The sequence below is a fragment of the Bubalus kerabau genome, chromosome 12 (genome assembly GCF_029407905.1).
Source record: "Bubalus kerabau isolate K-KA32 ecotype Philippines breed swamp buffalo chromosome 12, PCC_UOA_SB_1v2, whole genome shotgun sequence".
Lineage (NCBI taxonomy): Eukaryota > Metazoa > Chordata > Mammalia > Artiodactyla > Bovidae > Bubalus > Bubalus kerabau.
The window spans coordinates 19,926,810-20,070,988 of NC_073635.1; the positions used below are offsets into that span (position 1 = coordinate 19,926,810).

The 144,179-nt window shown below is 40.7% G+C and overlaps 1 protein-coding gene, 1 non-coding gene and 1 pseudogene across 3 annotated transcripts; 1 reads left to right on the top strand and 2 right to left on the bottom strand.

The window, feature by feature from the left end:
- Positions 1–5,400: 5,400 nt before the first annotated feature.
- TRNAV-UAC (transfer RNA valine (anticodon UAC)) lies at positions 5,401–5,473 on the bottom strand. Its single transcript has one exon. It is a non-coding gene; the product is annotated as a tRNA-Val (tRNA).
- A 2,773-nt stretch (positions 5,474–8,246) lies between these two features.
- On the bottom strand, positions 8,247–103,235 carry KPNA3 (karyopherin subunit alpha 3). Of its 2 annotated transcripts, none has more exons than XM_055542193.1 (17): positions 103,082–103,235; positions 56,661–56,705; positions 33,973–34,062; positions 33,751–33,780; positions 33,614–33,666; positions 33,398–33,493; positions 30,413–30,498; positions 29,457–29,543; positions 28,928–29,097; positions 27,824–27,868; positions 18,321–18,452; positions 17,270–17,398; positions 14,022–14,126; positions 13,852–13,923; positions 13,529–13,691; positions 11,512–11,606; positions 8,247–10,807 (listed from the first exon to the last, which is right to left on the bottom strand). In XM_055542193.1, the coding sequence occupies exons 1-17, from the start codon at positions 103,148–103,150 to the stop codon at positions 10,709–10,711; spliced, it is 1,566 nt and encodes a 521-aa protein (XP_055398168.1). In that variant the 5' UTR covers positions 103,151–103,235; the 3' UTR covers positions 8,247–10,708. The 2 variants fall into 2 exon arrangements, with proteins under 2 accessions (XP_055398168.1, XP_055398169.1); XM_055542194.1 differs by lacking the exon at positions 103,082–103,235 and adding an exon at positions 102,794–103,029.
- On the top strand, positions 68,507–69,427 carry LOC129624372 (deoxyribonuclease TATDN1-like; annotated as a pseudogene).
- Positions 103,236–144,179: the final 40,944 nt, after the last annotated feature.

Sequence of the window (144,179 nt, forward strand, 5' to 3'; positions counted from 1 at the left end):
CTCCTTTAGGATGGACTGGTTGGATCTCCTTGCAGTCCAAGGGACTCGCAAGAGTCTTCTCCAGCATCACAGTTCAAAAGCATCAATTCTTCGGCGCTCAGCTTTCTTTACAGTCCAACTCTCGCATGACCACAGGAAAAACCATAGCCTTGACTAGACCGACCTTTGTTGGCAAAGTAATGTCTCTGCTTTTTAATATGCTGTCTAGGTTGGTCATAACTTTCCTTCCAAGGAGTAAGCGTAAACCACCTATTCCCAGACCACGCCCAAAAGGCTGGCGATAGGGCCACACCTTTTGATGCAGTGTGATTGTTAACAGGGTTCAAAGCCTTAAGCCAAGAAGTGAAGTCTAGCTGTTGGAAATTTTGCCAATAGCCTGCGGTGGGGGAAGGGAGGAGGTAGAGGGTGGGGGGGTGGGTAGAATTTTAGGGACAAAATATTCTAATTAAGCCCTTGCAAGCAACCATCAGTAGACATTATGGCTTACTCTAACACTATCCTTAAAGATCCAAAAGCACGTATGATCCGTAAAGATCCAAAAGTAAGTATGATGCTGATGGACATCTAGGTTGCTAAAAAAAAAAAAAATTAAAAAAAAAAAAAAAAAGTAAGTATGGGCGAGAGGAGCAGTAGGTCACAGCAGTGTGGTACCAGATAGTTTACCTGTGGTGTTTTATGTTGTACTTACTGTGTTGCTGTTTAGTTGCTCAGTCGTGTCCGAGTCTTTGCCACTCCAGGGACTGTAGCCACCAAGCTTCTCTGTTCTACTGGAGTGGGTTGCCTTTTCTTTCTCCAGAGGAATCTTCCTGACCCAGGGATGGAACCTGTCTCCTGCATTGGCAGGCAGATTCTTTACAGCTGAGCCAGCTCATGTGGTATTTTATGTTTCTTTACAACCCTGGGACTCTGTGTGTGTCCTCCTATTTTACAAATGTGGAAACAGGCTCAAATAACAGATTTAAATAACTTGTCTAAGGACTCTCAGTGACTGGGCCGAGGCCAGAACCCACGAGTGAGTGTCCCCAAGGCCTTTGCTTTTTGACTCTTGAGTAGATGCTTAACAGACAACTACAGTCAGCCGGGTTGGATGAAGCCACAAGCTGGAATCAGGATTGCTGGGAGAAATATCAATAACCTCAGATATGCAGATGACACCACCCTTATGGCAGAAAGCGAAGAACTAATGAGCCTCTTGAAGGTGAAAGAGGAGAGTGAAAAAGTTGGCTTAAAACTCAACATTCAGAAAACTAGGATCATGAAATCCAGTTCCATCACTTCATGGCAAATAGATGGGGAAACAATGGAAACAGTGACAAACTGTCTTTTTGGGCTCCAAAGTCACTGCAGATGGTGACAGCAGCCATGAAATTGGAAGACGCTTGCTCCTTGGAAGAAAGGCTATGACCAACCTAGACAGCATATTAAAAAGCAGAGACATTACTTTGCCAACATAGGTCTGTCTAGTCAAGGCTATGGTTTTCCCAGTAGTCATGTATGGATGTGAGAGTTGGACTATGAAGAAAGCTGAGCACTGAAGAATTGATGCTTTTGAACGGTGGTGTTGGAGAAGACTCTTGAGAGTCCCTTGGACTGCAAGGAGAGCCAATCAATCAATGCTAAAGGAAATCACTCCTGAATGTACATTAGAAGGACTGATGCTGAAGCTGAAACTCCAATACTTTGGCTACCTGATGCAAAGAACTGACTCATTGGAAAAGACCCTGATGCTGGGAAAGATTGAAGGCAGGAGAAGTGGACAACAGAGGATGAGATGGTTGGATGGCATCACCGACGCGATGAACATGAGTTTGAGTAGGCTCTGGAAGTTGGTGATGGACAGAGAGGCCTGGCATGCTGCAGTCCATGGGGTCGAAAAGAGCTGGACACGACTGAGCAACTGACCTGAACAGTCAGCCCTTGAATCCACAGATAGGAAGGGCAAACTAATGGGACTTGAACATCCATGGATTCTGGTACACACAGGGGCTTCTGGAACCAATGCCCCATGGATACCCAGGGATGACCTGCACTTCCCGTTTTAATAATCCCCAAAACAAGGATTCAGATCTCTAGCGCTGGCCCTCTCCTCTGAGCCCCAGACCAGTATTTACAGCATTGACCATCATTTGCGTGTCTCCACTCAACTCAACCCGAACTGAACTCATCACCCTCTACTCCATGAGTCTGACTCTCTCCTGTGGCTTTTTCCTTTTTCTTCTGACTGCACTGTGAGGCTTTCATGTTCTTTGTTCCTCGACCAGAGATTGATCCTCAGCCACAGCAGTGAAAGCACCAAGTCCTAACCAATGAATCAGGGAACCCCCCCTCAGTGTTGCTTTTTATCTTTTATGCCACTTAATATTCATCAGTTATAGCAACCCAGAAACACAGAAATCATCCTTGATATCTTCCTCTCCTCCAATTCCTGATCTAAGCTTCGCTTGCTCCTGTTTCAGTTGCCAGTATCTCTGGATTCCATCTGGTGGCTCAGATGGTAAAGAATCTGCCCACAATGCCAGAGACCCGTGTTCAATCCCTGGGTTGGAAAGATCCCCTGCAGAAGGGCATAGCAACCCACTCCAGTATTCTTGCCTGGGAAATCCAACAGACAGAGGAGCCTGGCTACACTCCATGGGGTTGCGAAGAGTTGGACACTTTCTTTCTACCACTTCATGGACCAACCTGTTCACCATCTCTTGCTTCAGGGCTTCACACTCACTATTTCAACCTGTACACATTACTAAACTCAAAGTACATTTCCTGTCCTTGCCCTACCAGCCAATGATTGTTATTAAACACAATACTTCTATCATCACTCTTATTTAATGAAGATGATTTACCATTGCTTGTAGACTATCAAAACTTCTTTGTATGCCTTACAGGTGGGGGTCTGGCACCTGCCTATCTCTTCAGCCCTCCCCTTCACTATCATTTTGGCTCCAGCTGTACTTCCTTTCGCTACCTGGACTCCCATGCTTCTTCCTACTTTGTACTGTTCCGTCTGCCAGAAAAGCTTTTCCAATGAATCTGCCCAATTAACTCCTGCTTTTCCTTCACCACTATCAGCTGTGTAATTTTTGGAGACTTGAACTTCTGTCTGCCTGATAATAAGAATCTTCATCACAGACATGTTGAGGGCCGAGTTGGTACTTCTTAAGCACTCATGCCAGAGGCTGGCATTTACTGACAACTCACTGCCAGCCTGATTATCACCTTCCTAACCAGGCCAATTCCCTCTATTACGTATCATTGTATAACATTTGTCCCAGCTTTTACTTTTATTCGTGTGTGTGGACCTTGCACCCTAGCACGGGACCTGGCAGGGGATAGGATGCTCAAGAAGTATTTGAATGTTCTTAAAGGCTTAGTTTCAAAATTCTTATTTATAAAAAAAATGACCGAAGCCATGGAAAGGATGCATACAGATATGGAATCTGTTCTTATTATGAAGAAAACTGAGCTGAAATCAAATAAAGTGAAATTTATAAATTCTATTAAGGTTTGAAAACTGTAAACACCAAACTACTGGATTGAAAAGAGCTGAAAACAAAGGGAACTGAGGCTGTTACCTGATCACAAATCTAATGATGATGAAGCTGGTAAAGTAACTGAAAAAGTCTCCTCCATGTTAACAGAATTAAAGGGCCAGATAATGGAATGTTCCCATTCCATTGTACCCGAAACTAGCCAAAGCACACTTTATACACAGGGTCCTTGGAATGCACGAAGCCAAGAGGAACCAGGTCCAGGAAGGACTTTAAAGCAGGATGGCTGAAATGCATGGAGTGTTCAGGTTGAGAAAGGAAGTTAATAAAAACAGATCTGTCTCTTCTGCTATATGGGAATAATTAAAAGTCTATACTCGAAATCAAGAACAGTTCATTTGTAATGATGGTTCTTTAAGAGTGGTGACTTCTATTCAATATTAAGACACAGTCACAATGAAAGCTAGTCCATAAGTAGATCTACTTGGGAGTGCCTTTGCGTCTCCAACTCTTCTGACTCCTAGCCTGCAGAAATGTGTCCACAAAATGGTCTTTCTCAAAAACAAAACCTGATTTTGTCTTTAAAACATTATGCAAAATGTGTCCTTTACTCTCTCACACCTAGGTTTGTAGTACCATAAAACTGTCTTTCTTACATCAAGTAAAACCACTGCCCTGTGAAGATGCCTGGTTTCCCTTGAGGCTTCACACATCACTTGGCACAAGGCCCCATTTATCTCCGGGAACCACAGTTTTAAAGAAGAATTACTCAAGAAGGCAGATGGTAGGCAGTTCTTCAGGGATGGGAAAACAGATGTAGCAGAAGAAAGGCCCTGCAGGGAACACATACTTTATAGAACAGCCATAGATCCCCTGCTTTTAATCATTTTTAATAAACCTGTGAAGTATCCTGATGAGGCCAATCTCTCATAATGCTTCAAAGCAGTGTTTTACAAACCATGCTAGGGATTTCTCTGCTCCAACCCCAGCTTTCCCAGAAAACTTCAAGCTCTTCAACTAAAAATGTTTCAAACACATTGCTACAGGAAGTGTTGAAAAAACAAAGGGCAATCCACACATTTGGTTGTTTCACACAACTTCTTTTAGGGCTCCCCCTGGTAGCTCAGTGGTAAAGAATCCACCTTCAATGAAGGAGACACAGGGCATGCTGTTTGGATCCCTGGCTTGGGAAGATCCCCTGGAGGAGAAAATGGCAACCCATTCCAGTATTCTTGCTTGGGAAATTCCATGAACAAAAGAGCCTGGTGGCCTGCAGTCCACAGTGTGGCAAAGAATTGGATGCAACTGGGTGAACTGGGCTTCCCTAGTGGTGTGCGCACACACTCACAACTTCTTTTAGCCACAGGAGGCATGTAAGAGAGTAACTACTCCACATTCCCATCCTCCTAAGCCCTTTGCAGTAGATAGGCTCAGGACTGCCAGGAGTCCTCATATGGGATCTGGGAAATGTGCTAAGCTGATTTCTCCTAAAACTGAGATTGAAAGAACAGGCACATTTTTTTTTTTTTTGGCAGGGATGGGGAGGGGGTTTCCGCTTTTTATCTTCTGTTTTTGGGGGTGGGGGAAAGATCTGGCACTGTTCATAGAACAGAAGGCATGATTTAGGCTGTCTCATTTGAGTGGAGAAGTTTCCTAGCTGAATTGATTTAGGCCAATCGTTCACACCCAGGGCAGTTCTGGCTCCCAGGAAACCCGTGGCTATGTCTTGAGACATTTTTCGCTGTCCTGACTGGGAAGCGCAGAGGTGCTACAACGTCTAGTGGGCAGAGCCTAACGATGCACCTAAACACCCTACAATACACAGGACAGCCTCCCACAATCAAAAACTACCCAGCCTAAAATGTCCATTTTTCTCTTTTTTTTTGGCCACACCTCAAGGCCTGCAGGATCTTAGTTCCCTGACCAGGGATCGCACCTGGTCCCTCAGCAGTGTAAGTGCAGAGTCCTAACCACTGGACCACCAGGGAATTCCCTAAAATGTCAATACTGAAGGGTCTGAGAAACCCGGATATACGTTAAAGTTAGCTGAGGGATTTCATGGGTAAATAGAGTGCATCACACAAAACGCCAGGCTGGATGACTCACAAGCTGGAATCACAACTGCCGGGAGAAATATCAACAACCTCAGATATGCAGATGATACCACTCTATGGCAAAAAGTGAAGAGGAGCTAAAGAGCCCCTTGATAAGAGTCAGAGAGGACAGTGAAAAAGCTGGCTTGAAACTCAACATTCAAAAAACTAAGATCATGGCATCCATTCCTATCACTTCATGGCAAACAGATGGGGAAAAAGTGGAAGCAGTGAGACTTTATTTTCCTGGGCTCCAAAATCACTGCAGATGGTGACTGAAGCCATGAAATTAAAAGATGCTTGTTCCTTAGAAGAAAAGCCATGACAAATCTAGGCAGTGTATTAAAAAGCAGAGACGTTACTTTGCCTACAAAGGTCCATATGGTCCATATAGTCAAAGCTATGGTTTTTCTAGCAGTCATGTATGGATGTGAGTTAGACCATAAAGAAGGCTGAGGCTGAGCACCAAAGAATTGATGCTTTTGAACTGTGGTGCTGGAGAAGACTCTTGAGTCCCTTGGACTGCAAGATCAAACCAGTCAATCAATAAAGGAAATCAATCCTGAATATTCATCGGAAGGACAGATGCTGAAGCTGAAACTCCAATACTCTGGCCACCTGATGCAAAGAGCTGACTCATTGGAAAAGACTCTGATGCTGAGAAAGATTGAAAAAAATCCCAAGTCAACCCATTAATGAACATAGAGTTAAAGGTTATGCCAGCAGCCAGCAAAATTGAGTTTACTGGGGAGTAACAGAGGGATTCTTTACCACCTGAGCTACCAGGGAAGCTTCCCTGATGGCTCAGATGGTAAAGAATTCACCTGCAATGCAGGAGACCCAGATGATTCCTGGGTCGGGAAGATCCCCTGGAGAAGGGATAGGCTACCCACTCCAGTATTCTTGGGTTTCCCTGGTGGCTCAGATGGTAAAGAATCTGACTGCAATGCAGGAGACCTGGGCTGGGAAGATTCCCTGGAGGAGCGCATGGCAACCCATTCCAGTATTCTCGCTTGAAGAATCCCAATGGGGTCGCAAAGAGTTGGACATGATAGAAGCGACTAAGCACAGCACAGTGCTGATGCTGGGAAAGACTGAGGGCAGGAAGAGAAAGGGACAATGGAGGATGAGATGGTTAGCTAGTATCACCAGCTCAATAAACAGGAATTTGAGCAAACTCCGGGAGATAGTGAAGGACAGAAGAGCCTAGCACACTACAGTCCATGGGGTTGCAAAGAGTCGGACACGACTTAGGGACTGAACACGATGGATGTGAATACTCCTATTCCTAAACACTTTGTCTTAAGTACTGAGTCCATCTATATAACTGACCCTTGAACAACACGGATTAGGGGTGCTGACCCTCTGAATATTCGAAAATCGGCCTAGAATTTACAGTCAGCCCTCCATTTACAGAGTTTCTCCATAGAGCAGTTCCTTTGTGTAAGTGGTTCCACATCGGAGGATTCAACCAACAGCAGATCGTGCAGTACTACAGTACTTACTATGGAAAAAACTCCACATACATGTGGACCCACACAGTTCAAATTCATGTTGTTCCAGGGTCAGTCATATACAAGTATGTATAGATAGAGCCTCATCTATATGCTGTGCTTTAGAGATTCATTCTACCAGTGTTTTTCATTTATTTAACAAAGTACATCATTTATGTGAAGAGCTCCTTTTACACTTTGGACAAATGAGTGGTAGGTTAAAGACAGCACTCCTTGGCCTATATATGCCTTGAAACGTACAGCTTAATGTACAGAAATTATACTCCCTTTCTCCAAATAGATTTAAACCCCCAGGTCAACTAGGGTTAAGAAGATTCATAACTGTTAGACAACTGACATCCATAAATTTTTACCAGCAATAGTTAATCTTCTCAAAAGGACAACCCTTGTGAAGTACACGATGGCAAGATTAAATAGGAGTAGTGTAATTTATTTTCTCATACACTGAGTTTGTCCAAAAATAATCTGAAGTGTCATTATACAAAAGTAAAGTTTGGCTGATCCTTTGTTCTTTTAAATAATCCAAGATTTCATTTAGAGCCACAACCTCTATCTAACAGGTTAAAACTGTTAGGCTTACTTCAATTACTATCTTGCAAAGTTCTGGTTTTCAAGGATTAGACAAGCCTTAAGTTTCACCTTTTGTTTCATGAAAGTCACAATTACACAATCATCTGAAATGGCTTTCTATGAGTTACGGCATTTAAACCAGAGACACACAGAGAACACCCTGTGCTGACGAGGGCAGAGACTAGAGAGATGCAGCTACCAGCTGAGGACCACCGGAAGCAGGAAGGGATGAAGATCCTTCCCTCGAGAGAGCAAGCCCCAGCCACCACCCTGACTTCTGGCCTCAAGCCTGTGCAACAAGAAGTTTCTATTGTTTCTGTCACTGTCTACAGCAGCTTTGGAAATCAGTGTAGATTTTGGTACTTCTTATGTTACACAATATTCTTAAATCTAGCATTGTTGCTGGTCATCCTAGTTTGCTCTAGTGGAAAGGAGATATTAAAATACACTGAAAGAGTAATTCATGATTCACCTCCATTGGGGCTAATATTTGGAAAATAATTCCAAATTTAAATTTAACCACATAGAAAACAAAACTAGGAAATTCAGATACTTTCAAAAATAAGTTCTTCGATGTTTTATCATATTTGATAGCAGCTTTTTTATTGGTTACAAAACCTAAGCCCATATACAAAATTAGGAACACATTTAGATGCCTCTTTTGAAAGAACGTTTTTTAGTCTTTTTTAACTGAGTTTAAAAAAAATAAAAACAATGCAAATTTTCAACACTGTTTTGAAAACGTAAAAGTGCAGCAATATACCTAGTTTCCTTTGTCTATGAAATGGTGCAATTCCAATTCCAAACCGATAGGTCACAACAAACTGGATCAAGCCAATGCACACGGACGTCTGCACTACTTGATGCTAACGTTCACTTATGTTAGTTTGCACTTAAACACAAGAGGAAATAGGAGTCGGCACAGTAGAGGCCCAATTCAGTCTCAATGTGTGCAAAATTTAAAAGGTAACTGTCAGTCACTATGGGGAGTCCAAGGAAGTAAACCGGAAGGGGTATAATTCACAATATCAAGAAGATTTGGACTTGAAGGGTTTCACTGAAGTTTGTGACCTTAATTAGCTTTGACTTTATTACTCCTACTTTTAGTGAACACCACACAGTTTCAAAAATTTAGACCATGGTATCTGAACAGGATGCAGTTACCATATGAAGCTTTAACTCAAAATCTGGATAAAGAAAAAAAGGCACAATGAACTTCAACTCAATTTTATGTGCACAAGAGTTGAAAAGTCTGAGCCACCTTAAAGAGAAATTGATTCTAAAATTTATAAAACCTATAAATAATCAGAGGCCAAACCACTATATTAAAACAGATTCTCTAGCAAGTAAAAATCTTGCATTTTAAACATACGCTTGTATCCACTTTAGATACAAGACAAAACTCACTCTTTAAAGTGGCTCCACCTTGGCAGATACATATATTTGTAATGAATGCACACCTGCTATGTGTTGTTTACCAGTGAAAACACCCCGCTGATTCACAAAGCTCTGATGGCACGTGTCTCATCTTCATCACAGTAAATACACCCCCCTCCCATCGGACAACTAAATTAGTTTAGATTTCCTATCCCTTCACATCAACGCGTTGGGAAATTATACCCAGTAAACAATAGCAACAAAACCATTCCTGTGACAGCACAAACTGTTCAGTTTAAAAAATTTCAAATCCATATTCTTTCGTTAATAACTGGGTCGGACAATTTACCAAAAGCAATGACTTTACACAGTAATACCAGATTTTTCAGAATTACTTGAAGATCACTGCAAATCAGGTTTATGTTAAATAACTGCAGATTACTCCTCTAGGCAGATGCTTGTCTGCATCTTTTTATATGTGAATATGCTTTTAGAGTAGGATCCGAGTACACTTGCCAATACTCCAAGAATGACGTTTTATGACACTTCTAATAGTTGCTGGTTTGTTGCCAACCACATTATCAAAAGCACTGGTTACGAAGTAAAAAATATTTTAAGACTAAATTACAGTAAACATGAAAGCTCCACAGTTTAAACCCAATATAAATCAACCATATCCAATTATCAATTTAAAATGAAAAATGTTAACTCCTGAAAGCTGAAAGCAAGATTTTCTTTTTAAATATCACCAATGGGTACTTTAGACCGTTGTGTTTTTTGGTTTCATTTATTTATTTTTCTTTATGGTCAGGGATTCTTGCTTTCAACTTAAACAGAAGTTCAAGTCCGTAACAGGTTGCAGCTCAGGTAAAATACCATGCACAGCATTTGATTACTTCAAAACAGCAGGAACACACAGGCTGAAGTGAGTGGTCAAATAGGGCTTGCTGTTCTCAAAAATTAGGTATAATGGCGAAAGCGTTACCATCCATAGCTAAAGTCCTTCCTCCAACCCTGGCTTCTGAGGCAGATAATAAACACATCAATTACTGGTAGATGAAGCACAGTTTTTTAAAACTTATCTGTTTAATCAATAACCAAGTTTCTTTTTTTTTTAAGTTACTTTTTGTTTGTGTCAGTTCCACCAATGTAAATCATTTGGCTTGTACTTTTAAAATCTATTCTTCCACATAAAGAGTATGAAAATATGTTTGTGGAGGACAATGATGGAGGCTCAGATCAGACTGCACCTCTTTAAAGTCTTCCAACGTGTGTATGTGTCATACCAAAGTGTCTTGATCCACAGCGCACCATTTTCCAAAGGAGTATCAAGTGGGCAGCTGACATGCCACCACTATGGAATATTCTAAACTGGAGATTGCAGATGTCAGCGTGTGGCACCAGGGAACGGGGGAAAATAGGGTAGTCAAGATTGTTAAGGAGAATTCTAAAACAGTTTAGGAAATCATGCATATGCATTTACAGTCCATGTGGATAGTGACTTTTGGCAACTGCAAAGTGACTGAGACATGGCTTGCTTTAGAAGCATCAAAACAAAGAGGCATGTATGTTTTGGAGCCTTCGGTAGTTGCTGTTGCTCTTGTCATTTTGGTAGCCATCTGGTGGTGCTTCGTATTCAATGTGGGATAGATGCTGCACTCAACTGAATTTAAAAATTGAATTCTTTTGTCTGAAGGTTGGCCGTTGGGTCAAAGTTGTAGGTGCCTCCTTGTGTTGCTTCAGGAATGAGGCTAGGATCTTCATCAATCTACAAGAAGCAAGAAAAAGAATTTTCATTATGTTAAGATACTATACATTACAGTGTAAGCAGAGTTGATTTACTTCTTAGGAAAGAATTCTGTGTGTATGTTTTTATTACCTAAAAATATTTTACGAAAATCAACAATGCTATTAAGAAATTTAACAACTTAGGGCCTCACTGCTGGCTCAAAGGTAAAGACACCAACTGCCCGCCAATGCAAGGGACATGGGTTCTATCCCTGATGTGGGAATATCCCATCTCTGTGCAGCAACTAAGCCCGTGTGCCACAACTACCGAGCCTGTGCTTTAGAGACCAGGAGCCACAACTACTGAAGCCCACATGCCCCACAGCCCTGTGCTGTGCAACGAGAGAAGCCACCGCAATGAGAAGCCGTGCACCACCACCAGGGAGTAGCCTGCACAGCAACAAAGACCCAGCACAGACAAAAATAAAAAGAGATTCAACGATTTAAAACTGAACATTGAAAAACTGCCCCATTCTTAAGTTCCTATATCTGTAGATTTATTTTACCTATTTGAACATACATCATTTCTGTAATTACTACTTCTTCCCATTTAACAAATTACAAAAGCAAAGGTGACAGAAATACAGTATCAATTTAGTCATGGAAAATTAATTCTTAGTAAACTTACTTTACGTATAGATTTTAATGTACATGCAGACACACTATACTTTAATATATACTTACATCATCACCAGAGAAATACTGATCTATGATTTCAAATGCTAATTTATATATGTCTTCATTTTCATGTTGCTGTAAAACTTCAATTTTCTCCAAACCTGATAATAATTAAAATAATTAAATACATACTAATAAAGAAACTGTGCTCATTTAATCATGAAACATCTTAAAGAACTAAAAATACCCTCCCTACCACCCTCCAAAGATGATCGTTCATCTAAAAAAACAGATAAAATCCTGAGTTGCTCTGGTTAGAGAACCAGCACCCCACTAATTTCTGCCTCTTTAGAAGCCCTTGAGGTACCCTGTTCCCTGAGGCCAGCAGTTTAAAAATCACCTAAACTCTCCATTTGACAGATGAGGGAGTGTGGCACAGATACAAAGGGGTTTGTTTCAGGTTACATGGCGAGTGAGTGACAGGACTAGAATCAAGATCTCCCCCAGCCTAAGATTCCTTTAGTATAATCATACTGCTGCATACAATAATTTTTTTATCTTTTTGTTTTCCAAATGTTACTCAAAGATTGACATAAATAGAAGATAAAACTTTAAATTCAGAAGTGATTTCTTGAAAAAAAAAAAAAAAAAAAAAAAAAAGAAAGAAAGAAATAGGGTGCTTCTCTCCTATATAGCCACATCAATTTGGGAATATTTTTTCAGAATAGTTAACTGTAGAATGCCTTTATTTATATTCCCAAAATATTTAGTCCATATATCAGATGCAACTCCATTAAATCCTCAATACTATTCTTCCTTTAATGTCTTTTTAGCTAAGTTATTTTGAAGTAGTTTCAAAATAACTGCTTTTTAAAATTTTTTATATAGTAACAAATCTAAGTTACTATATAAAAAAATTTAACTTTTTTCTATAGTAACATCCAAACCAGAAAAATGGGAAAATGGGTATCAAAGATAATGTATATAGAGTGCTTTATAAAATCATAAAATGCTAAGTAACTATGTACCCTAATTATAAGTATTTATCTCATAGACAGAAGCAACTATACTGATAAAAAGCTGGAGTAACAATTCTATAGCTCAAACTTTCTGGTTAAATTGTTCTGAATCAGACTACAGTGCTCGTTTCAAATTATTTAAAAAGTAAAACATCTTTTTTTTTTAAAAAATTAGTTCCATTAATTTTATTTATTCCTATTTTAATTTTGAATTAATTTTTTAAAAATTAATTTATTTAACTGGTGGATAATTACAATACTGTGGTGGTTTTTGCCACACATTGACATGAATCAGCCATGGGTACATGTGTCCCCCCCATCCTGAAGCCCCCCTCCCACTTCCCTCCCCACGCCACCCCTCTGAGTTCTCCCAGGGCACTGGCTTTGAGTGCCCTGTTTCATGCATCGAACTTGCACTGGTCATCTGTTTCACATATGGTAACATACATGTTTCAATGCTGTCTCTCAAATAATCCCACCCTCGCCTTCTCCCACATAGTCCAAGTCTGTTCTTTACATCTGTGTCTCTTTTGCTGCCTTGCATATAGCATCGTCATTACCAGCTTTCTAAATTCTATATATATGCATTAATAAGACATCTTAAAAACAAAATGAATAGTGAATTAATAGTAGTACAGTATGAAGATCTGGCTTTTAACTATGCTCCTACCACAAACTACTTCTCTGACCATGGACAAGACTCCTTAACATCTCTAGGATATTTTCTTCTTGTTATTAAGAAAACACTTTCTGTCTGAATATTCAGTGATGCTATCACATTTGTTTTCACTTAATCTTATGCAACATGACTTCAAGAGGAGTAATTGTGTTTCCTAAAAAGCACTGTAAAACTCTTAAGAAGGTTATGGAGTGACTTTCACAATCAGCTGTGTTCTGGAAAATCTTCCTGGATTACTAACATAGCAAATAAAGAACAGCAACATCCTCAAATGATATTAATAGCAATGTATCCTAGCACTTTTCTTTCAAATTAACTGTCTTTAAAGGAACTAATGTTTCAGAGTTGCACAGCTCAACTGTTTTTCTTTAATCAACCCTCTTACCTCCACATTCTTCTATTATTTCAGCTATTGTGCTTGCTTCATCACCAGCCATTATCAGAATGTTTTTCAGACCATCTAGGACCACCTGAACAACTTGAGAATCTTTTACTGACAATAAATTACAGAATGGTGGAATTACATTCTGCTGTACAAGGTATTCAACCTAGACAACAAAAGAGAAGAGATACTCTTATTTATATAATTACCTCTTCCTCCAAAGGAATACAGGACAGGGCTTATAAACAATCAAAACCTCCTAAACACAAGAGAGTAGTGCACTTCCCAGTATTAACAATCATAACATTTTTTTTTTCCAGACTCACTTGATCTTTTCTGCCACTTATCGTCAAGTTGCTAATAGCCCAAGCAGCTTCCTTTTGTGTTCCAAAGTCCCCCTGAAGATTTAAAAAGAAATGCTGAAATGAATTTTTTGCTCAAAAAGTCTTGGTTATAACATATTAACAGACATGACAAACTCATAACAATGACTGACCTTGGCAAGCTGATGAATAATCATAGGAATTAATCCAGCATCTATTACAGCTTGAACTTGTTGCTGGTTGCCTGCTGTAATGTTGGAAAGGAACCACACTGCTTCCTGTAATTAAATAAAATACAAGGCACCTTTATTTGAAAAACTGTATCTTTAATGCGCTTATGCTTTTACTTTAATGTGGTTTACATACACAATAACAAAACCATCTCAGTTACAATAAGGCAAATGCATCTAAAGGTGATTAGGCAATACAGTATCTTCCATTTTAAACCTATTAGGAAACTTTTTAGCAGAATACCTTGGCCCATTTACCTAGCATAACCTTCAATAATACAGATGCTTAGGACTATACCCTAAGCACTTTTTCAGGCAGCGGTGACATGGCAGTGAACAAAACAGACAATAAATCTTTACGCAAGGACCTCACATTTTTGCTTCATGAGCTCCCTCTCAATAGTGATCCCCAACTTTTTTGGCACCAGGGACCAGTTTTGTAGAAGACAACTTTCCCACAGACAGGGGTGGCAACTGGGATGATTCAGGGGCATTGTATTTATTGAGCACCACCACCTCAGATCAACAGGCAATAAATTCTCATAAGGAGTTCACATCCTAGATCTCTTGCATGCACAGTTCACAGCTGGGTACAAGCTCCAAGAATCTAATGCCGCTACTCTTCTGATAGGAGGTGGAGCTCAGACGGTAAGGAAAGCAATGGGGAGCAGCTGTAAATACAGATGAAGCTTTGCTTGCTGGCCCACTGCTCACCTCCTGCTATGCAGCCCCAATTTCAAACAGGCCAGGGACTGGTACTAGTCCTTGGCTCAGAGGTTGGGGATCCCTGCTCTAAAAGACAAATGACAGAAATAAATAGAAGATAGAATTTCCTAATACTTTGTTAAAACTACTTCTAAGAAAGATGAATTGCTTTATTGTAAAAATACTTATTTGCAAAATATATTAGAATGATCTATATGACAAATTTTATTGTAACCTTAGAGGCTTTATGTCATGAACAAACAGGTTTATTTCTAAGTTTAGTGTTAAAGTACTATCTTCTTCTTCCTCTACAACTGAAAGATTATAGGAGAGCCCCCATTGGCCTAATAATTACAATTCAGCACTTTCATCACCACAGCCTGGTTCAATCCCTGGTCAGGGAACTCAGATCCCACAAGCCCTGGCACATGGCCTAAATAATAAATAAAGAAAAAGACTGTACACTTTTTTGCCATCCAATTGTGGTGAGATATCAATAACTGGTTAACTGGTGTTTTAGAGTACAAGGGTGTTTCACTACACTATTTTTGCAAATTTCTTGCACATTTGAAAATTTTCAAACTATAAGGTTGAGGGGGAAAAAAAACCGAGTTGTTAACTTACACCTCCAAAGAACTATGATGTAACCAACACGCAAATAACACAAACACTCAAGGTGGAAAACTTCTGCAACAACTACCTCCTTGCTGAAGCTGAGGAGATATCTATCTATAGAAACCCTTTTCCTTTCCCCTATGATACCTTCACTCAGAGTATATCAGATCCCAGGCCAGAACCTCTCTACCTAACTCCTGTCCAGTTTCCTCACTTCTCAGCCTTGCTTCCCATTACAGAACACTAATACATTCAGCTGTAAAAATCACGTATATTTGCCTAGAGTCTAAAAGACTCTGGCTTCTTTCCCTTCATTGGAACAAATTGAAAGTGAAAGTGTTAGTTACTCAGTCGTGTCCAACTCTGCGATCCCACTGACTGTAGCCCACCAGGCTCCTCTGTCCATGGGATTCTCCAAGCAAGAATCCTGGAGTGGGTAGCCATTCTTCAGAAGATCCCTTCTTCAGGGGATCTTCCCGACCCAGGGATCAAACCCGGGTTTTCAGTATTGCAGACAGACTCTTTTTATCACCTTAGCCACCAGGGAAGCTCATTGGAACAAAAGCACCTACAAAATGTAATTTCTGACTACACACTTTTCTGTAAAAATTCAACTATCAAACTTTAGTCAAGGAACTATATAAATAGAAGTTTTGTTAGTCTGAGGAATGGTGGCATTTCAGGCAGATACTACATGTAAATCAAAACAAGCAGACACTACCTTCACAGTAGGATGGCTACAATAATAATTAAAAAAAGGAATTGGAGGGACTTTCCTCATGGTCCAGGGGCTAAGACTCCCTGCCCTCCCAATGCAGGGGGCCTGGATTTGACCCCTGGTCAGGGAACTAGATTTCACATGCCACAATGAACAATCCCGCATGCTCTCATCAAGACTGAAGATCCCACCTGCTGCAACTAAGACCTGGCATAGTCAAATAAATAAATAAATAACCTATATATATATATATATATATATATAAAACAAGACTAAAACCTTCATAACACTGCTTACAGGAATGTAAAATGGTGCAACTGCTATGGAAAGAAGCTTGACGGTTCTTCAACAAGCTAAACATGCAATTACCATATGACTGGACAATTCTACTCATAAAGATATACATGCAAAGGAACTGAAAGCAAGGACTCAAACCAATGTTCACAGCAGTATTATTCACAAGAGCCAAAAGGCAGAAACAATCCAAAAGTGTACATCCACAAATGAATGTATAAACAAAATACGGTATATAGGTACAATGCAGTATCTATTCAGCAATAAAAAGGAATGAAGTTTTGATACAAGCTCCAACATGGATGAATGTTGAAAACATGCAATGTGAAATAAGCTAGACAAGAAGACTAAAGTACTCCAGCACATGTTTAACAGTAAGTTTATATCATAAGCTTAAAATCTTAAAAAAACAAAAACCAAACAGAAAACAATTTTAATGATCCTTTAATTTAGGCACTGTAGTTTTACATTCAATCTAATTTTGTAGGGAAATTAAATTATGATCTATTTGTTTATAAAAAACACCAGCAAAAGAAAAAGATAATAGCAATGGAAACAATGGAAAATTTCATATGTTCTTTCCACCTAGTGGCTACTAATTTGTTGATCATTGCTACTGCTCAATATACTGAAATAAAAACACTGGTTAAAATGAAAATAATTTTATTCTGTGATGATCATGGCAGCACTTACAGCAGGCAATTAATAACTGAAAGAAAATAACTGCAGAGGTGATCTGAAATTAACCAGAGTGGTTTGAAGAGAATCACAAATGAAAAGCAATCGAAACAAGAAGGTAGTTAAAAATGAGATACACAAAGAGAAAGAAATGCATTGGTGGGGCTGTTATATGCCTTACCTTATTTATCTTCTCTTTTGGGTGTGATAAGAGGTTTGGGAAGTGTGACAGGACATCGCAGTTGAGAACAACCTGGGTCTGTTCGTCTGTACCTGTCACTATGTTGCCAACCGCTCTGAGTGCTGCTGTCTGGGTGGGGATAAAATATTTTCCATAAATTTGTTTATGATGAAACTGATTCTATGTTTTTTATAATCCTGAGAAAATGTAAAAATGCAAGCGGTGAATGATTAAAACTTACTGCATACTTACACAAAGCATTTTATAGAACTGAGAAGCAATTCTGAATTTTAAACAACAGTTTTGTGAAAACTGGAATTATATAGGAAAAATTATGTGAAAAACTGTTGGAGAAAAGATTAAAATAAAAAAATGTAAAGGTCCGTTTTTTTCATAGCTATTTTTATCTATTAGTAAACTGGCACCACAGAAAGATTTTAATAAAGGCCTGGAATGGGTACAGATTTCTATCTCAAGTCATTTTGGCAGAAGTGGGATGAACAGATCTATCAGTGATGTGATGAGAGATGAGAGAAGAGAGTGAAAGAGAAAGAAATGCAGTTATCCAGAGAAAAGAAAATAAACCTTGAACTAAATGAGTGGCTCTAGATACAAGGAGAAGCCAGATGTGAAAACTATATAGTAAGGACTGACAGGTTTTGAAATGGAGCGGAGACAAGAGGAGGAATACCAAGGTTCCTAGCTTGGACTATGCTGTCCATTAATAGGGGATATATGAAGAGGAGTGGGTTTGTGGGAGAAGACGGTATGTTCATTTTTGCCTGCTTGAAATAATAACAGAATATTACTGAAGGAGGTTCTTGGCAGTTATGTCTAAGGACTCAAATACAATTGGCTATATGAGTCTGAAACTCAGCAAAGAATCTGGATGAGATAAAGATTTAGAAATCAACAAAATCAGATTCAGTAAAACAGCAGAAGAAACACTGAAGAAATGTGCATACAGATAGAACTGAAGCCTGACTGTATAAGTTAACTGGTTATAGAAAGTACAAATTTTATACAAGTAAGAAAAATACTTAACACTTACTTGAACTTTCACTTCCTGGTGGCTCAGAAGGGGCACAAGGAACGGCACAACCCCTGAATCAATAACCATCTGTATCTGTTCATTACCTCCATCTGTCAGGTAAGACAGTGCCCAAACAGTATCCACGAGAATCTGCAGGAAATAAAAAAGAATGGCCACTTAATATATTTGTTTGAATACTTAAGATACATAACACACTTAGGAAATGGTGACATAAAAAGTAATTAAATTTTGTTTTAGCTTGGTAGCAAAAATATCTGCTAAGCTGATACAAGGTAAAACTCTCTCAATGGCTACCTCAGGTCATTCTTCACAAAAATGAGGCACAGAAGTCCGGGCCAACTTCTACATCTATATATTAAGTAGACAAACTTAAAAATAGGCAGAAAAGGAATTCTTCCTGCTCCCACAAACTGAATACCCAATAATCATAAGGAAATACTTTATATACAGAATGAAACCAGTATGCCATGCTGCTTCAACTCTAGAAGAGCCCCCAAAGATCATTTATCCATGTTAGTTTTCAAACACGTTTGACAATGTAATTTTTCAGACTATTAAAGAGATAAATGACTTGGCATTTTAACTTTAGGGGAAAAAAGTTAATTATTTGCAAATCTCTTGAAAAATGTCCCAGCAGAAGAGCACACAGTATAAACCATACACTACACCCATCTAACTTTGCAAATAATAAACAAAAACCAGGCTCAGGTTTGTTGACTCATTCAAAGTCAGAGAGCTTATAAGTAGTTTTCCTTGGTGTCTTGACAGAGGAATGTAAGCACAGGTCTGATCTCATGTGAAATCCAGAGATGTTTCCTATTATAAGACATTTGTTGCTCTAAAATAAATACTGTGGTCTCAATTCAAATCTCTCCATGTATCCTTCAAAAAAGTATACTATTTAATAAGTGCATGTAAAACCACACATAGCCCACACCTTCAACATTACTAGGAGTCTGAGAATGCTACAAATGTCAAATTACCTGTAAAAAGAGAAAAAAAATGAATTCTGTCCTTTGTCTGGACCTCCCGTCTTAAGCTTATGTGAGACTTCAGAGAAGAGGAGAGGGGAGTGAAGAGCTTACAGTAACATATCCTTTGCTACTCCACATTAGTGGGACAGAGACCATGTGGCTCAAAAAAGCCTACAATATTTACTATCAGTTCTTTACAGAAAAATCTGCTGACACCCTTACCAGAGGATAAGCTTCTTTCAACTAAGAAATAAGTGAAGAAATATTTCACTGTAGATCAAAGATGAACACAAATGGGAAGATAAGATTAGAAGAATACTTTTTAAATGATATATGCTTCAGAAAAATAGAAATATTGCAACTTCAAAAATGAGAGGACAGAAGGTATGCCCGAGAGTTGTATCCATCTACCATCCTACCCCCACAAGGAAGACCTCCTTACTGGAGGGTATGAAAAGATGCTGTGTGGAGCAGAGCTTGTCTACTCCTCAGTCTGGCATTAATAGGTAGCAAGATTTAAATAGAAATCAGAGTCTCATAACAACACCCAAAATGTGGGCTGCAGCTGAAAATAACTCATCATATCAAGAACCAAGATCATTTAAACTGCAAAGGGAAAAGGTGGTCAACAGACGCCAATACTGGGATGACGCAGATGTTGGAACTATCTGACAAGAATTTCAAAGTAACTGTCATAAAAATTCTTCACCAAGCAATTGTGAACACATTTGAAACAAAGTATAGAAAATCTCAGCAAATAAAAAGGAGACATAAGGAAGAACCAAATGGATTTTAAAATTAACAAACTCAATAATCAAAATTTAAAACTCACTGGAAGTAGAAGAGAAAGAGAAAAAAAAAATCAACTAACTCAAAGACAGATCAATATAAATCATCCATGGGGGGAAGGGGAAGATGGCAAAGAATGAAGAGAGCTTTAGGAACTTGTAGGATGATTAACAAAAGATGTAGAGTTTCAGAAAGAGGTGAAAAAGTATCTGAAGAAATAATGACAGAAAACTTCCCAAATTGGGCAAAAGCCACAAACCTAGATTCAAAAATGGGAGAATGAGGTGAGAGAAAAGTGAAGTAGAATAAGCCAGTCACTTATTCTATGGGTAAAGACAGGAGTCAAAAAATACCACTGAAACTTGTCAAACCAGACAGTAAAAAAAAAAAAGGGGGGGGGGGGACTTATAAAAGGTTTAAGTATAAAGGTAACATTGCAAGAAAAACAAACTTTCCTAAATACCAAAAGAAATTTTTAAAAGAGAGAAGAACACTAAGTAGAAAATAAGACACAGAAATTATAACTCAAAGTTTAACAGGACAGAGTTGAAACCAAACATCAACAGGCTTAACTCACCTGCAACAAGAAAAAGATTTTCAAATTGGATCCTATAACAAAACCCAATTCTATACTGTATACAAGAGACACACCTAAGTCATTCAGAAAGGCTAAAAATAAAGGGACAAGCAAAGGCACATCAAGTAAATTATAAGAAAGCTGAGACTGCAAGCCTGTTAGCTGACCAGTGTAATTCATTCTACAAATCATTACAAAGAATAAAGAAGGCTACTTTTTTTAAAGCTAAAAATCCCACCATTTACAATGAAGATATAACTGTTAAAGACATCTATTTACCAAATAACCCTATAAATATCACTATAAAGGCGAAACTAAAAAGATGCAAGAAAAAATAAAAATATACTGATGAAAGACCTCACACTGTTGTCAGTATGAAGTCAAGTAGACAAAAAAATGAGGATACAGATTTTATAAATATATACTGAAATTCAAACCTTGATAATAGATAATATAACATGCAGACAGGACACAAAAAAATTAGGTTCAAAGTAAACATCAATTACATAAAGCAGAAATACTATTATTACAAGGCAATAAAATTAGATATTAATAAATATGAAATACTGTATGGAAATTTAAGAGTCTTACTCTTGGATTAAAAAATACAAAAAATTTTCTAGAATATTATAATGAAAATACCATATATCAGAAGCTACAGGATTTATGTAAAGCAGTGTTCAAAGGCAAGTTCACAGCCTTAAAAATGTATATGACAGAACTTAAAAAGAATGAAAATCGATTCCAAATAAAAAGCTAGAAAAAGAACAGAGTAAACCAAAAGAAAGTAAAAAGAAACAACAAATACAAAAGTAGAAAGAAATGAAGTAAAGAACAAGAAAAACCACAGATCTAATTAAAAAATTGGAATCCTGATTCTTTGAAAAAACTTTGAAAAGTCCTTGTTAACTTAATTAGAGAAAGTGGTGGAGGGAGCACAAATGTACAAAATAAGAAATGATGAAGAAAATAACCCTTGAAACAGTAAATTAAACCCCTCAAAAAAATCTTACAATTATTCTGCATACTTACATACAAGCAGAGTTGAAAACTGAGAAGAAATGAATAATATTCTAGGAAAACAGTTTACAAAAAACTGACCACAGCAGAGACAAGAGAACTTAAGCCAATTTCAATAGCGAGAGAAAATTATCAAGGAACTAATCCCACAAAGTATCCAGACCCAAAAGGCTTCAACAGGAAAAGCTACCAAGTTTGCAAAGATCAGACAGACCCTAGGCTGAGCACAGAAAATAAGTGAAGAATAATGTTTTTTAAATGTGGTAAAAATATAATAATGAAGACACCATTAAAAAAGCTGTGGACCAATATCATTCAGGTAAATAGTGATTTAAAAATTCTGAATAAAATATTAGTGAACAGGAGCTCATACTACCTTAAGAAAATAATATATGATAATCAAGTGGAATTACTCAAGGAAAGCAAGGATGATTCAATTTTAGGAACATCTATCTATGTCGTATTAATAGATATAAACAGAAAATCATATAATCATCTTCATAGACACTGAAAAATTCCAACACTCATTTCTGACGTCAACACTCAAAATGGGATTTTACGGACATTTCCTTAACATGATAAAACATCTGTAACCGAGGAATAAAAATCTAAATCAACAAAAGGAATGGCTGATAAATTTGACTATTATAAAAAGAAAAAATCTGCATGGCAAAATATATCAAAGACAAAGGACAAATTAGGGAAATATTTGAAATATATATCAAAAGTAAAGAGCTAACGTCCTTAAAACATAAAGAGCTCTTATACGCTAAGAAAAAGAGGCCAAAAATTTGATAAAAAATGAGCAATAAAAGATAAACAGGCTATTTGAAAAGATGCAAAAATGGCTCTTCAACAAAATCAAGTTCAACTTCACTTACAGAAAGTGAAACACATACTAAAAATGAAATACCGTTTCTCACAGATTGACAAAAATTTAAAATGTGACAGTACATTCTATGGGCAAGGCTAGGGAGAAAGTCACTTTTATGTATTTCTGCTGAGAATGCAAATGGCACCGCCCTAATGCAGGGTATCTGGTAGTACATAACAAAAATTACGGTGCATTCACTCTCTGATCTAGCTATCCTGCTTCTAGGAATTTACCCTGAAATACACCTCCAGCAACATGAAAATACACAAGATTAATCCTTGCTACATAATTCATATTTGCAAAATTCAAGAAATGGACTAACTGCCTACCCCAAGTAGGATATTTGAATAAACCTTAGCCACAAAATCGAATACTGTGCATAAAAATACTGGTTGCCTTGGCCTGTGATGTTTTAGGAGGTTGCTAAATGAAATCTAACTTTGCTCCCTCCATTATAGCCCCCTTCTATTAGGAGAAAATCGTTTTTTTCCTAATACACAGTAGCTTAGAAAAATGAAATATTTAAGGTTTCTAAGCTGAAATCAATTCAAGGCTTTTGGTGGGATCTCATGACAACATTCAGAGGCTAGTCGGAGAAAGTAAGCTACAGCTAGGTCTCAGGTCCCCTGAAACTGCAGACTCTTCTAGTCACCCTTTAATTTTTCTTTTTGATAATATATTGGACCTTCAATGAAAATCTCATTTTTAAAATGCTTTAAAAATTTGAATTCATAGCACATGATTATCAGACTATTCAAGTTTGTTTTCAGCAGTTTGCTTTCCTCACCTATGTAAGCAGACTAACAGCTGCTTTAATATTTGTAATTGTACCTTTCATTGCCTTTTCCCATCTGAACTGCTTCTGCTATTCTACAACTCCTCCATCTAATATCCTCCCCCACCCCCCCACCCCCGCCAATTTTCTAGATTTCTATGGTTATATGCCTGGCTTTTACAGTCACTAACAGTCAATGACTATACTCTTTTCGTTTCAGCTAGTAATCAGATTAATCATGTGTCAATGAAGTCTTCAGCATTCCTGAGGTATTTTAATTATTTTTAAAGACCTTTTTGGTACAGTTCTATGTATTCTTGCCACCTCTTTTTAATCTCTTCTGCTTCTATTAGGTCCTTGCTGTTTCTGTCCTTTATCATTCCTATCTTTGCATGAAATGTTCCCTTGGTATCTCCAATTTTCTTGAAGATATCTCTAGTCTTTCCCATTCTATTGTTTTCCTCCATTTCTTTGCTTTGTTCACTTCAGAAAGCTTTCTTATCCCTCCTTGCTAGTCTTTGGAACTCTGCATTCAGCGGGGTATATCTTGCCCCTTCTCCTTTGCCTTTTGCTTCTCTTCTTTTCTCAGCTATTTGTAAGGCCTCCTCAGATAACCATTTTGCTTTGTTGCATTTCTTATTCTTGGAAATGGTTTTGATCACCACCTCCTGTACAATGTTATGAACCTCTGTCCACAGTTCTTCAGGCACTCTATCAGATCTAATCCCTTATATCTATTTGTCACTTCCACTGTATAATCATAAGGGGTCTGATTTAGGCCATGCCTGAATGGTATAGTGGTTTTCCCTACTTTCTTCAAATTAAGTCTGAATTTTGCAATAAGGAGCTAATGATCTAAGCCACAGTCAGCTTCTGGTCTTGTTTTTGATGACTGTACAGAGCTTCATCCTTTAATAAACTAGTAAATATAACTGTTTACCTAAGTTCTTTGAACTGCTCTAGCAAATTAATAGAACCCAAGGAGGGGGTCTTGGTTCTATTCATTAAACCTCCAGTTTAAAGCTGGCTGGTCAGAAGCACTGGTCTGACTTTGTGACTGGCAACTGAAGTGTGCCTGTGGGTTAGGGGAAGAGGTGGCCACCACGTGGGACTGAATCCTTGACCTGTGAGATCTGACACTATCTCTGGTTAGTGCTGGAACTGAATTAAATTGTAGGATATCCAGTGGATTGCAGATACTCACTTGGTGTTGTAGGGAATCTCCCCCCAAATCCCTACTGCAACACATCTGGCGACCAGAAGTATGAGAAGTGAAGTGTTCTGTGTTGCAGTAAAGGAGAGACATAGGAGAGAGACCCACAGGGAAGAGCTGGGGTTTTTTCCTACACAGGAGGGAAAGGACAGTTTTCCCTAAACAAATCTGTATTCTTTTGCTATAAATTATAAGCATGAGTGTAAAAGCTTTTCAATGATTCCTTCTAGCAAGTCACTGAACTTGAAGGTGGTCTCAGGGACCCCTGACATATCATCAGGTGTCACTACCCATCAAGTCTCAGCATATAACCAATCTGCCACAACCGACTGATTTCATTTGTACCAGCAGCAAAGCAAGGTAGATCTGTATCAAATGTTAGGCAACACTCAAAATTGTCTGGACATATCAAACCATGGATGAGTAACTTCAAAAAGGACAGGAAAACCAAATGCTGCAGAATCACTGCAACTGCACGTTGACTTTAAGAAGAAGAATAACTAGAAAGAAAATGAACACAGATTGACCTGAATCAGTCCAGATTTCTTCTTTAGTTCTCCGAGTCAGTACGTAGTTCTTCTACTGTCATATAAGCATATTAATGTCCATAAGCCACCTAGTTCTCTCTACACCCCAACGCAGCTTCTCCAGCAGTCTCACAAATGACGATCTCACAAATGAAGTCTTTATTTTAATGCTATTCTTTTACTTTTTCACTTCTCCTCTTTGATTCTTTCCTCTTGAAGTTCTACTCACTTTATCTTTCCTACCCATTACCACTTTGGGTTCATACCTTCATCAAGTCCCTCAAACCTACTATGATAGCAAAATAGGCCAGGTTATGTTCAAACCTGCCCTATTCCAGATCCTCCTTACCGCTTTCAAAGTATCTGACTATAACAGACACGAACGTATCACTCCTCTATTTGAAAATCTTAGTGACTCTGCACTGATTACAAGAGAAGTCCAAACTCCCTAACACAAGATAAAAAACCCTGTAATTTAAGCAAATGTTTCGGTTTATTAACCACCTGGATTCTCCACATGCTCATGTATTCTCTTTAATTCTTAATATAGTTCCTCTTGTACCTGAAACAACTTTTTCAACTTGACAAAATCCTTCTCATCCTAGTTGTACGACTACACACAAATTAGTTAGCTGTTTTTTTTTGTTTTTTTTTTTAACCGTATTTGTAACATGAAGACAATTTTAGTAACCAATCACATGATTTTTCTAAGGAATAAATATATGAAAAAATGCTAAAAAACAGTGCCTGGCACACTTAAAACCCTTAATAAATGCTATCTTTTTTCACCTCTAACAACACTTCCACCACCATCCTTCTCCTTATAATGCTTATTTCAAATGTTACTTTCTCAGTGAAGCTTTCTGGTTGCCAGAAAGAACATGTGCTTTGATAATTCATTTTGGTGGTTTCTCTGTTTTCTTTTCTTGTTTGTTTGCACACATATTGTATCCTTATGTGATCATGGTACAAAACAGCATAGGCCTTGACTCGGCTTTAATTCTCAGCCATGGCTTTTATTCATCATATGACCCTTAAGTTATTTTACTTTACTGAGTTTTAATTTCCTTACTAGTTCCTTACTAGTAAAATAAGAGAACAAAATTTATCTCATAAGGGTGCTGGTAAGATCAAAAGAGATTACAGAAATAGATTTAGTACAGCAAGCAACTGACAAAAGCCCATTTCGTTCACTCTTTTTACCTGCTGCTAATGCTGACATCTTAGAGGGCAGAGTCTCCATGTCTTCTTCATTTTTGTGCCTACAATTCTTTGCACAATTCTGCCTAAGTGGGACAATCTATTTTGTTAAACTCGATAAATATACTTAAAACTACAGAACTTCATTACTTTAATACCTCTAGCTTTCAAATAAACAAGACCAATAGGTGGTGGAAGCTTTTATTCGCCTACAATCAATTCCCTAATGTCCTGGGGGGGAAGTCTTGGTGGAAACATCAGATATCTTGCTTATTTTCCTTTTAATTTTGGCTTTCAGAAAGCTTAGGACTAAGTTTAGCATTCAGTAACAACAAATACACTTTTAAAAATAATTTTACCTCCTCCTCCTTTCTTCTAAGGTACTTATTATCTTATGTCTATTGCTAAGTCACCTTTATATCCATTTTGAAAACAGGACAGTATATAACTAAACAGGATTCACTTAATTGTTATGACAGTTCAGGCTAACACTTCACAAATAAAAAGTTACTTCAGTTACCTTTAAAAGATTCCTTCCCAAGAACTTAAAGTCCTAAAATTAACTAGGGAAATGTGTGGTTCAGTACTTATATAGGAACTATATATTGCTTCTTGAAAAATGTTAACAAAGATGTATTTTCTTCATCTCAATGATAAATCACACATAATTCTGACACCCACACACATAAATATTATGTGTAAACAAAGATACACAAAAACACAAACATACAAATCGGAATAGATCTTAATTGAAATATTAGAAGCCAAATTCACGCTGGATGAACATTAGAGTCAGTTCTGAATTCTCTAAAATGTATCCATTGTTTTACTTTGTGGAAGAATTGACATTCAGCCTTGCTACAATCAGGAGAATTCTCAGACTGCCTGAAACAAACTGCGCCAGAATATATACAGTAAGTGCTTAACTAAACCTCATATAATGAACAAATAATCTAAAGATACCTTTGCATTTAAAGCGATAATTGATATTCTTCAATACTGTACCTCAAAAGGTTATAGCCTAGGGTTTAGTATGGTTTCATAGGAAGTAAACAAGATCTGTTATCAGAAGATCTCAGTTTTAAATATCGACACTTGACCCTTATAAGCTCTGCAACTTTGAATAAGTCACTTAACCTTTCCCTGAAGCTGTTTCTTATTCTTTAAAAATAGGGATAATAATATCTAGACTACCAATTACAAAAATCAAATAAAAAAATTTTTAAAGTATGAAGGAGCTTTATAAAGCTTTTACCACTTAATAAATATTGATACTTAAAAATACTATTATGATATAAATAACTAAATTAACTACATATGTGATAATTTCTCCAATGTTAGTATTTTTGTTATCTGAATGATTTAAGATATAAACTCAGTTTAACCTTAATCCTATTTCTGAAAACAGAACATACATTTCTTCCACATACACTGTGGAAGCTTGACAAATTATTAAGATATATGGTGACACTTATTAAAAGCATAAGAATAAATAACCCTTTCAGTCTCATTAAGAACCAAATTCCAAAACTAAGGTTCTGCTTTACTTACGTTTATATCTGTATGGTATATGAGGACACATAATGCTGGTAAAATCTGAGGAAAGAAAACAAATGATAAGTAACTCTAGAGTGGACGAAAATGTCTTTGCAAAAACAAGTAACTGTTGACTTTTTTAAAAAGCAGTAAATACTATTTGAGGGCAAGAAAAACAACATTAAGTTTTTTGAATCTCTATTAGGAAAACTAAAATACAATAAATTCAACCTGAAACACCAAAAAATATTTCAAATGTTTAATTAAAATAATCAAGTAAGTCTGACAGAGATTAATGTACCTTAAAGGAAAAACATTTGTTTTCAATAACATTCTTTATGATATATGTCTACTGGAAACAGTGGAGATGCGAGTATATAGTTATTTTTAAAAAGCCATTCTTAAAACTGATCTCACTGTCCCACTTACCTGCTTAAAACTAAGATTTTATTTAATGAACTACTTGAGTCAAAGTGAAGTTTTTGACCTCAGATTTAGTCAAGAAAAGTATGCCCAGTATAAAGTCTGTTGAATGCAGACATTTCAAATCTCTTCTTTAAATCTGTGAGGGAGTAGGGGGAATTACTAAGTACCCTTTCCATACGGGCAAGAGGTGGCAGAAGATGGTGAATGATGCCAATCATAAAGATTACAGATTCACAGTCAACATTTCTCTATACAGTCAAGTGATTAAAGGTTACATAGGATTTTATAAAACTTAAAATACTCAGATCCATTTACAAATCAGATGTAATTAGCAGATTTAACACAGCAATTTAACTCTAGAACATTTGCATATAAGTACACTAGTTTTATCAGCAGCCATCCCTTATTTTTTAGTGTTAAATCAACAACTCAATGTAGTAATAAAACTGAGATTTTATTTTCTTCCTTTGTAGTTTTCTGCTTGAATTTATGGTTTCTTAAATTAAGGTGGACTGTATTTGGTCAGGTGCCACAAGTCTCACAGAAGTCAAAAATTAAGTTATGATACATTACTTAAATATCTCATACCTGCAATGAAATCAGTATATGCGTTATTTCATTCCCTGTACATGAAAACCTAAAGCATAAACATAGGGAAAATATACCATCTGGCCTTTGCAATTCTTCATTTACCTCCTGAACTGTCTCCATAGGCGGTGGGGGGTCCTTATTCCTGCAGAGATTGACAATGACCCATGTGACGTTCCGAAGGAAGGTGATGGGAATGGAGGGATTGATGAAGGACAGAAGAGGTTTGACAACTCCCAGTGATATGACATAATCTCTACATTGAGGACCATCACCTACAGAAATGAAAATTGTATTTAAAAAAAAATTACATTCAAGATGAGAAAGTCTGAAATGTATGCAATGGCTCATGTTGGGACACTGATGTTCTATGTTTCCTCACCATCAGTCAAGGGCATCAACTGTTGCTATTTCTCCAGATTTTGATTTGGGGAACACAAATTCAACCTACCAGTCCTGGATAACAAATTGCATATCCATCTAAAGAGGTACAATCTTAAGTTAATATTTATGAAGCAAGAAGATAGTCAACCCACATTAAAATTAGAGGAAACATAGTATGTAATGGCCAATGTAGGAAAAAAGTTAATTAAGATACTTAATTGGAGTGTTTTCAAACCTAATTTCAACTTACCTATAATGTTTCCCAAAGCCCATACTGCTTGTTCACAAACATTCTGATGTGGTGAATGGAGAAGTCTTAGAAAAAGAGGTACGGCATCTATAATAAAGAAAATCTAACATTTATACTGCAAAATGTTGAAGAGTTCACAGGTTTCAGCCTAAATAAGTTGATGAAATATACATAAGAGTTTGGTACACTAGAGTTGCTCAATTATAGTTCAGTGAATGAATAAATGTAGCAAATACCTTTACCCTAAATATGCTACATTTTACTGTTTCCTCTAGTCTCAAGCAACAGACTTATTGACAGTACCTAGAGCTGCGATTATATTAAATGAAAACAACAGCATGATGCTTTTCCTGCAATTCATTAAAAAAGGTTTCTACCATAGAATACTTTAGTCAATATGATTCCAATTGTTGATATGGGATTAAAGAACTGATTATACCCATATCAAGCCTACCTTATATTTCAAGATAATTTATCATTATACTTCTTACTCTACACATAATTTATGAACTAACTCAAATTCCAAAAGACTGGTATCATATTCATTTCAGGTGAGAACTAAGTATAAGGCAGATCACTTTTTCTTAAAATTTCAGTATGTTGTATACTACCTCTAGGATTTTTAGCTGTATCTCTGCACGACCTGTATTATTGAATGTTTAAATTAAAACTGACTCAAACTTCTAACAGCTTTACTGAGATATGATTTATCTGTTTAAGTGTACAATTCAAAGGTTCTTAGAGTTCATACAGAGTTGTGTAGTCATCACCACAATCTAATTTGACGACATTTCTACTGCCCCCAAAAGAAATCCCATACCCAGAAAATCCTCTTACCTTCTCCCCCAGCCCTAGGCAACCATTTACTCTGTTCTCTGTCTCTACAGATTTTCCTGTTCAGCACATTTCATACAGATGACAGAAGGTCCAGCAAGTAAATAAGTTAATTTACTTACTAGACTGTACAACAGCTTGAGTCTGTGCAGAGGTTCCTGATGCTATATTAGTTAATGCCCATGCAGCTTCAAACTGTAATGAAGGACTGCAAAAAACAACAACAAAAAATCTTTAGACACATAACTACCATTTAAGACCTACAGATTACATGGTTATCTCCTTTACCTTGTCCTTGAATTTCGCCTCATTACGTCCAACTGCCTGTTGAATATCTTCCACTTGAATGTCTCATTTGCTCTCAAAGTCAGTCAATATTAACTCACTTCTTCAGGTTCATTGGTATTGCAACATTTAGCCAGTCATTATTTTCCTTGACCCCTTTCTCTCCCACAGATATCTAACCAATAGGTCATATCAATTTTACCTCTTAAATATTTTTTATATTTATAGTGACATCCAAAATATCCCTGTGGTAGCTGAAGCCCTCATCATCTCATTTGAATCACTGCCACAACCTCTAGCCAGGTCTTAAAGCTCTGACTCCACTACATCACCTGCTTCACATACCAGTGATATTACAAGGCTACATAATTTTGCTGAAAGGATAAGATCATTATAATCTGGAATGGTGATGGAAGACTTCACAAAGAAAGTGAAAACTGAACTAGGTTTTCCAAGAGTGATAAAGAAAGAAAGGCACTGACAACTGGAAATACAGATAAAACCACCATGGCTGGGATGATCATGATGTGTGCAGGTGACAACATAGAGACCATGAGAGCTGAAGCCAAGAAGGTACGCAACGCTGTGACACGGGGTAAAACTGCAAGGGCAAGTCACAATGTGTGTGTGTGGAGCAGGACTCAAACCTCAGGCTTCAGGACTTAGAATTTATTCTACAGACATACCAAGTGTAGAGTGCTACTGAAAAGTGAAGTAAAGAAAACAATGTTGAAGTCCATGAAGAAGAGATAAAAACGGTCAAAGGCTGATGTAGGAAAAATCTGTTAAGAAGAAATTATCTATGTTAAGTTAGGGTGGATAGCTGAAAAACATCATTTCTTTTCAAACTGAATGCCAAGGTGGGAGGAGGTGGGAATGAGCAAAAACCAAGGAAAGCCAAAGGTTAGGAACTTAGAAGAAACTCTATAAATATCAAAGAAACAGAGTGAGGTTGTTAATATCAAAAGATTAGAGAGATCAGAGAAGGAAAAGGTTTTAAGAAGAAAAAATTTCAGTGATAATAGCAAGCAGTGAGGTTAAAAAGATGGAACAGACCAGACAATGAAGTAGCAGACAAGAACTATCAATACACGATGAACTGTGGCAAAAGGCAAGAAATAAGAGGGTATCAAAGTTGAGGAGAAATAAAGGAATAATAAGATCAAAGATGATGAGATAGTTTATGTTGTTTCAGACTGGAAGGAGAAAGAGTTAAACTAGGATAGATGGTTTGGCAAAATACTGACAATGAGGGCCTGAAATGAGAAAACAGAAAGATGTAAAAAATACAATTACAAAGCTAGGGAAAGTCTTCTAAGATATCATTTAAAAAGAGAGAGATAAGATAGAGAAAATAAGTAATAAAATGAGCGCAATAAGTAAACAATAAAGAAACATTTATTATATGCTCAGTATTATGTGGTATTTTGTACATATTATTTTCATTCCTTGCAACCACCTACATTTTATAGATTAGGTACCTAAGCATCAAATGCTATTTGGGTTTAGGTCAGCTGCAAACCCTAGATTTAAACCAAGGTCTATTCGGCTTCACTCTCGGTCTTTTATATTATGACACAATTTCCCATAACAAATCGATTAAGTCAGACTGAAACCATTGAAAATTTTCTATTTTTACCTTCAGTGGTAGTTATACATGTCTGTATATATTTCAGCATACTCTTCTGTTATATATACAAGCTACATTTCACAGACACACCCATACAAATGAGCCCATGACAAAGACAAAAATGCAAAATAAATAAATAAATGGAAAAGAAAAGAAGAAAAAAGAAAAGCAGCTCGAGCCAAAAAGAAAGGGGGCCCTAAAGGTAGAGGCAATTTTTTTTTAAATAACTAAAATAAAACTTATTTTTGCTTAAATAAATCTTACAGAAAATAAATATGATAGTATTTAAAAAGTGTTGAGGGCTTTTGGAGAGATGGTTGTGGCACGTAATAGAAAAAGAATGAAGTATTTTAAAATAATAAAAACTCTTAGTGGAAACATTTATAATGCTACTATCTTAATCTAGTCACCTGAAAATCTCATAGACAATATTTAGCAAAATACCCCCAAGTTTTAGTCTAAATGCTCCTTAAAAGAAAAATGAGCCTCTGTTTAAATGTATTTTGGGGTTCAGACTTACATTCTACCCAGTTAACTCAAACTGATGAGGTTTAAGATCCAGCACACCAAGATCTCTTCAAACACTAGTACAAATGGGGCCAGTACCTCAAAAGATACCAACTGGTGTTTTTCTCTTTCTATTTTGGGAAATTATTATCTGCCCTCTTATTTTTAATTTACCACAAATAAAAACCATGATGATAGACAACTAATCATGGCTGGAGTTCTGTTAAGGACTTCACAGAATATCAGTGGATCAGCTGGAATATTCCCAGGGTAAGAAAGAGCTACTCAGTTCTGGAAACCATTCATGTTGACTCAAGTCATGAGGTTAATCTATATATAGACTCATAAGCAAAGAATGACTCAAACACTATTTGGGTTGTTTTAAAACATTACTGAAGAAAAAGCCAACTAACAAATAAAGACTATAAATGTTTGAGACAATTTAGAACAGACAATAAACAGACGTTAAAATTTTCCTAGAAACTACACACACATACTTCATAAACTAAAAAGAAAAGCACTTAGGTCTGCAGAGTATTATCACAGTATTTAGAAAATTACATTAAAATACATGACAAATGAAAAATGTGATAAGGCAAAACCAAATGGAACCCATTAGTTAAATAATAATCCCAAATTTTCAGTTGGCTGAAAAAAGTGAACAGGGAGTCAAATCCATACTTACTTATCATCCCTTTCTAGACATTTCACTAGAATTGGTAAAATCCCAGATTTTATTAGGTCATCAATTGGTGGATTTCTGTCACTGGATAAAAGCTTTCTAGAAAAAGAAGTATGAGAAATTAACTGCTATAAGTTTCAAACTATGAACAAAAATAACAATGTACTACTTCTAGACCAGGTGTGACATAATTCTCTCTCTGGACAAATTCGTCCTTACCTTGCAGCCTGGACAGCACTCAACTGGACCACTGGGTTATCACTTGTGGCATTCTGCAACACCAAATGTAAATTTCAGAAATTAAAAAAAAAATCAATTTCAAAAAACTTCAAAAAGAGAATATTAAAATAACATACCTGCAATATAGCTTCTAGTGTTACATTTTGCTTAAAAAGAAAAAAAGATAGTTCAGCACAGAGTTTAATAGCAAAATTACATTAATTATAATGTATTTACTGAAGTTAAAGAGTCAATATACCCTAATTATCATTGTAAAATTAGTCTTAAGATTGAGAATAAAGTTCTCTAGTTATTATAAAAATTACTTTTACAACACCTTATAAGCAACGTTAACTTACTGCTTTAAAATCAGCATCAACATCTGAATCTTCTAAACTTTCCTCTTGGGGAACATTTCTTTTTTTCAGTAAGTGTTCATCTCTTTTGTTCTGAAAGACAACCAATAAAATAGTTAAGTTCTAAAGGCTGCTGCTAATGAAAACATCATTAAAATTGTTTCAACTTTATCAGCCAACTGTGAAATAAACACTAAATTTCTTTATAAGGATAATATGAATGAATTCCAGTTGAGCTATTTCAAATCCTGAAAGATGATGCAGTGAAAGTGCTGCACTCAATATGCCAGCAAATTTGGAAAACTCAGCAGTGGCCACAGGACTGGAAAAGGTCACTTTTCATTGCCAAAGAAAGGCAATGCCAAAGAATGCTCAAACTACCGCACAATTGCACTCATCTCACACGCTAGTAAAGTAATGCTCAAAATTCTCCAAGCCAGGCTTCAGCGATACGTGAACCGTGAACTTCCAGATGTTCAAGCTGGTTTTAGAAAAGGCAGAGGAACCAGGGATCAAATTGCCAACATCCGCTGGATTATCAAAAAAGCAAGAGAGTTCCAGAAAAACATCTATTTCTGCTTTATTGACTATGCCAAAGCCTTTGACTGTGTGGATCACAATAAACTGTGGAAAATTCTGAGAGAGATGGGAATACCAGACCACCTGACCTGCCTCTTGAGAAACCTGTATGCAGGTCAGGAAGCAACAGTTAGAACTGGACATGGAACAACAGACTGGTTCCAAATAGGAAAAAGAGTACGTCAAGGCTGTATACTGTCACCCTGCTTATTTAACTTATATGCAGAGTACATCATGAGAAACGCTGGAATGGAAGAAGCACAAGCTGGAATCAAGATTGCTGGGAGAAATATCAATAACCTCAGCTATGCAAATGACACTGCCCTTATGGCAGAAAGTGAAGAGGAACTAAAAAGCCTCTTGATGAAAGTGCAAGTGGAGAGTGAAAAAGTTGGCTTAAAGCTCAACATTCCGAAAACTAAGATCATGGCATCCGGTCCCATCACTTCATGGGAAATAGATGGGGAAACAATGCAAACAGTGTCAGACTTTATTTTTCTGGGCTCCAAAATCACTGCAGATGGTGATTGCAGCCATGAAATTAAAAGACGCTTATACTCCTTGGAAGGAAAGTTATGACCAACCTAGACAGCATATTCAAAAGCAGAGACATTACTTTGCCAACAAAGGTCCATCTAGTCAAGGCTATGGTTTTTCCTGTGGTCATGTATGGATTTGAGAGTTGGACTGTGAAGAAGGCTGAGCGCCGAAGAATCGATGCTTTTGAAGTGTGGTGTTGGAGAAGACTCTTGAGAGTCCCTTGGACTGCAAGGAGATCCAACCAGTCCATTCTGAAGGAGATCAGTCCTGGGATTTCTTTGGAGGGAATGATGCTGAAGCTGAAACTCCAGTACTTTGGCCACCTCATGCGAAGAGTTGACTCATTGGAAAAGACTCTGATGCTGGGAGGGATTGGGGACAGGAGGAGAAGGGGACGACAGAGGATGAGATGGCTGGATGGCATCACTGACTCGATGGACGTGAGTCTGAGTGAACTGCGGGAGTTGGTGATGGACAGGGAGGCCTGGCGTGCTGCGATTCATGGGGTCGCAAAGAGTCGGACATGACTGAGCGACTGAACTGATTACAAATCAATAACAGGCCACATTCTGGATTTGGTAGAAAAATTAACTGGTTTAAAGGCCAGCACTCATACACAGACACAATTTATTAGGCAGCAACTGTCTTCACCAATACTGTGCTTCCTAATTTGTAATAAAGATTCAAATTTTAAATTATTATGCTGCTGCTGCTAAGTTGCATCAGTTGTGTCTGACTCTGTGCGACCGCGCAGACGGCAGCCCACCAGGCTCCTGTGTCCCTGGGATCTCCAAGCAAGAATACTGGAGTAGGTTGCCATTTCCTTCTCTTATTATAAAGGTCTAGCAAATATATTTCAACTAGTATACTAGCTTTCATCAACTTACTGCTAATGGTTGCCTGAAGCAATGCATTTATTAAGAAGCCAGCTTAATGAGGGTTTATTGCTCAAATGTTAAGATTTGTATGTATCCCACTTATTGGGAGTGCAGGAACGGGAATTCACTAGCAAAAATGTCATCTACTTGCTATTACCTTAGCAGTTTTAAACTCTTATTTCTACATTTTATGGGATTTAAACTCTTTGTAATGGCAATGTGTGTCATTTTACATAATATATAACTGGGTAAATGACAATTTTTCTTTTTAGTTTGTCTACAGAATTAAGTAAAAATAGATAAAAAGACTGTATGATATCTAAGATTCTTTTCAATTTAAAACTTTCAAGGCTTTACCTTCTGGTCTTCAATATTTACACGAGTGTTTGATTACAACAGAAAGGTACTGAAGATGTATTAATACTGATGCTAAAACTCAGATCAATTAGAAAAACTAGAGACAGATGAGGCTTACTGGGTTATATGCATGGTATTTACTTTTGCGCTATGTATAAGCAAGCATGTTTAAACTAGATACTTACATGTATGCTAATGCTTAAGAGATTACCAACTTCAAATTATATTACAGCACATTTTAGTATGTACTCAAATAATTAATTCTACATTATTTTCAAATTGATGCATCTCACAAATATGAAAATAATGCACTGATATTTTATAGTCTCAAGTGGCTCCCCACAGAATACTTACTAATTTACAGAGAGAAAACTGGGCAGATAAATGTCCTGATCAAATGGCAAAGATTATAATCGAGTAAAGGAAAAATACATATAACTCAGGGAATTCTACTCAAAATTCTGTAATGGCCTATATGGGGGAAAATAAAATATTAAACAGCAAATATATCTCTTCAAGAAAATTAGTGATACCAAGGGAACATTTCATGAAAAGATGGGCACAATAAAGGACAGAAACCTAATGGACTTAACAGAAGGCGAAGACAGGAAGAAGAGGTGGCAAGAAAACACAGAAGAACTATACAAAAAAGATCTTCATGACCCAGATAACAACAATGGTGTGATCACTCACCTAGAGACAGATATCCTGGAATGCAAAGTCAAGTGGTCCTTAGGAAGCTTCACTATGAACAAAGCTAGTGGAGGTGATGGAATTCCACTTGAGCTATTTCAAATCCTAAAAGATGATACTGTGAAAGTGCTGCACTCAATATGCCAGCAAATTTGGAAAACTCAGCAGTGGCCACAGGACTGGAAAAGGTCAGTTTTCATTCCAATCCCAAAGAAAGGCAATGCCAAAGAATGTTCAAACTACCACACAATTGCACTCGTCTCACACACTAGTAAAGTAATGCTTAAAATTCCCCAAGCCAGGCTTCAAAAGTACGTGAACTGTGAACTTCCAGATGTTCAAGCCGGTTTTAGAAAAGGCAGAGGAACCAGAGGTCAAATTGCCAATATCCATTGGATCATCGAAAAAGACAGAGAGAGTTCCAGAAAAACATCTATTTCTGCTTTATTGACTATGCCAAAGTCTTTGACTATGTAGATCACAACAAACTGTGGAAAATTCTGAAAGAGATGGGAATACCAGACCACCTGACCTGCCTCCTGAGAAATCCCTACACAGGTCAAGAACCAACAGTTAGAACTGGACATGGAACAACAGACTGGTTCCAAATCGGGAAAGGAGTGTGTCAAGGCTGTATATTGTTATCATGCTAATTTAACTCATACGCAGAGTATATCATGCAAAATGCCAGGCTGGATGGAGCACAAGCTGGAATCAAGATTGCCGGGGAAAGTGTCAACAACCTCAGATATGCAGATGACACGACCCATGTGGCAGAAAATGAAGAGGAACTAAAGAGCCTCTTGATGAAAGTGAGAGAGGAGAGTGAAAAAGTTGGCTTAAAACTCAACATTCAGAAAACTAAGATCATGGCATCTGGTCCCATCACTTCATGGGAAATAGATGGGGAAACAATGGAAACAGTGACAGACTTTATTTTGGGGGGGGCTCCAAAATCACTGCAGATGGTGACTGCAGCCATGAAATCAAGAGATGCTTGCTCCTTGGAAGAAAAGCTATGACCAACCTAGACAGCATATTCAAAAGCAGAGACATTACTTTGCCAACAAAGGTCTGTCTAGTCAAAGCTATGGTTTTTCCAGTGGTCACGTATGGATGTAAGAGTTGTACTATAAAGAAAGCTAAGTGCCGAAGAATTGATGCTTTTGAACTGTGGTGTTGGGGAAGACTCTTGAGAGTCCTTTGGACTGCAAGGAGATCCAACCAGTCTATCCTTTAAGGAAATCAGTCCTGAACACTGATTGGAAGGACTGATACTGAATCTGAAGCTCCAATACTCTGGCCACCTGATGTGAAGAACTGGCTCACTGGAAAAGACCCTGATGCTGGGAAAGATTGAAGGCGGAAGAAGAAGGGGACAACAGAGGATGAGATGGTTGGATGGCATGACTGACTCGATGGACATGAGTTTGAGCAAGCACAGGGAAGCCAGGCATGCTGCAGTCAATGGGGTTGCAGTGTCTGACACGACTGAGAGACTGAACTGAACTGATAGTTGATTTACAATGTTGTGTTAGTTTCAGGTATACAGCAAAGTGAATCAGCTATCAGTTGCTTCTCCTCCTGCCTTCAATCTTTCCCAGCATCAGGGTCTTTTCCAATGAGCCAGTTCTTCGCATCAGGTGGCCAAAGCACTGGAGCTTCAGATTCAGCATCAGTCCTCTAGTGAATATTCAGGACTGATTTCCTTTAGGATTGACAGGTTTGATCTCCTTGCAGGCCAAGAAAAAAAATTTTTTTTTAATTTCAAATACAGTTTAAAAACAAAAAAGAGTAAATGAAAATCAACACAGTATGCCTTCTCATTGATGTACTGAGAAAACAGTATCATCTTGATGGTACTCCTGAGCAAAATAATAGTAGTAATAACAACCATTTGAGAAAAGTCAGACAAACCTAAATTGGCCATTCTATTAAAAAATCAGTCTATATATTCAAATACACTGTCACGAAAGATATAGACTGAAGAACTACTGGATCAAAGGAAACTTAAAAGACAATATAACTAATTGCAATGTCTAATCCTAGACTGGATCTTGGATTTATAAAAGAATATTATTGGAAAAAGCTAGCAAAGTATGAGTGACGGTCTATGGATTAGATAAAAATTTATGTGAACCTGAAAAAAGAACTGTGGTTACACTGGAAGATATATGAAAATAATGTACTAAGGGTGTATGTAAGGGGGCACCATGCTGCAAATTAACTGGTTGGGGGGGGGGGGTTATATAAATATATATATTTATTTATCAGGGAGAAAGTAAGATTAAGGCAAATATGGGGAAATGCCAAGAATCAAGGAAGTTGGGTGCTGAGTGCTGTATGTTTTTGGTACTATTCTTGAAACTCTGAATTTCAAACTGCAAGTATGAAATTTTTTCCAAATTAAAAATGTATGCTTTTCACTTTGTGACTTACAACACAGTTAACCCTAAAATCCATTATTGTTTGTTATTCAGTCGCTAAGTTTTGTCTGTCTCTTGGCGACCCCATGGACTGCAGCACACCAGGCTTCCCTGTCTTCCACCATCTTCTGGAGTTTAAGTTCATGTCCATGGAGTGAGTGATGCCATCTAACCATCTCATCCTTTGCTGCCCTCTTCTCCTTTTGCTTCCAATCTTCCCCAGCATTAGGACCTTTACCAATGAGTCAGCTCTCGGCATCATGTGGCCAAAGTATTGGAGCTTCAGCTTCAAGCATCAGTCCTTTCAATGAATATTCATCAGATATTTAGGACTGACTGGTGTGATCTCCCTGCTGTCCAAAGGACTCCAAGAGTCTTCTCCAGCACTACAATTCTAAACCATCAATTCTTTGACATTAAAGTTATTTTTATGGTTCAACTCTCACATCTGTACCTGACTACTGGGAAAACCATAGCTTTTTTGACTATATGGACCTTTGTTGGAAAAGCAATGTCTCTGTTTTTTAATATAGTGTCTAGGTTTGTCATAGCTTTCTTTCCAAGAAGCAAGTGTCTTCTAATTTCACGGCTGTAGTCATCATCTGCAGTGATTTTGGAGCCCAAAAAATTGACATCAAATTGCCAATATTCGTTGGATCATAGAGAAAGCAAGGGAATTCCAGAAAACATCTACTTGTGCTTCACTGACTACAAGAAAGCCTTTGACTGTGTAGCTCACAACAACATCTATTATATGGTAATTTTTAACACTTCTTGGAATTTAAGCCATTTAAAAAGTTTCAATAAAGTTGATTGATTTGACAGATAAACAAAACAAAAATTATTCTAATCCTGGTTCTATTTTCATCCTCTGTTTTCTCTAACTTTACCAGAGTCTGAATAATTAAGCTTCCGAAGGCCTTTCAGGGATCTTACTCCCCCTATTCCTCCTACTCTCCCAGGTATTTCAGGCACAAAAGTAATACAAAAGCATAAGCACAACTAAATCCTCCTCTGTACACAGATGCCCAATCCAGGATAGCATTTTACCATTATATGTCTGCTGTAAGGAAGCTCCTTTCTAATTCTAATTTGCTAAATTTTCTTTTTCTTTTTCAGACACACATAGGTGCTCAATTTTATTAAACTGTGCTTTTTAAAAAAATCTATTGAAATGGCCACATAATTTTCTCCTTTCATCTATAAATGTGGTAAATTGTGAGTTTTTAATGTTAAACTCAGAACTTTTTAATGTTCAACTTATAACCTGGGATAAACCTGTCTTGGAATTAAAATATGTATGTATATTCATTACTGGATTCAATTTAATAATACTTTATGAGGGATTTTTTCCCACCTATGTTCATAAGTGAAACTGGCTTATATACATCTTTTCTCATGCTGTCTTTGCCTGGTTCTTGGTGTTATGGTTTGTTAACCTTATAAAATGAGTTGAGAAATGTTCCCTCTACCTTCTCTGAAATCACTAAAGCTGAAATTGAAATTGTCAGTCCCTTGAATGTTTGCTGGAGTTCTCTCTGTGAGTACTTTTTCTATTCAGGGCAATAAGAGAGGTTACATTTTTAGTTACTGATTTAATTAACTGTTTTAAAATCTATTCAGATTTTTAAGTTTCTTCTTAAGTAAGCTGGGTAAATTATTTTAAAATTTTCCACTGGGAAATTGTTTGTTTCACCTAAGTTTTCAAATTTATTGGCATAAAATTGTTCATATTCAAATTGTGGTTGTTTTAGAAAATGGTTATCATTCCCCTTCCCATATCCATGACTCTGGATAATCTGGTCCTGTATTTATTCCAGGTACGACCATGTAACTTGCTCTGGCAATGGACTTGAGTTTAGTAAATGAACTTGAAAAGCTCCTCCACATCCAAGCATGTCCTCTCTTGCTGCTTATATAATTCTAGAGCCACCAGGTGAACAACTGTGAGCTTGCCTGTTGCAGGATGAGCCTATGTGGAAGATAACTAAGGTCTCAGTCAATAGTAAGAAACTTCTATGAGACCATCTTAGATCATCCAGTCACTAGCTAACCCACCAGCTGACCAGAGCTGAGTGAAGGAGCCCAAGCAGAGATCAGGTGAACTGGCCCAGACCAGAAGAACCACTCTGCCAACCCAAAGAATTGTCAGTGGAATAAAATGGCTATTTTGTTAATAAGCCACTAGGCTTCAGAGTGGTTCATTGTTGTTCGGTCACTAAGTCGTGTCCGACTCTGAAACCCCATGGATAGAAGCATGTCAGGCTTCCCTGTCCTTCACTATGTCCCAGTGTTTGGTCAAACTAATGTCCATTGAATTGGTGATGCCATCCAACCATCTCATCCTCTGTTGCCCCCTTCTTCTCCTGCCCTCAATCTTTCCCAGCATCAGGGTCTTCTCCAATGAGTTGGCTCTTCACAACACGTGGCCAAAGTACTGGAGCTTCAGCATTAATCTTTCCAATGAATATTCAGGGTTGATTTCCTTTAGGATTGACTGGTTTGATCTCCTTGCTGGCCAACAGACTCTCAAGAGTATTCTCATGCAGTAAAAACTAAGTGATGTGAAAGTGAAAGTGTTAGTTGCTCAGTCGTGTCTGATTCTTTGCGACCCCATGGACTGTAGCCCGCCAGTCTCCTCTATCCATAGAATTCTCCAGGCAAGAATACAGGAGTGGGTAGCCATTCCCTTCTCCAGGGGATCTATACTATGCAGGGAAGTAATGTACTAATATTTTTAAAAAATAATGCTACATATGAATTAACATGCCTTTTAAATTCCATTCATTCCACTCTACCTGCTATAAATTTCTCCTATAAAGGTAAGTCTTCAATTCCACAGGTTCTGACAGGTAACATCTTCCTATTGGTCATATATTGGTGTTAGTTAACTTCCATTAGGATTTCTTGATGCTCAAGGTATTGAGAAGTGCTTACTTTTCCCCAACAATTATGAGATTTTGGTAACTTTCTCATTTACTGATTTTTCATTTAATTGTCTCATGATCAGAGAACAAAGTCTGTACAACACTGAAATTAGCTGACATTTGCTTTATAACACAGTTTCCAAAACTTTTTCAGTACGTAGTATAAGCCAAAAGCAATACCCAACAGTTTTCTTTATCAAATAGTTAGGTCCAAACAAGTTAATAGTAATTTGGGAGGGGAGGTGTGCCAAGGCACGTGTAAGTTTAAAGAAAATATCTTTATTTCACTTAGACAAAATATGTAATTGAAAAAAACACAGTGCAATCTAGTGGTCAAATTATGAACTATTTCAGTTCTGTGGTAATAAATGATTCTGTGGTATCTGAAATGTTAAGTGTCACTGTGTTTCTCATAAAAATTTAGAATATCCAAAGGTATTCCTCTGATTCACTACAGTTCCATGGTACCTCACTGCACAGTGCAGCAACTAAGGCTACATACTATTCACAAAAGCAATATTCAAATATGCATGTGGCTTCATATGTGTATATTAGATATCTAACACTTCAAATTAAGTTATTTACCTATCTCTTATTAACTGGTGTATTTAAAAGTTCTCCAACAATGGAAAAACTTCTCCTTGTGATTGTGTCAATTCTGGCTTACATATATTAATATCTGGGCATACCCAAGTTCAGTGTTGTTACAGCTTCTCAGTTATAACAACTAAGGGATACAGAAGTCTGGTGTACTACAGTCCATGGGGTCACAAAGAGTCAGACACAACTTAGTGACTGAACAACAGCTTCTTAGTAAGTTGCTTCTTTTATCAAGAATTAAGTAACAACCTTCATAGCCAAATTAAAATCATCCTAACAAAGTTCATTTTGGGCACCCTAGGGCATGAAAGTTATAGTTTACTCTTAACAAAAAATATGTACAACCAAAGTTCAGATGATCAATCCACGGGCAGACTGCTGGTGATGTGATTAATCACCAAAACCAGCAACTTCAACTGTCCTTTTGCTTGTCACTTAGAGATCTTTACCCTCTTAGAGACTGTGCTATAGTTAAGTTCGGCATCTATAAAAGGTATCTTTTTCTTTAATCAAGTGGGAGGGGAGCTCAGAGGATATGGAAACTGGCCTAGTTTCAATACCTACTTTATCTCCAAACACATACACAACAGACTAGATCCATTTTAAAGTTCCTTTAGAAATCCATTATTAATCTGTTGCCTCATATATGTACTTAATACTTCTTAGATCTTCTGTTTTCTGACAACTGTTTGAACCACATGGAACGGCCACTTAGTACATCAAAAAACTTAAACATTTACATTAAGAGGCATTATAGCACAATCGTTAAAAACTCAGCTCTGCCATTTTTCAGCTAGAGACTGCCCCAGACTTGCCCGAGAGTGTCCAGGAGTCTCCAGCGGAGGCATGGGCCAGCGGTGGCCTGCTGCAGGGTCGAGGGCACTGACTGCAGGGGACCTTTGGAAGGAGGTCACCATTATCTCCACTACTTCCACCATAGTTTGGCCTTAGGTCAAAAAACAGGGAGGAAACACAGCCCCACCCATCAACAAAAAACCGGATTAAAGATTTACTGAGCTCAGCCTCACACATCTGAATAAGACCCAGTTTCCCCCTCAGTCAGTCTCTCCTATCGTATCCAGCAGAGGGCAGAAAGAATGAAAACCACAATCACAGAAAACTAATTAATCTGATCACATGGACCACAGCCTTGTCTAACTCAATGAAACTATGAGCCATGTTGTGTAGGGTCACCCAAGACGGTCGGACGTGGCCCACCGGAGAAGGGAATGGCAAATCACTTCAGTAGTCTTGCCTTGAGAAGCCCATAAGCAATATGTAAAGGCAAAAAGATATGACATTGAAAGATGAACTCCCCAGGTCGGTAGGTGCCCAATATGCTACTGGAAATCAGTGGAGAAATAACTCCAGAAAGAATGAGGAGACATAGACAAAGCAAAAATAACGCCCAGTTGTGGATGTGACTGGTGATGGAAGCAAAGTCCAATGCTGTAAAGAGCAATACTGCATAGGAACCTGGAATGTTAGATCCACGAATCAAAGTAAATTAGAAGTGGTCAAACAGGAGATGGCAAGAGTGAACATTGACATTTTATGAATCAGTGAACTAAAATGGACTGTAGTGGGTGAATTTAACTCTGATGACCATTATATCTATTACTGTGGGCAAAAATCCCTTAGAAGAAATGGAGTAGCCCTCATAGTCAACAAAAGAGTCCAAAATGTAGTACTTGGATGCAATTTCAAAAACAACAGAATGATCTCTGTTCGTTTTCCAGGCAAATCATTCAGTATCACAGTGGTAGTGATGGTGGTGGTTTAGTTGCTAAGTTGTGTCCAACTCTTGCCATCCTACCAGGATCCACTGTCCATGGGATTCTCCAGGCAAGAATACTGGAGTGGGTTGCCATTTCCTTCTCCAGGGGATCTTCCCGATCCAGGAATTGAACTGGGACTCCTGCATTGCAGGCAGATGATAAATCAACTGAGCTATAAGGGCAGCCCAATATCACAGTAATCCAGGTCTATGCCCCAACTAGTAATGCTGAAGAAGCTGAAGTTGAATGGTTTGAGGAAGACCTGCAAGACCTTCTAGAACTAACACCCAAAAAAGATGTTCATTATAAGGGACTGGAATGCAAAAGTAGGAAGTCAAGAGATACCTGGACTAACAGGCAAATTTGGCCTTCGACTAGAAAATGAAACAGGGCAAAGGCTAACAGAGTTTTGCCAAGAGAATGCACTGGTCACAGCAAACACCCTCTTCCAACAACAAAAGAGAAGACTCTACGCATGGGGATCACCAGATAATCAATACCAAAATCAGACTGATTATATTCTTTGCAGCCAAAGATAAGAGAAGCTCTATACAGTCAGCAAAAACAACACTGGGAGCTGACTGTGGCTCACATCATGAACCCCTTATTGCAAAATGAAAATGAAAATGTTAGTCGCTCAGTTGTGTCTGACTCTGCGTCTGTCCATGGAATTCTCCAGGTAAGAATAGTGGAGTGGGCTGTCATTTCCTTCTCCAGGGGATCTTCCCAACCCAGGAGTCGAACCCAGGGCTCCTGCACTGAAGGCAGATTCTTTACTGACTGAGCTATGAGGGAAGCCCCAAGTCAGACTTAAACAGAAAAAAGTAGGGGAAACCACTAGACCATTCAGGAATGACCTAAATGAAATCTCTTACAAATATATGGAAGTCACAAATAGATTCAAGGGATTAGATCTAATAGACAGAGTGCCTGAAGAACTATGGACGGAGGTTTCGGACACTGTACAGGAGGCAGTGATCAAGACCATCTCCAAGAAAAAGAAATCCAAAAAGGCAAAATGGTTGTCTAAGGAGGCCTTACAAATTAGCTGAAAAAAGAAGAAAAATGAAAGACAAAGGAGAAAAGGAAAAAAGACAAATTTGAATGCAGAGTTCTAAAGAATAGCAAGGAGAGAAAAGAAAGCTTTCCTCAGTGACCAATGGAAAGAAGTAGAGGAAAACAATAGAATGGGAAAGACTAGAGATCTCTTCAAGAATATTAGACATATTAGGGGAACATTTCACACAAAGATGGGCACAATAAAGGACAGAAACAGTATGGACTTAACAGAAGGAGAAGACAGTAAGAAGAGGTAGCAAGAAAACACAGAAGAACTATACAAAAAAGATCTTCATGACCCAGATAAACAATGGTCTCATCACTCACCTAGAACCCGACATCCTGGAATGTGAAGTCAAGTGGGTCTTAGGAAGAATCACTACCAACAAGGCTAGTGGAAGTGATGGAATTCCACTTGAGCTATTTCAAATCCTAAAAGATGATGCTGTGAAAGTGCTGCACTCAATATGCCAGCAAATTTGGAAAACTCAGCAGTGGCCATAGGACTGGAAAAGGTCAGTTCTCATTCCAATCCCAAAGAAAGGCAATGCCAAAGAATGCTCAAACTACGGCAAAAATGCACTCATCTCACACACTAGTAAAGTGATGCTCAAAACCCTCCAAGCCAGGCTTCAACAGTACGTGAACCATGAACTTGCAGATGTTCAAGCTGGATTTAGAAAAGGCAGAGGAACCAGAGATCAAATTGCCATCATCCACTGGATCATCGAAAAAGACAGAGAGTTCCAGAAAAACATCTACTTTTGCTTTATTGACTACACCAAAGCCTTTGACTGTGTGGATCACAACAAACTGTGGAAAATTCTGAAGGGATTAGAATACCAGACCACCTGACCTGCCTCCTGAGAAATCTGGATGCAGGTCAGGAACCAACAGTTAGAACTGGACATGCAACAACAGACTGGTTCCAAATCGGGAAAGGAGTACGTCAAGGCTGCATATTGTCACCCTGCTTATTTAACTTACATGCAGAGTACATCATGAGAAACGCTGGGCTGGAGGAAGCACAAGCTGGAATCAAGACTGCTGGGAGAAATATCAATAACCTCAGATATGCAGATGACACCACCCTTATGGCAGAAAGTGAAGAGGAACTCAAAAGCCTCTTGTTGAAAGTGAAAGAGGAGAGTGAAAAAGTTGGCTTAAAGCTCAACATTCAGAAAACGAAGATCATGGCATCGGGTCCCATCACTTCATGGCAAATAGATGGGGAAACAGTGGACACGGTGGCAGACTTTATTTTTCTGGGCTCCAAAATCACTGCAGATGGTGACTGCAGCAATGAAGTTAAAAGACGCTTACTCCTTGGAAGGAAAGCTATGACCAACCTAGATAGCATATTCAAAAGCAGAGACATTACTTTGCCAACAAAGGTCGGTCTAGTCAAGGCTATGGTTTTTCCAGTGGTCATGTATGGATGTGAGAGTTGGACTGTGAAGAAAGCTGAGCGTTGAAGAATTGATGCTTTTGAAGTGTGGTGTTGGAGAAGACTCTTGAGAGTCCCTTGGACTGCAAGGAGATCCAACCAGTCCATTCTAAAGGAGATCAGTCCTGGGTGTTCATTGGAAGGACTGATGTTGAAGCTGAAACTCCAATACTTTGGCCACCTGATGCAAAGAGCTGACTCATTTGAAAAGACCCTGATGCTGGGAAAGATCGAGGGCAGGAGGAGAAGGGGACGACAGAGGATGAGATGGTTGGATGGCATCACCGACTTGATGGACATGGGTTTGGGTGGACTCCGGAAGTTGGTGATGGACAGGGAGGCCTGGCGTGCTATGGTTCATGGGGTCACAAGAGAGTCGGACACGACTGAGTGACTGAACTAAACTGATCTGTTTTACATATGGTAATATAAGTTTCCTGGTTACTCTTTCCATACATCTCACCCTCTCCTCCCCTCTCCCCAAGTCCATAAGTCTATTCTCTATGTCTGTTTCTCCACTGCTGCCCTGTAAATAAATTCTTCAATACCATTTTTCTAGATTCCGTATATATGCATTAGAATATGATATTTATGTTTCTCTTTCTGAATTATTTCATTCTCTGTAGTAGGTTCTAGGTCCATCCATCAGATTAGAACTGACTCAAATGTGTTCCTTTTTATGGCTGAGTAATATTCCATTGTGTATATGTACCACAACTTCTTTATCCATTCATCTGTTGATGGACATCCAGGTTGCTTCCAGGTTCTAGCGACTGCCAATAGTGCTGCAGTGAACAATGGGATACATGTGTCTTTCTCAATTTTGGTTTCCTCAGGGTATATCCCTAGGAGTGGGATTGCTGGGTCACATGCTGGTTTTATTCCTAGTTTTTAAAGGAATCTCCATACCATCTTCCATAGTGGCTGTATCGATTTGCATTTACACCAACAGTGCAAGAGCATTCCCTCTTCTCCACATCCTCTCCAGCATTTATTGTTTGTAAACTTTTTGATGATGGCCATTCTAACTGGTGCAAGGTGTATCTGATATCTCACTGTAGTTTTAATTTGCATTTATCTAATAATGAGCATGTTAAAGCTCAACACTCAGAAAACTAGATCATGGCATCTGGTCCCATCACTTCATGGGAAATAGATGGGGAAACAGTGGAAACAGTGGCAGACTTTACTTTGGGGGGCTCCAAAATCACTGCAGATGGTGATCGCAGCCATGAAATTAAAAGACGCTTACTCCTTGGAAGGAAAGTTATGACCAACCTAGATAGCATATTGAAAAAGCAGAGACATTACTTTGCCAACCAAGGTCCGTCTAGTCAAGGCTATGGTTTTTCCAGTGGTCATGTACGGATGTGAGAGTTGGACTGTGAAGAAAGCTGAGTGATGAAGAATTGATGCTTTTGAACTGTGGTGTTGGAGAAGACTCTTGAGAGTCCTTTGGACTGCAAGGAGATCCAAGCAGTCCATTCTAAAGGAGATCAGTCCTGGGTGTTCTTTGGAAGGAATGATGCTAAAGCTGAAACTCCAATACTTTGGCTACCTCATGTGAAGAGTTGACTCACTGGAAAAGACTGAAGCTGGGAGGGATTGGGGGCAGGAGGAGAAGGGGATGACAGAGGATGAGATGGTTGGATGGCATCACCGACTTGATGGATATGAGTTTGGGTGCACTCCAGGAATTGATGATGGACAGGGAGGCCTGGCGTGCTGCAATTCATGGGGTCCCAAAAAGTCAGACACGACTGAGCGACTGAACTGAACTGAATAATGAGCGATGTTGAGCGTCTTTTCATGTGTTTGTTAGCCATCTGTATGTCTTCTTTGGAGAAATGTCTGTTTAGGTCTTTTCCCCACTTTTTGATTGCGTTGTTTTTCTGGCATTGAGTTGTGTGAGCTGCTTGTATATTTTAGAAATTAATCCTTTGTCAGTTGCTTCATTTGCTATGATTTTCTCCCATTCTGAGGGTTAGGGTTTCACTTTACTTGTACTTTCCTTTGCTGTGCAAAAGCTTTTAAGTTGAATCAGGTCCCACTAGTTTACTTTTGTTTTTATTTCCATTACTCTAGGAGATGGGTGATGCGAAGAGTTGACTCATTGGAAAAGACTCTGATGCTGGGAGGGATTGGGGGCAGGAGGAGAAGGGGACGACAGAGGATGAGATGGCTGGATGGCATCACTGACTCGATGGACTTGAGTCTGAGTGAACTCCGGGAGTTGGTGATGGACAGGGAGGCCTGGCATGCTGCGATTCATGGGGTCGCAAAGAGTCAGACACGACTGAGCGACTGAACTGAACTGAGGAGGTGGGTCAAAGAGGATCTTGCTTTGATTTATGTCAGAGTGTTCTTCCTATGTTTTCCTCTAAGAGTTTTATAGTTTCTGGTCTTTAAACCATTTTGAGTTTATCTTTGTGTATGGTGTTAGGAAGTATTCAAATTTCATTCTTTTACATGTAGCTGTCCACTTTTCCCAGCACCATTCATTGAAGAGGCTATCTCTGCCCCATTGTGTATTCTTGCCTCCTCTGTCAAAAATAAGGTACCCATAAGTGCATGGGTTTACTTCTGGGCTTTCTATCTTGTTCCGGTGGTCTGTATTTCTGTTTTTGTGCCAGTACTATACTGTCTTGATGACTATAGCTTTGTAGTATGATCTGAAGTCAAGAAGGTTGATTCCTCCAGCTCCATTCTTCTTTCTCAAGACTGCTTTGGCTATTCAGGGTCTTTTTGTTTCTATATGAATTGTGCGATTTTTTTGTTCCAGTTCTGTGAAAAATGTCAATGGTAATGATAGGGATTGCATTGAATCTGTAGATTGTGTTTGGTAGTATAGTCATTTTCACAATATTGATTCTTCGTACTCAGGAACATGGAGTATCTCTCCATCTGTTTATGTTGTCTTTGATTTCTTTCATTAGTGTCTTACAATTTTCTGTGAACAGTTCTTTTGTCTGCTTAGGTAAGTTTATTCCTAGATATTTAATTATTTCTGTTGCAATGGTGAATGGGATTGATTCCTTAATTTCTCTTTCTGATTTTTCATTGTTAGTACATAGAAATGCAAGTGATTTCTGTGTATTGATTTTGTATCCTGCAACTTTTTTAAATTCACTGATTAGCTCTAGTAATTTTCTGATACTATCTTCAGGGTTTTCTATGTACAGTATCATGTCATCTGTAAACAGTGAGAGCTTTACTTCTTTTCTGATCTGGATTCCTTTTAGTTTTCTTCTCTGATTGTTGTAGCTAGGACTTCCAGAACTATGTTGAATAATGGTGAAAGTGGACACCCTTGTCTTGTTCCTGATCTTAGGGGGAATGCTTTCAGTTTTTCACCGTTGAGAATTCTGTTTGCTACAGGCTTATCATATATTGCCTTTACTATGTTGAGGTTGGTACCTTCTATGCCCATTTTTTGAAGAGTTTTAATCATAAATAGGTGCTGGATTTTGTCAAAGGCTTTTTCTGCATCTATTTAGATTACATTATGGTTTTTATCTTTCAATTTGTTAATATGGTGTACCACACTGACTGATTTGTGTATATTGAAGAATCCTTGCATTCCTGGAATAAACCCAACTTGATCATGGTGTATGAGCTTTTTGATGTGTTGCTGAATTCTGTTTGCTAAAATTTTGTTGAGGATTTTTGCATCTATGTTCATCAGTGATAGTGGCCTGTAGTTTTCTTGTGTTGTTTTCGTCTGGTTTTGGTATCAGGGTGATGGTGGCCTTGTAGACTGAGTTTGGAGGTATTCCTTCCTCTGCAATTTCTTGAAGGATTTAGAAGGATAGGCATTAGCTCTTCTCTAAATGTTTGAGAGAATTTTCTTGTGAAGCCATCTGGTCCTGGGCTTTTGTTCTTTGGGAGATTTTTTATCACAGCTTCAATTCCAGTGCTTGTAATTGGGTTGTTCATAATTTCTATTTCTTCCTGGTTCAGTCCTAGAAGATCGAACTTTTCTAAGATCTGTCCATCTCTTCCAGGTTATCCATTTTATTGCCATATTGTTGTTCATAATAGTCTCTTATAATCCTCTGTATTTCTGCATTGTCTGTTGTAACCTCTCCTTTTTCATTCCTAATTTTGTTGATTTGATTCTTTTTTCTTGATGAGTCTGGCTAAGGATTTGTCAATTTTGTTTATCTTCTCAAAGAACCAGCTTTTAGTTTTATTAATCTTTACTATTCTTTCATTTCTTTTTCATTTATTTCTGCTTGGATCTTTCTGATTTCTTTCCATCTACTAACTTTGGCAGTGTTTTGTTCTTCTTTTTCCAGTTGTTTTAGGTGTAAAGTTAGGTTGTCTATTCGATGTTTTTCTTGTTTCTTGAGGTAGGATTGTATTGCTATAAACTTCCCTCTTAAACTGCTTTGTTGCATCCCATAGGTTTTGTCGTGTTTTGTCATTTGTTTCTAGAAATTTTTTAATTTCCCTTTTGACTTCTTCAGTAACCTGCTGGTTATTTAGAAACGCATTGTTTAATCTCCCCTGTGTTTCTTACAGCTTTTTCTTGTTAATTGATATCTAGTCTCATAGCATTGTGGTCAGAGAAGATGCTTGATACGATTTCAATTTTCTTAAATTTACTGAGGTTTGATTTGTGACCTAAGATGTGGTCTATCCTGGAGAATGTTCCATGTGCACTTGTATTCTTATGCATTTGGATGGAATGTCCTAAAGATATCAATGAGATCCATCTCATCTACTGTATCATTTAAGACTTGTGTTTCCTTATTAATTTTCTGTTTTGATTATCTGTCCATTGGTGTGAGTGGGGTGTTAAAGTCTCCTACTATTATTGTGTTACTGTCAATTTCTCCTCTATGTCTGTTAGTGCTTGTCTTGTGTATGGAGGTGCTCCTATGTTGGGTGCACAGATATTTACAATTGCTATGTCTTCCTCTTGGATTGATCCCTTGATCATTATGTAGTGTCCTTCCTTATCTCTTGCAATATTCTTTATTTTAAGGTCTATTTTGTGTGATATGAGGATTGCTACTCCAGCTTTCTTTTGCTTCCCATCTGCATGGAATATATTTTTTCATCCTGTCACTTTCAGTCTATATGTGTCTTTAGGTCTGAAGTGCATTTCTTGTAGACAGTGTATATATGGATCTTGTTTTTGGATCCATTCAGCTAGTCTGTGTCTTTTGGTTGGAGCATTTAATCCATTTACATTTGAAGTAATTATTGATATATATGTTTCTACTGCCATTTTTAAATTGTTTGAGGTCGATTTTGTAGATCTTTTTTCTTCTTTTGTATTTCTTGACTATATAAGTCCCTTTAACATTTGCTGTAAAACTGGTTTGGTGGTACTGAATTCTCTTAACTTTTGCTTGTCTGTAAAGCTTTTTATTTCTCCATCAATTCTGAATAAGATCCTTGCTGGGTACAGCAATCTTGGTTGTAGATTTTTCCCTTTTAGTACTTTAAATACATCCTTCCATTCCCTTCTGGCCTGCAGAGTTTCTGTTGGAAGATCAACTGTTAAACATACGGGGCTTCCCTTGTATGTTACTTGTTGCTTTTCCCTTGCTGCTTTTAATACTTTCTTTGTGTTTAGTCTTTGTTAGTTTGATTAGTATGTGTCTTGGCATATTTCTCCTTGGGTTTATCCAGTATGGGGCTCTTTGTGCCTCTTAGACTTGATTCACTATTTCCTTTTCCATGCTGGGGAAATTTTCAACTATAATCTCTTGGAAAATTTTCTCATACCCTTTCTTCTTCTCTTCTTCTGGGATCCCTATAACTCAAATGTTGGTGTGTTTGATATTGTCCCAGCGGTCTCTGAAACTTTCCTCAGTTCTTTCCATTCTTTTTACTTTATTCTGCTCTTCAGAAGTTAATTCCACCATTTTATCTTCCAGCTCACTGATTCGTTCCTCTGCTTTAGATTTGTTTACTATTTTGAGACAAGCTCCCTGACTTGTCACAGATCAGGTCTTCTGAATAGCACTACTCTATAACTAAAGTGTTTTTCATAAAATTTCAATAAGCAATGTAAATTTAAGTAAAAATTTAAGATATCACAATTCCAGACCCCGGTTCGATTCCTGGGTCAGGAAGATCCACTGGAGAAGGGACAGGCTACCCACTCCAGTATTCCTGGGCTTCCCTTGTGGCTCAGCTGGTAAGGAATTCACCTGCAATGCAGGAGACCTGGGTTCAATTCCTGGGTTGGGAAGATTCCCTGGAGAAGGGAAAGGCTACCCACTCCAGTATCCTGGCCTAGAGAATGGACTGCATAGTCCATGGAGTTGCAAAGAGTCGGACATGACTGAATGACTTTCACTTTCATTTACCAACTACATGTCTGCGATTCCTTGGTGGCTCAGTTCAGTTCAGTTCATTTCAGTCACTCAATCGTGTCCGACTCTTTGCGACCCCATGAATCGCAGCATGCCAGGCCTCCCTGGTGGCTCAGACGGTAGGAAAAAAAATCTGTCTGCAGTGCAGGAGACCCAGCTTCAGTCCCTAGGTTGGGAAGATCTTCTGGAGAAGGGAATGGCAACCCACTCCAGTATTCTTGCCTGTAGAATTCTATGGACAGAGGAGCTACAGTCCATGGGGTTGCAAAGAGGTGAACACAATGAAGTGACTAACACTTTCAACTACATGTCCAAAATCTGACTAAGCATTTTGAGATGGGCTGGGGAAGAGACCTAGGAGTACTGGGGTGAGGGAAGCTGGGGTTGGATGGGAGGAGTGTGGTTAACATATTCAATTTAAAAGCTGACCATCTAGTAGAAACATGTAGAGCTAATCTAAGAAACTCTGGGAACTAGCTCCCTTGTATTTTCAACAATCTCAGTGTCAGTAATAACAATGCTGTGATTTTTCTCCTCAATGGAGCAATAGAGATAACAAGGCTGAAATCAAAGACAGACACTTTGTCCTTAAAGAGTGGAAGAATCTTCTTTTGAAGGATTCTTCACACCTCTGAAGAAGTACATCAAAATCAATTAAGCTTTGAAGTCTATGCTTTGTTTCAGGAAGGGGTCACTTTCTGCTGCTTACTCAAGGAATTCGGAAATGTGAAATAAGGAACTGCCTGAAATTTCTTCAGTTAATTTTATTTTGATCATCCTACAAGCATTTTTTTCAGGAATTAATCAGAGCAATTAGAAAGGAAATAATGTTATCCAGAAGGGAAAAAATGAAGAGCTAAGAAAGAGGTCTCTAGACTAAACCACCACCACCACCACCACACGGATTTGATCCCTGGGTCAGGAAGATCCCCTAAAGAAGGGCATGGCAACCCACTCCAGTATTCTTGTTGGGAAAATCCCAAGAACAGAGAAGTCTGGTGGGCTACAGTCCACAAGGTTGCAAAGAGTTGGACAGGACTAAAGCCACTGAGCACACAACCAACAAGGACCTACTGTATATCACAGGGAACTCTGCTCAGTATTCTTAAAAACCTGAATGGAAAAGAATTTGATAAAGAACAGATACAAGTATATGTTTAAGTGAATAACTTTGTTGAACAGCTGAAACTAACACAACATTGTTAATCAATTATACTCCAATATAAAATAAAAGTTTAAAAAAAAAAAGTGATCTCTAAAGAAACCAAGGTGGATATTAAGAAAAGATGTACTCTGGCAAGGAAGAAACTTTAATTCTATAAATTAAATACAGAGGGAGCACAACTATTAATATAAGAGAAACAAATCACCAAGTAAATATGAGAGCTTAGATTTATAAGCATATTAGAAGAGCTAAAAAGCTTAAAACAGGAGAGAATTCTGAATAATACCAAGACCAATACAAAAGTCTCAGAATTGTATTCCAAACATGAAAAGTTAAGGGAAAACGAAGGCTTACATCTGGGGAGAGAGTTGATGTAATATGAAGAGCTAACAAAAAATGAATAATTATTTAATTTCCATTTTATTCCTAGTGGCTCTCCTACAGAGAATGATCTTCACAAGATGAATGAAAAACCAAATACAAAAGGACACATACTATTCCATTTATATAAAGTTCAAAATATGCAAAATAACCTATAACATTAGAAATCAGGGTAATGGTTACCTTGGGGCATAGCACCAACTGTGAAGGGGCCTTAGGATACAGATGTGTTCACTTTGTGAAAATTCATCAAGCTGTACACTTAAGTTGTGTTGATATTTTGTATGTATGTGCTAATAAAAAGTTAAAAAGAAAAAGAAACTAAGTCCAAAGTGTTAAGATTGGCAAGGAGCTCACCTCACTCTATTAAAAGCTAAAGCTTAGTTCAGTTCTCTGGTCCAAATGACCCAACGATCTGAAAACTGACAAATCACTGAGGTTAATCTCTGAGTACCCATGAAGCTAAGGAGTCGAAAGAACTGAGATTAGCAAGTATTTTTCAAATTTAATAAAAAATGGGTCAGAAGGGGTATGGAAGAATAGATCTCAGGAACTGTATACTATACCAAGTAGCATAATATCAATGCTGAGTAAAAAGTCATGACACAAAGTGGGTATTAAAGACTTACTGAGTAAATAAATGTACTAAGTGAAGTGAAGTCGCTCAGTCGTGTCCAACTCTTTGCGACCCCATAGACTGTAGCCTACCAGGCTCCTCTGTCCATGGGATTTTCCAGGCAATAGTACTGGAGTGGATTGCCATTTCCTTCTCCAGGGGATCTTCCCAACCCAGGGTTTGAACCCAGGTCTCCCGCACTGTAGACAGATGCTTTAGCGTCTGAGCCACCAGGGAAGTCCATTTAATTTTAGTGACTTACTAAGAGAGTGTGTACTCTCTGAATCAAGATAGTCTTTCTCTCTGAAACTGGAAAGATTTAAGATAATATGTGAGTTTTAGGAGTGAATCAGATGAAGAAAATCTAACCTAAGACAAACACAAAGATTTAGAAGTAAGTTTCAAATCTATTTTTTAAATGTACGTGGGTATATAGACAGAATTTATTATGTGTACTTTCTTAATTGATAATTAAAATTTGCTTAAAAGAAAATGTGCTTAAAAAAATAAAATGTGCTTGCATAAGAACACAATCTAATCAAGGGCAATTCAAAAGTAATGGAAGAAAACAAAACAAATTTTTAACAGCAGTTGCATCCAACTAGTAGAATATAAGGTTATTCTATTGTTATTTATTTTTCTAAAGTGTCTTTAACAAACAGTATCTAACTTCACCAGATGTTATGAGAATTTCAATGACAGTGGGACAGTACTTCACACAGTACCTAACACCTCAATAAATGGAAGGTACTAAAAATGTATACCATCATAAATTATTTAACCATATGTTTTTATGCTGTATAGTTTTAGGGATGCCCACTAATCTGCCATAGTATTTTCATTATTCAAGTTATACAAAGTTTTAACATCAGAAAAAAAATCTACTTTTTAATTAAACACAAATCACTCTTACCTTTCGCAATTCAACTGTCACTTCATTTCTGTGTCTTCGCATTGTCTGTAAGAAAAACAAAAATTTCATTATCTAAATATTGATACTGCTAGTATAAATTAAGGTCTCTGGCATTTATTTTTTTTAGATTTTATTCTTAAAGATTAAGGATTAATCAGTTTTAGACTTTAAATGATGAACTATAGGAAGCTAAAAAGTCAAAACTCCTGTCTATTTTACTGGATACCTGTTGCTTAGTTCTGTGGGGAGTGGGAGACAGAGCTCAGCCGCCTAAGACCCATGCCCGTGTCCTAACTGCACCCAGGTTTCTATGGGGAATTATATACTCTCCACTTTGTAGTCTTGATGGAACCATCTATTAAAGCATCTCCAAAAAAAGAAAAAAGAAAATCATCTCACTCTCTCCTAGCATAAACAGCATGAGCTCCAACTCTGCCAACAGAACTCTTCCCTGTAACTCTGAACCCAGAGCAAAATAGAAAGGGGGTAATTTTTTTTAAAAGCATGTTAATTACCAAAGGAAGTATCTGGATAAGGCAGTGAGCCATGCCTATTTCTGAACTTGCTATATCCCTAGTTATCTGGTGTCTCTACTCATTCGATGAACTACCTCATAGTCTTCCAATATGGTTTTGCTTTTAAGTCAGCCAGAACCAATTTTTTATGCCTGCAACTAATGTATTCTATCTCAAACAATTAATATTTCAAAAAAGTAAATTAGTCATTGTTATGACCTTAAAAATCACATAAAAATGAAAATAAACTTTAGACAGGTATTTTGTATCAAAAGATAAAGAAGTATCCTTCTAAGTTTACTAAGAGGCTCTTTCATAAATGTCTTAATAGCAATTATTAAAATAACTAGATATCTCTGGTAGTTCAGCTGGTAAAGAATCCGCCTGCAACGCAGGAGACCTAGGTTCAATCCCTGGGTTGGAAAGATCCCCTGGAGGAGGGCATGGCAACCCACTCCAGTATTCTTGCCTGCAGAATCCCCACGGACAGAGGAGCCTGGCGTGTTGCAGTCTATGGTTTTGCAAAGAGTCGGATATGAATGAGCAACTAAGGACAGCACATATATCCCTTCTCCCCTTAACACAGTGATATAATGGATTATTTGATTACACATACAAATACAGTAAATGTTTACATTTTTAGAATAAAGGCCACATGTCATGATGTATTATTTTAATACACTGCTAGACGCAATATGTTATTAATATTATTCTATTTAATGATCTTTTGCTATTGTGCCTCTGTCAAGTTTTCTTAAACTGCAGTGATAAATTAATCTCTTTGTAGGAAAAAGAATCCCATGGAACCCAAATTATAAACTTTGTTAAATACACTGAAATATTAATCTAGATATAAACTCATGCTTAAAGACAGATATATATTTAATGTAAAGAAAACTGCCAAACAAAATTCAAATTAGTAACATTTATTTGATGTGATGGAAAGAGGAACTGCTAAAACTATTACTTCTAATAGGGTTCAACAGTAAAAAGAGCCCTGAATATAATTCTATATTTAATGTTTCTGGGTTAGGCTTCAACACTATTAATACAGAGAATGCTTTATGTATTGATTAATCATACAAATTATAATAAATGTTGAACAAATACAAATATTAATGAAGTGTTATCTGATCACTCTGTAAAGAAAGCTGTCTTTATTCACCTGAAAAACTACCAATTGTCAAAATCTGCCTGTATAAACTGTTTGCCTAATCCTACCATTACTAAAACTGGAAGAGAAAGGTATTCTGATTGCAATAACTACTACACTCAATTGTTTACAACTGTTTAAATAGAGTACACAAGGACTTCCCTGGTGGTCCAGTGGTTAAGAATACGCCTGCCAACTCAGGGGACACGTTCGATCCCTGGTCCAGGAAGATCCCACCTGGAGCAAAGCAACTAAGCCCACGTGCTGCAACTACTGAAGCCCTGGAGCACGTGCTCTGCAGCAAGAGAAGCCGCCGCAACGAGATGCCCATGAACAGCAACTGGAGAGTAGCCACCGCTCTCTATAAGCAGAGAAAGCCTGAAGGCAGCAAGATCCAGCGCAGTTAAAAACAGTTAAAAAAACAAGATAGTAGACAACAAAAAAGTCTCAGGCAGCCTATCTCTTCGAAAAGTATGATCAAGTTACTGCCACACTGTAATTTCCATTAAAATACTACTTCAGCAAGGCTAGAAGTGGTGGGTTAACTTCTAAAGTACTCTAAATAAATGAGGAATCTACACTTCAGAGGAAGTTAGTTAGCATGTGAAGTGCCCAAATCAGGAGTTAATTCCCAATTAGTAAGTGCTTCGAATATCAACTTCTGAATTTAGACACTTGTTTGTTAATTAATGTAAGAGATGTTGGAAATGATTTTTTATTGCTGAACTGGATTTGTTCAAGACATATGGATTAACTAGGTATACTGTACAAGTGCCTTGAGTCTTACCTGTTTGCAGTTTAAGAATCTGACAAGCCCTACAGAGAAGTTTTTGAGTCTAAGTGATTCTGTAGCCCACCTCATCTTGAAAGATTTTGTTCCCTAATTCTAGTCAGATCTTCCTGGTGTCTTAGTGTTAGTCGCTCAGTTGTGCCCGACTCTTTGCGACCCCATGGACTGTAGTTCACCAGGCTCCTCTGTCTATAAGATTTTCCAGGAAAGGATACTGGAGTGGGTTGCCATTTCCTTCTCCAGGGGATCTTTCCAACCCAGGGATCAAACCCAGGTCTCCTGCAGGGTTAAGTTTTACTGCTAGGTGGTAGTTCAGGATCTAAAAGAGCTAAACTCATAAAACAAGCTCCATGACTCTTGTGACTGCTAGCCAAGACACACTTGTGTAAGAATTAACAGCAAATTCTGTCTAAGCCTTATTTTATTATAACTCACTGGGAATTCCCTGGCACTTCAATGGTTAGGACTCAGCACTTTCACTGAAGACCTGGGTTCAATCCCTGATTGGGGAACTAAGATCCCACAAGTCATACAGCATGGTCAAAAACAATAATAATAATAGTATAACTCACTGGTAGTAAGATTTCTAAGGAAAATCACCTATTACCCTTACCTATCTATACAGTTAAAGGCCTTCTATTCATCCAAAAGAACCTATGGGTGTACATGGCCAAATGGCTTAGGTCAGTCAGCAATAGGTACTATCATCTATGGCACAAGTACCTTTGAATTAGTCATCATTTACTCTCCACTCTGTTTAAGTTATAGAAAAAGGCTTCATCTTAGGGCCTCTCCTTCCTTACATTCTTCCCAAGTGATCTCATCTACTCTTACATCTTCAATTACAATTTGAAGACCCCTCCCAAGTATCTATTCTGCTCTCTCTCCTGGGCTTCAAATCTGTAAGTACAATATTCACTCTTTCTTCAAAAATTTACTAAATCCAACCTAAATGCTCCACACAACATGCCTGCAACTAGGAGGCAAATATAGCAATTATAGTGTAGTGCTGCTGCTGCTAAGTCGCTTCAGTCGTGTCCGACTCTGTGCGACCCCATAGACGGCAGCCCACCAGGCTCCCCCGTCCCTGGGATTTTCCAGGCAAGAACACTGGAGTGGGTTGCCATTTCCTTCTCCAATGCATGAAAGTGAAAACTGAAAGTGAAGTCGCTCAGTCGTGTCCGACTCTTCGAGACCCCATGGACTGCAGCCCACCAGGCTCCTCCATCCATGGGATTTTCCAGGCAAGAGTACTGGAGTGGGGTGCCATTGCCTTCTCCGATAGTCTAGTACAGTGGTCAGCAAACCGTAGCCTGTGGGCCAATTCTGACAAGCTGTCTACTTTTGCAGGGCCCCACAGGAATAGTTTGTACATTTTTAAGTGATTACAGTATAAAGGATAGTAAATGTCTATATGATACCTTTATTTTTGTCTCTTGGCCCCTCAAAGCCTGTAATATTTACTACCTGTCCTTTTAAGAAAAGTTTGCCAGCAGCTGGTCTAGGGGAAAAGATGGTAATAACACGCAGTAATACAAATGTGTTAATTGTTAAGATAGGAAAATAAATAATAAAGTTCTATATCAGAAAGAGACATGATCAGAGGGTCAGGAAAGGGCTCAATGAAGAATTAAAATATGTGTGCCTATGTGTAAATTTAGGGATAGGGGACAGATTACTGCAAGGCCTCAAACTCAGCGCTTATAAATACCACACCTGCTCCCTGATCTTCCCCCACAGAAAAAACCACCACTTACGCTTCCATGAATATTCCCAGTACCAGGAAACAGTGCAACCACCCAAACAGTTCAAGAGCCCCAATCCTGGTAGATCGTCCATGTCTACTCACTCTGCAATTCTCTGACATCCAACAAGGTCAACAAAACAGGATTCAAACCTTCCAGCCTTACCGCCACCATCCTAGACTACTAAGCCACCATCATGTCAACTGGATCATTACTAGTCTCCTAACTAGTCTCCTTCTATGCACTGAACCAGTTTTCCATAATGTAGCCAGAGCATTCTTTTTTTAATGCAAACCTGTGTTCTAATTCTCTTGAATAAAATCTTTCAATGAATTTTTTTAATCTAGAATCTTTCACTTCACCAAAAAAAAAAAAAAAAAGTTACCAGGACAGTCAAACCAAAACCCAACGGACAAAATCTACAACAATGGGTGATAAGGCACACCCATGAATTCTCAAATACAAGAAGGTTAAATCTGGTTAAATCACCAACTATAGGACTGACATGTTCTTAGCATATCTGCCGAAGGAAATGGGCAGAAGTAACTGGGTAATTGAAGGAGGAGAACCCCAAATCTTGAATCTCTAGAATTTAGAAAGGCAGTTTGAGGATAGCTGCAAATGAAAGGGACAAAACAGTCTAAGAAATGACGAGAGCAGACTCAAACGAGAGGCTGAAGTCCTCCTTCCTGGGAAAAGCCCTGTAACTGAAACGAAATTTCTGGGAGAAGAATTCCAAGTGATTAAGACAGGCACAACTAGGGCAAAATAGAGAGAGGATCCAGAAGAAAGTGGGTGAGTGAAAAAGAGCCAGATCTCAGAAAATAGGAATATATATATATATATATTTATAAAACCATTTTTAAAAAAAGAAGGGGGTCTAGAGTAGCATGGCTAGAAAAGCTACCCTGACCCCTCCCTCACTCTGAAAAGCTCAGGAAAACGTATCATAAAATGAACAACATGAAAGGACTGGGATCAAATTCTACGTCATAAGACACAAGGAACAGAATGACCCATTAAAACACAACAGGTAAAAATTACATCCTAGAGAATGACAGAAAACGTGGAAGAACATTATTATTCAGAAAAACTAAAAAATGAGGTAACAGAAATGAAAGAATTTGAAAATTTTGAAAATTTCAGAAAGAAAACCTGGCCACGAACAATCATACAAAAGATAATGCTTAAGAGATACAGAATGTGCAAAGAAATAAAATTTTAATAAAAAAGAAATGAAGGTGAAAATTATTAGAAATAACAATAAAGACAATAATTAAAAAAGAAAAATTCTAAAACTAAAAGACCTGAAATAAAATACTGAAAAAGCACACAAAGTACTGGGAAATCAATCCAGAAAAACCAATACCAAGATACATTAGAAAGACTAATGGATTTCAAAAAAAGAAAAGAAAAATGCCTCTGGACATCTCTATGTAGGGTAGGTCTAATAAATGAGCTCAACAAGGTCACAGAATACAAGATAAAAACACAAAAGTCAGTTTGTATGTCTACACACATGGGCATCAAAACTACCTCAGAGACTGTTCCAATTTCATTCTTTTACACGCAGCTGTCCAGTTTTCCCAGCACCACTTACTGAAGAGACTGTCTTTTCTCCATGGTATATTCCTGTCTCCTTTGTCATAGATTAATTGACCACAGGTGTGTGGGGTTACTTCTGGACTTTCTATCCCATTCCACTGATTTATATTTCTGTTTTTGTGCCAGTATCATACTGCTTTGATTACTTCAGCTTTGTAGTAGAGTCTGAAGTCAGGGAGCCTCATTCCTCCAGCAATAAACTAACAATGCACACATGGGCATCAAAATGAAAAATACAAAGAATATCATTAATAATTTCTCAAAAAAAAATACTTAGGTATGATCCTAACAATACATGTACAGGATACAGATGTTAAAATGAAACAACACTGATGAAGGAATTTAAGAATCTTAAAAATGTAAAGACATACTGTGTTTATGGACTGGTAGACTCAAGTTGATGTCAATTCTTCTCATAATGATATACAGATTTAGCACAATTCCTTTCAAATACCGATAATACTGTTCTAAGCTTATGTAGAAAGCCAAAGTAATTAGCACAGCTAACAATTTTGTGGAGAAAAAAGTGAGAGGAATTAGTCTATCTAACTTCCAGATTTATGATATAGCTACAGTAATAAACACTGCGTGATACACGTGGAGAGATCCATACACTGATCAAAGGAACAGAAGAGAGGACCCCACACAGACCTGCACAAACATGCTGAATCGCCTTCTGACAGAGGCATGAAAATAATTCAACAGAGGAAAGCTAGACTCTTCAACAAATGATGGTATTCAGGTAGACGTTAACAGACAAGTATATGAACCTCAACTTGAAGACTCATACCTCATACAAACTGATCATGTTGAAATTTAAAACTAGGATATGGAACTAGGCAAAGAATTCTTAGACTTTCCCTAAAAGCATGATCCATAAAAGGAAAAACCAATAAATGGAACTTCATCAAAATTTAAAATTTTACTCTTAGAAAGCTTCCATGTGGAAAGGATGAAAAGCTTCCATGTAGAAACTGAAAATGAAATATTGTCAATGACACTATTATAGAGAACTCTTAGAATATTAGAACAATTAAATTAGAAAATAGGCAAAAGAAATGAAGAGATATTACATCAAAGAGGATATACAGATGGCAAATAAATCCATGAAAAGATGTTCAATATTATTAACCATTAGGGAAATGCAAATTAAAACCAAATGAGATATTACTACACACCTACCAGAACAGCTAAATTAAACAACTGAGACAATACCAAACACTGAGGAAGATGCAGAGAAACTCATGCACTGCTGGTGGAATGTAAAGCAGTATCCGGAAAATCATTTTTTTTTTTTAAACTAAACACGCAAATACTCTGGACTTAGCAACTACTAAACATTCATCCCAAAGAAATGAAAACTTATACTTCATAAATGTACACAAATGTTGGTAGCAGCTTTATTCATTCATGACAGCCCAAACCTGGAACCCAGACATCCTTTGTAGTTTAAAAGAAATTTTGGTACATCCATACCACAAAATGCTTCCCAACAATAAAAAGAAAAGAGGGACTTTTCTGGCAGTCCAGCGGTTAAGACTCCACGCTATCACTGCAGGGGGTTTGGGTTTGATCCCTAGTTAGGGAACTAAGATCCTGCACACCACGTGGTGTGGCCAAAATAAACATATTTTTAAAAAATGAATGAACTATTGATACAAGCAACAGCCTGGATGAATCTCTAGGATTCACGTTCTGTTGAAGCCTGGCTTGAAGAACTTTGAGCATTACTTTGCTAGCATGTGAAATGAGTGCAATTATGTGGTAGTTTGAACATTTTTTGGCACTGGAATGAAAACTGACCTTTTCCAATCCTGTGGTCACTACCGAGTTTTCCAAATTTGCTGGAAGGTTGAGTGCAGAACTTTTGCAGCATCATCTTTTAGGATTTGAAATAGCTCAAGTGGAATTCCATCACATCCACTAGCTTTGTTCATAGTGATGCTTCCTAAGGCCCACTTGACTTCACACTCCAGGGTGTCTGGCTCTAGGTGTGATCACACCACTGTGGTTATCTGGGTCATTAAGATCTTTTTTGTATAGTTCTTCTGTGTATTCTTGTCACCTCTTCTTACTGTCTTCTCCTTCTGTTAGGTTCATACCGTTTCTGTCCTTTATTGTGCCCATCTTTGCATGAAATGCTCCCTTGGTATCCCTAATTGTCTTCAAGAGATCTCTGGTCTTTCCCATTCTATTGTTTTCCTCTTTCTTTGCATGGATCACTGAGGAAGGTCTTCTTATTACTCCTTGCTATTCTTTGGAATTCAGATGCTATCTTTCCTCTTCTTTTTTGCCTTTCACTTCTCTTCTTTTCTCAGCTATTTGTAGGGGCTCCTCAGACAACCATTTTGCCTTTTTGCATTTCTTTTTCTTTGAGATGGTTTTGATCACAGCCTCTTGTACCATGTTACAAACCTCCGTCCATAGTTCTTCAGGCACCTATCAGATCTAATCCTTTGAATCTATTTATCACTTCCATTGTATAATTGTAAGGGATTTCCTTTAGGTCATACCTGTATGGCCTAGTGGTGTTCCCTACTTTCTTCAATTTAAGTCTTAATTTGGCAATAGGGAGATCATGATCTGAGTCACAGTCGGCTCCCGGTTTTGTCTTTGCTGACTGTATAGAGCTTCTCCATCTTCGGCTCTACATGTGGACATCACCAGATGGTCAATACCGAAATCAGGTTGATTACAATTTTTGCAGCTGAAGATGGAGAAGCTCTTGACTGTATATATATCAATGTTTTACAATATGTTACCATTGGAAGAAACTGAATAAACGGTCTCTCCGTATTATGTTCTACATTTGCATATGATGTTACAATTATCTCAAAATAAAGGTCAATTTTTTTAAACCTTTAAAGGAAACTCCCTGGTGGTCCAGTGGTTAGGACTCCATGCTTACACTGCTGAGGGCGTGAGTTAGACTCCTGATCCAGGAACTAAGATCGCATAAGCTATGCGGTACAGCCACAAACTACCAAAAAAGAAAAAAGATCAATAGACAAAAAAAAAACTAAAAAATAAAAAGATATATTTTACATCAGATGCTGAGGAGGAGGAGGGGAAGAAGTCATAATCAATTTCCGAACTGTACATAACAGGGAATCAATAGATAATAACTAAAATAGAAGAAACCAAATAAAGCTAACTAGCCACCATAACAAAAATACAAACCTATAAAATATCAGAAAGAATCACCTAGAACTATTTCACACATAAATATATGGGAACAGGGAAGAAATAAGGTAGAGAGCTCAAGGAAATTAGGCTACCTATGACTTCACAATGTATGAAAATGAATTATATATGTGTATGACGAAATGAAACTTCAAGAAAAGTAATAAAAAAAAAAAATCATGAAGCTAAATGTGCATCCAGTTAGTGGCACAGTCATACTATCGCCTGTAACCTTCAACACAGTAATTTGTATATCCCCAGACAACTCTAAAATGTACTCGTATAATTATTACTTTACTAAAATTTTGCCTTTTTAAAACAGGCCCTATATGACATATGGTTTACATATAATTTCATGCTGTTTTAGAGCCATCAGAAGCCTCTATCAACTCCAGGTTACGAATCTCTACATTAAAAGTAGATAATTTCAGAAAAGGACAGGAAGGGAGTTTGGGGGTTAATGGAAGTAGACTAAAACTAGATGTTTGTGATGGCTGCACAACTGAACAATTGACTAAAAATCAAACTTTATACTAACAGTAAGTAAATTATACTGGATATAAACCATACTAACATAAACCTGTTTTTAAAATCCTCTGCAATACAGGTATTTATATACTTGCTCCTTCTAAATACAGTAATTGAAGCAAATGTATAAATTTTATTTGGGGAGGAGGTAGGGGACTACATAAGGATATAAAATTGACATGTCGAGTAGTGACAAAACTAGAAAAAAATAGCTCTGGGACTATAATAACTAAATTTGCCACCAACTGAGTCATCCATGTTTCAAGGTATTCACGACAAAGCTGACTTCTGAAAAGCAACAGAAGCCCCAGAGCGGTGAAATTAGTATCTTCAATGAGCTGAAGGAACATTAACTTCAATCTCAGAGTTCTTACAAAGAAGGAACTGTAGAATTCAAATACACGACTTTACAATTAACAAATTAATGGACCTAGGCAGTGATCATCAACGGTTGCTAATATCAGGAAATGAAATAAGCCAGCACTGTTGTTTGTGGTTCAGTCGCTAACTCGGGTTCAACACTTTGTGACCCCATGGAATGCAGCACACCAGGCTTTCCTGCCCTTCACTATGCATCACCTAATAAAAATTATGAGCTTCCCTGCAGGAAAAAGGTAGCTCAGTGGGTAAAGAATCTGCCTGCAGTGCAAGAGACCTGGGTTGGGAAGATCCAGTGGAGAAGGAAATGACCACCCACTCCAGTATTCCTGCCTGGAAAATCCCATGGACAGAGGAGCCTGGAGTGCTGCGGTCCACAGGGTTGCAAGAGTCCAACACGACTAAGCGAATAAACCACCACCACCACCACCTGGTGGCTCAGTGGTAAAGAACCCACCTGCCCGTGCAGGAGAAGCAGGTTTAATCCCTGGGTGGGCAAGACGCACTGGAGGAGGAAATAGCAACCCACTCCAGTGTTCTTCCTGGGAAATCCCATGGACAGTGGAGCCTGGCGGGCTGCAGTCCATGGGGTTGGACATGACTTAGTAACTAAAGAACAACAACAATAAAAATTATGTATTATCCAAGAAAGTGAAAAGCCAACCTGTGGAATGAGAGAGAAGATTTGCAAATTATATATCTGATAAGGGACATGTATCTGGAATAAATAAGTAAGTGTTAGTCGCTCAGTCGTGCCCGACTCTTTGGGACCCCATGGAATGTAGCCCTCCAGGCTCCTCTGTCCATGATTTTCCAGGCAAGGACACTGGAGTGGGTTGCCATTTCCTTCTCCAGGGGATCTTCCCAACCCAGGGATCGAACCCGGGTTTCCTGCACTGCAGGCAGATTCTTTACCGACTGAGCTACGAGGGAAGCCCAGAATGGACCCATACAATTCAATAATAAAACAACACAATTTTAAAGTAAGCAAAGAATCTGAATAAACAGTTCTCCAAGGAAGATAAACAAATGGCCAATAAGCACAGGAAAAGATGTTGAACATAATTATCTATCAGAGAAATAGAAAACAAAATCACGAGATACTCATTAAAATGGATAAAATAAAGAAGACAGATAAGTACTGGTGAGAATGTGGAGAAATCAGAACTCTGGCATTCTGCTGGTGGGATTGCACAATAGTCTGAAAAACAGTCCGGGAGTTCCTCAAAAATTTAAACACTGAATCACCACATGATTTAGCAACTGTACTCCTAGAATATGCCCAAGAGATATGGAAACATAGCCTGCACAAAAACTTGTACCAGAATGTTCACAGCAACTCAATCCACAATAGCCACAATGTGGAAGTCACTTAGACGCCCCACCAAATGGATACATATAATGTGGTATACCCATACAATGGAAAATCATTCAGCAATAAAAAGGAATGAATTACTAACATATACTAAAAACATGAATGAACCTTGAAAACATTATGCTGAATGAAATTAAGTCAGTCACCAAAGATCACATACTATATGATTTCATTTATATAAATGTTCTGAATAGGCAAATCTATGGAGATGGAAAGCGGATTAGTTGAAGGCGGGTGGAGAATGGAGAATGACTCCTAAAGGTCGTATTCTTTCTTTCTGTGGTAATGAAAATATTCTGAAATTGGGTATGGAGATGGCTGTACAACTTTTAGTACGAATATGCTAAAAGCCACTGAGCAGATGTGAAAATGTATGTGAATTTTATCTCAAGATCTTTCTTTTGTAGTATATAATACCACATACAAATCAATCTTTGCAAAGAGATTAATTAATAAACAAAACATACCAAGCCTTTACATTTAACAACCAATTTACAGGAAATGAAAAGAACAAGAGGACATACTAAACATCAAGAAGTTGCAACCATGTCGAGGAGAACCTGGGGCTGCAGTCATGAGTCATTTCAAATTGGTGGATATTGGTATCAACTTGACAGATCCTACATTCAGAAGAATTTATAGGTGGGTTCAAAAGCATCAAGATGACTTACAGGACGGAATAGAGAGAGCTGTTCAGATTGGTGTTAACAAGTTTATGGTTACAGCTGGAATCTACAGGACAGTAAAGACGCACTGCGTTTGGCACAAGCAAATGATATGTTTTTCAGCACCGTTGGGTGTCATCCTACAAGATGTGATGAATTCGAAAAGAATGACCCTGATCATTACCTGATGGAGTTGCTGAATCTTGCTGAACGCAACAGGGGAAAGTTGTAGCCATAGGGGAATGTGGACTTGATTTTGACCGACTACAGTTCTGTTCCAAAGATACTCAGCTCAAGTATTTTGAAAAACAGTTTGAACTGTCAGAACAAACGAAATTACCCATGTTTCTTCATTGTTGGAACTCACATGCTGAATTTTTGGACATAATGAGAAGAAACAGAGATCGGTGTGTAGGTGGAGTGGTGCATTCATTTGATGGTACCAAGGAAGCAGCAGCTGCTTTGATGGACTTGAGTCTCTATACGGTTTAATGGTTGCCCACTGAAAACTGCGGCTCATTTGGAAGTTCTAAAGTCAACACCTAGTGAAAATTAATGATTGAGACTGATGCACCTTGGTGTGGACTCAAAAGTACACATGCTGGATCAAAGTATATAAAAACTTCATTTCCTACCAAAAAGAAGTGGGAAAACAGGCACTGTTTGAAAGACAGAAATGAACCCTGCCACATAATTCAAATACTGGAGATAATGTCAGCAGTAAGAGATAAAGATCCACTGGAACTAGCCAATACACTATATAACAACACTATTAAAATAGTTTTTCCTGATATGTAATTGATATGTGTCTCCCATTTTCCCACCATGTATATAAAATATCATGATAAAACTTAAGTTTCAATAAAAAAAAAAAAGAAGTTGCAACCAGCAAAATTCAGGATAAACAACTCCATTTCTCAAACAACAACAAAGCAAAGGGGGAGGGGTGGTGGCTTGAGAAATGGAGCAGGAACCTACAGATTGGAGATTTAAGAGACATGTCAACCAATCACAGAACATAGAACTTATATGAATACTAATCCAAACAAACTATAATGTAGTCATGTACAGATGTGAAAAAGTTGGACTATAAAGAAGGCTTGAGTGCTGAAGAACTGATACTTTCAAACTGTGGTGCTGGAGAAGACTCTTGACAGTCCCATGGACAGTAAGTAGATCAAAACGGTCAATCTTAAAGGAAATCAACCTTGAATATTCATTGGAAGGACTGATGCTGAAGCTGAAGCTCCAATACTTTGACCACCTGATGCAAACAGCCAACCCGCTGGAAAAGATGTTGATGCTGGGAAAGACTGAGGATAGGAGCAGAAGCAGGCAACAGAGGATGAGATGGTTGGATGGCATTACTGACTCAATGGACATGAGTTTGAGCGAACTCAGGGAGATAGTGAAGAACAGGGAAGCCTGGAGAGCGGCAGTCCATGAGCTAACGAAGAGTCAGATACGACTTAGCAACTGAACAGTAACACTACATACACCAGAATGTGTGCCTGTATGCCACATAAAACACCGCTGGGGAAGTCTGAACACTGGACATTTAAACAAAGCTACTTCTATTAATGATGTTTAGCTGTAATTTTAAAGTATTTTAACTTTTAAAGATATAAAAGTATATACAGATTAAAGCAGAAAATAAATTCACCAAAACAAGAAAAGATCCCTCAAATAAACCCAAACATACATGGAGACTTGATATGATAGAGATGGTATTGCAGACTACTAGTAAAAAAAGACAGGCCATTTAATAAATGGTCCTGAGCCAAATAATTATCCATGTGAGGGAAAAAAAAGAAACTGGATGCCTACTATATCACCATACAGAAAAATCAATTCCGGATGGTTTGAAAATTTATCAAACCAACACTTTAAGTTTTTACAGAAAAATAACTTTACAGTCCCTGGGTGGAGAAAAGTTTAAGTAGAACACAAAAATGTTAAAATCAAAAGAATAACTCCATTAAAATTTAGTATTTCTGGTCTTTGAAAGATGTCACACAGAAAGTGAAAAGAGAAGCCAAACTGGAAAGAAACCTGGAGCATGAATCAGATCAGATCAGATCAGTCGCTCAGTCGTGTCCGACTCTTTGCGACCCCATGAATCGCAGCACGACAGGCCTCCCTGTCCATCACCAACTCCCAGAGTTCACCCAGATTCACGTCCATCGAGTCAGTGATGCCATCCAGCCATCTCATCCTCTGTCGTCCCCTTCTCCTCCTGCCCCCAATCCCTCCCAGCATCAGGGTCTTTTCCAATGAGTCAACTCTTCACATGAGGTGGCCAAAACGTTAGTAGGTATTATATCACCAAGTGTTCATGAAGATGTAGAGCAACTGGTGAGTTGGTACAATCATTTTGGGGAGAAAATTTGGCATTTTTAAAATATGGTAAAGATGAAAATACTCAAGTACACAACAATTCTATTTCAAGGTATAAATCCTACAGAGGCTCTTGCATATACTCATCATGAGATCAATGTAAGTGGTTTCTGGCATCACTGGTTTAAAATAATAGCAAGAAACAAAAATACTGAATGCAACTCAAATGTTCATTAAAAGGAAAATAAATGAATTGTGAGGCAATCATTACTCAGCAATGAGGATGAATGAACTACAGCTACACAAATGAATCTAGAACTGTTAACGTTACATGAACAAAACAACTAAAAATTTTTTATTTTCCACATTAAACAGTATGAGTATTTCATATTATAAAAAAAGCAAGCAAAAGTAAATACTATGTTATTTCAGGATACAGACATGTACGATAATCAGGAAAAACAAAGTAATGATTTACACACATTTATGACAGTGGATTACTTTTTATATATGTGTGTATATGTGTGTATATATACGGAATGAAATACATGCTCTGGCTCTGGAGTCACACATGCACTTTCATTACAACACAGAGGCCCAAAGTCTAGGGTACAAGTCCCTCAGCCCAGTCATGGGCAGTACAGTGACAGAAGAATTAGACAAGAATGTCACTGCTTAGACTGTGGATTTACTTCTGATAGAAAGCTAGGGATGTGATCAGAGAGATAGCTTCTGTTTCCAGTTCTTAAACTTAGTATTGGATTCACAGATATTTGTTTTATTATTTCTTCAAAACATATCTGCAGTATCTATTTTTGTATATCAAATGTTACACAAGTTTTTAAATGTTTAAAGGAAAGAAAATAGCACTACTGATATATAACCAAGCATTGTGAGCTGTAACAGCTGTGATCCACGGACATTTTGCTTCCATTTCACTTGTGACCAGTAGAATCAACATATCAAACTGCAATCACAGAGCATGAAAGTGAAAAGTGAAAGTAAAGTCGCTCAGTCGTGTCCGACTCTTTGCAACCCCATGGACTGTAGCCTACCAGGCTCCTCTGTCCATGGGATTTTTCAGGCAAGAGTTCTGGAGTGGGTTGCCATTTCCTTCTCCAGCGGATCTTCCTGACCCAGGGATTGAACCCAGGTCTCCCATATTGTAGCCAGATGCTTTACCGTCTAAGACACCAGGGACTATCTAATGCTAATAAATCCGCATCAGATTTCAATCCTCAGAATGTGATCCAGAAAACACTGACAATCTCAGTATCATTTAAGGCTAATTCAAATTCTAATTTACCTTCTGATACGATGCTCTGCTCTGGGTTGGTAGCTCTCAAATTTTTAGCCTCCAGTAAAATAAACTAGCTTTGTTAAAACACAAACTGGGACTTCCTTGGTGGTCCAGTGATTGGGAATCTGCCTGCCTATGCAGGATACAGGGGTTCGATCCTGCTCTGGGAAGATTCCACATGCCTTGGGGTAACTAAGCCCCTGCACCACAACTCCTGAGCCCTCACGCCCCAGAGCCCGTGCTCTGCAACAGAGAAGCCTCCGCAATCAGAAGCCTGAACACCGCAACTAGACAGAAGCCCCCGCTCACTGCCCCTGAGCGCCACAATGAAGACTCAGTGAGGCCAGAAACAAAAAAACCAACAGACTGCTGGGCTCTGCTCCCAGATTTCTCAAGCAGCAGGGCTGGGGTAAGGGTTAGGAATTTGTTTCCAACAAGATCCCAGATGATACCGATGCTGATGCTGCTGGAACCACACTCTTAACCACTGCTCTTGCTTAATTCTCTCATAAAATAACCAACAAAATTATCACTAAATTAGAAAGCATCCATATCATACCAAACAATTTTCCTCCAAGGTGTCATGTAAATTATTCAACACACACTGAATACACATTATACAAATGACATTAGAGCACTACCCTATAACTGCACAGCACAGTGTTAGAAACACCTGCTCTGGAGTCAGTGGTCCAAGTTTAAATTCAGGCTCCCCCATGCAAACTGGATGATATTTTCGAAATGTTACTGGCCTCTCCATCTTAGCTTCTTTATCTATAAAATGATGATAACAATGCCTCATAGGATTACATCGACAAATAAGTTCATGTTAAAAGTTTGCATAATGGGGACAGTGCCTGGCACAGAGAGCCCGCAGGAACATTAGCTACCGTCGTCATTATTAACGCTGTCCCCATGTCCCACATGTGTCAGTCAGTCTCATCTACCTCCACACACTTCAAGACCACTGCTTCCGCGGAGCTGTGGAGAAGAACTTACACCATGTACCACGTCACTTTGTGCCCATTTTCATGTCACCAGTGCCCTTATTAATCAGCAAAGACGAGAAGCTGGTTTAGTGTTCCTCTTCAAACCAAGTCCTGACCACATTCCTGGTATCTTCAACAACCCTTCTAACAGCCTGTTCCTGGGGCTCACCAGTTCTTCTTTTTCCTAAGTTTCCAGCAATCCTTTCATCAAGAACCAACCACAGATCTGCCAGTCAAATTAGAATAAATTTTGGATGCTTGACACTTCATTCATAAACTCTGGAATATTCAACATTTTAATATGAAATGGGTAGACTTCCCCTTAAACACTATGTGCACTGACCTCTAATTTGAAGAATCTCTGACCCTGGCAGCAAAACACTCCAAACGTCCAATTAAGGCACTAGACAACTTCCCGTTAATTAGTCACTGGGCAGACTGACCTAGATCCACAAAAATTACTTTAGACCCTCAGCCCTTGATTTTCCCCCACTTTATTAACCCCTTCCTGTTTTGCTTCCTTCTTACACAGTCCTCATTCTTCAACACTTCTGCCCCCTGAATTTCTATCCTGTTCCCCCGATAAAAAGCTAACTTTGACTCACTTCAAGTCTTACTCCAAAAGCCAGGCTAGTAAGCGCTGCAAGAGAAAAAAACAATACAAAAACAAACCTCAGCCTCCAATATGGGCATTACCAATTCCAGGTCCCTAATCTCAGTTAAACTCCCAATGCTTGCTGTTTGGATAGCTTTCCAGCCTTCCTTAGGTAGGTTTTGCACGAAAAAGCTACTATCCACAAGACCCCTTTTCCATATTCTCCTTCCTCTCTGAAGAAAACCAGGCTCTCTATTTATTAAGAAAACAGGAACCATGAGATGGTAGCAATTCTCTCAACTTCCTATCATGCACTGCACATCCAAATCTCAATTCCATCCCCAATTAACTGCATCCTCGAACATTCTTCTTTCATCCTATCACAACCACAGCGTCTTTCTTCATCAGTTACCCCCTTGTCCATTTTTCCAAGCTCTATTTCTCATCATCATGAGTTTGTTCAAGTCTCTCTCATCTTATATGAAAAAAAAAAAAGCTCTTCCTCACTCTACATTTTCTTTTGACAACTGTCTTCCTTTAGCCAAAATTCTTGAAGGAACAGTCTACAGTGTTTTCCACTTCTTCACTCCATTCACTTAGCCAGCTTCCAAAAAAATTTCACTAACACTGCTTTTGCGAACATCATCAGCAATCTTCTATTCGTGAAACAAATCCGTCTGTGGCGCCTCTGCAGGAGCACACTGTTACCCATTCGTTCCTATTCCCTCGACTTCCGTGCCGCCCTCCTCCGTGGCCTCCTTCCCTTGTCCCTCTATGGAGTTCTCCCTGTAGGCTCTGTCTACAACCTTGCAGGCCATTCATCTACTTCCTCTACAAACCCCTTCTAGAATATTATATTCCATGGCTTCAATTACCAACTTTATATTATTAACTCTGAATCATCTGGGTTTGTTTATTGATGAATTCTGAAGCATGTATGGTGTGTAACTTTTCAGCAAGGTTATGAACATTTGTATTAGGAAACATCCAGTTAATCTTTATAGGAAAGTGTTTTTGTCCGGTGTTTAAAATAGTACAGTATATTGTTCTGCCTGCCTGCATACAGTCTAGGTTCCACAGTGGAACGACTGTTCCTCTGGTGGTGGTGGTTACAACAACATTGAGATATCATTCACACGCCCATAACTGAGCCATTTAAAGTGTACAAATTCAACAGTTTTTAGTACAATCAGAGTTGTGCAACCATCACCAAAATCAAATTTAGAGCATTTTCTTTTTAAAAAAAAATTTTGGCCACACCACATGGCCTGCAGGACCTTAGGTACCTGATCAGGGATCGAACCCAGGCCCTCTGTAGTGGAAGCACAGAGTTTTAATTAATGGACCACCAGGGAAGTCCCTAGAGTATTCTCATCATTACAAAAAGAAACCTTATTTCCTTTAGCAGTCACCTCCTGATTCTACACAACTCTCACCTCAGTCCTTTGCAACATTAACCCATTCTTGCTCTAAAGATTTGTCTCTTCTGGAATATAAGTGGTCATATAAATGGAATTATACAGTATATGCTTTTTTTCTGGTGGGTGGTTTCTCCAGTTAGCATGTTTTCAAGGTTTATTTATGTTGTTTCCCTTTATCAGTACCTCTTTTCTTTTGTTGCTGAATAACATTCCACTGTAAGGATATATTCCACATTTTATTTATACACTCATCAGCTGATGAGACACTTGGATTATTTCTACCCCCTCCAGTATTCTGGCCTGGAGAATTCCATGGACTGTACAGTCCATGGGATTGCAAAGAGTCGGACACAACTGAGTGAGTTTCACTGTCACTACTTTTTTACTATTACGGGTAAGTTTTGTGGAGAAACATGTTTTTATTTCTTTGAAGTATAAAACAAGGAATGGACTTGCCGGATCATACTGTAACTTAATGTTCAACCTTTGCTGCTGCTGCTGCTAAGTCGCTTCAGTCGTGTCCGACTCTGTGAGACCCCATAGACGGCAGCCCACCAGGCTCCCTCGTCCCTGGGATTCTCCAGGCAAGAACACTGGAGTGGGTTGCCATTTCCTTCTCCAATGCATGAAAGTGAAAAGTGAAAGTGAAGTTGCCCAGTCGTGTCCGACTCTAGTGACCCCATGGACTGCAGCCTACCAGGCTCCTCCGTCCATGGGATTTTCCAGGCAAAAGTACTGGAGTGGGGTGCCACTGCCTTCTCCGGTTCAACCTTTAGAGGCTGCCAAACTGTTTTCTACGGCAGTTATAAGAGACAGTGTTAGTCACTCAGTCATGTCCAACTCTTTGTGACCACATGGACTGTAGCCCGCCAGGCTCCTCTGTCCATGGACTTTTCCAAGCAAGAATACTGGAGTACGTAGCCATTCCCTTCACCAGAGGATCTTCCTTAAACAAGGTTTGAACCCTCACCTCCTGCATTACAGGCAGATTCTTCACCATCTGAGCCACCAGGGAAGCCCAATTTGCAATCCCAACAGTGATGAGGGTTTCCATTTCACCACGTTCTCAACTACATTTGTTATAATCTGCTCTTATTATTTTAGACATCCTAGTGGGTTTCATGAAGTGGCATCCCACTGTGACCAATGGTGTTTAGCATCTTTTTACTTACTGGCCACACTTCCTTTGGAGAAATGTCTATTCAAGTCTATTGTCTACTTTTGAATTGGGCTGGTCTTATATTATTGAGTTTTAAGAGTGCTTTATATATTCTTGATATAAGTCCCTTATCAGAGAGGATTTGCAAATACTTTCTTTCCTTCTGTGGGCTTGTTTTCATTCTTGATGATCTCCCTTAAAGCATAAATATTTAATTTTAATGAAGTTCAGTTTATTTTTTATGTGGTTGCTTGTTCTTTTGATGTTGTCATCAAGAAACTAATGCCCAATCTAAGATCACAAAGATTTACACCTACCTTTTTTCTCCTGAAGTTTTTTTAATATGTTAGTTCTTACATAAAGGTCTTTGATCCACCTAAGAGTGTGAGGCAGAGGCCTAACCTCATTCCTTGATTTGAGGATATCCAGCTCAGCTGTCCCAATATTTTTTGGTTGAAAAGACCATTTTCCCCCTGTTGAACGGCACTGGCACCCTTGTTGAAAACCCATTTACTGTAAATGGAAGTTTATTGCTGGAGTCTAAATTATATTCCATTGATCTGTATGTTTTTCCTTATACCAGTACCACAGTCTTAATCAATGAACCAGTACTCTGATTGATCAATTGTTAAAACAGTACTACTAATCATATGTGAAGACCTCATTTCAAGCATAATCCCCCACGAAAACATCAGATTAGTTTAAAATAACATTAAAAACTATTCTCATCAGCTGATGACAGTTTATATGCACAACTAAATTTTTTTTAAGCAGCTACCCATGAGAAATGAATAAAATGTACGACGGAGGCAGGGAGGAAATACCTGAAAGGAGGCTTATTTTCACAGAAGGAAAGGTGGCCAACAGACAGTAAATTTCGATGTCAGACTTGAGTCATTCCTTCAACTATAGTTCCCTTTAGCCGGCATCCTTTAAATAAACAACTGTGTTAGGAAATAAACAGATTTTGGTATATTCTGCAAGTCCAATAACCCTGGGAAATGAAGCAGCTTAAAACTTTAATTCCAGATCTCTCTCCTGAGCTGAGTGTCTTCTGGATCACTTCAGCGAACACCCCACAAATTCCTTAGCATATTCAGAGCAGAGTTCATCATTTTCCTCACTGATCTTGCTTCATCTACTGTTTTTACCTTATCTGTAAACGACAGTACTCTTTTAAAAGTGGGATATTAAAACTACTTCAAAAAGTGGTTCTGAGAATTAAATGAGATAAACATTAACAGAAGAACCTGGCACAGTTTGTATCACTAAGCAAGCAGTCATGTATGTCCTCTTTCCCTTTTCTATAGGTTGTAATAAGCATTTCCAATTTTAAATCCTGTCACTTCTGTCCACTGAGTACCTAATGCCACTGATTCTTTTTTTCCTCTTTCATTTCTAGCTACATTAAGTCCTTTTCAAGTATGCCTGATCTACTCTGGTAATATCTTGGGTTTTTTCCCCTAATGCTTCTGATTCTTTCTTATATGATTCATTCATTTAAAAATATTTATTTTATAGTCTTTCTCTGATACCTCTATTACTGAATTTCTTAGGAGATTTAAGACTATTTTTGGTATCTGCACATTACCAGTAATAGATTTATTTCCTCATCCCAATTTTGGAATAAAAGGACTTCCCTGTTTCTTTCCTGTCTAGAGGGAGTGCTCAAAATTGGAAATATTTCATCTTTCTATAATAGTAATTAAAAACAAACTACTTAGAATTTAAATACCAGCACATAAAATTATCTTCATGGTGAAAGGCCATTAATAGCTCCTTACATGTATGCTGGAAAATAACAACTTCCAGGCTGAATGTAGGCTGGCTCCCTAGCTGCAGAGAAACCGTAAATTCTGATACATATTTTATCCCACCAAAAGACAACAGTCCAGCTTAAAAGAGTGCTGGTATGGTCTGTTCTTTAATCTTTTCTTATTCTTTAAATGGCTAACCAGTACTGTTATATAGCCAAAGACACATTATTGAAGTTTACTAGGCGGAGAAGGACATGGCAACCCACTCCAGTGTTCTTGCCTGGAGAATCCCAGGGACGGGGGAGCCTGGTGGGCTGCCGTCTACAGGCTAGCACAGAGTCGGACACGACTGAAGCGACTTAGCAGCAGCAGCAGCAGCAGGCGGAGGAACTGAGTAAGAAGACTGGGAAGGTGGCGAATTTTTCTCAAGATCCCTAAACTACCCTCCAGACACCAGGTATCTTCTACTTCACTATCAAGAAACAAAACAAGCAACAAGTAACTGTACTCTGAAAGTCTCCAGCACCAAAACTATCCCTTTGCTACCATATATTAGTCCCTTTCGCTGATAAGAAAGTTGGGACCCCAATTTCTCCTCTTTAATATGGGGGGTGTATTTCAAGTCACACTAGCCCCCAAAATCTACAGTTCTATCCTGAATTCAACAGCTCCAGGCAGTCACAACTAGGGCGTAACACCTAGGACTGGGTGTCCAGATGCCTGCCTTCTTCCAGGCTATAAGTTCAGAATTTTCCCTTCTGCTTCCTTCTCCCTTTTCCACCTCTTACTGGAAAGGAGCTCTGGACTTCCTCTCAAGGCTGTCCCTACCATAAGCAAATCTGCCCAACTTCCCTTCCTGCGAAGTACCTGTCCTGCTCAGAGGAGTATAGTTTTCTCAGAAATAGGCCCAATACCTACTATGTTTACCAGAAGAAAAGCACATGGAGGTATACTGTAATTCGGTCACATTTACTTAAAGTGTGGCCATGCCCACAAACATCAAATCTTCACTTAATGCCATCCTGTTTATAAATACAAAGCCGAGAATTAGGGCCCCCTAATCACTGCATGGAACTAATATCTGGTTTACTAGAAGATTCTGTCTGCACTGGTACCTAATATCATTTATCTAGAATGTGTTCTTATTACGAAACTATTCTAGCTGTTTTCACAAAAGCAAAACTATATACCAAAGAACTCCTTACCAGAAGAGGAATAGTTAAGTAATCTAAAACAGTGCTTCCCAGCCTCCTTCACATTATGGCACGTCACCCCCGCGCACGTGCACGCACACACACAAAACATATTTGTGAAGCAGTGAGATTAAGGGACAAGCCCACAAGGGCTCCACCACCCAGACCCCTAGCTGGCACCCCTAGGACAACACAACAGACGAGAAACACTGAGAGAACAGAGCGCCATGCTGACACTCGGGGCCACTGAAACAAACTAGAGGGACGGTCACACGTACACTGTCATCAAGAAATCAGCTTAATTAAAAAAAACTCTTTCTGCTAAACATATATCTAACCTACACATCTTGTGCAAACCAGGAAACATTCATGTCATCTCCACTATGAAGTTCTGTCAAATCTTTTAAGGCCAGCATTCACCTGTCCCTCCTGTGTACCCAAAACACCTTCACTTTATTAAACAATCACAATCTTATAGTTACCAACAGCTGTATTTATTTCTTAGATTAAATTGCCCTTGAAGGCAGAGAACTTGTTTCATTCAGTTTTACTTCCCTCTACTCCATAATACCAAAAAAAAAAGCATGGCTTCCATGGTGGTCCAGTGGTTAAGAATCCACCTGCCAATGCAGGAGACATGGGTTAGATCCCTGGTCCAGGAAGATCCCACGTGCCTAGAAGCAACTAAGCCTGTGCATCGTAATGACTGAGCTAGTGCCCTAAAGCCGATGCTCTGTGACGAGAAGCCCTGGGCAGCAACTGGGGAGTAGGCCCTGCTTTGCCAAAACTAGAGAAAGCCTGCGTACAGCCATAAATAAATAAATCTTTTTTAGAACTGCTTTTAAAGGGTAGTTTGAATAACTATCCCCTGGAGAAGGGAAAGGCTACCCACTGCAGTATTCTGGCCTGGAGAATTCCAAGGACTGAGTGACTTTCACTTCACTTCACTTTGTTTTTTTTGTTTGTTCTTTTTTTACTCATGGGTACTAATGACCCAAAGGAATTCCATCATATTTTATTTTATTTTTTTTAATTTAATTTAATTTTTTAAACTTTACACAACTCACTTCACTTTGAATAACTAACATTAAATTTGAACTTGTGTTGAGTCATATTCACTGACAATGCTGTTTGCACTACCATAATCAGTGTATGGTCCAGGTACTTTCTCCTTCTGTATTCCAAAATTTGATTAATTTAGCTCAACACTCAATTATCCACTTTCCCAAAGTTTCAAAGGATACACAAAAATGTTAGTTTGCATGAGCCCTACATCATAAAACTTAGAAAACAGAAGAAAATGCCCATTTACTATAGAACTCTTAACATCCAAGTATCAACTCTTTTATTCCAATCAAAAACAATGTTCCCAGAATTCAGCACAATACTGAAAATACTGCTGCTACCAGCCACAGACCATAACAGTAACTTTAAATTGTCTGTGGAGATTAGGAAGCATTTTAAATTGTCACTCATACCAAAGGATTTTGGGCAGTGAGAATTTATTCTCATACAAGAATGAATTTGTATTTTATTATTAAATAGTATGAGAGCCTTAATATTTAGAATCATGATTTATGTTTCATCTTCTCCTTTAAAATGTATTTAATTTTTAATAGTAAGTAGAATATACTTACTAACAAGTGAATAATTAACTACTAATACAAATTAGTACACAAATTAATATCACACAGCACCATTCCCAAAATATTCTACTTACGTTTTAAAACACCAGTTGCTAGTTATTAAAAATTTATTTTTGCAAAGTTTAAAAAGAAAAAAGGTCTCAATAAATACTAATTATACATTATTCCAAAACTAAGATATACATACACATGACACTCACGGAACTAGATTCAAGTTAACAAAATTAGTTCAAATTTACAAGAAGATACCACAGTCCATGTACAGTACAGTACAGTCCATGGCTCTCTGCTACACACATCATGCAGTATCCGGCATCTAGGCTATTTACCATCTACGTATGCATCTGTACTGTCTATGTACAGACCAGCACTTAGCCAACATGATCATCCTTTTCAGGCTACCTACTTTTCTCCTGCACATCTGAATTTCTGAGAGGAACTTATAGAGGAACCTAATTATTTCAATGCCTGTCCAGCTACCTTCCTCCATACTCTGTTCAGCTTTCTATCTCGGTCTCTCTGCTGCTATCCTAACTAAAGAAAAATGACAACAGTGTCAACCCGAATATCCTCTGGAAACACTGCAAAGATGTTTGGAATACGAATCTTTCCCTCTGCAATTCTGAGACAGGGAATGCAAAGAGCGAGCATACACTGTTCCAACAAAGAAAGGGGCCATAACCCAAGTTCACTGCTGTCCCACCTGACTCTGTGATTTAATGCTTCTATATTTAATAAGAAAACGTGTGTGTGTGTTTGCAGTCAAGGAATAATAAATCAGAATACATCAAAGGCTATTTCAGAGACACAAAGTGTTTCAACATCTTTCATATGATGTATAGATGCATTGGAGTCATTTTCATTTTAACAAAATATTCACTATTAAAATACTGAAAATATGAAAAAGGCTTTCTTTCCATAAAGTTTCCTCATTCCATAATAATCTATATACCATCTATGGAAGTTAAAAGTTAACACCTGCTGCTGATGCTACTGCTGCTAAGTCACTTCAGTCATGTCCGACTCTGTGCAACCCCATAGACGGCAGCCCACCAAGCTCCCCCGTCCCCGGGATTCTCCAGGCAAGAACACTGGAGTGGGTTGCCATTTCCTTCTCCAATGCATGAAAGTGAAAAGTCAAAGTGAAGTTGCTCAGTCATGTCCAACTCTTAGCGACCCCATGGACTGTAGCCCACCAGGCTCCTCCGTCCATGGGATTTTCCAGGCAAGAGTACTGGAGTGGGGTGCCATTGCCTTCTCTGTAACACCTGCTATTATCAACCTATTTTGAGACAGATAGGATTATTCCTCTACTTTACTTTTTAGTTGAAAAGAGGAAAAAAAATTATTAAAAATATTATTAATTTCCTTTGTCACATCCCAACCCCAAACAACTGACCAAGAAGGTTCCTTTTGGTCTATAAATCTGTGGTATAATACTGGGTATTTTTACTTTGAAATTTCATATAAAAAGTGTGTTTTTAACTAAGTATATAATTATTATTCTGGGCTCTTTAAATATAATAATATATCTGACTATGATATGGTGATTTTATAATATGAAATATATAGTTGGTCTTTACCTACTGTTCCTGGTATAGAGTTCCTAAAACTCTTAGAATTTCCTAAATAAAGAGAGCATTAAGCGGGCTTCCCAGGTGGCACTACTGGTAAAGAACCTGCTTGCCAATGCAGGAGACAAAAGACACGAGGGTTCGATCCCTGGGTCAGAAGAGTCCCTGGAGAAGGGCATGGCAACCCACTCTAGTGTTCTTGTCTGGAGAATCCCATGGACAGAGGAGGCTGGAGGGCTACAGTCCATAGAGTCACAAAGAGCTGACACAAATGAAGACTGAAGAGAGCAGTAAAGGTGTCTTCAGTCATATTAATGAGGTACAGGTAACCTAAGGTTGAGGGCTGGATGCCAGGCAGATGATTAGAGGGTTGGAACTTTTAGCCCCACCCCCCAAACTTCAGGGCAGGGTAGAGGGGCTGGAGATCCAATACCATCATCAATGGTCCATGATTTAATCAATCATGTTCTCATATAAAGCCAGGGTCTGGACCGCTTCCAGGCTGGTGAACACATGGGGAGCTGGAGACCCGTGTGCTCTGAGAGACCATGGAAGGTCTGCTCCTTCCCCCAGACCTTCCCAATGCATCTCTTACCTCTGGCTGTTCCTGAGTTATATCTTTTCATACGAAACCAATAATCTAGTAAGTAAAATGTTTTTCTGGGTTCTGTATGCCAAAGTATTCCAACACAAGTTTTGTGGCCAGGTGATTAGAAAACAGGCAGGGATGAGGGTGGGGAGCAGTCTTGTACTAAATCAATGAAACTGGAAGTGAAAGTGAAGTGTGTTACTCAGTTGTGCCAGACTCTTCGCAACTTCATGGACTGTAGCCCACCAGGCTCCCCTGTCCACGGAATTCTTCAGACAAGAACACGGGAGTGGGTAGCCATTCTCCAGAGGATCTTCCCAACCCAGGGGTCAAACCCAGGTCTCCTGAATTGCAGGCAGATTCCTTACCTCTGAGCCACCAGGGAAGCCCACTGAATCTGAGGCTATCTCCAGATAGGTGGCATCAGGACTTTGTTGAACTCTAGGACACCCAGCTGGTAGGGGAGAATTGATCTCTGGTTCCTCTGCCTTTTCTAAACCCAGCTTGAACATCTGGAAGTTCACGGTTCATGTACTGTTGAAGCCTGGCTCAGAGAATTTTGAGCATTATTTTGCTAGCGTGTGAGATGAGCACAATTGTGTGGTAGTTTGAGCATTCTTTGGCATTGCCTTTCTTTAGGATTGGAATGAAAACTGACCTTTTCCAGTCCTGTGGCCACTGCTGAGTTTTCCAAATTTGCTGGCATACTGAGTGCAGCACTTTCACAGTGCTGCATCGTTTAGGATTTGAAATAGCTCAATGGGAATTTCATCACCTCCACTAGCTCTGTTTGTAGTGATGCTTCCTAAGGCCCACTTGACTTCACATTCCAGGATGTCTGGCTCTAGATGAGTGATCACACCATCGCAGTTATCTGGGTCATTAAGATCTTTTTGTACAGTTCTTCTGTGTATTCTTGCCACCTCTTTTTCTGTGTATTCTTGCCACCTATTCTTAATCTCTTCTGCTTCTGTTAGGTCCATATCATTTCCGTCCTTTATTGAGCCCATCTCTGCATGAAATTCTCCCTTAGTAGCTCCAATATTCTTGAAGAGATCTCTAGTCTTTCCCATTCTATTGTTTTCCTCTATTTCTTTACATTGTTCACTTAAGAAGGCTTTCTCATCTCACCTTGCTGTTCTCTGGAACTCTGCATTCAGATAGGTATGTCCTTCCCTTTCTCCTTAGCCTTTCGCTTCTCTTCTTTTCTCAGCTAACTGTAAGGCCTCCTCAGACAACCACTTTGCTTCTTGCATTTCTTTTTCTTTGGGATGGTTCTGTTCACTGCCTCCTGTACAATGTTATCAACTCCCATAGTTCTTCAAGCACTCTAACAGATCTAATCCCTTGAATCTATTCATCACCTCTACTGTATAATCATAAGGGATTTGATTTAGGTCATAGCTGAATGGCCTAGTGATTTTCCCTACTTTCTTCAATTTAAGCCTGAATTTTGCAATAAGGAGTTCATGATCATGTCAAGTACTGATAAACAAAACAGGATATCTGGAATTTGCTTCAAAATATTCCAGGGAAGGGTAAAAGTGGGTAAGAATATAAATGAAATAAGACTGGCCAAAAATTAACTGTTTTAAGGTGGTATACAGGAGTTCCATAAACTATTCTACTATTGTATGTTTTCAAGTTTTCTAAACTACAGATTTTGTTTTTAAGCATGTTGTGTTACCCAAGTACTGGAATCAGAAAACCTGGTTATCAGCTAGGTGAGTGAACAACATTCCTTACTTCTTTACACCCCCAGCTTCCATATCTGTGGGAAAAATGGTTCAGACTCAATTTCTGCATCTTGTTAGTTCAGTTTTTTAATGATTCAAGTGAGTATGATTTCTACACTTTATATTTGGCTTAACTAACAATTCTAACTATAACTCAGGATGCTTTCGTAGCTAAATCTGACACAATCAACTGAAAACCGTTCACAACTGTTACCAAAATACACTCTAGTACCATCGGTCTGCCTGGATTCTAAGGGCCAAACGTACTCATTACACTACTTTCGCCATTTTACAAAGGGACTTGAGTATTCACGGATTTGGGTGTCTCAGGGAGCTCCTAGAACCAATTCCCTGCAATACCAAGGGATGACTGTACTTATCTCAGCTAGGCCTGCATTGCCAGGTAGTCTGCACTCCCCCAAAATCTTTAACCTCAAGTATTACCTCTCTTAGACTCTATTCTCTGGAGGTAACTTTGTCAAAGAAAACACAGGCCATCAGCCATAATCTGTTCCACCCTACTGCAGCCCACGCTCACTTCTAGCTCTAGTTCTCCAAGTTCTTTCCAACTGAGAGCCCTTCCAAACCTAACCACAGTATGTATCTATTACTTTACCTCCTAATGGCTCCCCAGTATGCCAGACTCAATCATTTATTCCTTTTCTAGCTAGTTAGGTCCCTAAATCTCTTTTGCTCTGGTTTCTTCCATTTAGCCTACAAACAGTAGCCAATCCCACACTTCTCAACAACTGAGAAACAACAAAAATAATTCTTTTCCCATACTGCCTCCTCAAGATGACCTGTGGTCCCTCATTCCCATGAGCACCAAGCTTCTTAAATTGAGTTTCTACTGACTGATTCTATCTACTGCATCTCTAACTCACTTCTCACCCTATTATAATCCAGCTCCCAGCCTCCACCACTCTCGGAGTTTTCCACTTAGTAACTAGTCTCCAATGACAATGAACAGCTTATTTCAGGTCCTCATCATACCTGTCCTCTGCAGCATTTAATACTGCAATAGATATCCTTCCTTCAGGAGACTCTTGTCCCCTAAAGTTGTGATGCCACACTTTGCTGGAAGTCTCTTGCAGACTCATTCTTCAGTGGCAATTTCACTAGTACTCTAAAATGATGTGGTTCCTGGGGTTCTTTGCTTCAAGTCCTCTTTTCTTCTTATCCCTATGAGCCCACATATATTAATACATTATCCTAAACACTCTAATCACCATTTGAATTATTTTCCAAATTTTTGCCACATCGTCCTAGAATAGAGGGTAGGCAAACTAGGGCCTATGAACCAAATCAGCCCTCCACTCGATTTTGTAAATAAGCTTTGTTTCCCTATCGTCTACGGCTGCTTTCATGCTCACAGCAGAGTTGAACACTTGTGACATAAACATTACGGCACTCAAAGCCCAAAGTATTTAGGCTTTTAAAAACATTATGGCCCTTAACAGAAAAAGTTTACTAACCTCTCTTCTAGAAGGTAAATAGTCCTGACAACTTCCTGCCTTTGCCACCCAATGTCAGGGCTATCAGTCAGACAATCCTTCTCTGAGACCCCTGAGAGTTCTCTACCTATTCCTTCCAAGCTCTCTTCTCATTCTCACCCATCCATCTCCTATGGTGCAAATAAAGCAATGCTTCTCAATGCACAAAACTCACCTCCCCATGTAAAATTTTCCCCACAATAAAGCCTTCTCACAATCTTGCTGTTGTTAGTCCCTAAGCCACGACCAACTCTTGCGACCCCACGGACTGTAGCCCACCAAGCTCCTCTGTCCATGGAATTTCCCAGGCAAGAATACTGGAGTGGGTTGCTTCTCCAGGGGATCTTCCTCACCCAGGGATAAACCCGGGTCTTTGGCACTGGCAGGCGGATTGTACCACTGAATCACCAGGGAAGCCTTTTTCACAATCTGGCCCCAGCCTATCTTTTCCAGCTTTCTAATCACTCCACCTGTAAGAAATACTAAATGAGTTTAGTTCCCCAGAGCATATGCTGCTGTCTATTACTTTCAGGACCACCCAAGATTTACTACCAAATAATGACACACTTTTCTAGCTTCAGCTTAAGCAGCCATCTCCATGCAGCCTCTTCTGACTCACGCACACTCGTCCCCTGCGTGCCCAGTGCATTGTCCATGTAACTTCCTTTTAATCATTTGTTTGCTTTTACAGTTTGCATACTAGTCTCCTCGAGCAGGAACCCTGAGGCAGAGTAGGAGAATGGTCATTAAGGGGCACAGGGTTTTCAGTTAGGAAATCTAAAACTGAACGCAAGCCCTGCCTCGTCCTAGTTGTATCTTCTTAAATGAATGACTTAACTCGTTTTCTTCATCTGTATAATGGCAACCTTGTGAGGGTTATTTACGATTATTCTTACAAGCAGAGTCCCCTGTACATAGTAAATGCTCAACAATACTTCATGATCAATATTTTCATTGTTTTATCCCTCACAGTTCAGAATTCTGATAACTGCTGACTGAAATAAGTGAAGCAAGCTAGTTCTGCACAGGTGATTCTCAGCTACATACTGACTATTTCCATCTGAACAATGTTTGACTCCCCAAACTCCTTATCCCTACTCCTGAACTGTTTCAGTTAGAGTACCCAATCTGTTAAGGTTTGCCCAGGACTTTCCTGGTCTCAACGCTGAAAGTCCTGTGTCCTGAGAACTCCCTCAGTCCTAACCAAACCAGGACAGTCATCACCTTAAATTAGATATGTTACGAACAATAAAAAAAAAAAAAACAACTTTAGTTAATTTAAGATATAAAAGAGAAGCAAAAAGACAGAAGAGAAGTTACTGGAAAAATATAGAAAAATTCAAAGAACCAAAGGAAAAGCTAAAGAATGAGATCTATGAACAAATCAGGATGAAAGCACCTCCAAAGATGTAGGTGGCAGGAATTAATGGAAGATTTCGTCACAATACTTTCACTAGGATAAATCACTTAGGTTCCAGTACCAGACATGCCAGGGGATAGCATATGATTGGCTAATTTTGTGTTATCCAGAAAGTGAAACACTTTAATTAACCAAAGGAAGAAGGAGCTTTTGATTAAAACTTCCACCAAGAGGTATCCAATGAAAGAAGAGTAGCTTCAAAGGTGAAATCAGAATGTTGTTTCCAGAAGAAGGGAGAATAGATGTAAGATCACCAAACCAACTGGTGCTTGAACGTGCCATGCGTTTTAACACTTTATAATGTAATCACTGTTATTCATGTTATTTTTCTTTACGTCTTGGCAAATTCCTCCTCCGAGACTTAGCTCAAGAGTGACCTTCTGTGTAACCTTACTCAATTTCCCCAGATAAAGTCATTCCCCTTCTCCATGCTCTCATAGTACTTTGCAAATTTTGTACCTGTATCACAGAACTTATACTGCACACTAAGTATATATACTTAGATGCCAGTCTCTCCTACCAAACCAAACTTTCCTAGAATTTCATGCATAGAACATTTTTAGAAACACCAGTATTTCAAAAAAACAAAAAACCTGGCATGTAAAGAAATAGAATTTGGACTTTCCTGGCGCTCCAGTGGTTAAGACTCAAGAGTTTCCAATGAAGGGGGCACGGGTTCAATTCCTGGTCAGGGAACTAAGATCCTACGTGCCACTCTGTACAGCCAAAAAAAACTTTTCTAAGGAAAAAAAAATAACTCATAACCCCTAAAACTCAACAGTTCGGAATGATTAATTCCAAGTAAATATAGTCATGATTTATTCTACCATGTTTTAATTGTTTATGTTGGTATCCTAAGCTGTGACAATTTTTTTCTTAATGGCAAAACTACCACAAAGGATAGCTACATTGTCCTTAACTATTTAATACTGTTTTACTTTCAAAGTAAAGGAACAGAGACTTGGAAATGAGAATGCAGCCAGACCTTATATTAAGAAGGAAAAAAGTGAATGTAGGAGTGCTGCCATCATGGAAAAAGAAGATCACTGAGCTTGAAGTGAGATTCTCTAGCTACATTTTCTAACTCCTTTACTACCCAAAAAGTCAGGAGACGTTTTCACTTCAAATGACATCCAAGTCTTTATCATATTTCACCCAAACAACTAAAATTCCTCTCGCCAATTATGGTAACTCTGACATAATAACATAAAACTACTCGTTATCATCCGAACTACCTGATCAGTCTAACATCACTATTGGGATATATAACGCAGCATCACCAACTGACGAGTTTTTTAAAATCAAGAATGCTTAAAGATAATTAAGCCTTTAAAACTAACCTCCAGTTTCCAGAAAACTCAAGAGGGTAGTAAGAAATAAGAAAAACAAGTTAATCAACACCACAAAGAAAGACATACTCAGTAGTTCAGTTCAATTCAGTTCAGTTCAGTTGCTCAGTCGTGTCCGACTCTTTGCGACCCCATGAATCGCAGCCATGCCAGGCCTCCCTGTCCATCACCAACTCCCGGAGTTCACTGAGACTCACACCCATCAAGTCAGTGATGCCATCCAGCCATCTCATCCTCTGTCGTCCCCTTCTCCTCCTGCCCCCAATCCCTCCCAGCATCAGGGTCTTTTCCAATGAGTTAACTCTTCGCATGAGGTGGCCAAAGTACTGGAGTTTCAGCTTTAGCATCATTCCTTCCAAAGAACACCCAGGGCTGATCTCCTTTAGGATGGACTGGTTGGATCTCCTTGCAGTCCAAGGGACTCTCAAGAGTCTTCCCAACACCACAGTTCAAAAGCATCAATTCTTCGGTGCTCAGCTTTCTTCATAGTCCAACTCTCACATCCATACATGACCACTGGAAAAACCATAGCCTTGACTAGACAGACCCTGGTTGGCAAAGTAATGTCTCTGCTTTTCAATATGCTAAGCTGGTCATAACTTTCCTTCCAAGGAGTAAGCGTCTTTTAATTTCATGACTGCAATCACCATCTGCAGTGATTTTGGAGCCCAGAAAAATAAAGTCTGACACTGTTTCCCCATCTATTTCCCATGAAGTGATGGGACCAGATGCCATGATCTTCGTTTTCTGAATGTTGAGCTTTAAGCCAACTTCTTCACTCTCCTCTTTCACTTTCATCAAGAGGCTCTTTAGTTCCTCTTCACTTTCTGCCATAAGGGTGGTGTCATTTGCATATCTGAGGTTATTGATATTTCTTCCGGTAATCTTGATTCCAGCTTGTGCTTCTTCCAGTCCAGCGTTTCTCATGATGTACTCTGCATATAAGTTAAATAAGCAGGGTGACAAGATACAGCCTTGACGTACTCCTTTTCCTATTTGGAACCAGTCTGTTGTTCCATGTCCAGTTCTAACTGTTGCCTCCTGACCTGCATACAGGTTTCTCAAGAGGCAGGTCAGGTGGTCTGGTATTCCCATCTCTTTAATAATTTTCCAGTTTATTGTGATCCACACAAAGGCTTTGGCATAGTCAATAAAAGAGAAATAGATGTTTTCCTGGAACTCTCATCCTTTTACTATGATCCAGCAGATGTTGGCAATTTGATCTCTGGTTCCTCTGCCTTTTCTAAAACCAGCTTGAACATCTGGAAGTTCGTGGTTCATGTATTGCTGAAGCCTGGCTTGGAGAATTTTGAGCATTATTTCACTAGCGTGTGAGATGAGAGCAATCGTGTGGTAGTTTGAGCATTCTTTGGCATTGCCTTTCTTTGGGATTGGAATGAAAACTGACCTTTTCCAGTCCTGTGGCCACTGCTGAGTTTTCCAAAATTTGCTGGCATATTGAGTGCAGCACTTTCACAGCATCATCTTTCAGGATTTGAAAGAGCTCAACTGGAATTCCATCACCTCCACTAGCTTTGTTTGTAGTGATGCTTCCTAAGGCCCACTTGACTTCATATTCCAGGGTGTCTGGCTCTAGGTGAGTAATCACACCATCATGATTATCTTGGTCATGAAGATCTTTTTTGTACAGTTCTTCTGTGTATTCTTGCCACCTCTTCTTAATATCTTCTGCTTCTGTTAGGTCCATATCATTTCTGTCCTTTATCGAGCCCATCTTTGCATGAAATATTCCCTTGGCAGCTCTAATTTTCTTGAAGAGATCTCTAGTCTTTCCCATTCTGTTGTTTTCCTCTATTTCTTTGCATTGATCGCTGAGGAAGGCTTTCTTATCTCTTCTTGCTATTCTTTGGAACTCTGCATTCAGATGCTTATATCTTTCCTTTTCTCCTTTGCTTTTCGCTTCTCTTATTTTCACAGCTATTTGTAAGGCCTCCCCAGACAGCCATTTTGCTTTTCTGCATTTCTTTTCCATGAGGATGGTCTTGATCCCTGTCTCCTCTACAATGTCACGAACCTCCATCCTTAGTTCATCAGGCACTCTATCAGATCTAGTCCCTTAAATCTATTTCTCACTTCCACTGTATAAATCATAAGGGATTTGATTTAGGTCATACCTGAATGGTCTAGTAGTTTTCCCTGCTTTCTTCAATTTAAGTCTGAATTTAGCAATAAGGAGTTCATGATCTGAGCCACAGTCAGCTCCCAGTCTTGTTTTTGCTGACTGTATAGAGCTTCTCCATCTTTGGCTGCAAAGAATATAATCAACCTGATTTCGGTGTTGACCATCTGGTGATGTCCATATGCAGAGTCTTCTCTTGTGTTGTTGGAAGGGTGTTTGCTATGACCAGTGCATTCTCTTGGCAATACTCTATTAGCCTTTGCCCTGCTTCATTCCGTATTCCAAGGCCAAATTTGCCTGTTACTCCAGGTGTTTCTTGACCTCCTACCTTTGCATTCCAGTCCCCTATAGTGAAAAGGACATCTTTTTTGGGTGTTAGTTCTAAAAAGAAGTCTTGTAGGTCTTCATAGAACCGTTCAACTTCAGCTTCTTCAGTGTTACTAGTTGGGGCATAGACTTGCATTACTGTGATAGTGAATGGTTTGCCTTGGAAACAAACAGATATCTTTCTGTCGTTTTTGAGATTGCAAACAAGTACTGCATTTCGGACTCTTTTGCTGACCATGATGGCTACTCCATTTCTTCTAAGGGATTCCTGCCTGCAGTAGTAGATATAATGGTCATCTGAGTTAAATTCACCCATTCCAGTCCATTTGAGTTCGCTGATTCCTAGAATGTCGACGTTCACTCTTGCCATCTCCTGTTTGACCACTTCCAATTTGCCTTGATTGACGGACCTAACATTCCAGGTTCCTATGCAATATTGCTCTTTGCAGCATCAGACCTTGCTTCTATCACCAGTCCCATCCACAGCTGGGTATTGTTTTTGCTTTGGCTCCGTCTCTTCATTCTTTCTGGAGTTATTTCTCCACTGATCTCCAGTAGCATATTGGGCACCTACCGACCTGGGGAGTTCCTCTTTCAGTATCCTATCATTTTGCCTTTTCATACTGTTCATGAGGTTCTCAAAGCAAGAATACTGAAGTGGTTTGCCATTCCCTTTTCCAGTGGATCACATTCTGCCAAACCTCTCCACCATGACCCGCCCATCTTGGGTGGCCCCACAGGCATGGCTTAGTTTCACTGAGTTAGACAAGGCTGTGGTCCGTGTTAATTTGATTAGTTTTCTTTGATTATGGTTTTAGTGTATCCGCCCTCTGATGTCCTCTTGCAACACCCACCGTCTTACTTGAGTTTCTCTTACCTTGGACGTGGGGTATCTTCACGGCTAGATACATGTGACTGGCTAGAGACACATGTATACCATGGGTCAGATATCATGGAACCAAACGCTGTGTGTTCATGTTCCAGTTTCTCCACTAACTGTGTGAACTTGACTTATTCTCACAGCTTCTCCAAGCCTAAATATATATGCCTTACTCTCTGCCTGATGACCACCACTCCGCTGAAGGTTGGCTGAATGGCCTCACTAGGATTGCTCCTAGACAGTTGTAGCTTGTGGGAGGGGCCCATTGTGGCCAGTAATTAGGACAGCCTAATAAGCTGAACCATAGGAATTTGATGATACTTGGCAGCTTCAAACTGTAAAAATGGCAATTTCATGTGGTTTGACTAAATATAAGAAAATGGATCTGATTTTCTTCCTTCACCAAATTAACGCCATTTTTTTTTAATGGTGGGGAAAAACAGCGGAAAGGTAAATGCAATCCAAGAATCCATCAGTGGATAAATGTTGCAAAATGTGGTGTGTCCATATAATGGAATACTAATCAGTCATAAAAAGGAAGGATATTTTGACACATGCTGCAACATGGATCAACCTGAAGACATTATGCCAAGTGAAATAAGCTAGTCACAAAAGGAGAAACGTTATATGATTCTACTTATACGAGGTTCCTAAAACAGTCAAATTCATAAAGACAGAAAGAAGAGATGTTGCCAGGGACTGGAGAGACGGGAAATTTCAGTTACTGTTTAACGGACACAGAGTTCCAATTGGGGAAGATGAAAAGCCCTGGAGATGGACAGTGGGAAAGGTTATACAACAATGTACATGTACCTAATGCCACAGAAGGTACACTAAATTGGTTAATTTTATATTATGTATATATAAACAATAAATTTTATATTTATGTATATATATATAAATGGTAAATTTTATATTATGTATGAAAAGCGCAGTGGGAGATGCCTGTTCTAGATTAAAAGAGACTTAAGAGACATAATCAAATGTGATCAGATCTTGTATAATCATGGTTCTAACAATCAAATGTTTTTTTAAAAAAATTAAAGGACAACTGGGGAAATTTAAATGCAGATTACATTAGCCATTATCAGGAAATGATTAACTGTGTCAGGGTGATGTGCTATTTATTTAAGAATGCATTATCTTTTAGAGAAGTAGCCAAAGTCTTTGGGAATAAATTATAAATTATCATGTCTGATGTATAAGAAAATTCTACTATGCATGTGTCTTAATCTCTCAATATTTTTTCACCTCAGATCAGTCGCTCAGTCATGTCTGACTCTTTGCGACCCCAGGGACTGCAGCACGCCAGGCCTCCCTGTCCATCATCAACTCCTGAAGCCTGCTCAAACTCATTTCTATCACGTCAGTAATGCCATTCAACCATCTCATCCTCTGTCGTCCCCTTCTCCTCCCTCCTTCAATCTTTCCCAGCATCAGGGTCTTTTCCAGTGAGTCGGTTCTTCACATCAGGCAGCCACAGTATTGGAGTTAACCTATCAAATTAAAAGTTTGGGCTTTTGTGGGGAAGTAATTTTTTAAAACACACTAAAAGATTGAACGCTTCAGTTAAAAAAAAGAAAACATACTTTAGGAAAATTACAATGAATGTCCTCATTCAGGAGACATTTTAATGTTTATTTTGTTCCAACCAATGCAATGGAGGTACATAGAGGTGAAACAAATAAAACATAATAAAAACATTAAAAAAGTAAAAACAAAAAAAAAATTTTCCAAGCACAGTGAGGGAAGAAAAGTTGCTAACAACCTTGGAGGATGAAGGGAGATTCAGAAAGATCTCTCAGAAGAGATGAGTATTTAGGAGGGGTGGGAATTAGCCAGGCCAACAGGAGGCAGGGAAGGATACTCCAGTCAGCAGGATAGCCCTTAGAATAGAAATAGCAGGGCAAGCAGGGGAGGGCAGGAGTCCAGATTACGCATAAGCACATAAGCAGCTCAGTGTTGCCAGAGCTTAAAGGCGTGGGGCTGGGGGGTGACGAACGGACACAGAACCTGGAGAAATAATCAGGTGTCAGGCTCACTGAAAAGCCTCGTGAATTGAAGAACCCCACTTTGGAGACAACTTTTAAACTGCTAGATGCGAAGTAACAAGGCTGAAAGTAGGCTGGAGGCAGGGGAATAGAGGCAGGGCCCAAATCCTGAGACAGCAGAGATTCAAGCTACATGACTGGCATCTGACTGAACGTAGAAGATGAGGAAGGAGTCCAGGAAAGCTCTCAAATTTCAAGTTCAGGTCACGGTGAGAGTGATGATGCCATAAACAGAAAAAAGAAAAAAACAAAGGCTTTAAACACTTTGAGCTTAAGAAGCTGATGTGATACTCATATGATTAATTTCCAGTAGATGATTAAAACATATTTAAACTCCCCACAATGAAATGGTGGTTAAAACTAAGGCAACTTCTGATGTGGACAAGAAAAAGTCCATAGAGAAGTGAGTTATGGACAGAACTTCAAGACACACATATACTCTGGGTAGAAAGAAGAGTTGGCAAAGACGACCCGAAAAGAATAATCAATGAGGCAGAACGACCAGGAGAGATTATATGTCCAGAGAGTGAATTCAAGAAAAGATAATTATAGTATATTATAGTGTATCTGCTATAGGACATATAGAGTTCTGAAAAACTTCATGTTCTGCAAAATTAGGAAGAAAGAGGGAAATACACCAAGACAGTTAGAACAATAAGCACCTTTAAGACAGAACACACATCTCATGGGAGCCAACAGGCATACTCCTGGGCTTGCTATGTTCAACTGTTTCTGTACTTCAACTACTTGTGTTCAACTCCTGTTATTTGGGAGGGCTAAACTGTTCATGTGCTGGTAAAAATCAAGGATTAGCCTACATGAATTTTGCATGAACTAACATCATTTCTCTTTAACATTCAAATATGAACTAGTTTACATTACAGAAATACATTACAGTAGAATAGACTGTCAATGGAGGGTCAGACAACAGTATTAATGCCATAAAGTCAATAATAAAAGAAATTATTAATATCTTAGACTGTACTTTCCACTCCCAACTATATTATCTAATCTTTCTTAAAGAGTGCTTATTAAATAAATTGTCCATGCTAGTCAACAAATGACCAGTCATAACCCAAGGTCCCTAGACTCAGTGGGCTTCTTGACAGACACCACTTTAACAGCTGTTATACACACAAGAGAATTTGTTGTACGTCACAGCAGTCTATACCAAAGAGGTAAAGGAAAACTCAGAGAAAAGCACTAGAGGGAAGGAAAAAAACAGAGAATAATAGTACTAAGTATGTTACTGGTCAAGAAAGACCCTGTGGAGAATTGCTGAAGGGTTTTTTTTGAACTATAATGATATCTGGAGGAAATGCAATCTTGGTGTCTCACAGTATGGAGGAGTCTGAGTGAAGAAAGAGTTTGTCAGAGTGAGCCCCACTAAACAGACAGCAAAAGCAAGTATACAGCAATGTATACAAATGTACAAAATGTATAGGAAGTATAAGAAGTGGTAGGTAAGGTAGAAAAAGCAGGATTTTTTGTAAAATTAAGTGTAGCATACTAAGGACTTTAAATTTTATCCTGAATGCAATGGGATGAATTGCCAGAAAAGTGCTACAGAAAGACTTCAGAAAGATCAATCCATAAGCTACACTGGGGAGGGAAGACCCAGGGGAACCTGGGCACTGCCACAGCTGTGCAGGTGACTACAGCGGCCGACACTAGGGCAGAAAACAAAGACAAAAATATGAGGGCTCGTCAGACGACTAACAGACAAGTGAAGGCAAGGAAGAAGGGAATCAAAGTCGAGGATAAGGATTTTAAGCTTGAACAGTTAGGTAGGTATGTCTCTTGCCAATAGAGGTTTCAAAGAAAGAAACAAGTTTATTAGTGCTAGTTAAATTTGAGGATAAGAAAATATTTATTTAGCCCTAATATTAAAAACTGAAGCCAAGGAAGGAGGGTCAAGAAGGAAAGGATATATGTATATTTATAGCTGATTAACACTGTTGTGTGACAGAAAACAACGCAACATTGTAAAGCAATTATTCTCCGATTAAATAAACAAACTATCAAACTCTTAGAGGAAACATATGCAGTACACTCCTTGATATAAACCACAGCAAGATTCTGTATAACCCACCTCTTAGAATAATGGAAATAAAAACAAAAATAAACAAACAGGACCTAGTTAAACTTACAAGCTTTTGTACAGCAAAGGAACTAAACAAGGTGAAAAGACAACCCTCAAAATGGGAGAAAACAGCAGCAAATGAAACAACTAACAAAGGATTAATTTCTAAAAGGTATAAGCAGCTTATGCAGCTCAATACCGGAAAAACAAACAACCCAATTAAAAAGTGGGTAGAAGACCTAAACAGACATTTCTCCAAAGAAGACATACAGATGGCTAATAAACACATGAAAAGATGCTCAACATCGCTCATTATTAGAGAAATGCAAATCCAAACTACAATGTGGTATCACCTCACACCAGTCAGAATGGCCATCATCAAAAAATCTACAAACAATAAATGCTGGAGAGGGTGTGGAGGAAAGGGAACCCTTTTGCACTGTTGATGGGAATGTAAATTGATGCAGCGACTATGGAGAATAGTATGGGGATTCCTGGGGAAAAAAAAAAAAAAACCAGGAATAAAACTACCATAAGACCTAACAATCCCACTACTGGTATATTCCCCGAGGAAACCATAACTGAAAAAGACACATGTACCCCAGTGTTCACTGCAGTACTATTTACAATAGCCAGGACATGGAAGCAGCCTAGACTGATGGCCATCAACAAATGAACGGATAAAGACGTTGCAGTACATATATACAATGGACTATTGCTCAGCCATAAAAAGGAACACATTTGAGTAAATTCTATTGAGGTGGCTGAACCTACAGCCTATTACACAGAGTGAAATCAGAAAGAGAAAAACAAATATCATAGATACATATATGTGGAATCTAGAAAGATGGTACTGATGAACCTATTTGCAGGGCAGCCATGGAAACGCAGACATAGAGACAGATTTGTGGACCCAGCGTGGGAAGGAGCGGGGCGACAAACAAACAGCAGCACTGAAATATATACGTTATGAGACGTAAAATAGAGAGCAGTGAGGAATTTGCTGATTGATGCAGGGAGCTCAAACCTGGTACTCTGTGACAACTTAGAAGGATGGGATGGGGTGAGAGGGAGGTTCAAGAGGGAAGGGACACATGTATGCCTATCGCTGATTCATGGTGATGTATGGCAGAAACCAATACAACATTTTAGAGTGATTATCCTCCAATTAAAAAATAATTTTAAAATAAACAAAAGAAACAGAAGCCTAAAGTTTAAGTGGTAAGGCCAAGAACATGAGTTACTATTTTTCAGTGAAACCAACAAACTGGCTTCTTACTATAGGCAAACTTTGCAAGAGTTAAAATAAATAAAAGGTAAATAAATCAAAATGATAAATTGAATGTCAAAAAAATTTATTAGCAAGGTTTTAAAATAATGAAAAGGGCTTCCCTGATAGATCAGCTGGTAAAGAATCTGCTGCAATGCAGGAGAACCTGGTTTGATTCCCGGGTCAGGAAGATCCCCTGGAGAAGGGATAGGCTACCCACTCCAGTATTCTCGGGCTTCCCTTGTGGCTCTGGTAAAGCCGGAGCTGGTAAAGACTCAGCCTGCAATGTGGGAGGCCTGGGTTTGATTCCTGGGTTGGGAAGAACAGGGATTTCTCTGGTATAGTTAAGATTTCCTAATTATTTTCCCCATTTATTAACCTTCAGATGTGCATCATACAAGTCAAGTCTTAGGTTCTACTCAGTGAAGAGACAGTAAAGCACAGTAAGCAAGAGTTATGGCTTTAGTGTCACGTGGCTTCATTATAAGTTTAGGTTTTGCCTAAAGCGCAGTGGTCCCTGGATTGCGACTATCCCCGGAGAAGAAAATGGCAAGCCATTCCAGTATTCCTGCCTGGAAAATCCCATGGACAGAGTAGTCTGGTGAGCTACAGTCCATGGGGTCACAAAGAGTTGCACACACACTGTCACATAAACCATCCAAGGCCCTGGGGCTAACTACTTGAGAACTGTTAAGCCTCAAGCTTCCTTGGATAATAATACATATATACTTCATAAGACTAAATAATGCATATAAAGAATTGATACTTGGTACAGGTACTCCTTGGAAAGAAAGTTATGACCAACCTACATAGCATATTCAAAAGCAGAGACATTACTTTGCCAACAAAGGTCCGTTTAGTCAAGGCTATGGTTTTTCCAGTGGTCATGTATGGATGTGAGAGTTGGACTGTGAAGAAAGCTGAGCACCGAAGAATTGATGCTTTTGAACTGTGGTGTTGGAGAAGACTCTTGAGAGTCCCTTGGACTGCAAGGAGATCCAACCAGTCCATCCTGAAGGAGATCAATCAGTCCAGGGTGTTCTTTGGAAGGAATGATGCTAAAGCTGAAACTCCAGTACTTTGGCCACCTCATGCAAAGAGTTGACTCATTGGAAAAGACCCTGATGCTGGGAGGGATTGGGGGCAGGAGGAGAAGGGGACGACAGAGGATGAGATGGCTGGATGGCATCACCAACTCGATGGACGTGAGTCTGGGTGAACTCTAGGAGTTGGTGATGGACAAGGGAGGTCTGTCGTGCTGCGATTCATGGGGTCGCAAAGAGTCGGACACGACTGAGCAACTGAACTGAACTGAACTCAACAAGTACACTGTAAGCATTCAATAAACGTTAAGAATTTTTAAATAATCATTCGTTTCTGTCACAGATTAAAATATCACATCCTTGAAGTGAACATTTGACCCAGGTGGCAATTACCTGCAAGTCTGATTTATAAGTATTCACTAAATGGAATTCATTATGTATTTCCTAGTTTTAGATACAAAATCCATTCCCCCAACCCAAGCCTTGAACTGCTGACCATGAAAATTATTCCCTCCCTGACTTCCATCTATAAAACTCAGGATAACCTTTATCTCCTTTCTCTCCACCGAGCTTTACAAAGAAGAGAAAGGAAGGGGAGGAGGTTCAAATCTTCATTCCATGTTAGGACCATCCCCGATCTTAATTTTTTGGCAAATTCCTCCTTACATATGGGTAACAGAACCTTTCCTCCAAAATTTATTCTAGTTATCTCTGCCCTTTTTCCATCGCTGTTATCATGTTACACCTCCTGACCCTACTCTGAAATAAATTTCTTCAGATTTCCTTATCAAGAAGTTTCGTATCAACAACTTTTTGCCACAAAAATATTCTCAAACCACTACTGCTACTGCTACTTCTAAGTCGCTTCAGTCGTATCCGACTCTGTGCGACCCCATAGACGGCAGCTCACCAGGCTCCCCCGTCCCTGGGATTCTCCAGGCAAGAACACTGGAGTGGGTTGCCATTTCCTTCTCCAATGCATGAAAGTGAAAAGTGAAAGGGAAGTCGCTCAGATCGCGAAGTCGCTTTGCGATCCCATGAACTGCAGCCTACCAGGCACCTCCATCCATGGGATTTTCCAGGCAAGAGTCCTGGAGTGGGGTGCCATTGCCTGCTCCGACAGGCAACCTTAAAGTCCCATCTCTTCCCTCCTTCATCTAACTTTTCTTTTTTTCACCCAGATCTTTATTCACTAATTCCTTGTGTGTCCAGTGCAAGTTTAGCACACCCGTTCTATAAAATTCGCCAATCTTTCGTCTATGAAGCCATTCCCAATTGAATGACTATGAAACTGCATTCTTCAACCCCCTCCCTAGTCACAATTCCCTGGCATAACTCCACACTTTTTTTATTGTTTTTTTAAAGAAAATATGTGTTTTATTCTTGCGCCTAGCATCTTAACTTGTGTATTGGCTGGCTATATAATCTATAATGTTTTATCTTTTATCTATTCTGTAGGAGAAAAGATAGGAATGATTAATAGCTCATCAAAGTATATTTCACTGTTTTTTAAACAGACTGATAATCACTACTATTTAGTCACAGAGCTAAGTTGCAACCTAAGTTTCTAGGGCAATAGTTTCTAAAAAGGATAAGACTAAACTAGATAAGGTGTCTAGTGTCAGTTATACCAAATTCCACAATAAAGGCACTTGAGCAGATCTGACCCCAGGTCACCCTTTAGTCACATTTCTAGCATCCCTCTCTCTTAGCAGTCCAGCTACAATGGTAACTGAAGAGCCCTACATTCTTGGGACTCTTCAGTTACTGCTCCCTGACGTCTGAAACGCCCCTTCCTTGCCCTCTCCCTCTCCCAGGCCAACTTTCTTGCATCCTTCAGGATCTACTCACTCCCATTCATCCACTAGGAATCAACAGAACATCTCCCTTGACTGCTCAGCTCCGAGTCAGGATCTCCTCCGGCGTTCTCAGCATACACTTACTGATGTTACTGCACTGTAGTGACCGGTTTACTTCCCTACACTCCTGCTGAACTGTCAAAGTAAACTCCTCGAGGTACAGACTGAGCAACCTTATATTCCCAACAGACAATGAATGAACGCTCATACCCACTCCATAACCTTGTGCAGCCTGCACAAGCAGTCTTGAGCTTCGTCATCTTAAGTACTTCCTTCTGTGAGGTGGGGATAATGCTACACCTTGCTCACAAAGTTGTCCTAAGAACTAAAAGTGGTTATCAATGAAGCTCTTAGTAAAGTGCCTGCCATGTGGAACTACCCTTTCAATGTCTGCTACTTCATGCCTTAGCTTCCTTCCTGTATCCTGGGAATCCTAATGCTGTGATCAATACTTACAGGCTGGAAGGCTTAGTTAGCAACCAGGTATCTTTTTCATGCATTGAGAAGTTAGTGGTCACAGTCTGATCAACAGCAGCCATTTACCGTGTGCCTATTATGTGCAGGAGTCCTTTCTAGGTTATCACTGAGTTCCCAGAATACAACAGAGGCAAAAAAAAAAACAACAACAAACAAACCTGTACCAACACCCCAAAGGGGAAAGATTGTTAATTATTTCGATACAAACAATACCGGAATGTTTCAAACTACATTAAGCTTTGCTTTATAACTGGTGTAAGCTTCAAGAACAAATACTGATGGGAAAAGTTCAAAGTTAACTCCTATCATCAAGTGGACCAAAAATCAGAGGCAGTCCCCAAATTTCTTGTTGCTATTCCTAACTTTCACTTTTGCTTAAAAGTATTTCTCATAAAAGAAGCTTAACCATGATCACGACAGACATAGATGACCTTTATTTGTCTCATTCAAATGGGAATTCCACGGTATTTCCTAATTAGTATTTAATTTGGCAGCTCCGAAAAATAGCCTGAGTTTTCTGTTTTTCTACAAAACAGAACGTTGAATGGCGTATCCCCACCACCACCACCTTCTCTAAGACAGGATAAAATGCACACTTTCTTAAGTCACTCTGGCCTCTGAGCAAGAATGACAAAACTGCAAATTGTGTCACCAGGTATTAGAAAAGGAGGCTGTGGACCTGAAACACCTTCCCCCTAGCAAATCCAGAGGTCAGAGTCCCAGGGAAGTTTGTGCACCACACTACACAGCATTCAGTAGCTGCAGAGAGACCTCTAGCGCTGCCTGCAGAAGCCGAGTTTGCAAACAGTACCTGCTAATGTCACCTTAATGAGACAATGGCAACATGCTGAGTAGCAACGAACTGAGTGACCGCGATGAATGTTTACAGTTTTGCAACCACTTGGACATTCTACCAGCTTACAGCAAGAGGCCCTCCAAGCCTCTCTATTTCAGTACAACGTGTCAAAGGAATGATCCTTCTATGCACACCCCCTCCGCTACAAGAAAAGGCTAAGAAAACAGGTCCTGGGAGCGGAGGTCGGAACAACGTCTCTTCCAAAGCCCTCCACACAATAGACGGGAAACTATTGTCCACCTTCGGCATGCTCCAAATGCCAGAGGTTAACGAGAGTACGAGCTGGAAGAAGCTCAGCACGACTGCTCCGGGGAACCGCACCGGGTTATAAGAAAATGGTCCTGGCGCATCCTACCCTCCCCCATCCGCCACCCTCAAACAAGTCGGTTACCCAGCTGGTCCCCACCCCCCTCTGCGGGCCGCCACCGCCCGCCTGGGCCCGGCTCGCCGAAGGTAGGCGCGGGGACCGGCGGAGCCGAGGCTCCATGTGCGGCAGCGCTGGAGGCGCTGAGGGGGCCGTGCCGGGCGGGAGGCTGCACCGCGAGCCGGGCGAGAGCCGCGCCGCCCCCTCAGCGCGGCGATCGAAAGACCGCGGCCGCAGCATCCCCGGCGCGCGAGGCCCCGGCCCGCGGACCCCGCCTCAGCTCCACACCTCTTCCTCGCCGACAGCAGGCCGCGCCCGCGTGACGGGGCCGAAAACCCCGGCATTTCCCGGTCTCCGCAGCGGGCAGCCGCCAGTGGCGGCTGCAGCCCGGCCCGCCTCCCGCCGCCCGGCCCCTCGGCCGCAGGGACGGGAGGCGGCGGCCAACTCCGACCCACCGCGGGCCGGCGAGAACCAGCCCGGTCGCGCCGGCCCCCCGCCCCTCCCCGCCGCCTCAGGGCCGGCGCGACCGGGCGGGCGAGCCGGGCGGGCCCCCCCCCGCCGCGGAAACACACTCACCTCCACATCTCGGCCCTTATTCTTGAAGCTCTTGATGCGGTGGTTCTCCAAGCCGGGGTTCTCGGCCATGGCTGCGCGCGGCTCTGGCGGCGGCTACTCCTGCGGCTGCGGCGGCGGCGGCGGCGAGTCTTGGCGAGGGAGGGGTAGGTGGGGGAGGGCGAGAGAGGGGAAGGGCGGGGGAGGGGGAGAGGCGAGCACGTTCCGTGACGCCTCCGAGCGCGAGGTGGCAGCAGCGCCGGGGGAAGTTCGGGCCGATGGACGCGAGGGGCGGGGCGGGGCGGGAACAGCGCTGAAGAGAGCCGCGGGCGCCGGAGGGGGCTGGAGTCACGTGACGGCCTCCGGCCTGGATGCTCAGCCAGCTGGACTTGCCTGACGGTTCTCGGGGTGACCTCCCCTCCCACTCTTTCACCCTCCAGAGGGCCCTTCCTACAACCCTTCGGAGCTGCCAGTCCTGTGCCACGAATGGAGCCAGACTTGGCGGCTTTTTACTGCCCGTTCAGACGCGAAGCTGCGGCCGGAAACTACAGTTCCCAGAATGCCATTCTTCGGCGGGGGTAATTTTCTAAGCCTGCAAAGCACCCAGAGAATGCCGGGAACCCTAAGCGCGCGGCTTTCTGCGCGGGGCGCTCGGAGAGCCTGGGCGCGGGGCTCCGCCCCCAAGACCGCCTCTGGGCGGGAGCGTGGGAGGAGCTTCCCCGGAGACGGCTCTTGCGCTTATTGGGAGGGAGGGGGCGGGGCTTCGAAGGCGGCTTCCAAGAAAATTAGAAACGGATCCACGGTTCCTACTTTGCTCCTTTGCTTGTTTGGCCGGGGTCACGTAAGACAGCACCCACCTTCACTTGCTGTTCCCTTGCTCTGCTTTGGTTTTATAATTAGCATTTATCTCCACATCACACATACATATGTATGTTATATGTGTGTTTATGTGTGTGTGTGTTACCTGGTTTGCCGCATCGGAATTAGCGCAATAAAAGTAGCGACAGTGGTGGGTCTACTGCTGAAGCCCTCTGTTAATACAGTGCCTGGCACGTCATGAATAACCAATAATTACTTGAACTGATTAGCCCTCTGGCGTCTGTTTTTTCACCATCGTCCCAGGCCCCGTTCTGCAACCTCCACCCTGGCAGTTCCTGTATTTATGTATCCCCAATATCTCATAACTTTCCTTCCAAGGAGTAAGCGTCTTTTAATTTCATGGCTGCAATCACCATCTGCAGTGATTTTGGAGCCCAAAAAATAAAGTCTGACACTGTTTCCACAGTTTCCCCATCTATTTCCCATGAAGTGATGGGACCAGATGCCATGATCTTCGTTTTCTGAATGTTGAGTTTTAAGCCAACTTTTTCACTCTCCTCTTTCCCTTTCATCAAGAGGCTCTTTAGTTCCTCTTCACTTTCTGCCATAAGGGTGGTGTCATCTGCATATCTGAGGCTATTGATATTTCTCCTGGCAATCTTGATTCCAGCTTGTGCTTCTTCCAGCCAAGCGTTTCTCATGATGTACTCTGCATAGAAGTTAAATAACCAGGGTGACAATATACAGCCTTGACGTACTCCTTTTCCTATTTGGAACCAGTCTGTTGTTCCATATCCAATTCTATCTGTTGCTTCCTGACCTGCATACAGGTTTCTCAAGAGGAGGGTCAGGTGGTCTGGTATTCCCATCTCTTTCAGAATTTTCCACAGTTTATTGTGATCCACACAAAGGCTTTGGCGTAGTCAATAAAGCAGAAATAGATATTTTTCTGGAAGGAATGATGCTAAAGTTGAAACTCCAGTACTTTGGCCACCTCATGCAAAGAGTTGACTCACTGGAAAAGACTCTGATGCTGGGAAAGATTGGGGGCAGGAGGAGAAGGGGACGACAGAGGATGAGATGGTTGGATGGCATCACTGACTCGATGGACGTGAGTTTGAGTGAACTCCAGGAGTTAGTCATGGACAGGAAGGCCTGGTGTGCTGCAATTCATGGGGTCGCAAAGAGTTGGACACGACTGAGCGACTGAACTGAACTGAATACCTCTGTTTCACCACCATACATAATATCAGCGTTCAAGAAGTAGTCAAGCCCTGATCCATAGACTCTCTAGTCTAGCATCTCCCTTTAGAGTCATCGTAGGAATTGATTAAGGGAAATTTGAATCCATAACACTAATAGTTGCTTTCTGGAGCAGGTGCCCTTCTTTGAATGTACATGAAATAATTTAGTTTCAGAATCTCTGGCAGATACAAGCGACATTTGACACTGAGGTCATTCAAAGGTTGGGAGAAATATAACCATGCAAAGATTGAAGAAGATACTCTTTCAAAATAAAGGAGACTTAGAGAACCTGAGCAGAGAAGGCAATGGCACCCCACTCCAGTACTCTTGCCTGGAAAATCCCATGGGCGGAGGAGCCTGGTAGGCTACAGTCCATGGGGTCGCTAAGAGTCGGACACACCTGAGCGACTTCACTTTCACTTTTCACTTTCATGCACTGGAGAAGGAAATGGCAACCCACTCCAGTGTTCTTGCCTGGAGAATCCCAGGGACGGGGGAGCCTGGTGGGCTGCCGTCTATGGGGTCGCACAGAGTCAGACACGACTGAAGTGACTTAGCAGCAGCTGCAGAGAACCTGAGAAGGTGATGGCACCCCACTCCAGTACTCTTGCCTGGAAAATCCCATGGACGGAGGAGCCTGGTAGGCTGCAGTCCATGGGGTCGCTAGGAGTCGGACATGACTGAGCAACTTCACTTTGACTTTTAACTTTCATGCATTGGAGAAGGAAATGGCAACCCACTCCAGTGTTCTTGCCTGGAGAATCCCAGGGATGGGGGAGCCTGGTGGGCTGCCGTCTATGGGGTCACACAGAGTCGGACATGACTGAAGCGACGCAGCAGCAGCAGCAGCAGCAGAGAACCTGAGGTTCAGAGGTCATGAATTCAGAGGCCTTTGTTGGCCTGGCTATGTCTGGGCCATTTTTGTAAGTGGTGGATATTAGCCTGTTGATAAACACAGGCTTATTTAAAGGCTTCAGACCATTCTTGCCATATTGGACTGTGGGTCAGGCTTACCAAAGGTCCAATTTTTCAAGGGAAACCAAAAAGCTGGGTTCTTTTTTCCTTTGTTTTAAAAATGTAGATTCATGTTTTTTAATGCACTTTAGGGAATAAGTCACTTAAAAACTCTAGGCCCTCACATTGTGGGCCAAATGGTCCAAACGCGCATTTAATGGGGAGGAAAAAAAAAAACACCAAAAGCTTAGAATGAATAAATAGATTACTGCTACTCTAGTTCTTAAGGCAGTAGATGTTGCATGTTTGCCACTCCTCTGACTGAAGGGAAACTTGCACGCTATTGTTCAAGCTCTGTTCAGTTCAGGTCAGTTCACTCAGTCGTGTCCGACTCTTTGCGACCCCGTGAATCGCAGCACGCAAAAACTTCTCTTTTCCAATTACTTTGCCCATTTCTGCCTCTTCTCTTCACCCTACTTGCTATCACCAACCATGTAAGTCATCATTTTAGAGTTTTAGGCATATTTAGTGAGTACTTACCATGTGTTAGTCATTGTACTAACACTGGGATATATTTGTAAATAAGACAGCCTGGTATCCTGCCTTCACAAAACTTCAGATCTATCGGAGTAGACAGACAATAAAAAAAGTTATCCCCCAAATGTGTGATGGGTGTCAAGGCTCACAGCAGGAAGACCCTTATAAGCTGCTGATTCCTAATACACAAGGACAAGATCCCAAACAGAAGTCTACATATCACATGTCTACAATTTTAAAGTTAAAAATCCAGCTTCCAAGCTTAAAATATATTCTAAACTTTGACAAATGTGCTTCCATTACAACCTGGAAGTCTGAGTCTGAATTTAAATTTCCTGCCTTTTTGGACTTCTGCTTCAGAATGTGTCTGTGTAAAGAAGCATGGTAGCCAGACCCTCGCCCACTTTTTGTTTCCCTTCTTTTCCCTGTCCTGGCTCCACCCCACACTGGAACAGACCTTGAGAACAAGTTCAGTTCAGTCGCTCAGTTGTGTCCGACTCTTTGCGACCCCATGAATCGCAGCACACCTGTCCATCACCAACTCCTGGAGCTTGCTCAAACTCCTGTCCATCGAGTCGGTGATGCCATCCAACCATCTCATCCTCTGTCCTTCTCCTCCCACCTTCAATCTTTACCAGCATCAGGGTCTTTTCAAATGAGTCAGTTGTTCCCATCAGGTGGCCAAAGTATTGGAGTTTCAGCTTCAACATCAGACCTTCCAATGAATATTCAGGACTGATCTCCTTTAGGATGGACTGGTTGGATCTCCTTGCAGTCCAAGGGACTCTCAAGAGTCCTCTCCAACACCACAGTTCAAAAGCATCAATTCTTCAGTACTCAGCTTTCTTTATGGTCCAACTCTCACATCCACACATGACTACTGGAAAAACCATAGCTTTGACTAGACGGACCTTTGTTGGCAATGTCTTTGCTTTGTAATATGCTGTCTAGGTTGGTCATAGCTTTTCTTCCAAGGAGCAAGCATTTTTAAATTTCATGGCTGCAGTCACCAACTGTGGCGATTTTGGGGCCCAAGAAAATAAAGTCTATCACTGTTTCCATTGTTTCCCCATCTATTTGCCATGATGTGATGGAGACTGGATGCATCGATCTTAGTTTTTCTAATGTTGAGTTTTAAGCCAGCTTTTTCACTTTCCTCTTTCATTTTCGTCAAGAGGTCCTTTCATTGAAGTCCTTACTCTCTGGGAAATGACTGTCACCAGTGACTCAAATTTGGGGCGTCTCTCTGTCAGCCACCATCTCCTCTTTTCCCCCATTCTACTCTTCCTCTTTGTCCTAAAACTTCTGACAACTTTTTTTTTTGACAATTCTTCTTTCAAATGGATTTCTGTTCCAAACATACTTTGAGTGTCCACCACCTCCCATACAGTGTCTTCATCAGGCACTTGCATTAATGGACAGGGGAGTAGGGAGCAGAGCAGAGACAGGAGGGAAAGGCACTCTGCCTAGAGAGTCGGTCACACTCTCTTTATTCCTCTGACCCACTGCCTGCCTTCCCAGTAGACAGTCAGGTGACGATATGCAAAGGGCAACACAAACACAACAGATCCAAGAAGGAACTCATGTGGGACTTACCTAGTGGTGCAGTGGCAAAGACTCTGCACTCCCAGTGCAGGGGACAGGGGCCTGGAGTTCCAGCCCTGGAAGGGGAGCCAGATCCCACTGCCACAACCAAGACCAGGTGCACCCAAATTAATTACGTAATCAAAAAAACTTTATTGCCTGACAAAGCAATAAAGATATACTTTTCTACTTCACCCAAAACTCTGCCTCTGGGATTTGACTCAGCACTAGTGTACAAAGAAGCCAAGGTTTTCGTAACAAACATAAATCCAGGGGTCAGATAGAAAAGGGGCTATCACGTAGACTTTTACTAAGTAGGCATCTATGTTTTGTTTGTATATCACTCTTTGTAGGAGACCTAGTCTATTTGTTAATATTGAGCAGCAAAGGCTCCAATTTGTAAATATTCAGCTCTAAAACCATTCATGGAAAACAGGATAATTGGAGGCAGGAGAAGCCTGAAAGTAAAAGTCAAAAAAGCTTGGTTAAATTGTTTGACTGTAAACATACTCCTCTGTCCTTACTATGATATTTGGGTTAGTCATGATTCCCTAAATGAAAACACCTAGAGGACTGAATCTTGCAGTATGGATACAGTTCTAGGCAGAACTTCTTCCCTGTTTCCAAGTTGGCGTTGGAGAAGACTCTTGAGAGTCCCTTGGACAGCAAGGAGATCCAACCAGTCCATCATAAAGGAAATCAGTCCTGAATATTCATTGGAAGGACTGATGCTGAAGCTGAAACTCCAATACTTTGGCCACCTGATGGGAAGAACTGACTCATTTGAAAAGACTCTGATGCTGGGAAACATTGAAGGCAGAAGGAGAAGAGGACAACAGAGGATAAGATGGCTGGAAGGCATCACCGACTCAATGGACATGAGTCTGAGTAAACTCTAGGCATTGGTGATGGACAGGGAGACCTGGCATGCTGCAGTCCATGGGATCACAAAGAGTCGGACACGACTGAGCAACTGAACTGAACTGATATCCCTTATAATCAACACTGCCAATATATTAATAACCGTTGGTTCAGCAGTAAAGAATCTGCCTGCCAATACAGGAGATGCAGGTTCCATTCCTAGGTCAGGAAGATCCTTGGAGAAGGCAACAGCAACCCACTCCAGTAGTCTTGCCTGGGAAATCCCATAGACAGAGGAGCCTAGAGGGCTACAGTCCAAGAGGTTGCAAAGAGTCAGACACGACTTAGCAACTAAACAACAACAAAGTAAAATATACTATCAAAGCTTTCCAAAAGAAGTTTTCCCTACTTATATTTTGTGAGTCTTTTAACTTTGAGGTCTACCTTCCTTTAAAATCTGCAATTTAAATGACTTTGATTTGCATAAAAGGTTGTTTTTTTTCTCCAACTACTTGCTCACTTGCTGTCTTCGATATCCACATCTACTATGCGTGAGTCCACAGTAGCCTGTGTTTATAGACCAAACAAGGTGATGTCCTACAGCTATGTGTAGCCACTAGACACATGTGGCTATTAAATTCAAATTTAATTGTTTGATTAAAATTAAATAAAAATAGAAACTGATTTCTGGACTTCCCTAGTGATTCAGTGGTTAAGACTCTGCCTGCCAAAATAAGGAACAAGGGTTCGATCCCTGGTCTGGGATGATTCCACAAGTTGCTTGGGAGCTAAGGGCGTGCACAACTCCTGACCCCACACATCCTAGAGGCAACGCTCTGCAACAAGATGAGCCACCGCAATGAGAAGCCCACACCCCGCAACTAGAGAGCAGCCCCTGCTTGCCACAGCCAGAGAAAGCGCAGCAACAAAGATCCAGCACAGCCATACAGAAAGAAATATTAAAAAAAAAAAAAAAAACCAACTGATTTCCTCAGTCACACAAATGTCATTTCAAGTGCTCAAAAGCCACCAATACTGTGGGTACCAGACTGGAACACAGAGACATAGAACATCACCACAGAAAATTCCATGAGACAACCCTGCCTTAGAATGGACGTAGACTTAGCAACAGACAGACTTTTGTTCGCAATATTGAGGTGGTGATAGTGGTAAAGAACCCACTTGCTGCGACAGGGAACTGGCTCGATCCCTGAAGATCCCTGGAGAAGAAAATGGCAACCCACTCCAGCATTCTTGCCTGGGAAACCCCATGGACAGAGGACCCTGGTGGGTCACTCCAGTATTCTTGCCTAAAGAATCTCATAGACAGAGGAGCCTGTAGGGTTCCAAAGAGACGGACGTGAGTGAACCGACTTAGCACCACGCAGCAATCATGTTCAATTCCCAACTTTTATTAGACTTGTGATCGCAAGAAAGTTCTTAAACTTCCAAAGCTTCAGCTATTTCCATTATAAAGTAGAGCTAGAAATATTAATACCTACACCCATAGTCAGTTAATGTCCAGCACATTTTAATTGCTTAAAAAAGCTATTAGTGTATAGGGATCAAAAATACAAGTTTTTTGAGACTCTAATTTGACACCAACAAATATTTTCTTCATGCCAAGAATATTCAATAAATCTTGCTGGCTATCCAAAAAGATTTTTAAAATTAAGAGGGAAAGAATATATGTATACTTAGAGCTGATTCATGCTCTACAGCAGAAACCAACACGACCATTGTAAAGCAATTATTCTCCAATTTAAAATACATTTTTAAAAAGATTTTAAAAATTAAAAACATCACAGTACACACTTTCTTTCTTTTTAATTTTTGGCTGTGCTACAAGGCATTCAGGATCTTAGTTCCCTGACCAGGGGTCAAACTCACATCTCCTACAGTAAAAGCGCAGCCATAACCACTGGACCTCCAGGGAAGTCCTCAGACACATATTTTTGTTTCTTCATTTATGACATCAAACTTTTGTAAGAGAAAACAAGTTGAATTGCCCTGGAGAAACCTAAGATGTAGGTAGCTATTTAAACCCATAAGTTGACCCAGGAGATTTCTGATTCCCAAACCATCCCTAAAATTTAATTCAGGAACAGGTTCAGCAGATGTTCGCATTTGAACAGAATCCTCTTGGTGATCCTAGTCTGCCTTCCAGAGCAAAGAGACAAAATTCACACTTCCCTCTCCCCACCACCCTTTAGCTTGGGGATAAAACCCATGCAAACTGCACACTCCAGGACTTTTGAAAGTACTTGAACTTATCTAAGCCTCTCTCCAGCCCCATCCACTTGCCCTACTTTCAGATCAATATGGAGCCTGCTGTAACACCCTCCAAAACCGAGAGCTGTGGATAATGTCCCCACAGAACTTAATCCCTGCCACTCTCACAGAGGGACACATCACAGATAGGAATGTGAGCTGCTAGAGCCAAGATAATTCCAGACTCACAGAACAATTGTTCTATCAACCACAACTACACAGAACAACCCAAACAAAAATAACCAGGAGAAGCTATGAGTAACTTACAACTCACCATGATATGAATTGCTAACGTCACACTCATTTGGAAATTCCGGTTTTTCTAAGCTTCTCAAAGTAAAAAAGAAAAAGGAGAAGTGAGATTATGCAATGAGAAGATAAAAAGATAGGGGACAATAACTGGTCCTTATTGTTCAAAGCCAGACTGAAAAATATTCTAATTAAAGAAATCTTTAGTTTGTTTCTCTTTAGACTTCAGTAGAGCTTTGCTTAGGTTTTCTTTCATATTAAAGGAGCACAATGAAATGAGTTATTTCTCTCTCTCTTTTAAAAAAAAATGTATTTATTTACCTATGGCTGTGCCAGGTCCTCATTGCTGCAAGCAAGCTTTCTCTAGTTGCAGCGAGCACGATCTGCTCTTCACTGGGTGCGTGGGCTTCTCCTCGCAGAGCATGGACTCTAAAGCTCGGACTTCGGTAGTTGTTGGGCACTGACTCAGTTGCCCTGCGGCACCTGGGATCTTCCTGGAGCAAGGATCAAACCTGCGCCCCCTAGACTGGCAGGAGGGCTTCTACCTATTGGACTACCCGGGAAGTCTAATGAGTTGTTTCTCTCTCGTAACATTAGACAACCCAACTAATGGGAAAAGGGATGGGACAGATGAATACATTAAAAATACATAGAAAAATACCATAAGAATGTCTTCTGACCCACAGTATGAGCAGATATAATTCCAGTCTCTTACTACCAAAGGAAAATCTGAACCGAGCCAAGCCCTGCCATTTGAAATAGCCATAATTCTGAAAACCTGTCTTCATTAGTAGTTATTTGTTTATTATGAAAATGAGAATAAGTAAAGAATCTGCCTGCAATGTAGGATACCTGGGTTTAATCCCTTGGTCAGGAAGATCCTCTGGAGAAGGAAATGGCTATCCATTTCGGTATTCTTGCCTGGAGAATCCCATGGACAGAGGAGACTGGTGGGCTATGGTTCATGGGGTCTCAAAAGAGTCAGACACGACTAAGCAACTAACATTTACATTTAACATGTTCTAAGCACTGTCCTAAGTGATTTACATATATTACTGACAAGCCTACAAGGTAAGTAGATAATACCATTTTCCATTTTTATTGTTCAGTTGCTCAGTCATGTCTGACTCTTTGTGAACCCAAGGACTGCAGCCCGCCAGGCTTCCCTGTCCTTCACCGTCTCCTGGAGTTTGCTCAAACTCATGTCCATTGAGTCGGTGATGCCATCCAAATATCTCATTCTCTGTTGTCCACTTCTCCTCCTGTACTCAATCTTTCCTAGCATCAGGGTCTTTTCCAGTGAATTGGCTCTTCGCATCAGGTGGCCAAAGTGTTGGAGCTTCAGCTTCAGCATCAGTCCTTCCAATGAATATTCAGGGTTGATTTTGGTTGATCCCATTTTACAGACAGATCAACTGAGGCATAGAGTAGAGAGTCTCCTTAGGTCATACAGCTACTCAGTGTGAGAACCAGGATCTAAGCTCAGGCAATCTGGATTCATTTTACAATCTTGCCTCTGAGGGCAGTTGGAACACGAATGAACTTAAACAAAGAACAATTCCTTACTATACACAAACCTGTGATGATACAGCAAGACTAATACAGCTATGGTTGTTTGTAGAAATCAATTAGGAAGAAGAACTCCAAGGGACTTACCAGGTGGTCCAGTGGTTAGGACTGCATGCTTCCACTGCAGCGGGTGTGGGTTCGATCCCTGGTGAACTAAGATCCTGCACACCCCTAGAGTGCGACCAAAAAATAAAAAAACAAACACCTGATGGTAGCCTCTTACTGTCATCAAACCCACTTCTCCTTGGCTTTCAAAATCCTCTGTAGGAAGAGTATCTCAGCTGGCCATAATTTTTAAAAGTCAAGAAATAAATCCTGGACACATTCTTTTGGATCTAATTCAAACTGCACCTGAAATTGGAATAGTTAATGAAATTTTCTCTCTCTTTTTTTTAAGTTATATTATTGAATAAATTCTCCTTTCAAAAAAACCTGGTTGAGTTTCAACAGAAAGACCCATAACAAATACATCCTTTCCTGCAGCCACTGCCATAGGGATCGTCTCAGCGGTGGGCTCTGACCTCAGTCAGTCTATTCAGAGTGAATCTCAGGACCTTTGTGGGCAGGACCAGACAAGAAGGTCAGTAGAAAACTGAACTTGAACCTTGGAAGACATGAGGCTGCGGAAGCTGTACTCAGGGTTGCTGGAATCCGCTGTTCAGAGTGCAGGGTACCCATCCAACCAAAGGAAGGTAGTCAAGAGATGGACAGAAACAACCCCATGACATCATTTGATCCTCACTCCTTTTCAGTAACTTTAGCCAATAAGATTCTTCTTTTTGCTCAAGTTTTATCATTAGTGATCAAAAGAGTTCAAACACACTCTTTTAATATTCCTCAAATTTATCTTCTCTCTTTCTACCCTGCCTAGGATCAAGTTAGCCTTCCTTCTCTATAGAATGCTTCAATTATCTATTTTTGCCTTACAACAACAAATGTAGTGGCTTAAAATAACAATTCATTATTTTTCTCCATCCTGTGTGTTCGCAAAAGGTGATTGTCCAGATGTATAGTAACAAAGGACTCCCTGACTCCCAGTGGCTTGTAACAACCAGTGTTCCTTACTCTGGTATCATGTCTGCTGCCACTTTGGTAAAGGCTCTGCTTCTGCTCCGTGTCTTTTCACAATCTGGGACCAAGGTTGCAGGAGTAGCTCCTATGTGAGACGTGCCAGTCCTGTGCCAGAACAGAAGAGCAAGAAAGTAGGTGCAAACGTCCACAATAACCTTTAGAGCCTCAGTTCGAGTGGTGTTTATGCTATGTCCTTTCAGAACACATTGACCAAAGCAACTCCCTAGCTTTGAAGGCTCCCCATAGCTGTCCAGATAAGTTAGGTTGACACCCAAGGCCCTTTTGAGAGGTTAAATAAGGTAAGGAGATACATACATGCACACACACAAAAGCACAGAGAGAAGGAGATATTGTATGTATAGATACACACACAAACATGCACAGTATTATCCTTGCTTGCTTGCTAAGTCACTTCAGTTGTATCCAACTCTTTGCAACCCTGTGGACTGTAGCCCACCAGGCTCCTCTGTCCATGGGATTCTCTAGGCAAGAATACTGGAGTGGGTTGCCATGCCCTCCTCCAGGGATCTTCCTGACCCACGAACTGAACTCACGTCGCTTGTGTCTCCTGCACTGCCAGGTACGTTCTTTACCAGTAGCACCATCTGGGAAGCCCATACAGCATTATACCACCCTTTATTTTTAATTTTTATTTTTTTTGGCCATGCCACATGGCATGTGGGACCTTAGTTCCTGGACCAGGGATGGAACCCAGATCCCCTGGAGTGGAAACAGAGAGTCTTAAAGTATTATTCCACTGTTGAGGAAACTTGACTTCTACATGGCAGCTTGAGGGTAAGCTCTGGAACCCGTTCGGTACTAATCAGGGGAAATCCAGGAAGCCTCTCTCCAAACAACTGTCAGGCTTCTGTTGAGCCTGTTCTGATTGTAGGCTTTAGTTCTAGTAACTGGGTCCTCCCCTCCTTTTTTTTTAAACTGTAGTAAGAAACACATAACACAAAATTTACCATCTTAGCCGTTTTCAAGTGTGCAGCAGAATAGTGTTAGGTGCACTTGCTGTGTACAGATCTCCCAAACGTCTTCATCTCTCATAACTGAAACTTTACATCCATTGAGTAATAATGCCCCATCTGCCTCTACCTCTAGCCTCTGCATGCAGCCTTTTGCCCCACCTGTAGGGTCACAGTAGCTCTGCTGTGGGACTTCCCTGCCCACCTGCCAGGGCTCCTGCCAGGGATGCTCAGCTCCTTGTTGTTTTCACAGACCTTCTTCTCAAAGCTGACCACGTGTCTGCCCTCCAGTACAGCTCCACCCAAGAGCATCTAATTTCTGCCTCCTTTCTGGATACATATATAGGAGCTGAGATAATAACACTAGTGGGAATTCCCTGGCAGCCCAGTGGTTACACACAAGGGGCTTCCCAGGCGGCTCAATGGTAAAGAAGCTGCCTGCCAAGCAGGAGATGTAGGTTTGATCCTTGGGTAGGGAAGATCCCCTGGAGAAGGAAATGGCAACTCATGTCAGTATTCTTGTCTAGGCAATCCCATGAACAGAGGAGCCCAGCAGGCTACAGTCCATGGGATCTCAAAAGAGTCAAGCACGACTTAGCAACTAAACAATGACAAACCAGTGGTTAGACCTCCCTAACCACTGCCAAGGGCTCCGGGTTCAGTCCTTAGTGGGGGAACTAAGGCCCCATAAACCACGTGGCTCAGTCAAAAAATAAAATTAAAACTAAAAATACAAGGTAATAATAACATCTATAATTTATTATAGATATTATTTATTATATATGTCCATAATTTATTATAATTTAATAAATTTATTATATTTTATAATTTATCTATAATTTATAATTTATTATATATGTCCAAGTTCTAGGCATCATTCTAGATGTTTGACAGATGGATCTCTAATCCCTACACAACCCAGAAGTTATGTAAGGTATGAAGGCTACTCCCAGGTCTTTGTTTTCATTAAGCACCACTCTTTTTTTCTTTTATTGGCCACATCACTGGGCTTGTGGGATCCTAGTTCCCAGACCTAGTTCCTTCAAAGCATCTAGTCCTAACCACTGGACCACCAGGGAATTTACCATCACGCACCATTCTTGATGTAGATTTCAACCCTTCTTCAAGTCCCCCATAACAATCCATTAGCACCAAAACTATTCGCAAGCAATATAAATTTGCTGATGCCTCCCCAAAGACATGAAACAGAGTTCTACACTGCACATCCAGTAGATGTCAAAATTCTCAACACAAGTGGCTTTTCTCTGATGTCCTCTCCTGCTGTGCTACCATCAAGTCTCCTTCTTCTTCTCCCATCTCCAAGGTTCAGCCGCCTCAATTTTATACTGAATAAGTAACAGGTAATAGAATATGCAATATAAATATGGCTTAAACAATAAAGTTTATTATCACTGGAAATATCATTTCTAGCTTTGGTTAATTCAGAAGCACAACGATGTCATCAAGCACCAGCCCAGGGGCTTCCTGCCTTTTTCCTTTGCCATTCACAGAATGTTTTCATCCTCAGAGTTGCTGCCCATGGTCACAAGACGGCTGCCATGGCTGGAGGAATTCTACCTGCATATAACTACACTTACACGTAGAAAGAGTGGCATTTCTCACCACATCCCCGGCCTCCCACCCTAAGTCAGAAGAGAAAACGTTTCCCAGAAATATCTCAGAAGTTTTATCTTTAAACTCATCCACCAGGGTTGAGTCACAGGCCTGTAGTAACTAATACTGGTGTTTTTAGCCTCTAGAGTTGGAAAGACGGTTCTGGCAGTAAGGTCAAAGGGGAGGGAGAGTTGTTGTTGAGAAATTATCCACCAGTCTTGTGCATATGAAGCAGCTCGGTATCCTGCTCATTTCTGTGCTCTGCAAAGTAAAATGCCCGACTGTTTAAAAGGTGAAGCTCCCTGCAACTCCAGTTCACAGCAGCCTAGGAAGTATTACGCAGGGAGGCTCTTTAGAGTCCCACTCCTGCCCCTAACCCTAGTGGGATTTTCAAAGCAGAAAATGTTAAAACTCCTCCCTAAGAGGACTTCTGGAAATATCTTTACTGCCATCTCCACACACGTAGCCATTCAGCAAACTTTTATAACCTCGTACAGATTTGGAAATTCAGCATCAAAGCCTGGAGTCAAACAGGCTTCAAACAGGAGTCAAACTGCAGATCAGTGTTCAAATCCTGGGCTGCCTGGCTTCAGTGGCCTTGCTGCCAAGGAAAGCAGCAGCCGCGTGCAGAGTGCTCAGTCACCCAATCGTGTTCGACTCTTTGAAACCCCATGGACTACAGCCCAGCAGGTCCTCTGACTATGGGATTTCTCAGGCAAGAATACTGGAGTGGCTTGTCCGTTTCCTTCTCCAGGAAAAATTCCTGACCCAGGGAACAAACCCACGTCTCTTGCTTGGCAGGCAGATTCTTCACTGCTGAGTGACCAGGGAAGCATCTTCAAAGAACCAAAAAAACAGAATCGGTTTAAAATTTACCAGAAGGATAAATAACTTCTTGGCCCTGCAATAATTAAAAACCATCACAAGGTTTTAAGGAGGAATACAATTTCTGTCCCTCCCTGGCTATCTTTAAAAGATAAAATAGAGCAGCGCTTTCAGCTCTTGGCTGAGGACATGGAGGCGTTTTAAAGTGTCTGAATAAATGAACACAAGCCATGCTTCTGAGTTCCTGACATCCAACCCTGTAAGTGGGGCCTAGGGAGCTCTTGGTTCAACAGCAAACACTTACTGAAGGCCCGGCCCTGGCCACAAGCAACGGGGTCTGAGGCCAAAAACCTGAATAGACAGATATTTTGGTCTCCATGTGGTAAGAGCTATTGTGGAAGTATGAACAGAAGGCTCGGGAGTGCTAGCAGGGGAAAGGGCCAGGAGGGTGGCTGTGAGAAGGGCCAAGATCGTCATCGCCCCGACTGAGGCCATGCCTGTGTTCCGGGACAGGGCGGTCACTCACTTTCAAAACCAGGACCCTGAGTCACGAGGGAAGAGCTAAACTGGATTCGGAATACACCGTAACACAAGGTGCGTGCGTGCACACTACGTCACTTCAGTCGTCTCCGACTCTTGACGACCCCATGGACTGTAGCCCACCAGACTCCTCTGTCCACAGGGATTCTCCAGGCAAGAACACTGGAGTGGGTTGCCATGACCTCCTCCAGGGCATCTTCCCAACCCAGGGATCGAAACCAAATCTCCTGCGGCTCCTGCACTGCAGGTGAAGAAGTCTTTACCACTGAGCCCCAGGGGAAGCCGGTAACACAAGATAGGGGTACGAGAAATGTTTTGGAAAGATTTCCTTCCAAAATGGTTTACAGGAAAACATTTTAGCAATTCTAAATGTAAATTTCAGGGTTTCATTTGTCTTGAAGCTCGGCTTATGGAACACTTCACGTGGCTCATGTACTTACTTCGAATAATGTAGCAAGTAATTTGCATACATAATCTTGTTTAAAGCTTACAATAATCCTGTGAGATAGGTAGTCCTATTTTTCCACTCAAAAAAAATGTTCTTTTTACATTTTTAATTCCTCCACTCTCCTTTCTTCTTTTAGGTGCAGGAACTAAGGATCAGAGAGGTTAAGCAATTTGTCCAAGGTCATTCAGCTCCTAATTAACAGACCCAGATCCTGACCTTCCCTGTCACGTATGTGATCAAGATGTGTCTAGGAAACTCATTCTTGGAAAGTATTATTTCATGAGAAAGGTAGTTATAGGTTAGCACACTGGATCCAAGTACAGAATAGGCGTCCTGTATTCACACTTCAACAGAAAAGCAACAGAAATGGCCATCGAGGTTGAATGATCCATCAGTAGAAAGGAGAGGAGAACCATTTTTTTAAATGGATACTGAATGATGCTCTATTCTCACACGTATTTTTACAACAAAGTATTTATTAAGGAATTCAGTTTTAGGGAGAATAGTTTTGCCACTCTGACTATCTGTTTGGGCTGTATTTTCTAAATCTTGGGCAAATTTACAGACACACTGAAAAATGTAAATGGGAACACCACTGAACTGAGACCCTTGCATTCAAAGAGTTGTCTATCCCCTTGACTGCTTTTCAGAAATGCAGGTTCTCAGGCCCCTCTCCAGACCTGGTAGGTGGTTGGTGGTTTAGTTGCTAAGTTGTGTCCAACTCCTGGCAACCCCATGGACTGTAGCCCGCCAGGCTCCTCAGTCCATGGGATTTTCCAGGCAGGAATACTGGAATGGGTTGCCATTTCCTTCTCCGGGGGATCTTCCCAACCCAAGGATTGAACCCTGGTCTCCTACATTGCAGGCGGATTCTTTACCGACTGAGCCGCCAGGGAAGCCAGGATGCCCACGTGGTTCGAGTGCACATGGAGCCTGAGGCGCATGCTTCTCCTCGTGGATCTCTTTCTCTGGTCTCCTCCCTCCCATCCTGGATAACATTCTGAGTCTATGAGTCAAGAACACAGTAGGTCATGAGATGGACTCAAAAAGACAAAGTTTATATCCAAACATTTACTATCTCTTTAACTGGACTTGTTTTTACTTGATCTAGTAACTCCTTTCCATAGATTTTTAGGGAGACCTATGGAGAAGGAACGGAGAAGGCAATGGCACCCCACTCCAGTACTCTTGCCTGGAAAATCCCATGGAGGGAGGAGCCTGGTAGGCTGCAGTCCATGGGGTCGCTGAGTCCGACACGACTGAACAACTTCACTTTCACTTTTCACTTTCACGCATTGGAGAAGGAAATGGCAACCCACTCCAGTGTTCTTGCCTGGAGAATCCCAGGGGCGGGGGAGCCTGTTGGGCTGCCGTCTATGGGGTCACACAGAGACGGACACGGCTGAAGCGACTTAGCAGCAGCAGCAGCATGGCAATACAGAGCTTCCTAGGTGGCACTAGTGGTAATGAACGTGCCTGCCAATATAGGAGCTGCAGGAGACATGAGTTTGATCCCTGGATCGGGAGGATCCTCTGGAGGAGAGCATGGCAACTCACTCCAGTATTCTTGCCTGGAGAATCCCATGGACAGAGAAACCAGCAGGCTATAGTCCATAGGGTCTCAGAGAGTTGGACATGACTAAAGTGACTTACCACACATGCACACACATGGTCATACTAGAAAAAAGGGGGAAATAACAGGGAAAAAGAAGTCAGTGGGAAGAAAAAGGAGGGAGCTGTGGTTTCCCCATGGCACAGACCCATCATAAAAAACTCTTTAATACATTACTGAATTTCTGCAAAGGTTGGGTGCAAAGCCTACTACATGAAGTGACCTCTGGGTGGTCTGGCTTTTGAACAATGATTCCTCCCATCAGAAACCCTCTGCTATTTTGCAAACGTTTCAATGGCTCTGATGAAAGAAGTGAAACAACAGCTGGTGAATAATCTCATTTTATATTAATAGAGCAGTGTTGACCCATCTAGGTCCCTCAGTACTTTACAAAACAGAACATCCTTTCTTTCCCAGGGCAAGGAACAGAAGTCTCAGCCACTCTGCACTAGAGCACCAGTAGGGGCCGCTGCAGAAGCAGAAGCAGAGAGCCCTTTTCCTGCAGACAGAACCTACTAGGCTCTTCCAGACGAAATTTAAGCTAGAATTGGAGAGAAGGCATGGCTGCGTGCTGGTAAGCCATGCCCGACTCTTTGGGACCCCATGGACTGTAGGCCACCAGGCTCCTATGTCCATGGAATTCCCCAGGCAAGAAAACTGGAGAGGGCTGTCATTTCCTCCTCCATGGGATCTTCTCGACCCAGTGATTGAACCCTCGTCTCTAGCATCTCCTGCATAGGCAGGGGGATTCTTTACCACCACGCCACCTGGGAAGCCCTATTGGAGAGAGTATCTTCATTAAATCATCATACTTTACCTATGATAAACGATAGCCGCAAAATAACACGATTCTTGTCCCAAACCTGCCTCACTTTTCTTTATGTGAAGCTCTTTCTGTGAAGCACAGTAGACATGTCAAAGTTAGGTGATTATCCTGAAAGATAAATCTGGGCTATTTTTAATACCAGGACTAGCAAAGAGTTGGACATGACTGAGCAACTAAGCACAACACAGCACAGCTAGTGGTTTAACATGAGTGGAGTCAAATAAAACAGAACCTGACGACACCAGCCTTAATCAGTGGCCGTGCTTGAGCCAGTAACATTTCAACAGTGTAGAGAATTGCAAAGGAATGAAAAATAATCTGTGATTTTGAGGCACTTCACTATGCTGCAGGATTTATTCAAGACAAATATCTGGAAGCAGGGGTGTAAGATAAAAGCATTAAAGATATATACTGCAGCAGATTATAAATGCTATTACTGACATCCTCAGGGGGGCTTCCCAGGTGGCTCTAGTGGTAAAGAACCCGCCTGCCAACGCAGGAGACGTAAGAGATGAGGGTTCGATCCCTGGGTTGGGAAGATCCCCTGGAGGAGGAAATGGAAACCCACTCCATTCTTGCCTGGGAAACCCCACGGAGAGAGGAGCCTGGTGGGCGACAGTCCACAGGGGTGTACAGAGTCAGATATGATTGAAGCGACTCAGCACGAAAGCACACATACAGGGTGGGAAAACTAAAATATTTTGCTTAAGGAACATTTCTGGAGGTTTGGTCAAAACTTTTTTTTTTTTTTTTAATTCCAGGAGAAAAGTAATGCTGATTGGTTTTTTGTTGTTGTTGTTGTTGTTCATTTGCTTTTAATATTACTTAACGTTTACTAAAGCTGAATTGGGCTTCCCAGGTGGTAATAGTGGTAAAGAACCTGCCTGCCAATGCAGGAGACATAAGAGACATGGGTTCAATCCCTGGGTTGGGAAGATTCCCTGGAATAGGAAATGGCAACCCACTCCAGTATTCTTGCCTGGAGAATCCCATGGACAGAGGAGCCTGGTGGGCAACAGTCCACAGGGTTGCAAAGAGTCAGACACAATTGAGTGACTAAACAATAATAAATACTGGAGGATGACTTACGGGCTGGCACTGCAGTTAGAAAATAGGGATCATTATCCCCATGTGTCATGGAAAGTCTTTCTTTATGACTCCTCTGTACATGATCCCCCCTTCCTTTTCTACTTTGTATTATGGAACATTTTCAAACAATACAAAACCGAGAAAATAATGTAATGGATCACTGCCAAGCCTCAACAATTATTTACATGTGGAAATCCTACTTTCCTCTATCTAACTGGATTATTTTGAAATTAGTCCCAGATTTCACATCATATTATCCACACATATTTTAGTAGTGTGTCTCTAAAAGATAAGGACTCAGAAAAAATCATAACCGTTGGGATTTTCTCGGTGGTCCAATGGCTAAGACTCCACACTCCCAATGCAAGCAGCCGGGGTTTGATCCCTGGTCGGGGAACTAGCTCTCACATGCTGCAGTTAAAGATCCCGCATACCACGGTGAAGACAGAACTAAGACCTGGTGCAGCCAAATAAACACATAAATGTTAAAAAAAAATCATGACCATAATGTCATCATCATACCTTAAAAAGCCTTGATGTTATCAAACATTCAATCAGTGTTCAGATACTCGAAATTTCTCATTATTTTTTAACAGCTTTTTAAAATTAGTATTTTATGGTCCATACATTGCAGTCAGTTTAAATATCTTCTACGTCTCTTTTCACTTAAATAAACTGTCTTGCCTTCTTTTCTTCTTTCATTTGTTGGGAAAACTGGGATACTTTACAGTTACCTACATTCTGCATTTTGCTGACTGCATCCCTGTGGCAACATTCAACGTGTTTCCCTAAGCCCTGCATTTCCTGAAAAGTATTGGTTACATCGTGACTAGATCAGGGTCCATTTCTTTTTCCCCCAAACTTTAAACTGTTTATTTTGTTCTGGGGTAGAGCCGATTAATAACGCTATGGTAGTTTCATGGGAACAGTGAAGAGACTCAGCCATACATACACAGGTATGCTTTCTCCCCTAAATCCCCCTCCCATTCCCACTGGCAACAACATTGAGCAGAGTTCCCTGTGCTACACAGTAGGTCCTTGCTGGTTACACATTTTAAATATGGCAGTGTGTACATGACCTTCCCAAAGTCCATAACTATCTCAGGGTCCATTTTTTGACAAGGATACTTCATAGCTGGTGCTGTGAACCTCCGACTGCGTCGCATCAGCATCACATGGTTGTCTGCTTGTCTCATCTTTTGTGATGCTAGGATTGGCAAGTGAATCCAGGCACTGCCAGCTTGATCCGTCCATTTAAAAGTGCCCCATAAGCTTTTCCCCTGAGAGTTTTTAACAGGCACTGATGATCATTGCTTAGATCTGTTATCTCATTAGCGATTAGAGACGTATGGTATTCTAATCCCAGCATTCCTCCTTCATCTACTAGCTGGAAAGCTTCTGAAACAAGAACTTTTCCTCAACAACAATTCAGCTATCCTGAGATATGGTTCATATAGAAAAAAACAAGGCAAATGCTCAGCTTTCCCTTTTTAAACCAGCATTCAGAGTGATGAGTCGGTTCCTTAGCAACCTGTAAAGGTGACCTATGAGGAGGTTTTTTTTTCTCCTGGTATAATTATAAACTCACAAATTTTAATATATTTGATGAATCTCAATCCATTGGAGATGCTCAAATTATTCCATCTTTGAATGCTGAGAGTCTCTTTAACCTCACTGGCTCCTGACATGAGTCTTTTGGATACAACCCAGTCATCTCTAAGGGCTTCCCCAGTGGCTCAGCAGTAAAGCATCTATCTGCAATGCAGGAGACTCAGGGTTCGATGCCTGGGTTTGGGAAGACCCCCTGGAAAAGGAAATGGCAACCCACTCCAGTATTCTTGCCCGGAGAATCACATAGAGGGAGGAGCCTGCCGTGCCACGGGGTCCAAAGAGTCGGGCATGACTGAGAGACTGAAGAACAACAAACTGTCATCTCTGAAAGCCTCCTCGCTTTCTAGAAGGACAAAGTGCTCATTTCTTGCCCCAGATCTGGAATCAGTGATGACCCACAGAAGCCCTGGTTCCCTTTAGTGACCACAGTTGAGTGGCCACATGCCGGGTGACGGAGTGCTTCCTGCTCCTTGGATTGCCATGTGAGTGGGTCTTTCCATGGCCAGAGCCAGACAGGCCCCGCTTCTGCTCTCATCTCCTCCTACTGCCCTGGTTCACTTCTCTCCTGGCACACCAGCCTCCGCTAAAAAGAACAGAGAACCTCCTACCGAGGGCCCTTTCTTTTCCTTCGGTGTTTCCCACGCTTGTCACTCACTCTTCCAAACACCGCTGCTCACTCCTCATGTCCTTCAGGCCTTTATTCAAATGTTACCTGCTCGGTGAGGCCATCTCTGAACATCTCATCCAACATGGGACATGGTACCCCTGCCCTCCCCAGTATTCTCCACACTTCTCCCTGCCTGAGTTTTCTCCCAGGACGTGCTGACTAATTCTATGTAATTTAGTTGATATTTTATCTGCTGTCTGTTTACTCACTAGAATGCATGTTTCAAGAGGGCAGAGACTTTTGTCTGTTTTTTGTAGGTTCGCACCAGTTAACTATTTTATACATCAGTTCAGTTCAGTTCAGTCACTCAGTCATGTCCGACTCTTTGCGACCCCATGAATCGCAGCACGCCAGGCCTCCCTGTCCATCACCAACTCCCGGAGCTCACTCAGGCTCACGTCCATTGAGTTGGTGATGTCATCCAGCCATCTAATCCTCTGTCGTCCCCTTCTCCTCCTGCCCCCAATCCCTCCCAGCATCAGAGTCTTTTTCAGTGAGTCAACTCTTCGCATGAGGTGGCCAAAGTACTGGAGTTTCAGCTTTAGCATCATTCCTTCCAAAGAAATCCCAGGGCTGATCTCTTTCAGAATGGACTGGTTGGATCTCCTTGCAGTCCAAGGGACTCTCAAGAGTCTTCAACACCACAGTTCAAAAGCATCAATTCTTCGGCGCTCAGCCTTCTTCACAGTCCAACTCTCACATCCATACATGACCACTGGAAAAACCATAGCCTTGACTAGATGGACCTTTGTTGGCAAAGTAATGTTTCTGCTTTTGAATATGCTATCTAGATTGGACATAACTTTCCTTCCAAGGAGTAAGCGTCTTTTAATTTCATGGCTGCAGTCACCATCTGCAGTGATTTTGGAGCCCAGAAAAATAAAGTCTGACACTGTTTCCACTGTTTCTCCATCTATTTCCCATGAAGTGATGGGACCGGATGCCATGATCTTTGTTTTCTGAATGTTGAGCTTTAAGCCAACTTTTTCACTCTCCTCTTTCACTTTCAACAAGAGGCTTTTGAGTTCCTCTTCACTTTCTGCCATAAGGGTGGTGTCATCTGCATATCTGAGGTTATTGATATTTCTCCCGGCAATCTTGATTTCAGCTTGTGTTTCTTCCAGTCCAGCGTTTCTCATGATGTACTCTGCATAGAAGTTAAATAAGCAGGGTGACAATATACAGCCTTGGCGTACTCCTTTTCCTATTTGGAACCCGTCTGTTGTTCCATGTCCACGTCTAACTGTTGCTTCCTGATCTGCATATAGGTTTCTAAGAGGCAGGTCAGGTGGTCTGGTATTCCCATCTCTCTCAGAATTTTCCACAGTTTATTGTGATCCACACAGTCAAAGGTTTTGGCATAGTCAATAAAGCAGAAATAGATGTTTTTCTGGAACTCTCTTGCTTTTACGATGATCCAGCGGATGTTGGCGATTTGATCTCTGGTTCCTCTGCCTTTTCTAAAACCAGCTTGAACATCTGGAAGTTCACGGTTCACGTATTGCTGAAGCCTGGCTTGGAGAATTTTGAGCATTACTTTACTAGTGTGTGAGATGAGTGCAATTGTGAGTAGTTTGAGCATTCTTTGGCATTGCCTTTCTTTGGGATTGGAATGAAAACTGACCTTTTCCAGTCCTGTGGCCACTGCTGAGTTTTCCAAATTTGCTGGCATATTGAGTGCAGCACTTTCACAGCATCATCTTTCAGGATTTAGAATAGCTCAAGTGGAATTCCATCACCTCCACTAGCTTTGTTCGTAGTGATGCTTTCTAAGGCCCACTTGACTTCACATTCCAGAATGTCTGGCTCTAGATGAGTGATCACACTATCGTGATTATCTGGGTCATGAAGATCGTTTTGTACAGTTCTTCTGTGTATTCTTGCCACCTCTTCTTAATATCTTCTGCTTCAGTTAGGTCCATACCATTTCTGTCCTTTATCGAGAAACAGAGTTCTGTTTTGTTCAGAGATGTATCGGTGGCATCTAGAGCAGGGTCTGGCTGTGAGTAGCTGCTTAGTAAATAGTTGTTGAAGAAATGAACTGAGGGGAAATAAGCCTATTGTGACCGACCTAAGCCATCTAGTCTTTCAATTATTGGATGCCTCTGGCAAACATCTGTAGACTCCAAAAATTAGATTTGTGTGGGGAATGTAAGCTCACCCTACCCCATTATTTCCCGATCAAATAGCCCTGGAAACAGGGCTAATTTAGTCACACACTTGTCAGACTCATGGGCCACTGGAAGGACTGTGGTTTATAAGCTGAGTGAGACAGGTTATACGAAAGATAGGAGTCAAGGATGACTTTCCAGGGTTGTATCATTTTTGTTTTTGTTTGGGGTTTTTTTTTTGGTACAAACCAAAACTTTCAGAGTGGCATTGCCATTTACTAAAATAGGGGAGAAAACCAAAGAAGCAAGCTTTGAGGGACAAATCCTGTTGGTGTTGACAGCCAATAAGATACTGGAGCTGTCAAGTGGGCAATTACATAGAAGGGTTTCAAGTTCAGAGGAGAGGTCCTGCTTGGATGGATAAATGTGGGAGTCCTCAGTACAGAGACGGTACTTAAAGCCCTGAGACAACACGAAGAGATGAGGCAGATCGGGGATGAAGGTTGAGGACTGATCCTTCGGTGCTTTAAGGTCCAGGAGTGCCCAGGCAGACGGCCAGAAACTGCGGAGAACGTGGTGTCCTGAAAGTGTTCCAGGGCTTCTCTAGTGGCTCAGTGGTAAAGAATCCACCTGCCAATGCAGGAAGACAGGAGTTTGATCCCTGCTCCAGGAAGATCCCACAAGCTGTGGAGCAACCAAGCTCGTGCACCACATCTATTAAGCCAGTGCTCTAGAGCCCGGGAGCCACAACTACTGAAGCCCAAGCACCCTAGAGCCTGTGCTCTGCAATAAGAGAAGCCCCCACAGCGAGAAGCCTGAGAGCACCACAACCAGAGAATAGCTCCCCGCCTTGCTGCAACTAGAGAAAAGCCCGGAGCAACAACAAAGGCCCAACACAGCCAAAAACAACTAGATAAGTAAAATTATAAAGAAAAGAGCTCCAAACATAACATGGATTTCCTTCAGTACATTAAAAAACAGAAAAGAAAGTGTTTCAAGGAGGACAGGGTGAGCAACTGCCTTAAAAGGAAGTAGGATAGGTCCAGTAAGATGTGTGCTTAGTCACTTCAGTCATGGCTGACTTTGTGACTCCATGGACTGTAGCCTGCCAGGCTCCTCTGTCCATGGGATCTCCAGGCAAGAATACTGGAGTGAGTGAAGTCGTTCAGTCGTGTCTGACTCTTTGCGACCCCATAGACTATAGCCTACCAGGCTCCCCTGTCCATGGGATTTTCCAGGCAAGAGTACTGGAGTGGTTGCCATTTCCTATTCCAGGGGATCTTCCTGACCCAGGGATCGAATCCATGTCTCCTGCATTGCGGGTGGATTCATTACCACTGAGCCACTGAGAAAGCTCCAAGTAGGATGACCAGTAGATTAAAGAGAGTAACTAGCCATGCCTAGAGGAGAAATCAAAACCACCACACACACACACACACACACACACACACACACACACACCCCAGTCCCCAGGGAGATTTATCTTGAAGTAAATCATAAACAATAAAGGTTTTTCCGGGTGCTGCATTTTACTGGATGGGGGGCAAACAATATGGCCCCAATATTCCTTGGGCCGGAATGGGGGGCATGCAGCTTTGTGTCTCTGATCTTCAGGGCAACACTCAGGTCATCTCAGCATGGAAACCAGAGCATTCCCTTAGGCAGGGTTAGGGAAGTGTTTTTCATTCCTAGGAAATATCACTCCAGGGCAGCCCCCTCACTTGGGTGTCAAGGGCAAAAAGGGTGGCTTCAGAGCTGACAGGTGCAGGGGAATGGGCTGCCTTAAAGTGGGGGTGTGGCAGTAACTGCGGGGCTGGGGCCCTAGTCATCCTAGGTGGAATCTACCTCATATCCACTTCTCCCCACTTTCTTATTGCCCTTCATGTCAGAACCGTCAGCCTTCCTACCTAGGAGACGTCCCCCTCACATCTTCATTCGACCCCACTTTTCCCCAACTTTGACTGCCTCAGCTTCTCCTCGGGGCACAAAAAGGTCAATTAAAGCGAATTCATAATAATTGAAAACAAATCACTTTGATACAGGTTAGGGTGAGGGTGAAAGTTGCTCAGTTGTGTCCGACTCTTTGTGACCCCATGGACTATACAGTCCATGGAATTCTTTAGGCCAGAATACTGGAGTGGGTAGCCTATCCCTCTCCAGGGGATCTTCCCAACCCAGGAATCAAACCAGGATCTCCTGGATTGCAGGCAGATTGTTTACCAACTGAGCTATAAGGGAAAGATTGAGACAAATCTCTCCTTTAGTGGAACACCTCCAATTCCCCACCTGGCCTGTTTTCTTGGGCCTAAGTGCCTGTAAGCTCCAGAACTAAAGAGGTGGGCAAGGGGAAAGGGGACCATTCAGTTCAGTTTTGTTCAGTTGCTCAGATGTGTCTGACTCTTTGAGATCCCATGGACTGCAGCATGCCAGGCCTCCCTGTCCATCACCAACTCCCTGAGTTTACTTAAACTCATGTTCATTGAGTCGGTGACACCATCCAACCATCTCATTCTCTGTCATCCCCTTCTCCTCCCACCTTCCATCTTTCCCAGCATCAGGGTCTTTACCAATGAGTCAGTTCGTCACATCAGGTGCCAAAGTATTGGAATTTCAGCTTCAGCATCAGTCCTTCCAATGAATATTCAGGACTGATTTCCTTTAGGATGGACTGGTTGGATCGTCTTGCAGTCCAAGGGACTCTCAAGAGTCTTTTCCAACACCACAGTTCAAAAGCATCAATTCTTTGGCACTCAGCTTTCTTTATAGTCCAACTCTCACATCCATACATGACTACTGGAAAAACCATAGCTTTGACTAGACAGACATTTGTTGGCAAAGTAATGTCTCTGCTTTCAAGCCTAATGAAGTTTCATGTCAAATAAAGGACAGCCTATCCCTTCACCAGAGCTATCTCCTTGAGCCTCTTACCATCAAAAAAGTGCACCGCCCTCTTACGTCACCACTAGCCAATCAGAACAAAGCCACACACCCTGCAGCCCTCATCCCAAAATCTGCTGATAAAAACCTTTCCCCGAAAACCATCAGGGAGTTCAAGGTTTTTGAGCATGAGCCACTTGTTCTCCTTGCTTAGCCCTGCAATAAACCTTTCTCCAAACTCCCATAATTCAGTCTGTTTGACCTCACTGTATCCTGAGCACATGAACTTTGTTTGGTAACAAGTTCATCCATAAAATACTATGTTTTCCAGCCACAAATTCCTTTAGACAAATCTACCTGAATGGATTTGGACCTGTCCCCTAGGCATTTGAGGTGAAAAACAGAGTATTCATTATGTTACCACTTCAATCCTAAAGGAAATCAACCCTGAATATTCATTGGAAGGACTGATGCTGAAGCTGAAGCTCCAATACTTTGGCCACCTGATGGGAAGAGCCTACTTGTTGGAAAAGACCCTGATGCTGGAAGGATTGAGGGCAAGAGGAGAAGAGGACGACAGAGGATGAGATGGTTGGATGGCATCACTGACTTGAAGGACAGGAGTTTGAGCAAGCTCCAGGAGGTGGTGGAGGACAGGGAAGCCTGGCGTGCTGAGTCCATGGGGTGGCAAGGGACACGTCTGAGCAACTGAACAACAACAGAAAAAAAAAAAAAAAGAAGGGCACAGAACGTCTCTGAATCTGTAACAGATTGGTACACAGAGAGAAAAGAAACATGCATTTCCCTACATACCTTATTGTTGTTTTGCAGTTATTGGAATGTACATGAATCATCTATTCAAAAATTAATTAAAAAAAAAAAAAACTAAAGAAAGCACTTAGAAAATCAATGCTATCCAATTGATTGACGGATCTTGGCCTTCCCGGGAGGACTTGCAGATGAGAATCGAAGGTGGGAAGGCTTTCAGAGGGATACATCGATCTAGGGAAGGTTTTAAAGCCAGGGGCGGGCTTGGGAGGAGACTGGAAAAAGTGTCAATAGACACCTAGAGACAATCGCGCTTGAAAGAACTTGTGAAGTACTTAAGTTCCCTGACACTTAGGAATTACATCCTAGCTGTGACACCATTATGGAAGTGAGAATGTGCTGGTTTAGAATGCCCAGGGCACTTACCTCCAGTTCTGGAGACGGTCCAAGGAGTCTCCGCTGCGGTCTTGGAGGGCTGTGGCATCACCATGCAAATTTTCAACAAAGGTTGCCTGTCTTCTGGAGGGGGCTGGGGAGACGGCACAGAGGATCAGAGCCCAGCAAAACGAGGGGCTGGAGGCTTTGGGTCCCCACCTCTGCAACATCTCATTTCCAATTCTTGCCTTCTTGGTGAGGAGCAGGAAATTGAGAGGAGCTTGGTCTCTTCTCTGGGAAATGAATAAACCACAGTGTCAGGTCCGCCTGAATTGGGGATTTAATCCTAATAAAATCTTACTCTGGAAAGCAGCCTCTCTCAGTTGCTACTTTCTGGTAGTTCATTCTAGAATTGCTTTAATCGTGTTAAAACCAAAATGGCCATTAGCTTTGAATGGAGAAAGATCAAGAGAAAAGGCGGGAAAGATACTAGCTGAAGCCAAATCACTGGTGGCTCATGGCTTGTTCTTCACTTTACCCCTCCTATCAACAGCGTTTCTAGTGACCTGGAGTTACTGAGTAGGAAAGACCCAGGTTAGCATCTCATCTCCACCATTATTTAGTTCAACGGCCCTGGGCAAATTGAACCAGTTCTTCCTTGGTAACGGGAAACACTAACGGCTGCTTCAGTGCTCTAGTTAGGGTCAGATGAGAGCCTTTGTGGAACTTAGCAATTTTTGTGCAATTATCATGTGATAGGAAGAGGGCTAAAGCAGTCCTTGTGCTCTAGTGTAAGAGATAGATGAGAGGATCCTTGAAGAAAGAGAACCAGGAATGGCTTTCTTGACATAAAGCCATTTTGGGATCTAAGCCTGGCCACAATGCTTGCCCTTGAACAGGTCTCAGTAATTAATCATCTTAAGAGAGGGGAGGTGCAAACAGGGGAGAAGCAATCAAGAAACAATAGGGCAGCCCTGGGGCACTGTCCTGTTCCTCAAGGAATATGCATAACAATACACCTTTATATTCTGCAGGATTTAAGGCCCCCCACCCAGATGGACTGAACTGAACCCAGAGGGAGGACAGAATGATGATGCTGACCCTTTACTTCAATCAACTCACGCGTAGACACTGTCAACCTTTTTGCTCCAATTCTGTGCTGAATTCTTCTTTGCTCAATCCGCATGATGAATATGCATGTGTCTGCCTGCCTGCTTAGTCACTCAGTCATGTCCTACTCTTTGCAATTCCATGGACACAAAGGCTCCTCTGTCCATGGGATTCTCCAGGCAAGAATACTGGAGTGGGTTGCCATTTCCCTTCTCCAGGGGCTCTTCCTAACCCATGGATCAAACCCAGGTCTCCTGCATTGGCAGGCGGATTCCTTACCATCTGAGGCACCAGGTGAAGCCCTTTGCTCAAGCCCACTTATGAATATGCATATACCCTTAGTTTAAAACCTCCTCAGTGTTGCTGTTGGGGAGACATTGCTTTGGGAAAGGGTTCTTATTTGCTAAGTCACTTCAGTCATGTCTGACTCTCTGCAACCTTACGGGGTGGAGCCTGCCAGGCTCTGTCCAGGGATTCTCCAGGCAAGAATACTAGAGCGGGTTGCCATTTCTAATTCCAAGCGATCTTCCCGACCCAGGGATCAAACCCAAATCTCTTCTGTCTCCTGCATTGGCAGGCAGGTTCTTTACCACTAGTACCACCTGGGAAGCCTTATTTGCTGCTGGTAACCATAAGTCCTTCCTTCTCCCACTCTTTGGCTTGGTTGTGTCTATCGGCTCAATATCCATCAAGAGGTAAACCCAACTTTATGGTAACAAAAGGGCTTCAGAGACAATCTGAGAAGGAAGTGCTAAACTGTGGGTTGATTGGGGGAAAAAGGGTGCAGATTTGCAGAGGATTAAAAATATATATATTAATAGCAGTTGAAGCAGATTCGCCCTCAGCCCTGGAACTCTCCACTGCGTTGCTCCAGTTAAACTTCTCAGTGTCTGTGCTTTGTTTGTATACTACGGTCAGTTCCCCTCTTCTAGAACACAGTCTACTATACCATCTCTGCCGTGTTCCCTGCTGGGCCTCTTGCACCGAGAATTCTCCTCTTCCTTCCTTCTTTTTATTTTTTTCAGGAGGGAGGGGTGGGTATCTTAATTGTATTTTAAGATTATGATCAGTTCATAAAATGTTTGAGACTTTTAGTTTTTTTTTCTGTGAAATACAGTCATCCCTGGGTATCCTCAGAAGACTCTTTCAGTAACATTCCAATAACTGGTTCCAGTAACTGCAGGCCAGTAACATCACTGGTTACTTTGCAATAACTCTGTATTAAAGAGTAGATAGGACCCAGATCTCCTGAGCCCACTGCTTTTTCAAAGGTTAGGTTGAAATCACTCTTTTACTCTCTTCCGTGAGTATTGACTGGTTTAGATTTTCTTCTTTTTTTGGATCAATTTTGGTAACTTATATTTTACTAGGAAGTCATGGATTTCCTCTACATTTTCAAATATATTACCGGAGTGTTGTACAGATTTTCCCACATTTCTGTGTATCTCTTCCATCAATTCTGACTCCTAACTTAGTAGATGGAAGAGCAGGCAGCAAAATATGATTGAGGAAAAAGGGTCAAAAGGATTAGGGTTGAACCAAGAGAGCTGAGTATTAAGCCAGGCACTGCAGATCCAAAGATATGCCAAGCCTCATGGGGCTTCATATTCTGTCCCTTTTTGGGTATCTCCCCCCCTGCAAAAGGGATACTTTTCAAAGTAAAGTGAGTTTCCAATAATCTAAACTGAAAACTAATGAGGAGAAAAATAAAGATGGTGATTCAAATAGATGTAACCCAATAAGCTAAGTCTTATATCATCAATTTCACCATCATTATTTGAACTTAGTGTTCAGGATAATAAGTCCTCACTCAAATCATTAAAGCCTCTGCCTCCCAGTCTTGTGTTCTTTTGCAATCTGTCCAAATTATATTCACTAATCCCTGATTTTTTTTCTCCTTGGCAGCAGTTGGCATAACTGAGTTTGCTATTGTTTCTGTTTTTGGTTTGCCTCTGCTTCTTTGTGTCCCTTCCTGCTCCCTTCCTATACTGTGGGGAGTTTCCTCACGCTTGGAAAGTCTCTCTCTGGAGTTTATATATCAAATTTGGTATATACCAAATAATAATAGATAAATATTGGTGTATACCAATAATACATATATACCAAATAATAGGGAATTCCAGATGGCTCAGCGGTAAACAATCTGCCTGCAATGCAGGAGACTAGGATTCGATCCCTGGGTGGCAAAGATCCCCTTGGAGGTGGGCATGGCAACCCAGTCCAGTATTCCTGCCTGGAGAATCCCATAGACAGAGGAGGCTGACAGGCTACAGTCCATGGGGTAGTAAAAAGTCAGGCACAACTGAATCGACTGAGCACACACACATGCACCAAATAATAGATACATTATTTGGGATATATACCAATATATACAATATACCAAAAAATAGATACATTGTTTGGTATATACCAAATAATATATATATGTTATTTGGAATATACCAAATTATATTTATATATATATATATATATCAAATTTCATATATATTAACTTTGGTATGTATCAAATAATAATAGAAATACATAGAAGGCATAAAACAATACAGAAATACACATAAGGCATAAAATATTAGAAATATGCGATAATAGAAATATAAAACAATTTAGAGGAAGGAGAGATTGAATCAGAAGAAGAAAAAATTGTTACCCAAATAAGACTTGAGAAATGCATAGGGAAAGATTGAGAAATGCTCAGAAAGACTGAGGGTAGGAGGAGAAGGGGGCAACAGAGGATGAGATGGTTGGATGGCATCACTGACTCAATGGACATGAGCTTGAGCAAAGTCTGGGAGATGGTGAAGGACCGGGAAGCCTGGTGTGGACTTAGCCACTGAAGAACAACAACCTGCATCATACCAGGCTGTGTGTTTACTGAGGGAAGGAATCTGTTATGTTATCAGATCCTGCATCCCCGGTCTGCCGAGACAAGGCATTCAATTAACACCTGGAGAACCAACTGATACACAGTTTTACACTTAGGCGGGCCTTATTTTTAATTTTTAAATTTTGGAACTGTTTCGATTTACAGAAATATCTAAAGATAGTACAAAGAGCTCCCACACGACCTGTGCTTGGTGTTCCTGACGCTCACATCTAACGTTAATATGACATTTTGTCACAAGTAATGAACCAATATTGATCCATTATCATTAGCTAAGGTCCAGACGGCATTCCAATTTTTCTTTGTTTTTACCTTATGTCCTTTCTTGTAGTCCAAGATCTGACATTACATGTAGTTGCCACATTTCTTTGGGCTTCTTTCGGCTGTGACAGTTTCCCATAATTTCTTTGACCTGAATGACCTTGACTGTTAAGCAGTGCTGGTCAGCTCTTTTGTAGGATGTCCCTCAATTGTGATTCATCTAAATTTTTTTTTTTTTTTTCTGATTAGACAGGAGTTATGGGTTTTGGGGAAGAAGACTGAGAGATCAAGTGTCCTTCTCATCAGGCCATACCAAGCATACAGACCCTCAATGGGATTTATCCCCGTTGATGTTGACCTTGATCACCTCGTGAAGGCAGTGTTTGCCGGGTTTCTCCATTCTAAAGGTGCTCATCCCCCCAACCCCCACCCTTCTCACACTGCACCCTTTGGAAGAAAGTCAGAGTTGAGCACACTTTGAAGGAGTGGGAGTTATGCTCCACCTCCTGGAGGGCTGAGTATCTACTTAATTCTTGGGGAATTCTTCTGCATGGGAGATGTGTCTCTCCACTCCCGTGTTTATTTACTCAATCATGTATTTACATCAGTACAGACTCCTGGATATTTAGTTTATACTTTGGGTTATAATCCAGTGCCACTTTATTTTGTTGCTCAAATGCTCCAACTTTGGCCATTAGTGAGTGAAGTCGCTCAGTCCTGTCTGACTCTTTGCGACCCCATGGACTGTAGCCTGCTAGGCTCCTCCATCCATGGGATTTTCCAGGCAGGAATACTGGAGTGGGTTGCCATTTCCTTTTCCAGAGGATCTTCCCAACCCAGGGATCGAACCCGGGTCTCCCGCATTGTAGGCAGATGCTTTTCCCGTCTGAGCCTCCAGGGAAGTCTATTTTTTAAGAAAGGATCTATTTATTTCTTCGGCCACACTGGGTCTTAGCTGTGGCACACGGACTTAGTAGTTGTGGTGGTCCATACGCTGAGTCGCCCGCAGCACGTGGGATCTTAGTTCCCTGATAAGGGATTCAACCTGTGTCCCTGCATGATAAGACATATGTTTAGCCACTGGACCGCCTGGGAAGTCCCTAGAGGCTCTTTCACTTGACTCCTTTGTCCCTTTCACATACCCACATCATCATGCAGTTTGTTTTATTTTGGTCTGTGTGTGTGTGTTGTTTTCTTTTTAATCTTTCGGCAATGCCACATGGCCTGTGGGATCTCAGTTCTCTGGCCAGGGACTGAACATGTGCCCCCTGTGTTGCAAGCCCAAAGTCTTAACCACTGGACCACCAGTGAAGTCCCAGGTTTGTTTTGACACTTTACTTTCCAGCCCTACAACATGCTCCAGGCTCACCCTGTATAGCTCTTGCCTGAGTCCGAGAATCAGCCATTTCTCTGAGGAGCCCTAGTTCTTCTTATTGAAGAATGGTACATACATACTATAGACCAAGACCTAGGCGCTCGATATGCTCACCATCACTGGAGTGTTGTGGCTCCCAGGCCCCCTCAGCTGGCAGCAAGAAACATATGGGAAGATTCTTTTAATCTTACAAAGCACATTAAAAAAAAAAAAAAGAAACTGGAGGAATTTAGGCTTCCCTGGCCATTCAGTCTCAGGCTCTTTCACTGTCTCTCCCTGCCAGTTCCTTTGTTGCAGTCCAAATCGGTCTGTCCTGCCTCCCCTCTTTGCCTATCCCTGCTCTTCTCTCTGCTGCAGTGAGCTGACCCCTGAAGGCTGCATTTCCTCGGCTCCTAGCTCAGCCAGCTTCTGCCTGCTGCAAGTGGAGGGCAGCACCTCCGGCAGCAAAGGTGCGTCCTCTAGGGCCCCGGCCCCTGCTGGACAGGCCCCCTGTGATGCTCTGTCTTCTAGACCCCACTGCCATCACCTCAGTACTTTGTCTCTCCTGCCCAGAGGTGTCAATGGCTTCAGACTGTGGTCTCTCTGTTGCCCTCTCCCCGACCCCTGTGGGCTTCTCAGCTTCTTCTATCATGCATGAGACCATTTCTCTGAATAAATTTTTTCTGTTTAAAAAACACAGTGCTGGGACGTCTCTGGCAGTCCAGTGGTTAAGACTTCCACTGCAGGGGGCACGGATTCTATCCCTGGTTGGGGAACTAAGATCCCACATGCCCTGTGGTGCCATCAAAATAAATAAATATGCATTAGAATAGAATACACAGTGCTTTCTACTTAACCTATTTGGACCCTGAGACAGATACACATGTAATTTTTTTTTTTGTAAAGTGGCCCCAAGGAGGCGGCTTCCCTTCCCTGGTGGTCCAGTGGTTAAGAATCTGTCTTGCGATGCAGGGGACACTGGTTCAATCTCTGGTCCAGGAAAATTCCACATGCCATGGGCACAACTAAGCCCATGCCTCACAAGTACTGAAGCCGGTGTGCCCTCGATCCGGCGCTCCATGGCAAAAGAAGCCATTGCAATGAGAAGCCCAAGCACCTCACCTAGAAAGTAGCCGCCATCTGCTGCAATTAGAGAAAGCCAGGGCACAGCAGGAAAGACCCAGCACAGCCAAAGATAAAAATAAATATATATATATATAAATAAATTCTTAAAAAAATTAAGTGGCCCCAAGGAACGAGAGTGGGGTTTGGGAGAGAGTGGCTGTCAAGCCAGTCACTGCTGTGGACAACTGGGACTTGACCCCACTGGGGAGGCCGACTTGCTAGGGAGAATGGACCTCAGAACTGTCAGGCTGCCTCCAGAGACCCCAAGGTTGCCTAAAGATGGGTAACTCCTTGTACCTCCAAGTTTTCACACAGATCTGGTTGGCTCAGTGGGTCCCCACAGGCATGCCATGGGGGGTGGCAGTCCTCACCTCCATCCCCATAGAAATCCAAAGATTCATTTGGAAGCCGAGGGGAGGGTCTGTTGGGACCTATGTGCCTAACTGTTTGCCTCAGAAATGACTGAAGTTTATAAGAAAGGATGGGCCACGAGAATTCAAGGCAGGCACAGAGGTCTCTAACAGATTTTTCGCAGGTTCTGTTCCTCACGCTCTGCTCAAGGCCTTCTTTTCCTCTCATTCTTCACCCTTCTTGAGCAATCTCACACAAACTATCTACACTGATGTAGATGGATCAGTTTGATTTGTGCTTTAACAATAATCTATTAGAACCACTGACTTACTTTACTTTTGCTGCTGCAAAATTCCCTTTGCAGACAAGAAAGATACTCTGAGATACTTCACCTATCTAATTACGAAAGCTTTCTGTTGAACTTACACTGGAACTAGATCAGTAAGGACTACTCAGCAGATATTCATGATGAAGCTGGTGAGCAAATTCAACCTTCTAGAAAAACCATGGTGGTGATAATTTTAAGTGAAGCACATTCTTTACCACAAATATCTTTAACAAATGCAGTAAATATGCACGGTTTCAAGATTACAAGTCAACAGTCCTTAGAGGAGAATTGTTAAAATTAAACTCTGACTATGACATGAATGTTATATTAAATAATTACATCATGGTCAGCTACAGAACGAAGAGTCCCATGGACAGCAAGGAGATCAAACCAGCCAATCCTAAAGGAAATCAACCCTGAATATTCACTGGGAGGACTGATGCTGAAGATGAAGCTCCAATACTTTGGCCACCTGAGGCAAAGAACCGACTCATTGGAAAAGACCCTGATGCTGGGAAAGATTGAAAACAAGAGGGGGAAGGGGGTGACAGAGGACGAGATGGTTGGATGCCATCACTGACTCAACGGTCATGAGTTTGAACAAACTCTGGGGTACAGTGAAGGATAGGGAAACCTGGTATCCTGCAGTTCATGGGGTGGCAGAGAGTCAGACATGAGACCGAGGGAATGAACATCACCACCACAATGTATAAATTCGTGACATCAACAACCAAAAGGCGGTGGGATGAAGATGGACAGGAGCAGAGTTTTTTTTAAATGTTGTTGGAGTTAAACTGGCATAAATTCAAATTAAAGTGTTATAACTTCAGGATGTCAAATGTAATCTCCATGGCAACTACAAAGCAAATAGCTGAAAAATATACACAAAAGAAATGAGAAAGGAGTTTAAATGTTTCCGTTTAAGAAAAAACTGAATACAAAAGAAAACAGCAATGCAGAAAATGAGGGGCATATAAGGCATATAGAAGATAAATAGTGAAAGTAAAGAAGACAGAAGAAAGTCTGCTTTTCCACAGCCCTCGCCTTGTAGCCACCTCACTTGTGCATGCACCTTACTAGACCCTGGGCATTGAGTTTCTCACAAAAAGAAATTACAGTGTGTCCAAGGGCAGATAGGGAAGGTTGGGATGAGCCCTTTGATACAACTCCAGTTCTCAGCATAGAGTCTGACACTCAGGTGACTGCAAAATAGTTTGGATTGATGCTTCTTTCTTAACATTTACTTGTAAAACTTGGAAGCCATGACTTCCCTGGTGGTCCAGTGGTTGAGACTTCGCCTTCTAAGGCAGGGGGTGCAGGTTTGATCCCTGGTCTGGGAGCTAAGATCACACATGGGCCAAAAAACCAAAACATAAAACAGAAGCAATATTGTAACAAATTCAAGTGAAGTATTAGTCACTCAGTCCTGTCCAACTCTTTGAGACCCCATGGACTGTAGTCTGCCAGGCTCCTCTGTCTACCGGATTCTCTAGGCAAGAATACTGGAGTGGGTTTCTATGTCCTTCTCCAGAGGATCTTCCCAGCCCAAGGGTTGAACCCAGGCCTCCCACACTGCAGGCAGGTTCTTTACCATTTGAGCTACCTGGGAAGCCCTAACAAATTCAATAAAGGCTTAAAAAACATGGCAGCCATGCACATTCAGAGAAGGCAATGGCACCCCACTCCAGTACTCTTGCCTGGAGAATCCCATGGACAGAGGAGCCTGGTAGGCTGCAGTCCATGGGGTTGCTAGGAGTTGGACAGGACTGAGCGACTTCACTTTTACTTTTCACTTTCATGCATTGGAGAAGGAAATGGCAACCCACTCCAGTGTTCTTGCCTGGAGAATCCCAGAGACGGGGGAGCCTGGTGGGCTGCCATCTATGGGGTCGCACAGAGTCGGACACGACTGAAGCGACTTAGCAGCAGCAGCAGCAGCAACCATGCACATTTCCAGCGCCCATTCAGCCTCTGATGACTCAAGAACCAACAGCTTAAGTTTTCTGCCCTTTCTTTGCACCTTATATTCCTCTTAGCCTGATTTCTTTGGTTTTGATCCTAATTTTTTTTTTTTATGAAATCTGACATGAAGTCTTCTAATATTCAACATTAAAGTTTAAGTTTATGGAACCTCACTGGCAGTCCAGTGGTTAAGACTCCATGTTTCCAATGCAGGTGAGCCTGAGAATTAAAATAAATTAGTTTAAGTTATAATACTACATAGGTAATTTTCTATTTGGTTTGCAGTATTACAAACTGACTTATTTTAAAAAAATTTTTATCAGGGAAATTTCAAACATATCCAGATATGTTTTAAAGGGAGAGAGAATAAAGCAGTGAATTCCCCTAAACATCTATTATCTAGCTTTAACAATTATTAACTCACAGCCAGTCTTCAACTACACCTTCACCAACTTCTCTCTACCATCAGAATATTTTTAAGTCAATCCAAGATGATATGTCATTTTATCCATAAATATTTCAGTATGTCTGCTATGGTGCTAGGAGTAAAGGACTCATCTGCCAATGCAGGAAATGTAAGCGATGTGGGTTCTATCCCTGGGTCAGGAAGATGCCCTGGAGAAGGGCATGGTAACCCACTCCAGTATAGCCTGGAGAATCCCATGGAGGGAGGAATTCCAAGGGCTACAGTCCATAGGGTCACAAAGAGTCAGATACGACTGTAGCAACTTAACACACACACACACGCACACACACACACACGTTTGCTTGTATCCATTTATAACAAGCTACCCCAAAACATAGTCGCTTACAACAACAATTTATTTGCTCCTTCTTTTGCAATTCAGGCTGAGCTCGGCTGTGCGATTCTTGTTTCCCCCAAGTGATTCATGCAGCCAAGGTCATCAAGTAGCTTGGGTGTGGTGGGCAGGTCTAACCTAAGATGCCTCACTGTCAGGGGACTTGGTGTGGCTGTCAGCTGGGATTCTCTCTCCATGTAACCGCTTACCTTTCCAAAGTTTGGCTTCCTTCTGTGGCAATGGCAGCATTTTAAGAGGGTGTAAGGGGGGCGGGGTTTCCAGGTGCCACTACTGCTAAAGAACCTGCCTGCTAATGCCAGAGACTTAAGAGACATGGGTTCGATCCCTGGGTTGGGGAAGATCCCCAGGAGGAGGGCATGGCAACCCATTCAAGTATTCCTGCCTTGAGTGTCCCATGGACAGAGGAGCCTGGTGGGCTACAGTCCATGGGGTCGCACAGAGTTGGACACGACTGAAGCAACTTAGCATAGCACTTTTTTTCCCAATTATTATTATATTATTGAGTTCAGGACCTCGTTTATACAAGGAGAGACAACTTTTAAGGCTCTGGGGGAATGTTCTTACTCCAGAGAAGACTCGGTGTTTTGGAGCTTTTTGCTTTTTGGCCTCACCATGCAGCATGTGGGATCTCATTTACCCAACAGGGGATCGACCTTGTGCCCCCTGCAGTGGGAGTGCACAGGACCACTGGGGAAGCCCCGCCAGTGTCTACAAGACAAAACCTCTAGTTTTGAAACAGAACCACAATTACACGGTCAAATCTTGGAAAAAAAAAAAAAAGTTAAATGACATAGTATAATTCTTTATTATTGATTTGCAGGGGTTTCCCTGATGACTCAAGCAGTAAACAGTCCATCTGCAATTCAGGAGATTCAGGTTCGATCTCTGGGTCGGGAAGATCCCCTGGAGGAAGAAATGCAACCCACTCCAGTATTCTTGCCTGGAGAATCCCATGGACAAAGGAGTCTGGTAGGCTACAGTTCATGGGGTCGCAAAGAGTTGGACACGACTGACACACACACGTTGATCTGTAACTTCAGAATTATGAAACAAAAATGCTATTATTACAAATATAACAGTGTTCTGGGATATTTTTTTCTTAGTAGATATTATTAATGAGGATTTAGAACTTAAATAGAAAAACAACGATGTAAATCTCTAAGATTTAAATTCTAATATGGCTAACTGGCTCCTTGAAAGAGCAGCTAAAAAAAAAAAAATGTAAATGTTCCATGATTGAAAGAATAAGGGAGACTCTTCTGGGAAATTACATATTTAGTTCACTGCAATTTGCTTTCTAATTCGCTGAAAAATAATGCAAGTGAACTATTAGAATGTCTATTCATGTTGCAATTTTTGAGAGTTTAGGGAGACAATGAGAAATGAACTGGGGCGGGATCCCCAGCCTCCTCAACAAAGCTCCTAAACGGGCCTTTGTGAGACGCCACGGCAGCTGCAGGCCACAAGGACTGCCAGTCTGTATGTGACCCACAAATCCCACGCGCCAGGAAGTTGGCCAGGTGCAGGCTCTGCCCAACTGACAGGGCCCCCTTCAACGTCACTTTTAATTGTAGAGTCACTCTATTAACAATTGAGGGCATGATTACATAATTGGTTTTATTAACAGCCCAAAGGATTCAAAACTAATTTGCAAAAAAATAGAGAATTTACCAAAAAAGAAAAAAAAGTCCGAGGCAACTACGAGCTCTTCTCAGAGAGCAAGAATTCAAGGAACTTGAGCGGCAGCATTGAAGAGCCCAAGTCATAATGGTTAAGAGCTCTGGCTTCTACAGTCAAGGGCAGCTTGGCTCCCCTGTTACTGTATGGCCTTAAATAAGTTACTTAATGTCTCTGAGCTTTAACTTCCTCACATTTTTTGCTTTGAGGGTGATAGGAGACAACATGTATAAAGTACTTAATGGCCAGTCTGGCACTTTTAAGCATGAGATACATAATAGCTCCTATTGTGGGGCATGTATCACTCATATTCCCATATCCAATCAAAGTTGCTCAGCACGATGTAGATGGTCAGTTAATGAACTCACTGAATGTGATTGCGCTAAAAGATGCACATTATTTGCTGATCAGCACCATTTCTTTCTTAGAAAATCTGTTCCTCCCTTAACTCATCTGGTCTCACTGTTGCTATTCAGCCAAAACTGATTCACACACAGGGGATACCAGCCTCAGGCTTAGCCCATCAGATGGTATTGGGCCCTGGAACGGTGATGTCCTGAAGACTGGAAGTTGGCAGACCACAACTCCCCAATCAAATCCAGCTCGCTGCCCCTGACTTTGTAAATAAAATTTATCAGCACACGGCCACACGCACTCACTTAGGTATTGTCCATGGCTGCTTCTGTGCTACAGACGTGGAGTTGAGGTGAATAGTTGTAACAGAAGCAACAGAATCTGCAAAGTCTGATTATTTAACCACCTGGCCCTTTAGAGTAAAAGCTGGCCTATTCATGGAGTAGACCAACAACTGGCAGCTATTTTTTTTTTTTTGCCATTTGTATGTCACAAGGTAAGCAGGAAGAAGGCTCACCTGCAGAGACAAGAGGGAGACTGGTTTAAACATTTCTTTGGGCATTTACCCACAGAAAGCGAGACAGCAGAGAAGGGAGTGGCAGAGACAGAGGCTCAGGGAGGACTGGAGGGTCCGCTTCCAAGGGCTGCTCTGGAGGTTGTTGAGTAGCACCAGCTGTGGCCTGGGTTCCTCGTGTGGACTGACTCTCTAGCCCCCACTCCCCGGGAACTCCTGAGTGTCCTCAGGAGACAGCAGCTGGCTTCCCCTGGGGCGAGTGACCTAAAACAGTGTCTTTTATGATCTAACTTCAGAAGCCACACACATAGACCGCTGTTTCCACGATCCTGTTCGTTCCTTACACGTCAGGCCTGGTTGGTGTAGGAGGACCGTGCACCAGGACGGGAATATAGGGAGGGGAGACTTACTGGGACCACCTGCTGACCTTCCATCAGTTGAGGCCCCTCTGAATTCTCCCCTGGGATTCAGTGAGACTCTGCTTATCTTACAACAACTGTCTCCCTCCTTTTCACTGGAGATGACAAGTACATTTCTATATCCTTGCAACAAATCAGTCCTAAGAAAGCAATGAAGAGCGGAAAATGACATATTATTTGTCCCATCACCTCTTGTCAAATGAAGGGGTCCCTGAGGTCTTGGGCTTCCAGGGCCCTTCTTGGTAGCCTCTGTCTCTTTCTGGTGTGAGACACTCCAGCCTAGCTCCTACTCATTTATGCAATATGAGTGACTGTCAGGCCCTGGGATTCGGCCACAGACAAAACAGAAAAAGACCCCATGCCCTGGAGCTGAGATTCCAGTGTGGGGAGACAGACAGTAAAGAAACAGAGAACATAGCCGGCGGAGATAAACATTATAAAAATAATTAAAATGTGTGTGTGAGAGAGATT

Excerpts from the sequence above, each read along its gene's own strand:
- KPNA3 (XM_055542193.1), bottom strand. The coding sequence starts at position 103,150 with ATGGCCGAGAACCCCGGCTTGGAGAACCACCGCATCAAGAGCTTCAAG. Across the intron at positions 34,063-56,660 it reads TGACAGTTGAATTGCGAAAG|AACAAAAGAGATGAACACTT; the intron begins GTAAGAGTGATT and ends GTTGTCTTTCAG. Across the intron at positions 14,127-17,269 it reads CAAAAGAGAAGATAAATAAG|GAAGCAGTGTGGTTCCTTTC; the intron begins GTAAGGCATATA and ends ATTTAATTACAG.